The 138,143-nt window shown below is 44.8% G+C and overlaps 1 protein-coding gene across 1 annotated transcript; it reads right to left on the minus strand.

The window, feature by feature from the left end:
- Window positions 1–32,611: 32,611 nt before the first annotated feature.
- On the minus strand, window positions 32,612–85,954 carry LOC122929550 (gonadotropin-releasing hormone II receptor-like). Its single transcript, XM_044283164.1, has 3 exons — window positions 85,445–85,954; window positions 53,933–54,134; window positions 32,612–33,015 (listed from the first exon to the last, which is right to left on the minus strand). Exons 1-3 carry the CDS (start codon window positions 85,952–85,954, stop codon window positions 32,612–32,614), a joined length of 1,116 nt encoding a protein of 371 aa, XP_044139099.1.
- Window positions 85,955–138,143: the final 52,189 nt, after the last annotated feature.

The following is a 138,143-nucleotide window of genomic DNA, read 5'->3' on the forward strand; positions in this document are numbered from 1 at the left end:
GCTGCAAATTCAATGCGTTGAACTCGCCCGTTTGAAACTTGCTTTATTAAGTCAACAGCAAAAGTACAGGTATCTTTATAGTAAAGAAAGGTCCTCTTGAGCGCTGATCCCTTTAACATGGTCATTTTAGAATCCAAATGTCCAGACCTTTTTATATGCAAAAAGTAATCGTTTCCTTTAAAACAAGGATCACCACAGGATGAAGTGAGCAGATTGATATATAGTTTTATGGGAAAAGATTCAGTATAATTTGTACCATATTTTTCAGTCCAAAGGATGTCCCCCCCCCCCTTTCATAATGAAAGCGCTCATTAGTACACACATAGTAGGACCAAGTAGGAGCGGTGACTATAGCGCTTCTGGTGGTATTTTACTGCTAGAAGAGTGTGCTGGAGGATCTAATCTGAGGTCTGATGAGGAATGGAGATCTAATTTGGGGGTCTGACCTGAGTTCTGATGAGGAATGGGGGTTTGATCAAAGGTCTGAGTATTGGAGATCTAATTTGGGGGTCTGCTTTGGAGGTCTGATGACTCTTGGGGGTCTGATCTGAGGTCTGATGATTAATCAGGTTTGATTTACGGGTCTGATCTGAGGTCTGTTGAGGATTTGGGTTCTAATTTGCTGGTCTGATCTGAGGTCTGATAAGGATTGGGGCTTTAATTTGGGGATCTGATGAAGACTGGGGTTCTGATCTGAGGTCTGTTGTGGATTGGCAGTCTGATTTGGGGGTCTGTTAAAGATTGGGGTCTGATCTGATGAAAAATATTTTTTCTTATTTTCCTACTTTAAATCCTAGGTGCGTCTTATGGTCTGGTGTGTCTTATGAAGCGAAATAATACTGTATTTTATTCATTGGAATCTCTGCTCTTTCCCATGCTTTGGAGTCATGTCTATCCTATCAATGATTGACAGCCTTTCACGCGTTTCTCCATACGTAGACAAAGCTGTCAGTCACTGATGGGGCTGCCCAAATGACTCTTGAGGCTTGAAAGAGTAGGAAGGTCAGTGAATAAAATGCAGGTTTTACTGAAAATTTTCTTATAAAGCTATATATTAATCTGCTCAGCTACTCCTTCTCTACAACGTGCTGCCTGCAGACTATACTGCATTCCATGGTGACAGGTTTCCTTCAAGAACGTAGCTGAGTAAACTAAGTAAGATGCAAAAAGGGAAATCGTTTTACACACAAAATAACATTACTTCTCATCTTTCACAAAGATCCCCTACCAGAAAAAATAAACTAAAATGCATAACTTAATTTTTTTTACTCAACATTAAAAGTTAGGATTAGAATGCAGAATGCTCATCTCTTTCACTAAATGTAATGGAGTTTGTTTTTAGCCTCAAGACCTTGCAGTCAATGAATAAAAAAATAATACCAGCAAACCAAAAAGAAAAACAAAAGGTCAGTGAATCCATCTGCAGAGTAAAAGGAAGGAATATGCAAAATGCAGCGTACCAGCAACCTCAAATGTAAATGAACTTACAAATGAAAGCTCAAAGCACGAGGGAGCTCAGCACATACAAAACAAAGCTTGTTTCCACAATTACTAACTTTATTACGAGATTCTGCATATCCCCAGTATCAAATCCAAATAAAAATAAAATTTACCTCAGAAAGTATACATTAGGAAAACAGACAATTTGCCAAGTTTGGCATGCATATGACACAGAGACTGTATGGAGGGACAGGGACTCTCTGCAGTTTGTACCGTGGAGCTGTAGGCACTTTGTGCTGTCCCATGGTCACTAGAAGAAATGCTTCTATGGTAAAATAGCTCTTGGTAAAACATATCAACATTTTTCCTTCTATAAATATGACCGTATCAAAGGATGGACCTCAGGGGTTTTGGATTACAGGTCCGCACAGAGTCATTAAAGTTATACTTACCTCCCCGATCTTGTTCCAGTGCTTCAAGGTCACCACAATCTCTTCTTCAAAGTCCTTCTTGACACACAGGAAATGATTGCTTAGCTAATAAATTCATTTTTTAGTACTATACTTAATCTGCTTACTAAAAGCTTTTCAATATGCAAGGATATTGATAAAAGGGTTATCCTGGATGTGAGAAGTTATCCCCTATCCACAGGATTAGTGGTGATCCTACTGCTGATCACTAGACCCCCTACCTCTCGGGACCCCCTTCGAAGTGAAAACTGTTGCTCCATTCATCTTTATGGGAGTTCCAAAAACAGCAGAGAACCATACTTGGTTTTATCTGAAACTCCCATACAGATGAGCAGTGGTGTGCATGCCGGAACTGCCCCTCTTTTCATTTCGGGGACCCCTAGTGGTATGGGGTCCCCATTCTCATGATTGGTGGGGTCCCAGCGGTAGGACCCCTACTGATCTAATAGTTATCCCCTATCCTGTGAATATGGGATAACTTCTCATAACCAGTATACCCCTTCAAATTTTATTTATATAGGATTGGAGTGTTTGTAACTGCACATGGACTATTAGGAATTACCTTTCACTACAAAAAAACAAAACAAGGGGATGTTTCTTGAAGACTGGATCCAGTTCCCCTCTGTAAGAGCAATTTCTGTTCTAGCAGACATGAACCATTCACGCCTTATGATCTATTTACTCATTGGTCTTTCGTTTTGTTTTAGGTTTATGATCTGGAGCAGTGTTCCTCAACTTCAATCCTCAGGGCCCACCTGCTGTTCATGTTTTCAGGATTTCCTTAGTATTGAGCAGTTGATATAATAAGTGTCAATGCATCAGGACTTACCACAGCTACAGTATTCATTCTGTGGGATAATCTCAAATCGTGACCAGTAGGTGGGCCACGAGGACTGGAGTTGAGAAACACTGTTCTGGAGTATTTCTTGGTGTATATTTCCAGAAGACTGCAACATATTCTAGTTTCGTGGCACATACTTCAAACAAATTTAATCTAAATAGCCGTCATGTTATACAACATTTTCTCTGCAGCAACAGCGTTAAAACAACTCTCATGTGCCATAGGGGGAAATGGCAGTTTTCGCTACTTCCCAAATCTAACTCTAGACCTCAGCAGGATCTTTCCTGTGATTAGAGAGCAAATGCTTGGGACGCCACCTACATCTACCCACTAATATTTTGTTTTATTTTTTTCTTTAGTGAGAAGCACAGTAATACAAATCCGTACCATACTTTGCCAACTGTTGAGATTAGTCAAGAAAAAATGCATGCTTTTCTTGGTGTGCAAAAGTTTTGGTCTTATATGCCATCGTTTTATATCCAGTAGTAGAACACAACCTACAACATTTGAATCACAAATAGTACATATGGTCCCATTTTTCACACCTCAAAAGGAATACAATATCACAGAACAGACCCCAGACCATACCCCTACTATAGTGACCTTACAAAGTCCCTAAACTAATGCAACCCCAAACCAGATGTACAGATGCTCACCTCTTCCCATTTCTGCAGTCTTCTTCGCTTCCAATGCCATTGTGAAGACAGGATGAGGACAGGTGAATATATTTTTAAAAAGGGTTCTGCAACCAAAAGATGTGTCCATTCCAGGAGATCTCCCATTTTCAGGAGATTTGCCAAGTATGTTTTATGCAGAGCTCCAGATGACATTCTGACTGAAACAAATAAATTATTTCCATGATGCAACATCATTTTCTGCAAAGGCTTAACCTTTGAGATGGTTTAGTAAAGGGGGAACAGGAAAATGTGAAATTGTAATTTATAGCTGTCAGTGCCCATGCATCATTTCTCAACAGTCCTGTGAATATTAAGTGTGGAAGCTCTGGAGGGTCAAGGCCTGACTCAGCAGTGTTCTGCCAGCTCAGAGGAGAATGCTGAGCTTGGCCTTTGAAGGTAACGCAGACTTCAGCCAGATGATCTTCAGATTGCAGATCTTGGCATCATTTCTGTCATACACTGTAGTACTCTCAGGAGGAAATAGATTTTTATTCAATAACAATTTAGAAGTTCATACCAGACACTAAATATATAGGGGATCATTTACGACCTGATATATGCCAGATTTCTGGCATATATCTGTTGCAGATTGTGGCACAAAGGTTATTTGGCTCGCAATCTGCAACTTTTCCCTGCTCACGCCAGGTCTAAAAAGAGGGGGTGTGGTGTGGGCAGGGAAGGGGACGGGCATGTCTCATTTATCATTTTCTACGCATGTTTTAGCTGTAGAAAATGGTCTAAATTTAAGGCAGCAAGGAAGATGGCTTTACATTTAGACCGGGGGTGGATGTGCTTAAGTTATGTAGAGGCCGGTGCCATGGGGTATTAAGACTGGTGTCTAAAATGCCGGTCTTAATAAATGACCCCTATAGGTCGTTTAAAGGTGAACCCCACAGTCTAGTTCAAGGAATCTTTTACTGCTGAAAACAGGTTTTCAGACCTAAGCTCTGTATCATATTCTTTGTGCTTATTTTTTGTTATAGTTTTCAGTGGTTTGCTCTTAAAAACACTAATGCATCACAATTAGGGATGAGCGAACTCGAACTGTATAGTTCGGGTTCGTACCGAATTTTGGGGTGTCCGTGACACGGACCCGAACTCGGACATTTTCATAAAAGTCCGGGCTCGGTGTTCGTCGCTTTCTTGGCGCTTTTGTGACGCTTTCTTGGCGCTTTTTGAAAGGCTGCAAAGCAGCCAATCAACAAGCATCATACTACTTGCCCCAAGAGGCCGTCACAGCCATGCCTACTATTGGCATGGCTGTGATTGGCCAGAGCACCATGTGACCCAGCCTCTATTTAAGCCGGAGTCACATAGCGCCGCCCGTCACTCTGCTCTGATTAGCGTAGGGAGAGGTTGCGGCTGCGACAGTAGGGCGAGATTAGGCAGATTAACTCCTCCAAAGGACTTGATTATTGATCGATCTGCAGCTGTGGGTCATTGAGCTGCTGATACTCAATTGCTCACTGTTTTTAGGCTGCCCAGACCGTTTGTCAGTCCCTTTTTTCAGGGGTGATCGGCGGCCATTTTGTGTCTTGTGGTGCGCCAGCACAAGCTGCGACCAAGTGCATTTAACCCTCAATGGTGTGGTTGTTTTTTGGCTAAAGCCTACATCAGGGTGAAGCTGTCACACCAAGTGCATTTAACCAGCAATAGTCTGTTTATTTTTTGGCCATATACTACATCAGGCGCAAGCTGCGCCTGTCACCAAGTGCATTTAACCCTCAATGGTGTGGTTGTTTTTTGGCTAAAGCCTACATCAGGGTGAAGCTGTCACACCAAGTGCATTTAACCAGCAATAGTCTGTTTATTTTTTGGCCATATACTACATCAGGGGCAAGCTGCGCCCGTCAACAAGTGCATTTAACCCTCAGTAGTGTGGTTGATCAAGCTGTCACACCAAGTGCATTTAACCAGCAATAGTCTGTTCATTTTTTGGCCATATACTACATCAGGGGCAAGCTGCGCCCGTCACCAAGTGCATTTAACCCTCAGTAGTGTGGTTGGTCAAGCTGTCACACCAAGTGCATTTAACCAGCAATAGTCTGTTCATTTTTTGGCCATATACTACATCAGGGCAGGGGTGTATCTATCACAAGGCAAACAAGGCATTTGCCTAGGGCGGCACTTGCCAATGGGGCAGCAAAATGCCTTGTTTGCTTAGTGATTGTTACACAATATGCTAAATATATTTTTTGCCCCTTGTCCGATCCGATCCTTCACTATGCGAGCGGCATTGCCGGCGCCACATAGTGAAGGAGTTGAAAGACTTACTTCCTCCTCCTCCTGACTTCCTCCCGACCTCCCCTGACTTTTGCAACCGCACGTTAGGGGGGTGCCCGAGTTTAGTTTCGCCTAGGGCAGCACAAAACCAAGATACACCACTGCATCAGGGGCAAGCTGCGCCTGTCACCAAGTGCATTTAACCCTCAGTAGTGTGGTTGGTCAAGCTGTCACACCAAGTGCATTTAACCAGCAATAGTGTGGTTATTTTTTGGCCATATCCCAGTCTAATTCTGTCAGTAAATCCATACCGGTCACCCAGCGCCTAAATACTAGGCCTCAAATTTATATCCCGCTAAATCTGTCGTTACCGCTGTACTGTTGTGGCTGGGCAAGTTATTTAGTGTCCGTCAAAGCACATTTTTTGTTCTGGGTTGAAATACAATTCCCAATTTAGCAATTTCCTAATTTAGTGGTTTCTGCTATATCAGAGCTATTTGAAATCTATCCCTAAAAGGGTATATAATATTCAAGGTGCACATAGGGTCATTCAGAATAACTTCACACACACGCTACTGTGCATTTCCAAGTCTAATTCTGTCAGTAAATCCATACCGGTCACCCAGCGCCTAAATACTAGGCCTCAAATTTATATTCAGCTGAATTTGAATACAATACATTGGGCCAAATAATATTTTTGTTGTTGTGGTGAACGATAACAATGAGGAAAACATCTAGTAAGGGACGCGGACGTGGACATGGTCGTGGTGGTGTTAGTGGACCCTCTGGTGCTGGGAGAGGACGTGGCCGTTCTGCCACATCCACACGTCCTAGTGTACCAACTACCTCAGGTCCCAGTAGCCGCCAGAATTTACAGCGATATATGGTGGGGCCCAATGCCGTTCTAAGGATGGTAAGGCCTGAGCAGGTACAGGCATTAGTCAATTGGGTGGCCGACAGTGGATCCAGCACGTTCACATTATCTCCCACCCAGTCTTCTGCAGAAAGCGCACAGATGGCGCCTGAAAACCAACCCCATCAGCCTGTCACATCACCCCCATGCATATCAGGGAAACTGTCTCAGCCTCAAGTTATGCAGCAGTCTCTTATGCTGTTTGAAGACTCCGCTGGCAGGGTTTCCCAAGGGCATCCACCTAGCCCTTCCCCAGCGGTGAAAGACATAGAATGCACTGACGCACAACCACTTATGTTTCCTGATGATGACGAAACACAGGTGCCAACTGCTGCGTCTTTCTGCAGTGTGCAGACTGAACAGGAGGTCAGGGATCAAGACTGGGTGGAAGACGATGCAGGGGACGATGAGGTCCTAGACCCCACATGGAATGAAGGTCGTGCCACTGACTTTCACAGTTCGGAGGAAGAGGCAGTGGTGAGACCGAGCCAACAGCGTAGCAAAAGAGGGAGCAGTGGGCAAAAGCAGAACACCCGCCGCCAAGAGACTCCGCCTGCTACTGACCGCCGCCATCTTGGACCGAGCACCCCAAAGGCAGCTTCAAGGAGTTCCCTGGCATGGCACTTCTTCAAACAATGTGCTGACGACAAGACCCGAGTGGTTTGCACGCTGTGCCATCAGAGCCTGAAGCGAGGCATTAACGTTCTGAACCTGAGCACAACCTGCATGACCAGGCACCTGCATGCAAAGCATGAACTGCAGTGGAGTAAACACCTTAAAAACAAGGAAGTCACTCAGGCTCCCCCTGCTACCTCTTCTGCTGCTGCCGCCTCGGCCTCTTCTGCTGCTGCCGCCTCGGCCTCTTCTGCTGCTGCCGCCTCGGCCTCTTCTGCTGCTGCCGCCTCGGCCTCTTCTGCTGCTGCCGCCTCGGCCTCTTCCTCCGCCTCTGGAGGAACGTTGGCACCTGCCGCCCAGCAAACAGGGGATGTACCACCAACACCACCACCACCTCCGTCACCAAGCATCTCAACCATGTCACACGGCAGCGTTCAGCTCTCCATCTCACAAACATTTGAGAGAAAGCGTAAATTCCCACCTAGCCACCCTCGATCCCTGGCCCTGAATGCCAGCATTTCTAAACTACTGGCCTATGAAATGCTGTCATTTAGGCTGGTGGACACAGACAGCTTCAAACAGCTCATGTCGCTTGCTGTCCCACAGTATGTTGTTCCCAGCCGCCACTACTTCTCCAAGAGAGCCGTGCCTTCCCTGCACAACCAAGTATCCGATAAAATCAAGTGTGCACTGCGCAACGCCATCTGTGGCAAGGTCCACCTAACCACAGATACGTGGACCAGTAAGCACGGCCAGGGACGCTATATCGCCCTAACTGCACACTGGGTAAATGTAGTGGCAGCTGGGCCCCAGGCGGAGAGCTGTTTGGCGCACGTCCTTCCGCCGCCAAGGATCACAGGGCAACATTTTTTGCCTCCTGTTGCCACCTCCTCCTACTCGACTTCCTCCTCCTTTTCTTCCACCTGCTCATCTAGTCAGCCACACACCTTCACCACCAACTTCAGCACAGCCCGGGGTAAACGTCAGCAGGCTATTCTGAAACTCATATGTTTGGGGGACAGGCCCCACACCGCACAGGAGTTGTGGCGGGGTATAGAACAACAGACCGACGAGTGGTTGCTGCCGGTGAGCCTCAAGCCCGGCCTGGTGGTGTGTGATAATGGGCGAAATCTCGTTGCAGCTCTGGGACTAGCCAGTTTGACGCACATCCCTTGCTTGGCGCATGTGCTGAATTTGGTGGTGCAGAAGTTCATTCACAACTACCCCGACATGTCAGAGCTGCTGCATAAAGTGCGGGCCGTCTGTTCGCGCTTTCGGCGTTCACATCCTGCTGCTGCTCGCCTGTCTGCGCTACAGCGTAACTTCGGCCTTCCCGCTCACCGCCTCATATGCGACGTGCCCACCAGGTGGAACTCCACCTTGCACATGCTGGACAGACTGTGCGAGCAGCAGCAGGCCATAGTGGAGTTTCAGCTGCAGCACGCACGGGTCAGTCGCACTACAGAACAGCACCACTTCACCACCAATGACTGGGCCTCCATGCGAGACCTGTGTGCCCTGTTGCGCTGTTTCGAGTACTCCACCAACATGGCCAGTGGCGATGACGCCGTTATCAGCGTTACAATACCACTTCTATGTCTCCTTGAGAAAACACTTAGGGCGATGATGGAAGAGGAGGTGGCCCAGGAGGAGGAGGAGGAAGAGGGGTCATTTTTAGCACTTTCAGGCCAGTCTTTTCGAAGTGACTCAGAGGGAGGTTTTTGGCAACAGCAGAGGCCAGGTACAAATGTGGCCAGCCAGGGCCCACTACTGGAGGACGAGGAGGACAAGGATGAGGAGGAGGTGGAGGAGGATGAGGATGAAGCATGGTCACAGCGGGGTGGCACCCAACGCAGCTCGGGTCCATCACTGGTGCGTGGCTGGGGGGAAAGGCAGGACGATGATGATACGCCTCCCACAGAGGACAGCTTGTCCTTACCCCTGGGCAGCCTGGCACACATGAGCGACTACATGCTGCAGTGCCTGCGCAACGACAGCAGAGTTGCCCACATTTTAACGTGTGCGGACTACTGGGTTGCCACCCTGCTGGATCCACGCTACAAAGACAATGTGCCCACCTTACTTCCTGCACTGGAGCGTGATAGGAAGATGCGCGAGTACAAGCGCACGTTGGTAGACGCGCTACTGAGAGAATTCCCAAATGTCACAGGGGAACAAGTGGAAGCCCAAGGCCAAGGCAGAGGAGGAGCAAGAGGTTGCCAAGGCAGCTGTGTCACGGCCAGCTCCTCTGAGGGCAGGGTTAGCATGGCAGAGATGTGGAAAAGTTTTGTCAACACGCCACAGCTAACTGCACCACCACCTGATACGCAACGTGTTAGCAGGAGGCAACATTTCACTAACATGTTGGAACAGTACGTGTGCACACCCCTCCACGTACTGACTGATGGTTCGGCCCCATTCAACTACTGGGTCTCTAAATTGTCCACGTGGCCAGAGCTAGCCTTTTATGCCTTGGAGGTGCTGGCCTGCCCGGCGGCCAGCGTTTTGTCTGAACGTGTATTCAGCACGGCAGGGGGTGTCATTACAGACAAACGCAGCCGCCTGTCTACAGCCAATGTGGACAAGCTGACGTTCATAAAAATGAACCAGGCATGGATCCCACAGGACCTGTCCGTCCCTTGTCCAGATTAGACATTAACTACCTCCCCTTAACCATATAGTATTGTACTCCAGGGCACTTCCTCATTCAATCCTATTTTTATTTTCATTTTACCATTATATTGCGAGGCTACCCAAATTTGAATGAACCTCTCCTCTGTCTGGGTGCCGGGGCCTAAATATATGCCAATGGACTGTTCTAATGTTGGGTGACGTGAAGCCTGATTCTCTGCTATGACATGCAGACTAATTCTCTGCTGACATGAAGCCAGATTCTCTGTTACGGGACCTCTCTCCTCTGCCTGGGTGCTGGGCCTAAATATATGCCAATGGACTGTTGCACTGGTGGCTGACGTGAAGCCTGATTGTCTGTTACGGGACCTCTCTCCTCTGCCTGGGTGCTGGGCCTAAATATCTGACAATGGACTGTTGCATTGGTGGCTGACGTGAAGCCTGATTCTCTGCTATGATATGAAGACTGATTCTCTGCTGACATGAAGCCAGATTGTCTGTTACGGGACCTCTCTCCTCTGCCTGGGTGCTGGGCCTAAATATCTGACAATGGACTGTTGCAGTGGTGGCTGACGTGAAGCCTGATTCTCTGCTATGACATGCAGACTGATTCTCTGCTGACATGAAGACAGATTCTCTGTTACGGGACCTCTCTCCTCTGCCTGGGTGCCGGGGCCTAAATATCTGAGAATAGACTGTTCCAGTGGTGGGTGACGTGAAGCTAGATTCTCTGCTATGGGACCTCTCTCCAATTGATTTTGGTTAATTTTTATTTATTTAATTTTTATTTTAATTCATTTCCCTATCCACATTTGTTTGCAGGGGATTTACCTACATGTTGCTGCCTTTTGCAGCCCTCTAGCCCTTTCCTGGGCTGTTTTACAGCCTTTTTAGTACCGAAAAGTTCGGGTCCCCATTGACTTCAATGGGGTTCGGGTTCGGGACGAAGTTCGGATCGGGTTCGGATCCCGAACCCGAACATTTCCGGGAAGTTCGGCCGAACTTCTCGAACCCGAACATCCAGGTGTTCGCTCAACTCTAATCACAATAAATTATAAAAAATAATTCTTAAAATTATCCTGTCCTGACTATGTCTCTACTGATGGTTCCTGACATCACCTACCTAAACGTGGCATTAAATAATCACCTAAGAATCCACACTTCAGTACCCCACTAGTTCAGTTCCTCTACTAGTTCTAATGCATTATAGTAACATTTCATGACTTTGCCAGCGTTTAAAAGATCTGGGCCACATACTGTTAAATAATCAAGGCCATCTGGGCTCAGTCTCTTATTGTCCAATCTTGTAATCAATTATGGTGGCCCACAGGTTGTGTAAATTGTAGACCTTTCTAGAGGAACGAGAACAGAAAATTCTATGGTATTCATTAATTAGGCACATACAGTACAGTATATATGATGCGTTTCTTGGAAGCGATACAGATGACTAACTAGGACCTGTGGAATATAATGGGTCCTATGTTTAGAGATTAATAACAATATTTTTTTTAATCAATACATTTTTATTGCGGTTTTTCAAAGTTACAAAATGCAAAAACAAACACATAACAGAAGATTAACACAAAAAATTTTGATCAGTATTAACTTTCTCAGGTGAAAATAAATTAGGTGTGATATTGACAAGAGATTATGTTGAAGAAATGACATTAGTCCAGGTGCCCCGCATCTTTTTAGAATTGTGGGTGAGAATAGTTTTCCAATTTTTTTAACTGGCTAGTTTATGGTAGATAAATGGACATTATTGACTAATAATGGAGCTGTTCAAGTGCAGCCATGTGGGCCCCAATCAGTGACCCTTTGGGGGCAGTTGGCAGCTAACTGGCACATATTTGCTCTTTTGGATTAATTGGTTTGGTACTGTGCTGATAGAGGCTCATCCACTTGTCTGCAAGAGCATATAGAATAAGAAGTGTCAGCTATTAGCAGCCATCTATACTTATTTGATGGCTGGCGGGTCAGCAAAATAGTTGCCTGCAACACTAGATACAGATGTCTAGAGAGTTCCACTTAAAGGGATATTCCTATCGCAGAAGATGGGGGCATATCACTAGGATATGCCCCCATATTCTGATAGGTGCGGGTCCCATCTTTGTGACCCACACCTTCACTGAGAACGGAATGGGGAAGGTGGTAGCTGGAGAATCCAGTTTTTTTCCGGAGTCCGTCCACCGCCAAGCGCACTCCCCATTGGATTGAATGGGAGCGCACCGCTCTTGCGTGGCCACCACTCCTATTCATTCCTATGGGGCCGACAGAAATAGCCAAGCCAGAGCTCGGTATCCTTATGCTGCTGCCACTACACCACTCTGTGGTCTCCTCATGCTGCTGCCACCTCAACACTATGTCTCTGGGCCACCCTGTGGTCTCCTTATGCTGCTGCCACATCACCACTCTGTGGTCTCTTCATGCTGCTGCCACATCCCCACTATGTTAATGGGCCACTCTGTGGTCTCCTCATGCTGCTGACACCTTACCACTCTGTGGTCTCCTCATGTTACTGTCACATCACTACTATGTCCCTGGGTCACTCTGTGGTCTCCTCATACTGCTGCCACTTCACCACTCTGTGGTCTCCTTATGCTGCTGCCACCTTACCACTATGTCACTGGGCCACTCTGTGGTCTCCTCATACTGCTGCCACATCACCACTCTGTGGTCTCCTCCTGCTGCTGCCATTTCTCCACTCTGTTGTCTCCTCATGCTGCTGCTACATCACTAGTGTCACTGGCCCACTCTGTGGTCTCCTCATGCTGCTGCCACTACACCACTCTGTGGTCTCCTCATGCTGCTGCCACCTCAACACTATGTCTCTGGGCCACCCTGTGGTCGCCTCATGCTGCTGCCACATCACCACTCTGTGGTCTCCTCATGCTGCTGCCACCTCAACACTATGGCACTGGGCCACTCTGTGGTTTCCTCATGCTGCTGCTGCATCACCACTCTGTGGTCTCCTCCTGATGCTGCCACTTCACTCTGTGGTCTCCTCATGCTGCTGCTCCATCACTACTATGTCACTGGGCCACTCTGTGGTCTCCTCATGCTGCTGCTACATCACCACTCTGTGGTCTCTTCATGTGGCTACCACATCCTCACTATGTCACTGGGCCACTCTGTGGTCTCCTTATGCTGATTCCACATCCCTACTCTGTGGTCTCCTTATGCTGCTGCCACATCACCACTCTGTGGTCTCCTCATGTGGCTACCACATCCCCACTATGTCGCTGGGCCACTCTGTGGTCTCCTTATGCTGATTCCATATTACCACTCTGTGATCTCCTCATGTTGCTCCCACATCACCACTATGTCACTTGGCCACTCTGTGGTATCATCATGCTGCTGCCACATCACCACTCTGTGGTCTCATCATGCAGCTGCCACCTCACCACTATGTCACTGGGCCATTCTGTAGTCTCCTCATGCTGCTGCCACTTCACCACTCTGTGGTCTCCTCATGCTGCTACCACCTCAACACTATGTCTCTGGGCCACTTTGTGGTCTCCTTATGCTGCTGCTACATCTCCACTCTGTGGTCTCCTCATGCTGATAGCACATCACCACTCTGTGGTCTCCCCATGCTGCTGCCACTTGAACACTCTGTGGTCTCCTCATGTGGCTGCCACATCACCACTGTCACTGGGCCACTCTGTGGTCTCCTCATGCTGATTCCACATCACCACTCTGTGTTCTCCTCCTGCAGCTGCCACATCACCACTATGTCACTGGGCCATCCTGTGGTCTCCTCATGCTGCTGCCACACCACCACTCTGTGGTCCCCTCATGCTGCTACCACATCAGTACTCTGTGGTCTTCTCATGCTGCCTCTACCTCAACACTATATCTCTGATCCACTCCGTGGTCTCCTCATGCTGCTGCCACTTCACCACTCTGTGATCTTTTCATGCTGCTGCCACCTCAACACTATGTCTCTGGACCACTCTGTGGTCTCATCATGCTGCTGCCACACCACCACTCTGTGTTCTCCTAATGCTGCTGCCACATCACTACTCTGTGGTCTCCTCATGCTTTCGCTGCATTAATACTATATCTCTGAACCACTCTGTCCTCTTCTCATGCTGCTGCCACATCACCACTATGTCACTGGGCCACTCTGTGGTCTCCTCATGCTGCTGCCAACTCACCACTATGTTACTGGACTATGTCATTGGGACTTCTCATGCTGTTCCCACCCTCCCCACTTCATGACTGGGCCACTATTTTGCCTTTTTGGCCAGGTTGACATCATCATTTATTTGACCATTCTTCTTATCTGTCAAAAGTAAGGAAAAATGAGATGCCCAATGGATCCTGTCTATGTAGCAGCTCTAAGGCCTGTATGGTCCCATCAGAATTGGCTTATGATTTAGTAGCCAAAAGCAGGAGTAGGTGCAAATATTATATTAACGTGTCCTCTCTGTTTTGGATCCACTCCTGTTTTTTGGGCTTTAGCAATACTGATGAATTACTGACAAAATGCTGACCGAGTGAAGGTGGATGCTCAACAGACAGGATACATTTTTTGAGGGTTATTGTTCTTACGGATCAGAGGATGGGCAAAATAATAAGTGACGTCAACACACCCTCTCTACTATGTTGGGGGGGGGCACTACTTGTATAAGCATTTACTAGAACAGGTTCTGTAGACATCTATGTGGAATCAGCTGACGATGGTGTAAAAGGTGTGCGCTTTTTATTGAGGCTAACATTGACCTGTAAGGCTGAGTTCACACTTGAGTTATTTAGTCAGTTTTGGCCCCGTGACTGCCCAAATAAGTGAAGTGTTCAGTGATTCTAAGAGCGACGCCTGTCATGTGCATGTCATACTGACTCACAGTATTGTTTCACTACCACAGCAGACTCCCTATGTGTGTTACTGCAAGGCGCAGTGTTCTACAACACTATACAGGCTCTCTGCAGCCAGGAAATAGCAGTTTTTTTAACGCGAATAAATTCGGATCGAATCAAATCTTTTTGGAAAATTCGGCGTACTGACCGAATCGAATTTTTGATAAATTCACTCATCTCTAGTCTGTAATATCAGTCGATCAACACACGGTAGATAAGGAACGTAGACCAAATTTGGATAGATTCATTGGTCGCAGACCAAAAGTTGCCCATACTATAGGTAATTGGTTGCAAGCCTTTTCCGTACTGAAATATATTATCGCCCTTCGCCACCCTGAACGGTTGGCCGAACTTTTCGTAAATATGGATTCCATCTATAGCGCATATAAATCTCATGGAGGCTCCGCATGGTGGCACTATGACGAAGAGTTCCATTGGCGTTGAATCTGGAGATAGGCGGGGGGGTTAAGGCGACGGACCTATGGCTCCGCCTTATGATGGCACAGAAAGCGCATACCTTTCCTTCCACGGCAACTGGCTCCTCCTCTAACGTGCAGGGGGCAGTGGCCATGCACAGACCTGGAGCATGCTGGCTTCACAACGAGGGACATTGCAAATTTTTTGCCTTGTGTAAATACAAGCATGAGTGTTCGGTCTACGGCAGATGTCACGCTGCGGTCCTTTGCTCTCGAAACCCCCCCGTGTCCAAGCCCCAAGTCCCCACTAGTGGGAAAGACTCGGGTGAGCGTTGCCGTGATGACCAAGTGGTAAGATCTGTACCCCAATAAGGAAGTGGCGGGCCAAATGCGTTGTGGGTTTTCTTTGGTTTTTTCATCCCATTGTATTTTTTGGTTTCCCTACTTTCGCTAGCAATTTGAAGTCTGCTAGGGACAATCCTGATTTGTTGTGGGGAAAAATGTATAAAGAAGTTTCCTTAAGCAGCATTGTAGGCTCATGTTCATTTCCCCTTTTTTATAACATTCGCGTCTCACCTTTGGGCCTCATTCCCAAAAGGGAACCTGGCAAGTTCCAACTGATCCACCACTTGTCTTTCCCTAGGGGGACATCAGTTAACAACGGCATTTCTAAGGATGATATTTCAGTTTCTTATGTGCATTTTGATAGGGTGGTGGTCCTAGTCAGAACGGCGGGACAAGGATCCTTGCTGGCTAAGTCAGACATCGAGGTGGCTTTCCACCTGCTGTCAATGCACCCAGATGGTTATCATCTTCTAACACTTGCCTGGGGTGTTCCATCTCCTGGCATTTTTTAGAATTGTTCAGTATTTTCCTAGAATGGGTTATCCGTTATGAAATGGGTTCTCACTTTATCATCCATTAGCTGGAAGATTTTCTTTTTGTCTCCCCAGGGGATTCCGCTCAATGTCAATTTCTGCTGGACACCTTTAGTTTTTTCATGGCCCATTTTGGCGTTCCCCTGTCATAGGATAAGACGTTTGGCCCTATCACGACCATCACATTTTTAGGTATCAGGTTTTCCGTCTCTCCAGGATAAGTTTGATAAATTATTAAGTTTGATCGAGGAGTTTTGGTCAGTCAAATCAGTCACATTATGCCAAATGCAGGGTTTGCTGGGCCTTTTAGTGTTTGCCTGTTAAATAATGCCTATGGGTTGTGTTTTTTTCATGCTGCCTTTCTCTGGTCACCTGCGGCGTTAAAAACCTGAGCACCACATACGTCTCACCACACGCCTTAAGCTGGATTTACTGGTATTGAGGAAATGTATGCATTGTTACAATGGCCATACATGTTACCAAAGTCCTCTGTAGATCTGTCCCTCTTTAGCGACACCGCAGGATCTACCGTTTTTTGGGCCATATTCTGTTCCATGGCCCCATGGCCCCATGGCCGGATACTTGGCGCTCAGCTGGGTTCTGCTCCAGTATTACACTCCTGGAGCTTTTCCCCATCATCGTTGCTATTAATTTATAGGGTCATAAACTTCGGAACAAACTGGTGTGTTTCTGGACAGACAACATTACAATCAATAAAAAAAGAATGGAGGGGATGAGATTTTATTTCCAAATGTCTAGATACGAATCAAGAATGATATGCGAATTCGCATCACTGGCCCCTTCGGGACTTAATTCTGAAATGGAGATTTTTGGTTTCTTAGAATAGGGTTGGTGGTAGGTTTACATGACATGTCCTGCATGCTCCCACCAGCCCCATAGACATCAAGAATCACCATGGGGGCATTTCATTCCATTTTTTCATTTTTTATTTTATTTTATCTTTTCAATATTTTTTTTATATATATTTTTGAGGTATAAACTATATACAATTTGTTAGTAACAATGCAGCACAAACTGCAGGGTTTGACCAAACTTTATATACAGTATATCATTCAAGCAATAAAAAAAGCATACTATATGAGAGATATTCAGTTATATACTGGGTAGTTTATAATATGGATTGCCAGTTTTTAGAATAAGATATAGAATATGTAAAATAAACAATATACTGTAGTTTGTTAATGGCGTTCATTTTGAAAACAAGTATGATTACACAATCGCAATGTTTGAACGGAAAACAAGAAGGGAGATAAAGTATAGTCCGGTCCAGTTTTTGTCGATCAATACTTATATGCCATAGTCCGATTTAGAGTTTACAAGTCACATGATTCCCTTCCCAGAGGAAACAAAACAGGCTGGTTTTTGAGAGCTCCATTTATATAAGCAGGAATATAACGCAAGTTTGCGTGCCGCTTGTTTGATTTAAGTGTGTGTCCGACTTTTTTTATTCTCTTCAATATATTTATTAATGATCTTGTAGAAGGCTTGCACAGTAAAATATAAATTTTTGCAGATGACACTAAACTGTGTAAAGTAATTAACACTGAAGAGGACACTATACAGCTACAGATGGATCTGGATAGATTAGAGGCTTGGGCAGAGAAGTGGCAGATGAGGTTTACCACTGACAAATGTAAGGTTATGCACATGGGAAGGAATAATGCAAATCACCCGTACATACTAAATGGTAAAACACTGGGTAACACTGACATGGACAAGGTCCTAGGAATTTTAATAAACAGCAAACTAAGCAGTAAAAACCAGTGTCAGGCAGCTGCTGCCAAGGCCAATAAGATAATGGGTTGCATCAAAAGGGACATAGATGCCCGTGATGAGAACATAGTCCTACCACTTTACAAATCACTAGTCAGACCACACATGGAGTACTGTGTACAGTTCTTGACTCCTGTGAACAAGGCAGACATAGAGCTGGAGAGGGTTCAGAAGAGGGCAACTAAAGTAATAACTGGAATAGGGCAACTACAGTACCCTGAAAGATCATCAACATTAAAAAAAGAAGACTGAGGGGAGACCTAATTACTATGTATAAATATATCAGGGGTCAGTACAGATATCTCTCCCATCATCTATTTATCCCCAGGACGGTGACTGTGACGAGGGGACATCCTCTGCGTCTGGAGGAAAGAAGGTTTCTACACAAACATAGAAGAGGATCTTTACGGTAAGAGCAGTGAGACTATGGAACTCTCTGCCTGAGGAGGTGGTGATGGTGAGTACAATAAAGGAATTCAAGAGGGGCCTGGATGTATTTCTGGAGTGTAATAATATTACAGGCTATAGCTTCTAGAGAGAGGTCGCTGATACAGGGAGTTATTCTGATTGCCTGATTGGAGTCGGGAAGGAATTTTTTATTCCCCTAAAATGAGGAAAATTGGCTTCTACCTCACATTTTTTTTTTGCCTTCCTCTGGATCAACTTGCAGGATAACAGGCCGAACTGCATGGACAAATGTCTTCTTTCAGCCTTATATACTATGTTACTATGTTACTATTCCTATATAGGTTATGATTTTTATGCCAATCATTCTCATTATGTTCTCACCCACTGAGGAAAGAACCCGTGTGGTTTCAAAACTCGCCTGGTAATTAAAGCCACAGCGGTACATGCAGAGTGCGAATCTTCATATTGAAACTTCGTAACTAAGGATAAAAGTCAGCGTTTCAAAGTGACAAGCCCGCATGCGCCAGAGAACAGTGCCGAAACTAGCGCACATACAGGAAGGGTAACAAGCAAGAGAATTTGAAATACAGCCACGTACGTACCAATTATTAATGAATGCAGAGACAGGTTGGGTAAGCAGTCAACAACATACTCTGATCTTTTCACACAGTAACTGCACCATTTGCTGAATGTGTCGGGTGGTAGTGACAAAACTACCTGACAATCATTGCACATTCTATATGAAGCAACAAGCAGCTAACATCATATACTGCATATACTGCTGAATTATTGTACATAACAATAGTGCCGCTGATCCAAACAGTGACAACATAACTACCAGATTATCACTACATACTATGTTCGGTACTATCTCAAAGAGTGGCAACTTTAAATTAATTAAGAACAATAGAACAAGAAAGTATCAATAAGACACTGCATTAACTCCTTTTATACTGCTGTCCAGGTCACATGGCGTGGTGTTCAGGGTCTACATTGGTCTTAATTCCTGCCTGAACGATGGAGCCATTCGTTCTCCGGTCGTTTTAGTCATACATGCCGGGGGTAATGACCTCTGCCTGCTCAATTTACCGAGCTCACTAGACTCATTAGATCAGATCTGGAACGGCTCCCTTCCTTTTTTTCAAGAAGTCGTAATTGTCTGATCTGAAATAATTCCTAGGGTTACTTGGCAGGGAGCCAGGGATGAGCATGCTATAGGAAGGGCTAGGAGGATGGTCAACGCGTGTATCTCTTGTTTTGTATGGTCCAGGGCTGGCTTGGTATTGCAACACCGCCATCTGGAGGGCGTCAACCTGCACCTGATGAGGCCCAATGGTGTACACCCCAACAACATCAGTCTAGAGATCTTTCTTTCTGGCTTGCAAGATGACATGGAGCAGGCATTTGTCACGAGGGTGTCAAGAGCCACGTCTGACTCCGTTATACCCGGGGTCAGGAAGTCGCAGCGGGTGGCTGCGCGCTCTATGTCTAAAGATCACGGTGTTTCTTAGTGTTTGTTTTCTGTGTTTGCCTTGCTATCCTTTTTGTCTCACTCAGGGATCCGTAGCTTCTCCTCCTCAGCTGTTTCTTGTCTGCCACTCCCAAACTCCTTATATTCTCCTCTCACACTTCTCTTGTCGCCAGTTATAGAGCTTCCTGCCTGGACATCTATACTGACCCACTGGAGCTGTGAATCCTGGTTGTTGTTCCAGAGTGCTTCCCTCCGGATCCCTGTTGGGCTTTTGTTGTCTCCTGTTGTTGCCCACCTGGGATTATATGTTTAGTTTGTATTGTCTGTCCTCCCCTTGGTGTTTTCCTCTAGAGCTAGTGGTGCGGACTAGTGTTCCCACCGCCCTGTTCACTATCTAGGGCTCATCCTAGGGAAAGCCAGGGTTTTAGGCACGTGATCGGCGTACGGGTGAGGAACCCGTCTAGGGACGACAGGGCAGCCAGGTGCCAGACGCAAGGTGAGTCAGGGGTCACCACCTTCCCTCTCACTAGGGCAGGGCCTCCCTCTTTTCCTCCCTCCGTGTCACGTATGTGACAGTTACGCCGATCGTGATAGCATTATTCTTGTTGGGTGGGGGTTGAAGCTCCGTGTAGGAGTACACAGGCTCCTCAGTGGAGGTTGGTTGAGTCAATTTAAGAAGGAGAAGAAGGCGGACTTGCCCACCGATAAATTCTGTGGGGCATACTACTTCTTATACTCCGAGGCATTTGTTTTGGTATTATAACAGTTGGATGGTTGAAGAAGAAGTCAATAAAGCTGTGACCGACCCTCACCCAACAAAGATGGTTGTTATGTGTTTTTTTATTTATTATTGGCTGCAAGACGTTCAAGGGGTTGGGTTAAGGGTATAATTCTCAGCAGTCCAGCTTATTATGAAACAAACCATCTTCAGCAGACTTGAGAATTTTTGCTGAAAATACCAAATGACAAATACTAAAGGCACTGCATGTGACTAAGGCTTTGTGAACACTAATTATCTACAGGTATATGAATACCCCTCTCCCGCCAGCTGCAACAGAAATATGTATTTAAAATTTGTAAGAAAAAAACTTATTTTTAATATGAAGAGCTCTATTACCAGACAGACTGGCAGTTAGACAGCGGTGCCAGGCCCCCTATTGAGCTGTGGGAGGGCTGCAGATGCCTAGCTGCATATTGCCTTGTATACTATACTTATGTGAACAGCTTGTAGACTTCCCAGCAATGAGAAATAGAACAAGATGATTGATGCACAGCTATAGCAGGAGCTGGAAAAAGTTAGTTTGACAACTAGCCTACAAAAGATAGTTTCCTTCAATCTTCACTCTCTAATATAGCAGTTCATCTATACCAGAAAACTCCAATGAGAGGGGACAGGGAGGCCAGAACTTGGAAACTCTTACCTCTCAGAGTTTTCCCCTACATAGCTCTTCCGATTTAGTAAATTGCAGCCTTACTCGGACGAGGCCTCTGGCTTCTTATCTCCACTGCCCCTATGCTCTCCCTCTACCTGTCTCTGTGTTTTACATGCTGGGCAGAAGATCATGCAGTGTCAGTGAGTATCAGAATAGGAAAGCAGTATCATAGTAGCAGATCTGTTTTGTGTGTGAAGACAGTAGAGAGCAATGGATGTAGCTATAAACAGAGGCAATAAGGCAACTTTAGGTTGGTAATCTCGTCCACAGCAATCCCTAGCAACATTAAAAAAAAATGTATAAAATTTGATTATTGGACAGCTCAACCTGATGCTACAGTGGTTGGAGGTGCACTGCTATGACTCACCCAGTCAGTAAAGTATTAGAAAATAAATGTAAATTAGCAGACACACTCTATAATTGGAGTCATATAGATATTGAGATACTTAATATTTTCAGATTATTGGATATATCATTAATAAATTAATAAAATAACAAAATAAAAAGATATACAATATGATCCTTTTTATCTAACATTATATTTTACTAATATATACTAAGTGATTGTGTATGTAACTATAATATTCGGATCAGTTATAACTCAAAAATCTGCCATCATTTAAAAATTTGCTGCGAATTTGTCAATTGAGTTATTTTTATTATCGTCTATGAAAGAACTATATGTGTTAAAACGATTTACTGTTTTGGATTCCCTGTAAAACCACTGGACACTTTAGTCATCTTTTATTCCATCTTATAGATTGCACAAAATCTCCAACCTGTTTTTTTATTATCATATTGTATATATTTTTATTTTGTTATTTTATTAATTTATTAATTATATAACCAATCACCTGAACATATTAAATATATTAATATCTATATTACTCCAATTATAGAGTGTGCCTGCTAATTTACATTTATTTCATAAAAAAAATGTGCTGCACCAAGTTTAACAAGATAATGAAAATGAACAATAAGTCTGAGTTATGGTTGCATCATCTGGTGAACATTCACACACATATACAGTCAGGTCCATAAATATTGGGACATCGACACAATTCAGACATTTTTGGCTCTATACACCACCACAATGGATTTGAAATGAAACAAACAAGATGTGATTTAACTGCAGACTGTCAGCTTAAATTTGAGGCTATTTACATCCAAATCAGGTGAACGGTGTAGGAATTACAACAGTTTGCATATGTGCCTCCCACTTGTTAAGGAACTAAAAGTAATGGGACAGAATAATAATCATAAATCAAACTTTCACTTTTTAATATTTGGTTGCAAATCCTATGTAGTCAATTACAGCCTGAAGTCTGGAACGCATAGACATCACCAGACGCTGGGTTTCATCCCTGGTGATGCTCTGCCAGGCCTCTACTGCAACTGTCTTCAGTTCCTGCTAGTTCTTAGGGCATTTTCCCTTCAGTTTTGTTTTGAGCAAATGAAATGCACGCTTAATCAGATTCAGGTCAGGTGATTGACTTGGCCATTGCATAACATTCCACTTCTTTCCCTTAAAAAACTCTTTGGTTGCTTTTGCAGTATGCTTTGGGCCATTGTCCATCTGCACTGTGAAGCGCCGTCCAATGAGTTCTGAAGCATTTGGCTGAATATGAGCAGATAATATTGCCGGAAACCCTTCAGAATTCATCCTGCTGCTTTTGTCAGCAGTCACATCATCAATAAATACAAGAGAACCAGTTCCATTGGCAGCCATACATGCCCACACCATGACACTACCACCACCATGCTTCACTGATGAGGTGGTAAGCTTAGGAGCATGAGCAGTTCCTTTCCTTCTCCATACTCTTCTCTTCCCATCACTCGGGTACAAGTTGATCTTGGTCTCATCTGTCCATAGGATGTTTTCCAGAACTGTGAAGGCTTTTTTAGATGTCGTTTGGCAAACTCTAATCTGGCCTTCCTGTTTTTGAGGCTCACCAATAGTTTACATCCTGTGGTGAACCCTCTGTATTCACTCTGGTGAAGTCTTCTCTTGATTATGACTTTGACACACATACACCTACCTCCTGTTGTGAAGGGTGTGTTTTCTTCACTAGGGAAATAATTCTTCAGTCATCCACCACAGTTGTTTTCTGTGGTCTTCCGGGTCTTTTGGTGTTGCTGAGCTCACCGTTGCATTCCTTCTTTTTAAGAATGTTAAGAACAGTTGTTTTGGCCGCGCCTAATGTTTTTTCTATCTCTCTGATGGGTTTGTTTTGTTTTTTCAGCCTAATGATGGCTTGTGTCACTGATAGTGACAGCTCTTTGGATCTCATCTTGAGAGTTGACAGCAACAGATTCTAAATGCAAATAGCACACTTGAAATGAACTCTGGACCTTTTATCTGCTCATTGTAATTGGCATAATGAGGGAATAACACACACCTGGCCATGGAACAGCTGAGAAGCCAATTGTCCTATTACTTTTGGTTCCTTAACAAGTGGGAGGCACATATGCAAACTGTTGTAATTCCTACACCGTTCACCTGATTTGGATGTAAATACCCTCAAATTAAAGCTGACAGTCTGCAGTTAACCTCCTGCCGCCACGCTAACGCCGAAAGGCGTCATTGCGGCGGCTCTCCCAGGTCACACTAACGCCGATTGGCGTCATCTCGCGTGGGACGAGATTTCCTGTGAACGCGCGCACACAGGCACGCGCGTTCATAGGAACGGAAGGTAAGCAAGTGGATCTCAAGCCTGCCAGCGGCGATCATTCGCTGGCAGGCTGGAGATGCGATTTTTTTAACCCCTAACAGGTATATTAGACGCTGTTTTGATAACAGCGTCTAATATACCTGCTACCTGGTCCTCTGGTGGTCCCTTTTGTTTGGATCGACCACCAGAGGACACAGGTAGCTCAGTAAAGTAGCACCAACCACCACTACACTACACTACACCCCCCCTGTCACTTATTAACCCCTTTTGAACCCCTGATCACCCCATATAGACTCCCTGATCACCCCCTTGTCATTGATCACCCCCCTGTCATTGATCACCCCCCTGTAAGGCTCCATTCAGATGTCCGTATGTGTTTTACGGATCCACGCATCCATGGATCGGATCCGCAAAACACATACGGACGTCTGAATGGAGCCTTACAGGGGGGGTGATCAATGACAGGGGGGGTGATCACCCCATATACACTCCCTGATCACCCCCTGTCATTGATCACCCCCCTGTAAGGCTCCATTCAGACGCCCGTATGTGTTTTACGGATCCACGCATTTATGGATCGGATACGCAAAACACATAGGGACGTCTGAATGGAGCCTTACAGGGGTGTGATCAGGGAGTCTATATGGGATGATCACCCCCCTGTAAGGCTCCATTCAGACGCCCTTTTTTTTTCCGGATCCACGCATCTATGGATCGGATCCGCAAAACACATACGGACGTCTGAATGGAGCCTTACAGGGGGGTGATCAGTGACAGGGGGGTGATCACCCCATATACACTCCCTGATCACGCCCTGTCATTGATCACCCCCCTGTCATTGATCACCCCCCTGTAAGGCTCCATTCAGACGCCCGGATGTGTTTTACGGATCCACGCATCTATGGATCGGATCCGCAAAACACATACGGACGTCTGAATGGAGCCTTACAGGGGGGTGATCAGTGACAGGGGGGTGATCACCCCATATACACTCCCTGATCACCCCCTGTCATTGATCACCCCCCTGTCATTGATCACCCCCCTGTAAGGCTCCATTCAGATGCCCGTATGTGTTTTACGGATCCACGCATCCATGGATCGGATCCGCAAAACGCATACGGACGTCTGAATGGAGCCTTACAGGGGGGTGATCAGGGAGTCTATATGGGATGATCACCCCCCTGTAAGGCTCCATTCAGACGTCCGTATGTGTTTTACGGATCCACGCATCTATGGATTGGATCCGCAAAACACATACGGACGTCTGAATGGAGCCTTACGGGGGGTGATCAGTGACAGGGGGGTGATCACCCCATATACACTCCCTGATCACCCCCTGTCATTGATCACCCCCCTGTAAGGCTCCATTCAGACGTCCGTATTAGTGTTGAGCGCGAATATTCGAAAAGCGAATTTTTTTCGCGAATATTTCGAATATAGTGCTATATATTCGTAAAAACGAATATTCGTTTTTTTTTTTGTTTTTTTTTTCACAAAATTACAGTACACATATAATTGATTGTTTCCCAAAGGTCCAACAGCTCAGATCTTACTCACATTGCCTAGAAAGTGATTGAGGCGCGAATCTTCGTAAGGCGATTTTATTAGCGCACATGCGAATATCGGCACGTCCCAGAACAGAGGCAAAGGGCTTTGCATTCATACATTAGTGAATTGAGTTGCGAATCTTCGTAAGGCGATTTTATTAGCGCACATGCGAATATCTACACTTGTCCCAGAACAGAGGCACAGGGCTTTGCATTACATTAGTGATTGAATTGAGCTGCGAATCTTCGTGAGGCGATTTTATTAACGCAAATGCGAAAATCTACACTTGTCCCCAGAACAGAGAGGCAAAGGCCTGTGCATTCATATAGTATAGCACCATATTCGCGAATACGTAGAACTTCGTAAAATTCGATTTACGAATATTTGTATTTTTTATTTTACTTTCCACCTTACAGATGACATTGATCTGTACTCTGTCAACTACTGTCATCACCCCCCACTGTTTCTCGATTGATTCCCAAAAGTCCAAAAGCTCAGATCTTACTCACATTGCCTAGAAAGTGATTGAGGCGCGAATCTTTGTAAGGCGATTTTATTAGCGCACTGGCGAATATCGGCACTTTTCCCAGAACAAAGGCAAAGGGCTTTGCATTCATACAGTATGAATGCAAAGCCCTTTGCCTCTGTTCTGGGACAAGTGCCGATATTCGCCTGTGCGCTAATAAAATCGCCTTACGAAGATTCGCAACTCAATCACTTTCTAGGCAATGTGAGTAAGATCTGAGCTTTTGGACTTTTGGGAATCAATCGAGATACAGTGGGGGGTGATGACAGTAGTTGACAGAGTACAGATCAATGTCATCTGTAAGGTGGAAACTAAAATAAAAAATATGAATATTCGTAAATCGAATTTTACGAAGTTCTACGTATTCGCGAATATGGTGCTATACTATATGAATGCACAGGCCTTTGCCTCTCTGTTCTGGGGACAAGTGTAGATATTCGCCTGTGCGCTAATAAAATCGCCTTACAAAGATTCGCGCCTCAATCACTTTCTAGGCAATGTGAGTAAGATCTGAGCTTTTGGACTTTTGTGAATCAATCGAGATACAGTGGGGGGTGATGACTATAGTTGACAGAGTACAAATCAATGTAATCTGTAAGGTGGAAACTAAAATAAAAAATACGAATATTCGTAAATCGAATTTTACGAAGTTCTACGTATTCGCGAATATGGTGCTATACTATATGAATGCACAGGCCTTTGCCTCTCTGTTCTGGGGACAAGTGTAGATATTCGCATGTGCGCTAATAAAATCGCCTTACGAAGATTTGCAACTCAATTCAATCACTAATGTATGATTCATACATTAGTGATTGAATTGAGTTGCGAATCTTCGTAAGGCGATTTTATTAGCACATGCGAATATCTACACTTGTCCCAAGAACAGAGAGGCAAAGGCCTGTGCATTCATATAGTATAGCACCATATTCGCGAATACGTAGAACTTCGTAAAATTCGATTTACGAATATTCATATTTTTTATTTTAGTTTCCACCTTACAGATTACATTGATCTGTACTCTGTCAACTACTGTCATCACCCCCCACTGTATCTCGATTGATTCACAAAAGTCCAAAAGCTCAGATCTTACTCACATTGCCTAGAAAGTGATTGAGGCGCGAATCTTTGTTAGGCGATTTTATTAGCGCACAGGCGAATATCAGCACTTGTCCCAGAACAGAGGCAAAGGGCTTTGCATTCTTACATTAGTGATTGAATTGAGTTGCGAATCTTCGTAAGGCGATTTCATTAGCGCACATGCGAATTTTGCATCTCATAATATGTATTATGCGATGCGAAAATTCGAATTATCGCATATGCGAAATAATAACGAATTCGAATATTCGCGAATATTTTACGAATATTCTTTCGAATATTCGCGAAATTTCGCGAATTCGAATATGGGACATGCCGCTCAACACTAGTCCGTATGTGTTTTAAGGATCCGATCCATGTATCCGTAAAAAACATATAGACGTCTGAATGGAGCCTTTCAGGGGGGTGATCAATGACAGAGGGGTGATCAGTGACAGGGGGGTGATCACCCCATATACACTCCCTGATCACCCCCCTGTCATTGATCACCCCCCTGTAAGGCTCCATTCAGACATTTTTTTGGCCCAAATTAGCGTAAATATTATTTTTTTTTTTTTGTTTTTTTTTTTTCTTACAAAGTCTCATATTCCATTAACTTATGTCAAAAAATTAAAATCTCACATGAACTCACCATACCCCTCACGGAGTCCAAATGCGTAACATTTTTTAGACATTTATATTCCAGACTTCTTCTCACGCTTTAGGGCCCCTAAAATGCCAGGGCAGTATAAATACCCCACATGTGACCCCATTTCGGAAAGAAGACACCCCAAGGTATTCCGTGAGGGGCATATTGAGTCCATGAAAGATTGACATTTTTGTCCCAAGTTAGCGGAAAGGGAGACTTTGTGAGAAAAAACAAAAAAAATCAATTTCCGCTAACTTGAGCCAAAAAAATAAATAAATTCTATGAACTCGCCATGCCCCTCATTGAATACCTTGGGGTGTCTTCTTTCCAAAATGGGGTCACATGTGGGGTATTTATACTGCCCTGGCATTTTAGGGGCCCGAAAGCGTGAGAAGAAGTCTGGGATCCAAATGTCAAAAAATGCCCTCCTAAAAGGAATTTGGGCCGCTTTGCGCATCTAGGCTGCAAAAAAGTGTCACACATGTGGTATCGCCGTACTCAGGAGAAGTTGGGCAATGTGTTTTGGGGTGTCATTTTACATCCCATGCTGGGTGAGATAAATATTTTGGTCAAATGCCAACTTTGTATAAAAAAATGGGAAAAGTTGTCTTTTGCAGAGATATTTCTCTCACCCAGCATGGGTATATGTAAAATGACACCCCAAAACACATTGCTCAACTTCTCCTGAGTACGGCGATACCAGATGTGTGACACTTTTTTGCAGCCTAGGTGGGCAAAGGGGCCCACATTCCAAAGAGCACCTTTAGGATTTCACTGGTCATTTTTTACAGATTTTGATTTCAAACTACTTCTCACGCATCTGGGCCCCTAAAATGCCAGGGCAGTATAACTACCCCACAAGTGACCCCATTTTGGAAAGAAGACCCCCCAAGGTATTTTGTGATGGGCATAGTGAGTTCATGGAAGTTTTTATTTTCTGTCACAAGTTAGTGGAATATGAGACTTTGTAAGGAAAAAAAAAAATCATCATTTTCCGCTAACTTGTGACTAAAAATAAAAAGTTCTATGAACTCACTATGCCCATCAGTGAATACCTTAGGGTGTCTACTTTCCAAAATGGGGTCATTTGTGGGGTGTTTGTACTGTCTGGGCATTGTAGAACCTCAGGAAACATGACAGGTGCTCAGAAAGTCAGAGCTGCTTCAAAAAGCGGAAATTCACATTTTTATACCATAGTTTGTAAACGCTATAACTTTAATCCAAACCATTTTTTTTTAAACCAAACATTTTTTTTTAATTAAAGACATGTAGAACAATAAATTTAGCGAAAAATTTATATATGGATGTCGTTTTTTTTGCAAAATTTTACAACTGAAAGTGAAAAATGTAATTTTTTTGCAAAAATATCGTTAAATTTCGATTAATAACAAAAAAAGTAAAAATGTCAGCAGCAATGAAATACCACCAAATGAAAGCTCTATTAGTGAGAAGGAAAGGAGGTAAAATTCATTTGGGTGGTAAGTTGCATGACCGAGCAATAAACCGCTAAAGTTGTGGAGTGCCGATTTGTAAAAAAGGGCCTGGTCACTAGGGGGGTATAAACCTGTGGTCCTTAAGTGGTTAAAGCACATCTTGTTTATTTCATTTCAACTCCATTGTGTTGGTGTATAGAGCCAAAAATGTTAGAATTGTGCCCATGTCCCAATATTTATGGACCTCAGTGTAGGTAATTTTCTGTAACTTTCATAAACCTCTAAGATCATTGAATGGCTTAATTATCCACTGAGAATATAAAACACTGCTTATTGGAAAATGTGTGATACAGAAGTGTCTCAACCCTTCTTCAGAGCAAATAAAAGTTTAATTAACATTCTCTTATAATACAATAGGGACGGTTATATAGCGGCTAGAGATGAGCGAATTTCGATTCGGCTGATTCGCTGAATTTCAAAAGAAAATTTGCATTTTTTTGCATTTTTTTGTAAGTAGTCGGTGCAATGACAAGGAGCTGCGATAGCGCCGCCCCCGTCATTGTACCCCTCAGATGCTGTGCTCATACATGATCGCGGCATCTGAGTGTAAAATTAACAATAACATTTTTTTTTTCATAAAACTTACTGCTCCATCTTGCTTGAAGATCTCTTTGCGGTGCGAGATTACGTCATCATGTTAGCTGGCGTGATGTAATCTTACGCCGCACAGGATTTTGGCCGAGATCTTCAAGCAAGATGGAGGCTGGCGGCTCATTGCGAGCAAATGGAGGAGGTAAATTTTGAATCTTTTTGTTTTTTATACTATTTCAGGTTAAATTGATTCGCTGACACGAAGCATGAGGAAATTCATCTTCTAGGCGATCCAAATTTATCCTGAAATTCGGATCGAATTCCACTTGGGATTCCATTCCCTCATCTCTAATAACGGTATTGTACTAAAAGATAGATGGAATTTTAATCTGGTTTGAAGAGTAGGTACATACAAATATAGATTAGAATGTTGGCTGAACATAATTTCTAGGGCTGCTAGGTTAAGTATGGGATAATGTACTTAATACTATAAATTCTAAGACCATTAGCAGTCACCAAGGAGAAACATGACCTTATGGAGAGACATGACAAGGCCACAGGTTGAGTGCATTAAATGGAACCTGTCAGCAGAAAATTAGCCTCCAAACCTGGAGTATCTTAACAGTTAGCTCATGTTGGCCCCCTATCATGTTTTTCTTGCCTGAGGACATGGTTGCCACTCCCCAATCTTGTCCCTTCTACTTTAATTTATGTTCCAAAGCACAGGCAAAGGGAGGTTAGGGGATGACTAACAAAGAAGGGGCAGGATCTGGATGTGACAATCTTTTATGTTGACAGGTTTCCTACAGGTAACAGAACTCTGAAGTGACATCAGATATTCTTAATAATTTATGTTGAGGGGTACTATATTCCTTATAATAAACATTTGTCATTAAAAAAGTAGACTGCTGCTTCTGAGGGGTATATAATAAACATATGAACTCAGTAATGTATAATATACATTGCAGCTGCTGAAGAACCTCAAAGTGAGAGGGCGCACTGAATGTCAATCCGTGGTTGACCCAGTAAAAGGGACTTACTGCACAAGTAATCTGTGATGGACGACTTTATCTGCAGATAAGCAGTGTCTATATGACACCACTTTTCTCTGTATAATTTCCAGGTTATTGATAGACACATCAATGGAAGGTTTTCACTGAGGTTTGTTATAAAAAGGATCACGTGTGGTTGTGAAGACATATGAGGCCAAAGACTTAATTCTAGAAGAGCAAGAAAATTATTTCTGGTCCATACTTTGGTCTTGCCTAGGTTTGCATTCACCTGTACATAAAGAGTGTACAGAGGTTTGGTACAGCAGAACAATTGTTAAAACACAAATAGTAATGTTTTCCATTAAAATTTCATCTCCCTTTTCCCCATTTTGTATGTGAGGTCATATTCTCGCCACTGCTGGTTGAATACAGTACGTAAAGGTTGGAACTAAATGGTGAAAATAGCAGCAAGGGCCAAAGGCAAACCTTTTCCCCACCTAATATAAAAGTGAAAACATCACAAATAGTTTAGGTGCCAAACTTTAAATAAAAACCTTTTATTCCGGTGTATTGTTATATCACAATAGATAGAAGAGAAAGAGGCAACTTCCACTTATTATATGCAATATACAGTAATAACGAGAACCAAACACATATAGAATAAGAAACATAAGACTGAATAGATTGTGATGCCTTCTTCTACCCACTGAATAGGATAATATGACAAAGGCCATTAAATATCCCTGATTGTGCTCTTGTCTGTGCTCACACAGTACATATTATCTGTATAAAATTGACAACAGGCTTTACTTATGCGAAAAGAAGTGTATAATAAAGTGATACGTCATGCACACTGTGTAAGCTATCTCACCTTCATATCTGTGAAATTTATAGATACAATAGAAACCAATTGATGTGTCAAATTCTTAGTAATGCTAGAACACTGCATTCTACTAATATTTAACAGTCTGGACCTAAAAAACTGAATGTCCTGAAGATCTGCTGAACCGAACTTACAGAGCCATAGGGATCTATTTTGCTGTATGTTTGTCATAGCTTAAAGGGGTTAACCAAGAGTAAGACAGACCTCCTAGAGTGGCCAATCCGTGTTGGAGATCATACTTACTTGGTCCCGCCACCATCCCCGACAACTGGTTGCATGACGCAAGGGGAGCAGGTCCCCTCTGCAGCCTGTGATTGGCTGCAGCAGTCATGTCTGTGTCAGAGTGGTAGGAAGAGGAAGAGGCAGGCTGGTAGAGTTAGACACTGAGCTAGCGGCAGGGACCAGGTAAGTATGATGTCAACCATGGGTCGGCCACTCTGGGAGGTCTTTCGAACTTTAGGAATTGCATGATCATATGTCTATTTTCAGTCTTACAATCTACAGTATGTTACTATGTTTTTGTGTGTACTTATTATTTGACTCTTGCACTTGTATACTTTGACTGGTTATTATGTTCTGCTGGAATAAATAAATGTGGAAAGGCTGGAATAGATGTTGGCTGTTGCACTATAGAATTCAGTACAGCTCAATCAAACAACATGCTTAAGAGATATCACAGTGTGAATTTCCATTTCATGTAATGAAAGAAAAAACTAAAAGATTCTTACATGCACCAATATTATAAATAAGAGTTGAAGATAAAGCTTGAAAGGTCACAGGTATATATAGCACTGCATCTAGAAAAGTGTTCTGTACTAGAGAATTGTCTCCGGTAATTATGCTAATAGGACTTTTGGAGAGCTATTTTCAAACTCTCGATACCAGGGTCACTAGTAAGACATGTGGAAAAACAACACAAAGGCAGCTCTCCATGGATAGTTTCATCTATTCCTCCTGTATTTTAAAGAATCTTCTGTTAAAGAGAGAAACAAAAAATATGCCAATGCCAAAATGCATGCCCAAAGTACATAGCAGAAATAGGGTTTTTAAGTTTGGTAGAACAATACATGTAAAGCCGTCCATCGACTTCCCACTGGTTGTCTGCTGGATTGAATATTTGAGTTAATATTCTGTTTTGTGTTTTGTGTATCTTAAAAGTCACAGTCAACTTCAAAATATTGACTGCAGGGTTGTTCCAGTAGATGTTGGCCCATCCATGGAAGTGAAGTCTTTGATGGTCATCTCAGAGTCTGCTAGTTGCTTGCTGTTCTTTGCTCTTCTTGATAGAAGACCACCTACTCTTCTGAGCCAGTTGCGTACATCTTCTTTGAAGGATGGGGTGTACAATCCATATACAAGAGGATCAGTACAGGTGTGAAGTAGGCCAAAGAGAAATAAGCTATGATGAACATACTCAGGGGTCAGTTGAATCATTTCTGGCTGGAACCAGTACCATATTCCTAACAGGTAATAAGGGGTCCAGCAGACCATGAATGATACCACAATAACTAATGTCATCTTCAATGTTTTCAGACGTGCTTTGGAGATGAGGTCATTTTTACTTCTTGAAAGCTCTGGGAATAAAAACATATAAATTATGAAGTGTTTGCAGGTCACTGAATACATCTTCCTGAGGCACTTCCTAGCAGATACATACATTTCGCCAATACCCAAAGATGATGAAAATTTACACCAAGTGCTTCAACAAGCATGAAGACCACACTGCATTAATATTATACATTCAGATAAAAGGACATATAGAAGAAAATATGGAAATGTGTTTAATTTGTATTAGAAAGTAACTGACCTAAAACACATGACAATGGCTTAACACACTCACTACTAATGCTGGTGGACTAGAAAAATCACTGATATTTACAAATGTATATGTTCATTTTTTATACAGCCAGGTCCATAAATATTGGGACATTGACACAATTCTAACATTTTTGGCTCTATACTCCACCACAATGGATTTGAAATGAAACGAACACGATGTGCAGACTGTCCGCTTTATTTTGAGGGTATTTACATCCCAATTAGGAAACAGGAATTACAACAGTTTGCATATGTGCCTCCCACTTGTTAAGGGCCCAAAAGTAATGGGACGATTGGCTTCTCAGCTGTTCCGTGGCCAGGTGTGTGTTATTCCCTCATTATCCCATATACAATGAGCAGATAAAAGTCCAGAGTTAATTTCAAGTGTGCTATTTGCATTTGGAATCTGTTGCTGTCAACTCTCAAGATGAGATCCAAAGAGCTGTCACTATCAGTGAAGCAAGCCATCATAAGGCTGAAAAAACACAACAAACCCATCAGAGAGATAGCAAAAACATTAGGCGTTGCCAAAACAACTGTTTGAAACATTCTTATAAAGAAGGAATGCACCGGTGAGCTCAGCAACACCAAAAGACCCAGAAGACCATGGAAAACAACTGTGGTGGATGACCGCAAATAATTCTTTCCCTGGTGAAGAAAACACCCTTCACAACAGTTGGCCAGATCAAGAACACTCTCCAGGAGGTAGGTGTATGTGTGTCAAAGTCAACAATCAAGAGAAGACTTCACCAGAGTGAATACAGAGGGTTCACCACAAGATGTAAACTATTGGTAAGCCTCAAAAACAGGAAGGCCAGAGTAGAGGTTGCCAAACCACATCTAAAAAAGCCTTTACAGTTCTGGAACAACATCCTATGGACAGATGAGACCAAAATCAACTTGTACCAGAGTGATGAGAAGAGAAGAGTATGGAGAAGGAAAGGAACTGCTCATGATCCTAAGCATACCACCTAATCAGTGAAGCATGGTGGTGGTAGTGTCATGGCGTGGGCATGTATGGTTGCCAATGGAACTGGTTCTCTTGTATTTATTGATAATGTGACTGCTGACAAAAGAAGCAGGATGAATTCTGAAGTGTTTTGGGCAATATTATCTGCTCATATTCAGAAAAATGCTTCAGAACTCATTGGACGGCTTCGCTTCACAGTGCAGATGGACAAAGACCCAAAGCATACTGCAAAACCAACCAAAGAGTTTTTTAAGGGAAAGAAGTGGAATGTTATGCAATGACCAAGTCAATCACCTGACCTGAATCCGATTGAGCATGCATTTCCCTTGCTGAAGACAAAACTGAAGGGAAAATGCCCTAAGAACAAGCAGCAACTGAAGACAGTTGCAGTAGAGGCCTGGCAGAGCATCACCAGGGATGAAACCCAGCGTCTGGTGATGTCTATGCGTTCCAGACTTCAGGCTGTAATTGACTGCAAAGGATTTGCAACCAAGTATTAAAAAGTGAAAGTTTGATTTATGATTATTATTCTGTCCCATTTCTTTTGGTTCCTTAACAAGTGGGAGGCACATATGCAAACTGTTGTAATTCCTACACCGTTCACCTGATTTGGATGTAAATACCCTCAAATTAAAGCTGACAGTCTGCAGTTAAAGCACATCTTGTTTGTTTCATTTCAAATCCATCGTGGTGGTGTATAGAGCCAAAAATGTTAGAATTGTGTCGATGTCCCAAAATTTATGGACCTGACTGTATATCTTTATTAAGGAATTACTGTCTATAATTCAGGAAATTGACCCCATTATAAGAGAGATTGAGGCAATAATATAGATAAGTTTAAGATATTACTAGAGGCATTAGTAACATGGGAAAAGATTTAGTTTCCCTGGATAAATGGTCTACTCCAAACAACGGAAACTGCAGTTCAATGTGTCCAAATGTAAAATAATGCACTTGAGTAGAAGGAACCTTCTATCTAATTATTATTTTGGCAGTTCTGTGTTAGCCAGGACTTCAGAAGAGAAGGAGCTAGGAGTCCTGATATGTGACAGCTTCAAAATGAGCAAGTGGTTGGGAAAGCAAGTCGGATGCCTGGCTGTATAGTTAGAGGTATAACTAGTAGGAAGAAAGAGATTGTGATCCCACTGTATAGAGCGTTAGTGAGACCTCATCTGGAATACTGTGTCCAGTTCTGGTAACATCATCTACAAGAAGATATAGCCAACATGTAATGGTTGCAAAAGTGAGCTACAAAAATAGTGGAGGGTCTGAAGCATAAAAGATCAGGAGAGACTTATAGAACTTAATATGTATAGCCTTGAGGAAAGAAGAGAAAGGGGAGACATGACCGAAACCCTAAAATATGTTAAAGGCATAAAGGTTCAGGAGGGAAATGTTTTAACCCCTTAAGGACCAGGCTCATTTTCACCTTAAGGACCAGGCCATTTTTTGCAAATCTGACCAGTGTCACTTTAAGTGCTCATAACTTTAAAATGCTTTGACTTACCCAGGCCGTTCTGAGATTGTTTTTTCGTCACATATTGTACTTCATGACACTGCTAAAATTGGGTCAAAAAAGTTAATTTTTTTGCATAAAAAAATAAATTTTTTACCCAAAATTTTGAAAAATTACCAAATTTCAAAGTTTCAGTTTCTCTACTTCTGTAATACATAGTAATACCCCCAAAAATTGTGATGACTTTACATTCCCCATATGTCTACTTCATGTTTGTAGCATTTTGGGAATGATATTTTATTTTTTGGGGATGTTACAAGGCTTAGAAGTTTAGAAGCAAATTTTGAAATTTTTGAGAAATCTTCAAAATCCCACTTTTTATGGACCAGTTCAGGTTTGTGAGGCTTAGATAATAGAAACCTCCCAAAAATGACCCCATTCTAGAAACTACACCCCTCAAGGTATTCAAAACTGTTTTTTCAAACTTTATTAACCCTTTAAGTCTTCCACAAGAGTTAATGGCAGATGGAGAAACAATTTTGAAATTTCTATTTTTTGGAAAATTTTCCAATATAATCAATTTTTTCCAGGAGTAAAACAAGGGTTAACTGCCAAACAACACTCAAAATGGGTTGCCCTGATTCTGTAGTTTGCAGAAACACCCCATATGTGGTTGTAAACTACTGTTTGGCCGAACGGGAGCACATAGAAGGAGGGGAACACCATATGGGTTTTGGAAGGCAGATTTTGCAGGACTGGTTTTGTTTATACCATGTCCCATTTGAAGCCCCCTGTTGCACCCCTAGAATAGAAATTTAAAAAAAGTGACTCCATCTAAGAAAGTACACCCCTCAAGGTATTCAAAACTGGGTTTACAAACTTTGTTAACCCTTTAGGTGTTCCACAAGAGTTAATGGCAGATGGAGAAACAATTTTGAAATTTCTATTTTTTGGAAAATTTTCCAATATAATCAATTTTTTTCAGGAGTAAAACAAGGGTTAACTGCCAAACAACACTCAAAATGGGTTGCCCTGATTCTGTAGTTTGCAAAAACACCCCATATGTGGTTGTAAACTACTGTTTGGCCGAACGGTAGCACATAGAAGGAGGGGAACACCATATGGGTTTTGGAAGGCAGATTTTGCAGGACTGGTTTTGTTTATACCATGTCCCATTTGAAGCCCCCTGTTGCACCCCTAGAATAGAAATTTAAAAAAAGTGACTCCATCTAAGAAAGTACACCCCTCAAGGTATTCAAAACTGGGTTTACAAACTTTGTTAACCCTTTAGGTGTTCCACAAGAGTTAATGGCAGATGGAGAAACAATTTTGAAATTTCTATTTTTTGGAAAATTTTCCAATATAATCAATTTTTTCCAGGAGTAAAACAAGGGTTAACTGCCAAACAACACTCAAAATGGGTTGCCCTGATTCTGTCGTTTGCAGAAACACACCGTATGTGGTGGTAAACTACTATTTGGCTAAACGGCAGGACATAGAAGAAGGGGAACGTCATATGGTTTTTGGAAGGCAGATTTTGCTGGACTGGTTTATTTACACCATGTACCCTTTCAAGCCCCCTGATGCACCCCTAGAGTAGAAACTCCATAAAAGTGACCCCATCTAGGAAACTACGGGATAAGGTGGTTGTTGTTTTGGGACTATTTTGGGGGTAAATTTGATTTTTGGTTGCTCTATATTACTCTTTTTTGAGGCAATGTAACAAAAAAATTAAATTCTAAAATTGTTTCTACATTCGCTATTTAGTTTTGTGGAACACCTAAAGGGTTAACATAGTTTGTAAAGTAACTTTTGAATACCTTGAGGGGTGTAGTTTCTTAGATGGGGTCACTTTTTTGGAGTTTCTAGTCCAGGCTACATCAGGGGGGGCTTCTAATGGGACATGGTGTAAAAAAAAAAACTGTCCATCAAAATCTGCCTTCCAGAAACCGTATGGAGTTCCCTTCGTTCTATGCCCTGCCGTGCGGCTATATAGCCATTTACGACCACATATGGGGTGTTTCTGCAAACTACAGAATTGGGGCAATAAATGTTTAGTTTTGTTTGGCTGTTAACCCTTGCTTTATTACCGGCAAAATGGATTTAAATTGAAATTTTGCCCAAAAATAGGTATTTTGGCACCGTTTTTATTTTATATTTTTAAGACCGTTCATCCGAGGCGTTTGGTAAAAAGTTATTTTTATAGCGACGACTTTTACGCACGCGACGATGCCCAATATGTATGGCTCTCAGACTTTAGAGACACTAAGCAGGCATCCTAAAACTGCGGCCCTCCAGATGTTGTAAAACTACAATTCCCACCATGCCCTGATGATGGCTGTAGGTTGTCTGGGCATGCTGGGAGTTATAATTTTACAACATCTGGAGGGCCGCAGTTTGAGGATGCCTGCACTAAAACTAATATTTTTTGGGGAAAGAAAAATTGTTTTCGTGTCTCCAAAGTCTGAGAGCCATAGTGTTTTATGTTCTCTAGTGGACTGTTGGGGATTATAAAAATTTAGTACTCCATGGAAGTGTGATACTCCCTGAAGCAATCGATAATGCAGAGGCCCGGATGATCGGGGCACGTGTCACATTGAGTAGTGGTGTCCTTCCGTATCCCCCTCTTGTGACACACTCTGCACTTTTTTTGGGTTCGTCCCTTCTTTCCAGTATGGGGGACCACACCTGGAAAGTGTTGGCCAGGGACGATCCGGGCGCCTCCAGTTCCCGAGGTACTCCGGCCTGCTCTTTCCCGGTCCAAAAAGATCAGGTCCTTGAGGACTGCCTCATAGAATTGGAGGAATGTCCCTGTGCTGCCAGCGCTTCGGGATAGTACAAAAGAGTTGTACATGGCAACCTGCACCAAGTAGACCGCAACTTTTTTGTACCATGCCCGGGTTTTGCGCATGGCGTTATATGGCGTGAGGACTTGATCAGAGAGATCAACTCCTCCCATATACCGATTGTAGTCGACGATACAATCTGGCTTGAGGACCGTTGCCGCGGTACCTCGCACAGGGACTGGGGTGGTGCTGTTACCGTGGATTGTGGACAGCATAAGGACATCCCTCTTGTCCTTATACCTGACCAGCAACAGGTTTCCACTGGTAAGTGCACGGGTCTCACCCCTGGGGATAGGTACCTGGAGGGGGTAGGCAGGGAGGCCGCGTTGATTTTTCCGCACGGTCCCACAAGCGAACGTGGATCTGGCGGCAAGGGACCTGAACAAGGGAATGCTGGTATAAAAGTTATCCACGTACAAGTAGTAACCACTATCCAGCAGTGGGTACATAAGGTCCCACACGAGTTTCCCGCTAACACCCAGAGTGGGGGGACATTCTGGGGCTTGAATACGGGAATCTCGCCCCTCGTACACACAAAATTTGTAAGTGTACCCTGAGGTACTCTCACAAGTTTTGTATAGCTTCACGCCATACCTCGCCCGCTTTGTGGGAATATATTGGCGGAAACTGAGTCTCCCCTTGAACGCAACGAGAGACTCATCAACCGCGACCTCCCTTCCAGGTACGTAGGCCTGCTGAAATGTGGCCCCAAAGTGATCGATAACCGGCCGTATCTTATACAAGTCAGAGACAGGGGAAGAAAAAAAAAAGAGGGTTAGTCACTGGGCCTTCAGGAGTGATGGTCCAGGGGTAACTTCGCAGGGCGCCAGAGGTAGGGCAGACTGGGTGTAGTAAGATTGTGTCTTGTCTATTTGGAAATGAAAATAATAAAATTATATATCTTAGGAATATATATGTTGGTCAAATGATAATGGTAGAACAGAGAGGGGCCGGCTGCCAATGGTCTCAAACCACCCTGATCCCTCAAGGTGGGTGATTGGAAAGAAAACAGTGGGGTTGCGCGAAGGCGTAAAAAAAGATTGGATTATTATACCTTGATTGTATATTTTATCGCTATTGTTATCTTATTCTTAACTACTAATAACCTACTGTATACCAATCAACTACAATATCCGGTGAGTGTACACACATCACCTAAAAAAGATAAAAAAGATAAGCCTCTACCTTTGTGCTTTTACACCATCATAACCCTCGACATTAGGGATACTGGCGCCCCTCTGTGGTCCTTTTTTTACGCCTTCGCGCAACCCCACTGTTTTCGTATCTTATACAGCCGGTCATAGGCAGGATCACCTCGGGGTGGACATGCTGCATTATCGGAATAATGCAGACATTTCCGGATGGCCTCAAACCGGTGACGTGTCATGACCATACTGTACAGTGGGGTCTGGTACAGGACGTCCCCACTCCAGTATTGCCTGACACTGGGTTTTTGGACTAGACCCATATGCAGCACGAAGCCCCACAATGTCCTCATTTCGGCTGCACTGACCGGCGTCCAGCCACCGGGTCTAGCCAAAACTGAGCCTGGGTTTTGAGCGACGAACTGTTGGGCGTACAGATTCGTCTGCTCCACCATCAAATTCACCAGTGGGTTACTGAAAAAAAAACTAAAATAGTCTATTTCAGTAAACCCCACTGTGGGAATCTGGATTCCAGGATTGCCATCGAAATCCGGAATCTCAGGCTCAAAGTCCACTGGGGGACACCAGCTAAGTTCATCGGCAGGGGGCTCCAGTGAACTTATTTGGTGGGCCGGGAAACCAGTACGAACCCCAGGGCGGCTCGTACTAGGGTGGGCCACAGGATCCCTAGCATGTGCGGCCCCTGGCTCCGCCTGGCGGCGTCTCCGCCGCCTTGGTGGCTCATCGTCATCCAATGATGATGAGGAGGATGCGGATGATAAAAGGAATGTGGGGTCATCCTCATCCTCACTGGGGCTCTCAGAGTCGGAGGCAATCTGGGCATATGCCTCCTCGGCCGAGAACACCCGGCGGGCCATGGGTGTGTGTGCGTGTAGGTGTGCGTGTGTGGAAAACTTTATTATATGTGCGTGTGTGTGGGGGCAACGGGTGTTCGCATACTAAAAAAGGCAAGAAAAAAAGGGCAAGTGTTAGGAAAAAAAAAAAGTTAAAACTTGCTGATCAGCGGTACAACGCTGATCAGCGGTGGGGCGGGCGATGCGCTAACAGTGGACGGACGCTAAAAAGTGCCGGCCAGTCAGCGCACGCAGAAAAAAAAAAGTGGTGGTGAGGGGGGGGGGGGGGGCTGGTGGGGGCTGGTGGGGGGGGGGGGCAAGTGGCAGGGGGGGTCGGGGTTAGGGTTAGATGGATAGATGGAAGTTTGGAAGTTTGGAATAAAAGTACTTTTTTTTTTTCCTAACTTACTTTTCCCTTCTTTCCCTGCCTAACGGTGCCTCTCCCTCACTGACCCTAACCTACCTGGGTGGCGATGGGTGCAGGAGGGTGATGGATGCCGATTAGGGGGACACAGGAGCTGGTGCTGGACGATGCTGCACGGTCAGGGTGCTGGACAGGAAGAGGAGGGGAGAGAGGAGCGCAGGAAGTTTGAATCTCGCGCCTCTCTCCCCTGCACCAATCAGCACCCTGGACAGCAGTGTTCAGCACCAGGGCCAGCACCGCCTCCTCAAATCCTCGGACTGCGATTGGTGGTGTAAAATTACGCCACCGATCGCAGTCTTTTTCCGGTTCATCGGGTCACAGGACACCCGAATGGACCGGAAACGCATAAAACCGCAGGTCTGAATTGACCTGCGGTTTTCTGCGATCGCCGATACGGGGGGGGGGGGGGTCCAATGACCCCCCCCCCTGCGTTGTTACGGGATGCCGGCTGAATGATTTCAGCCGAAATCCCGTTCCGATTAACCCCCGCGGCGCCGGAATTACATTTTTAAGTCAGGACGTACCGGTACGTCCTCAGTCCTTAAGGACTCGGGAAATAGGGCGTACCGGTACGTCCTATGTCCTTAAGGGGTTAATAAAAACAACTCAACACAAGAGCAATCTAAATTTAGGGAGGGGAGGGGGATCAAAAACAATGTCACAAAATATTATTATAAAAACCAACCAAAAGGCGTGGGTCAATAGAGTACAAAAAACACGTATAGTACCAAGGTAATCCAAAAGTAACACAATTTTATTAGAAAATCACAGAAAGACATGATTGACACAAGTCACACAAAGACATTTAATACAGGTCACAATACATGAACAAATTAAAAACCAAGAGGACTGATGGTGGACTGCTGGTATATATTAGTAAAGTGCACGTGCAATAATCTTGATTGGTCATCAATATAAGGTGTGTAACACCTAACCACTATGGCTACAAATTACATAATCCAACCCATATACAAATATAGTACAACAAATACCCCAAAAAATTTAAAGGGTGGAAGTAACACCACAAAGGCAAACCCTTTGTGGTGTTACTTCCACCCTTAAAAATGTTTTGGGTATTTGTTGTACTATTTTTGTATATGGGTTGGATTATGTAATTTGTAGCCATAGTGGTTAGGTGTTACACACCTTATACTGATGACCAATCAAGATTATTGCACGTGCACTTTACTAATATATACCAGCAGTCCACCATCAGTCCTCTTGGTTTTTAATTTGTTCATGTATTGTGACCTGTATTAAATGTCTTTGTGTGACTTGTGTCAATCATGTCTTTCTGTGATTTTCTAATAAAATTGTGTTACTTTTGGATTACCTTGGTACTATAAGTGTTTTTTGTACTCTATTGACCCACTCCTTTTGGTCGGTTTTCATACTTTAATCAGGGGTGGGCCCTGAATTTATTTTGGGCTATATATAGGTTCCACAAAATATTATTACCCTGAGAATAGTAGAGGCTTGGAAGAAACCTTCATCAAAACTGGATGGGAAATCTACAGTAAGTGAATTTATATATTGTAGGAGAGTCCCCGGAATAATAATGGACGGACGATACGTGCCACCAGAGGTCCTGGCCTTGGTGGAGTAAGAACCGGATCATTGCGGTTACAGCGGCGAATGCTGCTGGCGCAGCGTGTCCGGGCCGGTTCTTATTGGGAACAGGTAAAGAGCTGGGGGGGTGACTGTTCCCCACGGCCAGCCCAGGTTTTTGGTGGAGCTGGGCCTTTAAAGAACCCAGCCTGCTGATGATGGGGGTGGGGTGTGTCTTGCTGTGCTGGAGATTTCCACAGACAGAGTCAGTGCTGGTGAAGGAGAGTCTGGGCGCAGCACACATTGAAGGATAGCCCTGGGACCTGTGGTGCTACGAGCCGAAGGGGCTCTGGCCTGAGGGAGACAAAGACAGGTAGCTTACAAGCCTGCAGAACTGCTAGTGGTCTGTCCAAAACAAGGTGACTCAAACCTGCTGTTTATTTTCTATGGAAGGACTTTTGTTTTATGCACTATGTGGATACGCACCTGTCTGGTCTGCACATTGCCTGTTATGCCTTTGGTGTAAATAAAGTCACAGTGTATCACAAAGACTGTCTGTGATTGCCTCAATACTGCCGCCGCTACCGTAGCCTACCACGAGCACATCCCCACAATTGGTGGCTTGGAGCGGGCATTCGTGCAGTGAGGCAGGCCTGAGGCAAAAGTTGTGTTGGACTGCATGTCATATATCAGGCCTGCAAGTTTTATGGTTCCTGAAAAGATGGAGGAGGCCATTAAGCACCTGATTCAGAGTAATGTACAGCAGCAACAGGCATTGCAGGCTCAGAGGGAAAGTAATGAGCTACAGCAAAAAAGACATGAGGAGGCTATGTGTGCACATCAGCAAACAAACAATCTCCTAATGCAGCAGCTGGTAGCCATGCAAGAGTCGGTGCGAACATCCCTGCAAGGAGTTTCAACCGCGACAACCCCGACTGTGTCTACCGCCAGGGACAAAGTCCGATCCGCCCTGAGGAAAATGGGTCCGGGAGATGATATAGAGGCATTCCTGATGGTGTTCGAAAGAACCGCGGAGCAAGAGAGGCTGCCATTGGAGCAGTGGGCCGAGGTGGTGGCGCCTTTTCTGGTGGGGGACGCACAAAAGGCCTATTTTGACCTCAGCCGCGATGAGGCCAAGGACTATGAGAGGCTAAAAGGTGAGGTGTTGGCCAGGTTGGGGGTAAACACCTATGTGCGAGCACACAGGGTGTATCAGGGGGTGTTTGCCGAGTCCCGACCCGCCCGGTCACAAGCCTATGACTTACTTCACCTAGTAAAAAAATGGCTTCAGCCTGAAATATTGAGCCCTTCTCAGATGGTTGAAAGGGTCGTGGTCGACAGGTTCGTGCGTACCCTCCCGAGAGCCATACAGCGCTGGGTGGGACAAGGCGATCCAGGCAACCTGGAACAACTGGTTAGCCTGGTGGAGAGGTATATGGCCACTCAGGATTTGGTGCGGGACTCAGCAGTACTACCGAAGTCACGTCAGCCCCCGTTGCCGACCCGGGATCCGGAAAAGGGGATCCCACCTCATAAGCAGGGGAGTGGATCTCCAGTCCGTGGGAGGAATACCCTGGGGAGGAGGGAGGCTGCGAGGATCAGATGTTGGCATTGTCAGGACTGGGGACATGTGGCAGCCAACTGCCCTAGGGCATCCGAACCCATGGACTGCGGGTTCGCTCGACGGTCCTCTTTTTATGCCCAACCGGTGTATATAGCTGACCCCCTACTGGCTGCAGACACCCCTCCGGTGTGTGATGTCGTTGTTAATGGACACTCCGTGCAGGCCCTGCTGGACTCTGGGAGCCTGGTAACTCTGGTCCATGAGTCGCTGGTAACGGAAAAACTCCCAGAAAGGCGAACCCTTACCATTGTCTGTATACATGGGGATCGCCGGGAGTATCCCACCACTAAGGTTACCCTGGCAGTGTGTGGAAAGGAGGTACCACATGTCGTCGGGGTGGGGAGACGGCTCCCGTATGCTGCAATATTGGGGAGGGACTTTCCCCTGTTCTGGACTTTATGGAGGAACGGGTTGCCTACCTGTGGGGAAGGAAAATGTCCGGGTCCCGAGCCCGAGGACCCCGAGGCAGGGGCCCCAGCTGTAGGGGTCACCGTAGGGGAGGTAGAGTGTAACCCTGACCGGTTTCCCCTAGAAGTATTGGCGGGTGAGACAGTAGAAAGTTCGTCCATCCTGGATCTGGAGGTACCCCGAGAAACCTTCGGGACCGCACAGCTCCAGGATTCAACATTATTGCGGGCTAGAGAAGGTGTGTTGGTGATTAACGGTGTTGCCCAGCGTCCCGGCGCCGATACCGTATTTCCTCACCTGGCCTATAACCAGGACCTGTTATATAGGGTAGACAAGGTGAGGCAGGAGGTGGTGGAACAACTGGTGGTGCCCCAGCCTTACCGGCGAATGATCTTGGATTTAGCGCATGCGCATGTGTTGGGTGGTCATCTGGGGGTTAAGAAAACGCTGGAGCGAATTCTACAACGGTTCTATTGGCCTGGGATATATGAGGAAGTCCGGAGGTTCTGTCAGTCCTGTCCAGTGTGTCAGATGACTAGCCCCCAACCTCAGTATCGCAGTCCACTGGTACCTATGCCCATTATAGAGGTGCCCTTCGAAAGGATCGCCATGGATCTGGTAGGCCCCATTATTAAGTCAGCCCGAGGTCACCAACACATACTGGTAGTGTTAGACTATGCCACTCGTTATCCGGAGGCGGTCCCATTGCGCCATACGTCGGCCAAGGTAATAGCTAAAGAGCTCATGAGTATGTTCGCCCGGGTGGGGATACCAAAGGAGATTCTGACGGACCAGGGGACACCCTTTATGTCTAAAGTAACAAAGGAATTGTGTAAGCTATTAAATATTAAACACCTGCACACGTCTGTCTACCATCCCCAAACCGATGGGTTAGTAGAACGGTTTAATAAGACCCTGAAGTCCATGCTAAAAAGAGTCGTGGCTAAGGACGGGAGAGATTGGGACTTACTGTTGCTATATGTTTTGTTTGCGGTACGGGAAGTGCCCCAGGCATCCACGGGGTTCTCGCCCTTTGAGTTGTTATATGGGCGACATCCCCGTGGACTACTGGATATCGCTAAGGAGGCATGGGAGCAACAGCCTACGCCTCATAAAAGTGTGATAGAGCACATAGAAAAAATGCAGGACCGAATAGGGGTTGTGTTGCCGATCGTTCGTGAGCACATGGAAGCGGCACAACTGGCCCAGAGTCGGGTATATAACCGTTCCGCCCGGGTAAGGACATTTCACCCGGGTGACCGAGTTCTTGTACTCGTGCCCACGGTCGAGAGTAAATTCCTGGCCCGGTGGCAAGGACCCTATGAAGTTAAGGAGAAAGTGGGCCCAGTTGATTACAGGATATACCAGCCAGGGCGGCGGAAGCCCGAACAGATATATCATGTGAATCTGCTGAAACCTTGGAGAGACAGAGAGAATTTGTTTGGAGACAGCCCGCCCTCTGTCTGGATGGCAGGGAGTGACCCGGGGTCACCAGGTGTTCCGGAGAACGCCGCTGGGGTGACGATAGGGGACGGACTGTCGACCAAACAGGCACAAGAGGTGAGAGAATTCGTTAGTCGGAATAGGGACGTATTCTCTGACCTTCCTGGACGTACCACCTTGATCGAGCATGACATTGTCACCGAGCCCCGGGTGAAAGTCCGCCTAAGACCATACCGAGTACCGGAGGCTCGGCGACAGGCCATTTCGCAGGAGGTAAGATCGATGCTACGTCTAGGGGTCATAGAAGAGTCAAAGAGCGAGTGGGCTAGCCCGATTGTCCTTATTCCCAAACCGGATGGTTCATTACGGTTCTGTAATGATTTTAGGAAATTAAATGAGGTATCAAAATTTGACGCCTATCCCATGCCTCGGGTGGACGAGTTGATAGAGCGGCTGGGTAAAGCCCGGTATTTTTCGATCCTAGATCTCACGAAGGGCTACTGGCAGGTACCTCTGACGGAGGCGGCAAAGGAGAAAACGGCCTTTTGTCACCCCGGAGGGGCTTTTTCAGTATAGGGTGTTGCCTTTTGGGTTGCATGGCGCTCCGGCTACGTTCCAGCGTCTGATGGATGTCGTCCTCAAGCCCCATCACCAGTATACCTCCGTGTATCTGGATGATATAGTCGTGTTTAGCCCGGACTGGGAGGGTCATTTGTCAAAACTTCAGGCAGTGATAGATTCTCTAAGGAAGGCGGGGTTGACTGCCAACCCAAAAAATGCTCGGTGGGACTAGAGGAAGCTCGCTATTTGGGGTATGTGATTGGACGCGGAGTCATTAGGCCCCAAGTGAATAAAGTTGAAGCAATCCGGAATTGGCCCAGGCCTCATACGTCCAAGCAAGTACGGTCATTTTTGGGCCTAATTGGGTACTACATGAGGTTCATTCCCCATTTTGCCACCTTGGCAGCCCCGTTAACCGGACTTTTGAGGGGGAGAAAGTCGGTGATGGTTCGCTGGGGGGAGCAGGAGGAGGAGGCGTTCTCCCGTTTGAAGTCGGCCCTATGTGAGTCCCCGGTTCTGGTGACGCCCGACTTCAAGCGGGAGTTTGTAGTTCAAACAGATGCCTCGGGAGTAGGACTAGGGGCTGTGCTTTCCCAGGAGCTCAACGGGGAAGAGCACCCCGTGGTTTTTCTAAGCCGTAAGCTTACCCCAGCAGAAACCCGGTATAGCATTGTGGAGAGAGAGTGCCTCGCCATCAAGTGGGCACTCGAGTCTCTCAGATATTACCTTCTGGGGAGAAGGTTCCGTCTGGTGACCGACCACTCCCCTCTCCAGTGGATGAGTCGGGCTAAGGAGGGGAGCGCTCGGGTTACCAGGTGGTTCTTGTCCCTCCAGAACTTTAAGTTCACTGTTGAGCACAGGGCCGGCCGCTTACAGGGGAACGCAGATGCCCTGTCCCGGGTACACTGCTGTGCATGTGTTCACCCCCTCAGGCTTGAAAAGCATGTTCAAGCCCTCAGGGGAGAACAAAGGGGGGGGATATGTAGGAGAGTCCCCGGAATAATAATGGACGGACGATACGTGCCACCAGAGGTCCTGGCCTTGGTGGAGTAAGAACCGGATCATTGCGGTTACAGCGGCGAATGCTGCTGGCGCAGCGTGTCCGGGCCGGTTCTTATTGGGAACAGGTAAAGAGCTGGGGGGGTGACTGTTCCCCACGGCCAGCCCAGGTTTTTGGTGGAGCTGGGCCTTTAAAGAACCCAGCCTGCTGATGATGGGGGTGGGGTGTGTCTTGCTGTGCTGGAGATTTCCACAGACAGAGTCAGTGCTGGTGAAGGAGAGTCTGGGCGCAGCACACATTGAAGGATAGCCCTGGGACCTGTGGTGCTACGAGCCGAAGGGGCTCTGGCCTGAGGGAGACAAAGGCAGATAGCCTAGAAGCCTGCAGAACTGCTGTGGTCTGTCCAAAACAAGGTGACTCAAACCTGCTGTTTATTTTCTATGGAAGGACTTTTGTTTTATGCACTATGTGGATACGCACCTGTCTGGTCTGCACATTGCCTGTTATGCCTTTGGTGTAAATAAAGTCACAGTGTATCACAAAGACTGTCTGTGATTGCCTCAATACTGCCGCCGCTACTGTAGCCTACCACGAGCACATCCCCACAATATGCATGGGATATACACTTCTGTCCTAAGATAAGTAATAATAAACAAAGGCAGACTAGATGGGGGTATGTTTCTGCTGTTAGTCTTCTATGTTTCTAATAATACAGCATTGAAACAAGGGCAAGTCTTATGTTGTATCTTCCCGTGTTGGCATCTACAGTTGATTTTATGCAGAATTATATTTGCTGCCCAGTATGGTGCCCAAATAACAGTGCCATATGTTAATGAATTAACACTTTGTGGCAGTTCAGCTGCCAGAGGGCCATATGAAGGCCATTGAAATGTTGTATCTCCCCCAGAGGAAGCTGGGTGAGAATAAGAAAGACTTGGGAAATAGTGTTTCCCCTCTGTGTGTACCAGCCAAGCTAGAAATGAAGGTAATAACAGCCAGCTGAGGTAGCTCAGGTAAATGTGGGCTGAGCTACTCAATCAGGGCTCCCAGTCTGGGGAAGGATCATGCTGCGCCAAGACCTGTGGGAGCCAGGACCCTCTGATCCCTTGTTGGGTAAGCACTGAGTGGTGTTTTCGGGAGCTGAGTGGTAGACCCAGATACCAATAGAGAGAAAAAATACGGTGTAGTTAGTGACCAGACGGCCTAGGATTTGTGTTTATGTTTTTGACTGCTGTAAAAGTTACAATAAAGCTACTTGTGGCCAGTTTGCACCTAAGTCTGCAGTGTTGGAGTGTCTTCTTGAACAGCGCCAACCGTCTAAACTGATATACACTTCTATTCTAATTAATGATATACAATCCTGCCACCATCATACATTGCAAAAATTGCATACTCTACACTGTGACACAATATAAATTATGCCATCCAGTAGAATAATAGCAACGCTGAACGCACATTGACTAAATAACAGCTTCCAGTTCCTGCATAAAGTAATTGGAGAAAAGAATTATAAAAGCAGCTATACAGGTAATATTAAGAGTTATGGTGTCACAACACATGGTTCATAGGCCAACCATGCTGTCCCCTTTAGCAGGGATGGCTGATGAACCCTGTGAGACAACACAGGTTCCTTACCCCTTAGGCTAGCCCTGAGTGAAGCTGTTGAGAATACACATGCTTATGGAGCAGTAGACAATAGAAAGATAGTGTAGAGGATTTAATTTTTCTACAACTTCTTTTATTCATGGAGCCCTTCTCATAAATGGATTCTTATATGGTAGATGCTGTAGATATAATTTCATAATATAAAGGAGTAGACTCACCTACAGTTCAACCCAGTTAAATCTGTGCTTTAGATTCATGTCATGGCACTGTAAAACATGGAATGAACCCAATACACAATTCAGCATTAGGACTCCTTTTTCTTTTTATGCCTTTACTATAACTCACATTTTTACTTATGACTAGTCCCATGACCCTAACTATTCAAGACTTAAAAGGTGGTCTTACTCAATGATTGACTGCCCCCTGGACATTTAAGTCCTGATTGATTAGAGATTTAAATAAATAAAATAAAAGCTATTCTGAATATTTTTCTGCAAAATGTTTTGCCGCTAGTGGACAGTATACTACTACAGATGGATCTGACTAGATTGGAGGCTTGGGCAGAGAAGTGGCAGATTAGTTTAAACACTGACAAATGTAAGGTTATGCACATGGGAAGGAATAATGCAAGTCACCCTTACATACTAAATGGTAAAACACTGGGTAACACTGACATAGAAAAGGACCTAGGAGTTTTAGTGGACAACAAACTAAGCTGTAGAAACCAGTGTTAGGCAGCTGCTGCCAAGGCCAATAAGATAATGGGTTGCATCAAAAGGGGCATAGATGCCCATGATGAGAACATAGTCTTTCTACTTTACAAATCACTAGTCAGACCACACATGGAGTACTGTGTACAGTTCTGGGCTCCTGTGAACAAGGCAGACATAGCAGAGCTGGAGAAGGTTCAGAGGAGAGCAACTAAAGTAATAACTGGAATAGGCGGTCTACAGTATCGTGATAGATTATCAAAATTAGGGTTATTCACTTTAGAAAAAAAGACAACTCAGGGGAGATATAATAACTATGTATAAATACACTCACCTAAAGAATTATTAGGAACACCATACTAATACGGTGTTGGATCCCCTTTTGCCTTCAGAACTGTCTTAATTCTACGTGGCATTGATTCAACAAGGTGCTGATAACATTCTTTAGAAATGTTGGCCCATATTGATAGGATAGCATCTTGCAGTTGATGGAGATTTGAGGGATGCACATCCAGGGCACGAAGCTCCCGTTCCACCGCATCCCAAAGATGCTCTATTGGGTTGAGATCTGGTGACTGTGGGGGCCATTTTAGTACAGTGAACTCATTGTCATGTTCAAGAAACCAATTTGAAATGATTCGAGCTTTGTGACATGGTGCATTATCCTGCTGGAAGTAGCCATCAGAGGATGGGTACATGGTGGTCATGAAGGGATGGACATGGTCAGAAACAATGCTCAGGTAGCCCGTGGCATTTAAACGATGACCAATTGGCACTAAGGGGCCTAAAGTGTGCCCAGAAAACATCCCCCACACCATTACACCAACAGCACCAGCCTGCACAGTGGTAACAAGGCATGATGGATACATGTTCTCATTCTGTTTACGCCAAATTCGGACTCTACCATTTGAATGTCTCAACAGAAATCGAGACTCATCAGACCAGGCACCATTTTTCCAGTCTTCAACAGTCCAATTTTGGTGAGCTCGTGCAAATTGTAGCCTCTTTTTCCTATTTGTAGTGTAGATGAGTGGTACCCGGTGGGGTCTTCTGCTGTTGTAGTCCACCTTTCTTTCCCATTCTGACATTCAGTTTGGAGTTCAGGAGATTGTCTTGACCAGGACCACAACCCTATATGCATTGAAGCAACTGCCATGTGATTGGTTGACTAGATAATCGCATTAATGAGAAATAGAACAGGTGTTCCTAATAATTCTTTAGGTGAGTGTTTATCAGGGGTCAGTACAGAGATCTCTCCCATCATCTATTTATCCCCAGGACTGTGACTGTGACGAGGGGACATCCTCTGCGTCTGGAGGAAAGAAGGTTTGTACACAAACATAGAAGAGGATTCTTTACGGTAAGAGCAGTGAGACTATGGAACTCTCTGCCTGAGGAAGTGGTGATGGTGAGTTCACTAAAAGAGGGGCCTGGATGTATTTCTGGAGCGTAATAATATTACAGGCTATAGCTACTAGAGATGAGTTGTTGATCCAGGGAGTTATTCTGATTGCCTGATTGGAGTTAGGAAAGGATTTTTTTCCCCTAAAGTGAGGAAAATTGGCTTCTACCTCCCAGTTTTTTTTTGTTGTTGTTTTTTTTTTTTGTTGCCTTCCTCTGAATCAACTTGCAGGATAACAGGCTGAACTGGATGGACAGATGTCTTTTTTCAGCCTTATAGACTATGTTACTATGCAAAACGGATTCCCATTAAAAGGACTGTTACGATAATGATGACGTATCCTCAGGGCAGGCCATTAATATCAGATCAGTGGGGGTCAGACTCTGCACCCACACTAATCAGCTGTTTGAAAAGGTAGTGGCGCTCATGTGATCGCTGCTGACCTATGCATCGTCTAGCTTGTAGAGGCATCATTGACTGCCCATTCCACTACAAGCAGGACGATGCACAAGGAAGAAATTTTGAAGTGGAAGCAGTGCTCGCAGTGAGTGCCGCTACAGCTTCAAACAGCTGGTCGCAGGGGTTGCCAGGAGCCAGACCGCCGCCGATCTAATATTGATAATCTATCCTGAGTATAGGGCATCAATATTGTACCATTGCACAACCCCTTTATGTCTGGTCTAATAGTGGTGGTCTGTTCCTTAGGACAGTAAAGTTTCTAATAATAATCACCCAAAGGGTGAAAATTCAGCTAAAGTAAACCTATAGCTCAAATATTTACTGAGCAAAACAGTATAAGTTCTGGACGAATCCGGTAGCCATGTAATAATACTGTCTGACTTTCCTCCTGTCATACCGTATAGCACTGCCCAGTGGAATCACTCTCATCATTTATTGACAACTAAAAGCTGTGGCCCTGAATTGAGAAAGAAGTGTCAAAGAAATGGCTTGTTTAGGATTACTTAGGCATGTCTTTCCCTTAACCCTCGGTGCCCTGGACAGAAAAATGTTATCGTCCTCTGCACATAAGCCTTGACTTGGTTTATTCTAGGCATCGGAAACTTATTTATATGCATCCAGAGTTCTAGAGAAAAGCCTCTTCATAACAAGCCATTATCTACCTTGTCATTTACTATAATATAAATGAGGTTCGCAAGCACCCCCTCTGAGCATGACATTAAAGAGCTGTCAAAAAGGCAATTAGTAGCTTTAAATTGTATCAAGCCAGTGTGGGGAAACAGGTAATACACAAGCATTGGACGCCAACATGGCCACCCTGGCATGTGTGGGATAATAGGAGAGGATTTTCGTGTTCACTTTCCGGAATATTGACATCTGATTTTTTTGTGCTCCAATAAAACTTTTATAAAACACTGTGGGGCAGATTTACGAGGCCTTAAGACTTAAATGGGTTGGTTCATCTCATACATTGGAGGCATATCGCTAGAGGTGTCTCAGAGGTGGGGCCTGCACCTATCTCTAAAACGGACCCTGCAAAGAGAAGGGCAGCAGACTGCGCATATGCGGCTGCCCTTCATTCATTCGCCTATTTTCAGAAGTCCAATAGAAATGAATGGGAAGGGCACTGCGCAAGCGAGGCCACACTTCCGTTCACTTCTATGGGGCTGACGGAAATAACCAAGCCAGTGCTCAGCTATTTTTGGCAATCCCATAGAAATGAATGGAGGGCAGTAACGCATGCGCCGAACCACTTTCCTTCTCTTTGCAGGCTCCGTTTTGGAGATAGGCGCACATACCAGACATTGGGGGCATATTCTAGCGACATGCCCCCAGTGTATGAGTTGGGACAACCCCTTTAAACTTAGACTAGACAGTCTAAAGATACGCCAAGTTTATCACAGTGGCTATTAGTAGGCTTACTTTGTGCCAGAATTGTGTGCCAAAATCCAGGTCCAATATTGGCACCCAGTGGGCAAATTAAACTATGCCCCAAGTCACGTCCCTTTCCTGGTAAACCAAGCGTGGTTGCCAAGCCGGGCACAAAAAAGTGTCTAAGATTAAAGCCAATTTGAGCCAGAACTCTGCCTTTTCAGTAGTAAATCTGCACCATTGTGTGTATAACTTAAATGGTTTCTTTGGGAATATTGAGTTTTTCCCAAGTGCCCACAGCTTGCCTATCTAAAGATATGATTCATACTTACCTACTCCACACCGCTTCAGCCCCCAGCGATGCCTCCTGTGTCTCCGTGTTCTGGTCCCGGTAGTGTTTACATCTGGTGCTGGATAACACAGGACCCACCAGAGCTTATCTAGTACCTCCTGACCTCTGCACAGGTCATAGAACATGCCAAGAAAAATGTCCCATTGAAGTCAATGAGGTCCCCCCCACTGTCCATTGTGTCTATGGCCCAGGTGGTCTCTCAAAGAACAGGAAGTATATGACATATTTTAAGCCTACTGGTCAGTGTAAAAATTGCATTATTTTAGGATTAAAAAAAAATATAGGAAAACAAATGATTTAAACAATAGGTCATTTCTGATGAATCATTATACTCATTTTTGTTGATTATAATAATGTTTATATAAGTAGAAAGGTTAGCCTGGCCAATAAATTATGTATGGGGCCCAGTAAGTTCAACTAAAAGGCATTTCAATAAAGAAAGGATAGTGAAAGGGAGGTATCTGTCCTTAAGTAACGGTAATAAAGATGTCTCACCTTTCTTGTGCTTCATCTGCTTGCCAATTTCCCAAAGGATGCGAGTGTAACAAACAATCATGACGCCCAATGGTGTAATAAATAGGGTGCAAAACGTGAACATGTTATACAGTGTTTCCTGCCAGCGTTGGGCAAAGCTTCCATGTGTGGCACACTGTGTAAAATTGGCTCCAGGAACAGTCCTCAGACGGAAGAGGAAAAGCTAAGGAGATAACAATAGATTATGGTGAAAACAAAATCTGCAATTTTCATTAAAGGGAACCTGTCACCGGGATTTTGTGTATAGAGCTGAGGACATGGATTGCTAGATGGCCTCTAGCACATCCGCAGTCCCCAGTCCCCATAGCTCTGTGTGCTTTTATTGTGTAAATAAACCGATTTGATACATATGCAAATTAACCTGAGATGAGTCCTGTCCCTGACCCATCTCACATACAGGACTCATCTCAGGGTAATTTGCATATGGATCAAATCGTTTTTTTGACACAATAAAAGCACAGAGAGCTATGGGGAATGGGTATTGCGGATTTGCTAGCGGCGTTCAAGCAACCCATGTCCTCAGTTCTATTCACAAAATCACGGTGACAGGTTCCCTTTAAAATGTCACTGTGTCACTGTACTTTGACACAATTTTGTGGTGTAACTAGCAAATTTTTACATCAATTCATTTAAAAAGTATGCTTGCATCCACCTGAAAGAAAGGTGTAAAGTCGTGGTCACTAGGGGTTTCACTTTCATCTAATTTGCAGTCCACTGCCTGTTGTCATGAGATCGGTCCCTGGCAACAGAGACTCTGGCAGAGAGGAGGTGGGGGTGTGTCAGAGCCAGCTGAGATCCTGGTAAAAAAGCTGCTTCTACACTGCTTCTGAATTCTTAGGAGCCTCCTGCCTTTCTGTAAGTATGATTTCCCCCTCCATATCTGTTCTGTCAGCTCCGGAGCTGAAAACAAACATAGTGTGAAGTAAGGGAAAGGATATCACAGCAGTACAGTGCTGGCATATTTCACAGAAGTGAGACACCCACTGCTTGTGAGAGAAATGCATCTAACTGTGCAACTGAAACAGGGAATAATATGGCTGAAAAATACTTATTCCTTCATAACTATGATTGTACAAAGAAGCACAGTCATTACGCAAACTTTTTTTTTGAAAACTCGGGTATGCTTTTCAAACATTTTGACAAAATGATAGAGAGCTTACTAAAGTTCAAGAGGGGCCAACATACCTTTCTTGAGTGTATCATGGTGACAAGGTTTGTCCTTGCAGTGATTGCTAAATTGGTATAGGGAGTCTTAGGCCGAATGCACACGGCCGTTTTTCACGGCCGTGAGCAGTCCGTGGAACCACGGGCTGGATTCCTGCTGAGAGCAGGAGCGCACGGCGTCATTGGTTGCTATGACGCCGTGCGCTCCCTGCTGCTGCCGCCGCAATACAGTAATACACTGGTATGATCTATACCAGTGTATTACTGTACTGTGGCGGCAGCAGGGAGCGCACGGTGTCATAGCAACCAATGACGCCATGCGCTCCTGCTCTCAGCAGGAATCCAGCCCATGGTTCCACGGACTGCTCACGGCCGCGAAAAACGGCCGTGTGCATTCGGCCTTAAAGGTGAGGCACTGCTCCCTGGGAAAAAGGATAAGCAACGTAAAGTATCTCTCCTCCAGGAAAAAATAATTAATCTAATTAATCACTTATTGGCGGACTATCCGATGCTGGAGACAGAGTTTTCTTTCTTCCTGGACGAGACCTACTATACTTTATACTTAATATTGAATATAACAATATTCCAAGTTATAGTTACTTATTTCTGGAGGAAGGCTGTTGATCCAGAGACTTATTCTGATTTATTCTTCCGCATTTGGAGTAGATATGGAATTTTTTCCTTAATGGGAATGTGTCACTTATAATTTTTACTACAAATTAAAATCACATAGTGACACATATCTTTTTCGAATCTGTTTTTTCAGATCAAAGTTTTTTATTTAATTATATTTCCTGAACAGGATTATGGGGGCAGGCATCTTGCCTGAGCTGTTTTAAAAGCATTTAGAGATATGCTTTACAGCAGCCACCATGGGTCATGGACATAATGGACAAGTTTAGTGACCCATGCAGAGGGAGGAATAGATAGACTATAACCATCTCCTATTGTGTATGATGGATCCTGTGTGATCTATATGGTACATAGGTTTGATTGTTTCATGTAATCCCATCTGTGCAGAAAATGAGATGACTGCTTAGAAGCAGGGCCGGTGCCACCCATAAGCAGAGTAGGCCACTGCGTAGAGCGCACTCTTGCTGGAGACGCCGGCGCTCTGGAGTCTGGCAACCAGTGGCGTTGCGAGGTGGGTGCGGCTGCACAAGGTGACACCAGTCTGATGGGTTGTCACCCGCCGGACCCAAGTTCTCAACACCACCAGCACCCGCCCCCTTGTACTTGTGTCGCTGATCTGATCCTGTACTTGCCAGCTGCTCGGGCATGAGTTCAGTCACTTCGGCGCTCAATCCCGCGAGACCCCTTGACCTCCTGAGGTGGGTCTCGCGGGATCACGCGCCGCAGGACGGGATTGCACGCAGAAGACACTGAACTTAACTGAATTCATGCTCGCGCAGCCGGCAAGTACAGACTGTACAGGATCAGCGACACAAGTAAGGGTGGGGGGGGCAGTCTGGGAGCAAAATTAGCTTGTGTGGGGGCAAAATTACTTAGTGGGGGCAAATTACATAATGGAGGGCAGTGTGGGGGCAAAATTTCTTAGTGTGGTGGCAAATTACTTAGTTAGGGGCCAATTACATAATGGAGGGCAGTGGGGGGGGGGCAAACAACATAATGTGGGGCAGTGTGGGGGGCAAATTAATGTGAGGCAGTGTGGGGGGCAAATTACTTAATGCGGGGCAATGTGGGGGCAAATTACTTAATGTGGGGCAGTGTGGGGGCAAATTACATAATGTGGGGCAGTGTGGGGGGCATATTACTTAATGTGGGGCAGTGTGGGGGGCATATTACTTAATGTGGGGCAGTGTAAGGGGCACTATTACTAATGAGGGCATTCTAGAAGGGAGTTACTATTGGTGGGACTATCAGGAGCACTATTACTATGGGGGCACTATTATTTCTTCAGGATAGTATTTGTGGTATTGGGGCCGGGGCACAGCGAGCAGCAGGATAACACTGTGGGGACTCCAATTTGGGGGATGATGATAGAAAAGTGAGGACACTAAGATGTCTGTGTGTCACACTCTGCAGAGACGAGGCAGCTGAGAGAAGTGTCCAGACCGAATGGAGAAGATAACAGAGAAGATCTACATTGAGACGTCACCTGGAGGCCCTGGATGTGAGAGGTACGTGCTGCTGTATATGTGCAATGCTGCTATTTTATGTTTTGCATATGAGAAAATGTTTAAATTAAAATGTTTTAATTAAATGTTCTATTTAACTATTTTTATTATTTGGTCGAAAGGCTGATTGGGGGGAGGGGGGATTGTAACAGGACTGCTGTAGACTATCTAAAATTAGCTGGTCAAGTAAAATGATGCATGCAACAATTATTAAATAGGAGGCCGACAAAAAAGGGTTGGGTCAAAGGGCGTGGTCAATGGGCGGAGTCAAGGTGGGGCGGCAAAATTAGCTTTTGCCTCGGGTGGCTAAAATCCTTGCACCAGCCCTGCTTAGAAGTGATCTATACAAAACAAGTAGGCTCAATGGCCAGTGAGCAAACTATAGGATTTTAGGATTGCTTTTAAAATATATATATGGAAAATTGAAAAAAAAAAATCACAAAAAATAAAATAAAATGTTTAACATTCGAACTTGATTTTTAGATGCTATTTTGTGATTAAACATTCCCTTTAAGTTGCAAAAATTTAGCTTCTACCTCCTTTTTAGCCTTACTCTTTTCTAGATCAACAGTGTAGGCTTTTTCATCCTTAGAAATTATGTTACCATTTAAAATAAAATGTATTTCAAAATAAGATTCTGCTAGAAACCTGGAAGTCAGGCTTGTATAAGATCTCAATAAACATAACACAGCTGGGTTAGAGTAAGAAAGAAAATGATATTTTGTAAGGAAGTTTCTAATTTGGACAATCTCATTTGATAAAAAAAAAAATATATCCTCTGATGATTAAGTGATCACTGGGTGTCTCATTGTTGAGAGCTTCAGCAATCTTCTGTAATCTGCTGGTTAATTTTTCTTTTAACGATTTGCAGGTCATGGAGCATTTCTTATCTGCTGGAATACCCCTCTAACCCTTAGGATACCAGAGGTTTTCGCGTTTTAATTTTTCTTTCCTGTCTTCCTGGAGCCATAACTTTTTATTTTACCATTCACATATGCATATGAGGCTTGTTTGTTGCAAGACAAGTTGCACTTTCTAATGCCACCATTTAATATGGCATACTGTGGTGGAATTTGAAAAAAAAAACGCAATTCCTTCACAGTTTTATGGGTTTTGTTCCTTTGTTCTCTTTGCAGCAAAACTGACCTGTGCCCTTCATTCTCTGGGTCAGTATGATTACAACGATACCACATATTATATGTCTAAATAGTGAAAAAATAAATTAAAACTTTAAATTTTTTTATTACCACATTCTGACCCCCATAAGTTTTGCATAATTATGTCTACTGAACTGTGTGGGGGGCTCATTTTTTAGCGGAATGGTCTGTAGTTTTTATTGTTTTTTTTATACCATTTTGGAGTGTGCATGTTTTTTTATCACATTTTATTTAATTTTTTGGGGTAAGAGAAGCAATGGAAAATGGTGAATAGGCCAGTTTGAAACTTTTTTCTTTACGCCAATTGCCATATTGGGGAAATATTTTTATATTTTAATGGTGCGAGTTGGCGTCATGTTTAAAGACCCCACTAGGGGTTAAATGTTGAATTTCCTTGTAGTGCCACTGCTGTCGAAATGAAGCATTACATGGCTCCAATTGAAATCATGGGATGTCAACATAATGCATATACAGGCCAAGCGCTTCAGAGTGAGTGATGCTCTTTACACTCTGGCTGCTAGATGAGGGTTTTGTGAGTGAAAAATTATTTTATTAACTAAGAATTCTATTATATATATTCCATATACTGTATAATATGTTATATGGAAATGTTTCTTTTGCTATTAAATCAGACAGCCTCTTTTTAATGATGGTTAATTTATACAATTTGCAGTTAATTTGCACAATTTGCCGTTCATTTTATGGAAATAATAATGCATTTTGCCTTTAATTATAATTATATGTTGCTATTTTTGTTCTGTTTCTTTACAGTAATTAAATTACATTTTCTCAACAGATATTGTTTTGCCTTAAGGCTTAAAACCATTAGGTACTTTAAATAATTCATATATATTAAGAAGTACAGTAACGCAAGCCACTGGTTTTCATCTGTGATTTAGGTTATATTTAACACCAGAATCTTTCTTTGACTAGAGTGACAGCGCAAAATGCATGAAGGTGTAAGAGTACATTTAAGGGGTTCTTTGGGAATTAAGAAAATGAAAATACTTAAATATTACTTCATTTTAAATTTATTCCCAAATACCTTACATTAGTTATATTGGCTCATTTTGTCTGGGGAGCAATCATTAGGAGAAATAAAATGGCCGCCATCCTATTAGTACACACAAAACCTGTCCTAATTACACAGCAGGACAAGTTACTTCACAACACTGAGTGAAAGAGCTGCCTCATCCTCCTCTCTACTTGTCAGGGATTATGAGGCTGAATACGGCTGATAAGATCTTTAGCTGAATCTCTGTTGGAATTGAGTTCATGAGCAGATGTGGTTTATGAGCAGCAGCTCTTGTATGTAGTCTCTATTACCACAGTCTGTCCCCTCTGTCCTCTCTGTACTTCATGTCTTCTGATGAGCTGCATTCCCACAAAGATTCAGCTAAATATTATATTAAACTGTATTCAGCATCATTATCCCTGACAAGCAGAGCAGAGAGGAGGATGAGGCAGCTCCTTAGCTCAGTGTTGTGAAGTAACTTGTCCTCTTTTGTGATTAGTACAGGTTTTGTGTGTACTGATAGGACAGCAGCCATTTTATTTCTCCTAATGATTGCTCCCCAGGGAAAACAAGCTATTATAACTAATAAAAGGTATTTGGGAATATATTTATAATAAAGTAATATTTTTCATTTTTTTAATTCCCGGAGAACCCCTTTAATAAAACAACAAAAGCAAGTGATTTAAACACTAAAAGAAAGATAACTTGTTGTCATGACCAGGGCTGTGGAGTCGGTAGATAAATGCTCCGACTCCGACTCCGACTCCTCCGTTTTTTGTACTTCCGACTCCGACTCCGACTCCCCGACTCCGACTCCTCTGTATTTAATATGCGAATGTATTTTATACATTCCTTGAAGGAAAGAAAGAAGTTCTTCTAAGCTCTTCTAGCACAGAGAGGTAGTTGGGCAGAAGCTGCTGCCTTCTCCTTTGTGTGCTGATCTTCTGCTGAAGATAGGGCAGTGGGAGGATCCAGGAAGGGACATTTATTTTAAAACATGATTTCCCTAGAAAAATCCCATAGTCATGTTTAAAGTTTAAAGGGACACTGACAGGGCCAATAAGCATATTGAGGTATATATATGGCAGTACAGGTCTTATAATGGGTATTACAATCATATAAGTATCCCCCCTGTCCACATTATACATACAGTAAACTTTAAGTTTTATAACCTGCTGCAACGGTCTTCAATCTGCCCAAGGGGCGGCGTTTCACCTCTCTTGCGCCCAGCCGGCCTCCCCAACTGCCGCTTTGAAGCGCCGCCCAGCTCATGAATATTCAGTTTGCTGGGCGGCTTCTGCGGTCCCTGCTCTGAAGCGCTTCGCTTAACAGTGCCCGGCGCATGCGCCGGATCTTGTGAAGTCCGGTACAGTAAGCGCCACCCAGCTCATCAATATTCACTTCGCTGGGCGGCGCTTACTGTCCCCGACTTCACAAGAGCCGGCGCATGCGCAGGGCACTGTTCAGCGCAGCGCTTCAGAGCGGGGACCACAGAAGCCGCCCAGCAAACTGAATATTCATGAGCTGGGCGGCGCTTCAAAGAGGCAGTTGGGGGAGGCTGGCTGGGCGCAAGAGAGGTGAAACGCCGCCCCTTGGGCAGATTGAAGACCGTTGGAGCAGGTTATAAAACTTAAAGTTTACTGTATGTATAATGTGGACAGGGGGGATACTTATATGATTGTAATACCCATTATAAGACCTGTAGTGCCATATATATACCTCAATATGCTTATTGGCCCTGTCAGTGTCCCTTTAAGATAACATTCTGAGTTTACACGTTTTATAGCCTTAGCTGATAGGAGCAGTTTTTCCAATGGTTTACAGCTTCAGTCTTGAACTATTGACCCTCCATTCCCTTCACTTATACAAGTGTCTCTAGTCCTGCAAAACACATATTTACTTAATCCCTTATCAGTGAGAGGCGAGGATAACCATGGGCATTGTGTTCCCTGTAACATCAGAACACAATGGAAAGTATATGTATTGCCACTCCTAATTGTGCATTGCGTGCCATATAGTGAAGCATATGAAAAGCATGCTTCTTCACATCACTGAACGCGTTTGTTTTGCGGTTACGTGAGGCATTGCATGCATTGGCCTTTATTCTTACAGTAGAGAAGTCATTAATTATAACAGTTTATGAATTCGGACATTTAAACTTGCTTTTTTTTTTTTTATTCCAATTTAAATTTAGTAGGAGTCGGAGTCGGAGTCGGTTCATTTTTAGCCGACTCCGACTCCGACTCCAGGTACCCAAAATTGACTCCGACTCCGACTCCTCGACTCCGACTCCGACTCCGACTCCACAGCCCTGGTCATGACATGTTATGGAAAACTCAACCAACCAGAATCACAGGTTTGAATATCTAGTTTAAAATTTTTGAAATGTTTTATCTATTTGAAAGTTTTATCTTTTCACTTTTACAGCCAAATGTTATAATTCTGGCTGTGCAGTCTGTTGTAGTAACTTCTTATATTCCCCATGTAATAACAATTCTGGAACATCTATTGTTATGGCTCCATGTTGTGCCATTCCTTTGTTATTTCTACTAGAAGTTATAAATTAATTGTCAGCTACAGTAAAGGTACAGATGGGTGTTACCAGTGGGGAGGAGGGGGTCCCTGCACAGTCTGACATAGGCTATGCTTCATTCTTGCAGCAATGATGTCATCGTCCTGGCTGCAGCAGTGACTTTCTGTAAACACATCATCATGCAGCCAATCAATGGCCTCAATAGTGTACGGGGTGTGGCCACCAAAGCCAGCATGTAAATATAGTTGGTGCACAACTCAGGTGTCTGAAGTGCATTTTAACTGTTTTAGTTATGAAAGTAAGGGTTTATACTAATTGTTTTTGCTAAATGTGTATTAGATCCATTTGGTTTTTACAATAAATAATTCCAATCTATGCCCTGAATACCCTACCTTTTCTCACAATTTTTGGCTAGTATTGTTTTTGTCTGTGGGCATCAGAGAGGTTGATGTGCTGGCATATATAGATATTTTTTATACCTTTATTAGTCTTAGTGCATCATTGATTTGTTTTGTTTTATTAAATAACTTTTTAACATTTTTTGGGGTTGAGGGAGATTAATAAAACAGCATTTTCAACAATGTATTTGGTATTTATTTTGACATTGTTCATTGTGTGGTATAAATAACATGATAACTTTGTTCTCTGGGTCAATGTGATTACAGCGATACCAAATGTGTATAGTTTTATAGTTTTCATTTTTCTTCCCTGTCTTCCTGGAGCCATAACTTTTTATTTGCTATTTACATATGCATATAAGGGCTTGTTTGTTGCAGGGCAACTTCCCTGCCTAATGCCACCATTTAATAGGGCATAATATGGTGGAATTGTAAAAAAAACGCAATTCCTGCAAAGTTTTATTGGATTTGTCTCTACGGCATTCCCTTTGCAGCAAAACTGACCTGTGCCCTTCATTCTCTGGATTAACTTTTTAATTTCATTTTATTCTGTTTTGGGAAGGTTAGATGAATAGAAAACACAATTCTGTATTTTTTTACTGTGTTTTCTGTAACCCATAAATAATTTATTAAGTTTATAATACAGCCTGTTATTGATGCAGCGTACCTAATGTTGCCGCTAGGCTTGAGTGGATCGTCCTACGCATCATAGATCCGAAGTCGATTCATTTAAATACTTTGATTTTAATGTTGTTTACTTACAGCATTAAAATGTATTGGCTCCGTGGAGCCTAACATTGTGTTGCCCGAAGTGGCACAATACTTCAGTGAGTTACTACTGTATTCCTATCTGCATATTTAAAAGAAATTTAAAGTAGGTATCTGAAGTTGGCTTTGGTACTGGTTGGTACCTCGGTACCAAAAGCCCACCATTCCTATTTAACACCTTAAGGACCCAGCTCATTTTCACATTTTTCACCTTAAGGACCAGGCCATTTTTTTGCAAAGTGGTGATAACTTTAAAACGCTTTAACTTATCCAGGCCATTCTGAGATTGTTTTTTCGGCGCATATTGTACTTCATGACACTGGTTAAATGAAGTAAAAAAAAAAATAAAAAATTATTTAGAAAAAAATACCAAATTTACCAAAAAATGTTAAAAAATTGCGAATTTCCAAGTTTCAATGTCTCTACTTCTATAATACATAGTAATACCTCCAAACATATTTATTACTTTACATTCCCCATATGTCTACTTCATGTTTGCATCATTTTGGGAATGATATTTTATATTTTGGGGATGTTACAAGGCTTAGAAGTTTGGAATCAAATCTTGAAATTGTTCTGAACTTTTCAAAAACCCAATTTTTAGGGACCAGTTCAGGTCTGAAGTCACTTTGTGAGGCTTATATAATAGAAACCACCCAAAAATGACACTATTCTAGAAACTACACCCCTCAAGGTATTCAAAACTGATTTTACAAACGTTGTTAACCCTTTCGGTGTTCCACAAGAGTTATTGGCAAATAGAGATGACATTTCAGAATTTAAATTTTTGGGCAAATTTTCCATTTTACTATTTTTTTTCCAGTTACAAAGCAAGGGTTAAGAGCCAAACAAAACTCATTATTTATGGCCCTGATTCTGTAGTTTACAGAAACACCCCATATGTGGTTGTAAACCACTGTACGGGCACACGGTAGGTCACAGAAGGAAAGGAATGCCATACAGTTTTGGAAAGGCAAATTTTGCTAGACATTTTCTTTTGGACACCATGTCCCATTTGAAGCCCCCTTGATGCACCCCTAGAGTAGAAACTCCATAAAAGTGACTCCATCTAAGAAACTACACCCATCAAGGTATTCAAAACTGATTTTAGAAACGTTGTTCACCCTTTAGGTGTTCCACAAGAGTTATTGGCAAATAGAGATGACATTTCAGAATTTCAATTTTTGGGCAAATTTTCCATTTTACTATTTTTTTTCCAGTTACAAAGCAAGGGTTAACAGCCAAACAAAACTCATTATTTATGGCCCTGATTCTGTAGTTTACAGAAACACCCCATATGTGGTCGTAAACCACTGTACGGGCACACGGCAGGGCGCAGAAGGAAAGGAATGCCATACGGTTTTTGGAAGGCAGATTGTGCTAGACAGTTTTGTTGGACACCATGTCCCATTTGAAGCCCCCCTGATTCACCCCTAGAGTAAAAAGTCCAAAAAAGTTACCCCATTTTAGAAACTACGGGATAGGGTGGAAGTTTTGTTGGTACTAGTTTAGGGTACATATGATTTTTGGTTGCTCTATATTACACTTTTTGTGAGGCAAGGTAACAAGAAATAGCTGTTTTGGCACCGTTTTTTTTTACGTTATTTACAAAATTCATTTGACAGGTTAGATCATGTGGTATTTTTATAGAGCAGGTTGTCACGGACGCGGCGATACCTAATATGTATACAATTTTTTTATTTATGTAAGTTTTACACAATGATTTCATTTTTGAAACAAAAAAAATATGTTTTAGTGTCTCCATAGTCTGAGAGCCATAGCTTTTTCAGTTTTTGGGTGAATATCTAAAGTAGGGTCTAATTTTTTGTGGGATGAGATGACGGTTTTATTGGCACTATTCTGGGGTGCGTGTGACTTTTTGATCGCTTGCTATTACACTTTTTGTGACATAAGATGACAAAAAATGGCTTTTTTTACACCGTTTTTGTTTTTATTTTTTTACCGTGTTCATCTGAGGGGTTAGGTCATGTGATATTTTTATAGAGCCGGTTGATACGGACGCGGCGATACCCAACATGTATACTTTTTTTTATTTATGTAAGTTTGTTTAAAACAGTATTTTCCTTTCTGGCCTAAACAAAGGTCCTTTCCGGCATGAACAAATGGTATTCAGGTTGATCAGTAGGGGGTTAGTATATTATATTTGTGTGATAATAGTATGAATCTATTAAGAGGACCTTTCTTCTCTCCTGACATGTCTGTATTAGTTAATAATTGTATTCCACGTGTAATGCTGGAACATTTTTCCTTAGAACTCTGCCAATCCTCTATTATGCCTCCTAAAAATGTATAAGTAGACATGTATAAACAACTAGACGTTACCATCCCCTCTGTGGTGGTGGTAATGCAATGGGTTTGACTGAAACACTCAAACTCAATAACTAGGAGGGAGTGTCCATATAATATTGCCCATATAGTGTCGCTCTTCTGCTTTAGAAGCAGGTTAGAATACAGCAGATGGTTCAACCAAAGATAAGTGATTTGTGTACAGTATTGGCAGCACCAGTTCCATACGGTGAACCACATCTTTGAGCTATTGTTGATTCTAGACGATTTACAGTAACACCAATTACTGTTGGGCATGCCAGATTTAGAAAGGCAGAAATTTGATTAATTTGTTGTTGGAAGGTTAACGTCATAATAAATGAGACATTAAAAGTCTTGATCTCTCTCACCCATTCTGCTGATAATGCTAGTGTTTTGTGTATGGAAATTGCATGGCTGTATGCTTACACTTATACACCTGTTGGGAAAGAGTGCAGCTGAATGAGCCACCAAACCCACTAAATTTGAAGATGTGTACATAGATTTGGCTATACAGTGTACTAATTTTCATGGATAGTAGTTCCTATCATAAAATAGAAATCTGGTAATGACAAGGCAAATATGAACCCAGCCTATAACTAGCATAATTAGATCAGCAGCACATAGCAAAAGTGAAGAAAAACATGTCGTACTATATAATCATATTGTCAGAAAAATGACCTAGTTAGAATACAGACATATTGCCTACAATTTTCTTTACAGTAAGCAGTGCTGAGGTAATGTAAGCAGCATTGCCACTTCTTATTTAAAGAGCAGAATGGATAGTATTGGATAATAATGGTATCAAATCTTCTACTTAGGCCTCATGCACACGACCGTTGTGTGCATCCGTGGCCGTTGTGCCGTTTTCATTTTTTTTTCGCGGACCCAATGGGTCCGTGGAAAAATCGGAAAGTGCACCGTTTTGCAGCCGAGACCGTGATCCGTGTATCCTGTCCGTCAAAAAAATATGACCTGTCCTATTTTTTTGCCGGACAACGGTTCACGGACCCATTCAAGTCAATGGGTCCGTGAAAGAACACGGATGCACACAAGATTGGCATCTGTGTCCGTGATCCGTGGCCGTAGGTTTCTTTCATACAGATGGATCCGAAGATCCATCTGCATAAAAGCTTTTTCAGAGCTGAGTTTTCACTTCGTGAAAACTCATATCCGACAGTATATTCTAACACAGAGGTGTTCCCATAGTGATGGGGACGCTTCTAGTTAGAATATACTAAAAGAACTGTGTACATGACTGCCCCCTGTAGTTAACACATTGGTGGCCAGTGCGGCCGCCCCCCCATAGTTAACTCTTTGTTGTCCAGTGCGGCCGGCCCCCCCTCCCTCCCCTGTAGTTAACTCGTTGGTGGCCAGTGGGCCCCCCTCCCTCCCCTGTAGTTAACTCTTTGTTGTCAAGTGCGGCCGCCCCCCCCCTCCCATGTAGTTAACTCTTTGTTGTCCAGTGCAGCCGACCCCCCCTCCCTCCCCTGTAGTTAACTTGTTTGTGGCCAGTGGGCCCCCCTCCCTCCCCTGTAGTTAACTCTTTGTTGTCCAGTGCGGCCGGCCTCCCCTCCCTCCCCTGTAGTTAACTCGTTGGTGGCCAGTGGGCCCTCCCCCCTCCTAATTAAAATCTCCCCCCCTATCATTGGTGGCAGCGGAGAGTACCGATCGGAGTCCCAGTTTAATCGCTGGGGCTCCGATCGGTAACCATGGCAACCAGGATGCTACTGCAGTCCTGGTTGCCATGGTTACTTAGCAATTTGTAGAAGCATTATACTTACCTGCGAGCTGCGATTTCTGTGTCCGGCTGGGAGCTCCTCCTACTGGTAAGTGACAGATCATTAAGCAATGCGCTGCACTGACCTGTCACTTACCAGTAGGAGGAGCTTCCGGCCGGACACAGACATCGCTGCTCGCAGGTAAGTATAATGCTTCTACAAATTGCTAAGTAACCATGGCAACCAGGACTGCAGTAGCGTCCTGGTTGCCATGGTTACCGATCGGAGCCCCAGCGATTAAACTGGGACTCCGATCGGTACTCTCCGCTACCACCAATGATGGGGGGAGATTTTAATTAGGAGGGGGAGGGAGGGGGGAGGGCCCACTGGCCACCAACGAGTTAACTACAGGAGAGGTAGGGGGGGCCATCAGCACTGGACAACAAAGAGTTAACTACAGGGGAGGGAGGGGGGGAGCCGGCCGCACTGGACAACAAAGAGTTAACTACAGGGGAGGGAGGGGGGCCCACTGGCCACCAGCGAGTTAACTACAGGGGAGGGAGGGGGGGCCGGCCGCACTGGACAACAAAGAGTTAACTACAGGGGAGGGAGGGGGGCCCACTGGCCACCAATGAGTTAAAAAACAGGGGGGGGGGGGTCTGCCATGGGAATGCCTCTGTGTTAGAATATACTGTCGGATTTGAGTTTCACGATCTAACTCATATCCGACAGTATATTCTAACATAGAGGCGTTCCCATGGTGATGGGGACGCTTCAAGTTAAAATATACCATCGGATTGGAGAAAACTCTGATCCGATGGTATAAAATGGACTCCTGACTTTACATTGAAAGTCAATAAGGGACGGATCCGTTTGCAATTGCACCATATTGTGTCAACGTCAAACGGATCCGTCCCCATTGACTTGAATTGTAATTCAGGACGGATCCGTTTGGCTCCGCACGGCCTGGCGGACACCAAAACGACTTTTTTTTCATGTCCGTGGATCCTCCAAAAATCAAGGAAGACCAACGGACGAAAAAACGGTCACGGATCACGGACCTACGGACCCCGTTTTCCATGTGCATGAGGCCTTACTGTGAAAAAACCACGTATAGTGCTAGACAGGAGAAAGTCATCACCATTTTTTTTGCCTCCACTAAGGATAGAATTTTCTTGCTACTCAGTAGCCTCCCTAGCCTCTGAGGATCACACAGCATCTTCTATGACTGCTATGGCTGTAAATATGCCCATGTTCTGTATATATGTATATTATTTGATTGTCTCTTTTTCCCTGTAAAATACACAGTCGAGTCACATTATTATGACCACTTCCTACTTTTGATGTCGACAGCAAATAGCTCATGAGGGAAGTCATATGTGGTGAGCTGGCTTGGTGGGTACATAAGGAGTGTGATACGCTATCTGCACACATATTCCTTGTTGATATCATGGGTAAAAGGGATGATTTATCAAAGTTGCATAAGGAATGATTATTAGATTTTCGGGCCGAAGGTGGCAGTTTTTCAGAAACTGCATAGTTTGCGAACTGTTTATGTACTGCTGTGAAGAAAGTGTATTTTGAGTGGACAAATGGCACCATTGCAAAAAAGCAATGTGGAAACTGCAGAGCACCATGTGTCATTGATGTGAAAGGTGAATGTCAGCTATGAGGGTGCATGAGTATGGACCAAAACGCTACCGTGGAGCAGCTCACCCCCAAAATGAACCAGGGGGCTACCAAATGTGCATCTAAAACAGTTCAGCAAATCCTACTGTGTATGGGGATCCAAAGTAGATGGACATTGCACCTCTGCAAACAAAGTTGCATCGGCAGAAAAGGCTTCGGTTTTCATGGTAGTATTGGAATTGGATCTCTGCAGATTGGCAAAGGGTCGCCTTCTTCGATGAGTCACTTTTTCTGCTTTATTGAACATATGGATGGTGACGTTTCAGGTGAGAAAAATTAGTGAAGAAACACCTTGCAACCATTGCTGGAAGAACACAAGCTGGTGGTGTCCATGTGGACGGCACTCTCAACTGATTTTAGTATAAATCCATCCTTACAGATCATGTACACCCAAAAATGCTAATTGTCTTCCCTGGGGTGGATGGACTCCAGCAAAAAAATTTGACATGTCACATGACTAGAAATGTCCAACATGCATTGGAAGAGCATGACCAAGTCTTCTAAGTACTACCCTAGCCCCCTAATTCCTCAGACTTGAAACCAAATGACCACCTTGATTGTCGTGTTCACTCTATGCCCATTAGTCTCCATGCAGTGTTTAAAATGATCCCACTGTTACTGCTCTGTGTGTGTTAGATTCTTATAAAAATCGATCTTATTGATATGTAAATCACCTCTGTCAGGAGCCCAGGGGGTTGTCCCACGATATGTTGGAGCCCAGCCGCGCCCATCGATCCGGAGCCAAGCACCGCCTACCACTTAATTTATTCACTCCACTGTACACTGTAGTCTGCGCCCGTGCGGATTACTGGCACCGGCCACGACGAGTCAACTGCGCATGCGCGTGATTACGGCGGTGGTAGGCGGTGCTGGGCTCCGGATCGATGGGCGCGGCTGGGCTCCAACATATCGTGGGACAACCCCCTGGGCTCCTGACAGATGTGATTTACATATCAATAAGATCGATTTTTATAAAAATCTAACACACACAGAGCATAAACAGGGGGATTATTTTAAACACTGCATGGAGACTAATGGGCACATATAAATATTGCTATATCGTTAATCCTGGTGACAGAATCCCATTAACTTTTTTCACATTTTGTTATTTTCCCATAATGACAAAATGATAACAAAAATTTGACATCTTTGCTAATTTATTGAAAAGGAAAAACTTAAATCTTGCATTGACATAAGTATTCAGACCCTTTACTCAGTACTTAGTTGAAACACCTTTGGCAGCTATTACAGCCTCTAGTCTTCTTGAGTAGGATGTTACAAGGTTTGCACACCTGGATTTGAGGATTTTCTGCCATTCTTCTCTGCAGATCCTCTCAAGCTCTGTTAGGTTAGAATAGTGGCGTCGCTAGAGGGGGGCGAGGGGGGGCAATTGCCCCCCCTATGTTGTCCCTTGCCCCCCCGGGTGCCCCCCCGCTGATTCCCCAGAGTGAATACTAATGAGCGCTTCCATTATGGAAGCGCTCATTAGTACCGACGGACCAGGAAGTGGTGAACGCTCTTTACTCACCACTTCCTGGTCCTCGGCTGTCGGCTGTGCAGGGCTGCGCACAGCGTAAGGTCGCTCTGTGACCTCACGCTGTGCGCGCCAGTTTAGAGCACAGTCGACTGAGGAGAAAATGGCAGGCGGCGTCCGTCCAGGAGCAGGAGAGGTAAGTGTTTTTATTTTTTATTTTATAGAAAATGTGGCTGCTGGGGGCATTATGGGGGCTAATTGGAGGCATATGGGGCATTTGGAGGCATATGGGGGCTAATTGGAGGCATATTTGGGGGCTAATTGGAGGCATATGGGGGCATTTGGAGGCATATGGGGGCTAATTGGTGGCATATTTGGGGGATAATTGGTGGCATATTTGGGGGATAATTGGAGGCATATTTGGGGCTAATAGGAGGCATATGGGGCTAATAGGAGGCATATGGGGCTAATAGGAGGCATATGGGGCTAATAGGAGGCATATGGGGGCTAATATGAGGCATAATGGGGCTAATAGGAGGCATATGGGGGCTAATAGGAGGCATATGGGGGCTAATTGGAGGCATATGGGGGCTAATTGGAGGCATATGGGGCTAATTGGAGGCATATGGGGGCTAATAGGAGGCATATGGGGGCTAATAGGAGGCATATGGGGGCTAATTGGAGGCATATGGGGGCTAATTGGAGGCATATGGGGCTAATTGGAGGCATATGGGGCTAATAGGAGGCATATGGGGCTAATAGGAGGCATATGGGGCTAATATGAGGCATATGGGGGCTAATAGGAGGCATATGGGGGCTAATAGGAGGCATATGGGGGCTAATAGGAGGCATATGGGGGCTAATAGGAGGCATATGGGGGCTAATTGGAGGCATATGGGGGCTAATAGGAGGCATATGGGGGTTAATTGGAGGCATATGGGGCTAATTGGAGGCATATGGGGGCTAATAGGAGGCATATGGGGCTAATAGGAGGCATATGGGGCTAATAGGAGGCATATGGGGCTAATAGGAGGTATATGGGGGCTAATAGGAGGCATATGGGGGCTAATAGGAGGCATATGGGGGCTAATAGGAGGCATATGGGGGCTAATTGGAGGCATATGGGGGCTAATTGGAGGCATATGGGGTCTAATTGGAGGCATATGGGGCTAATAGGAGGCATATGGGGCTAATAGGAGGCATATGGGGGCTAATTGGAGGCATATGGGGGCTAATTGGAGTCATATGGGGGCTAATTGGAGGCATATGGGGGCTAATAGGAGGCATATGGGGGCTAATAGGAGGCATATGGGGCTAATAAGAGGCATAATGGGGCTAATAAGAGGCATAATGGGGGCTAATGAGGCATAAGGGCTGATATGGGGGCTAATGAGGCATAAGGGCTGATATGGGGGCTAATGAGGCATAAGGGCTGATATGGGGGCTAATGAGGCATAAGGGCTGATATGGGGGCTGATATGAGAGGCATAATGAGGGCTAATGAGAGGCATAATGTGTCATCCACAGATGCCCCCATAACAGTGTGTCTTCCACAGATCCACCATAACAGTGCGCCTGTGCACTGACGAGAGACAGAAAGAAGGGGAAAGAATCCGTGGAAGCAAGCAGAGGACGGCACTGCAGACGACTGAATAGCTTCTTTTGTAAGTAAATTGCTTTATTATAACTGTATCCCTGCATATCGCAATTCTCTCGTATTTTGTAATCTTATTGATATATACTTATTTTGTTTGTGCCCCCCCATTTTTGACTGTGGTATCTTTGTGCCCCCCCTATATATTGTTCCTAGAGTCGCCACTGGGTTAGAAGGGGGCTGTCGGTGGACAGCCATTTTCAGTTCTCTTCAATGATGTTTGATTGGGTTCAAGTCAGGTCTCTGGCTGGGCTACTCAAGGACATCCACAGAGATGTCTCTGTTACTCCTGTGTTGTCTTGGCTGAGTGCTTGGGGTCATTGTCTTGTTGGAATATGAACTTTCAGACCAGTCTGAGGACCAGAGCACTCTGGATCAGGATTTCATAAAAAATATCTCTTTTTACTTTGCCCATTCAGTCTCCCTGTCCGAGCTGCTGAAAAACACCCCCACAGTATGATGCTGCCACCACCATGCTTCACTGTAGGGATGGTATTGCGCAGGTGATGAGCAGTGCCTGGTTTCCTCTAGACATCACACAGAATTGAGATCAAAAAGTTAAAGAGGTTGTCCGGGTTCAGAGCTGAACCCGGAAATACCCATATTTTCACCCAGGCAGATCCCCTGATGTTAGTATCGGATCATCTCATGCTCCGATGCGCTGCCTTGTCCTGCGCTAGATCGCGCAGGGCACGGGCTCTTTTGTTTACAATAACACATTGTCGGGCGGAGGCTAAAACAGCTAGGGCAGTGCTAAAGCCGCCCATCAGTGCCGGTGACATCACCGGGCTTCCTGGCAGCCCCATGGAGAGCCTGGTTCGTCACCGAAACTCCTGAAAATCCCTTTGCCCTGCACGATTTAGCGCTGGGAAAAGGAGAACATTGAAGAATGAACTGAACTGCTTTGATGCTCAAGTCAGGGGTGCTGCCTGGGTGAAAATGGAGGTATGTTCGGGTTCAGCTTTAAACCCGGACAACCCCTTTAAATCTTGGTTTCTTCCGTCTTTTAGTTGCTTTATTGAAAACCTCAAGTGTCTTTTACTGAGGAGAGACACTTTCTGGCCACTCTGCCATAAACCCCAGATATGTGGAGTGCTGCAGTGAGGGTTGAGCTTCTGGAAATTTCCATCATTTACACACAGGATCTTTGGAGCTCAGCTTGAGTGACCATTTGGTTCTTGGTCACCTGTTTTACCAAAGCCCTACTCCCCGGTTACATAGCTTGGCAGTGCAGCCAGGTCTAGGAAGAATCCTGGTTGTTCCAAACTTTTTACATTTAAGAATTATGCAGACCATTGTGCTCTTGGGAACTTTTAATACAGTAGATTTTTTTTGTTCTCTTCTTTAGACCTTCCACATAATCCTGTCTCTGGGCTCTACAGGCCGTTATTTCCACCCCATTGCTTGGGTTTTGCTCTGATATGCATTGTCAGCTGTGAGACCTTAAATAGATGCGGGTTTGTCTTTCTAAATTAAGTCCAGTCAACTGGATTTTCCAATCAAGGCATAGAAACATCTCAAAGATGATGAAAACAGGACCGCAGTGCAAACTTTAGGCTATCATAACAATGGGTGTGAATGCTTATGTCCATGCAAAATTTTAGTGTTTCCTTTTTAATAAATGAGCAAAAATGTCTAAAATTCTGTTTTCACTTTCTCATTATGGGGTATTGAGTGCAGATTGATGGGGAAAAAACGTTATATATTGTTTTTAATTTTAGCATAAGGCCGTGTTTACTATGGAATCTATGATGGGAATAAAATAGGCTTAATTATGGGTAATTGAATAAAAAGTTTAGTAAACAGTGAAAAAAGACATATACAGGCAGACCACATACAGGGGCGTAACTACTATAGCGGAAGTCCATGCAACTGCTATGGGGCCAAGGGCAAGAGGGGGCCCAGTTGGGATCATCTCCTCTTCTATTAGGAGGGAAAACTTGGTCAGGACTCTACCCTCTAAAGGAACAACTTTTAGCAAACTAGGCAGTGGAAAACAATGACCCATGGGTCATTGAAAAGGGTTTGATCCATGCTATGGGGCCTTTACTTCTCTATGTACGCCACTGAACACATACATAGTAAAGAAACAATCACTCTAATCTGCAATCAATGGGCAAGCTCCTTGTTGGCTAGCTCCTTGTTGGCTAGCTCCCAACATGGCACTTGGCTAGTGCCTAATAGTGGATACAAAGAGAGGTAGTCATAGATGACATCTTCCTTGCATGATGTCTGTCTTGGAGCTTAAAGCTCTGTTACATACAGTCAGGTCCATAAATATTGGGAAATCAACACAATGCTAACATTTTTGGCGCTATGAAATGAAACTAACAAGATGTGCTTTAACTGCAGACTGTTAGCTTTAATTTGAGGGTATTTACATCCAAATCAGGTGAAGGTGAATCACAACAGTTTTCATATGTGCCTCCCACTGGTTAAAGGACCAAAAGTAATGGGACAATTGGCTTCTCAGCTGTTCCGTGGCCAGGTGTGTGTTATTCCCTCATTATCCCAATTACAATGAGTAGATAAAAGGTCCAGAGTTAATTTCAAGTGTGCTATATGCATTTGGAATATGTTGCTGTCAACTCTCAAGATGAGATCCAAAGAGCTGTCACTATCAGTGAAGCAAGCCATCATTAGGCTGAAAAAACAAACCCATCAGAGAGATAGCAAAAAACAGTTTGGAACATTCTTAAAAAGAAAGAACGCATCGGTGAGCTCAGCAATACCAAAAGCCCCGGAAGACCACAGAAAACAACTGTGGTGGATGACCGAAGAATTATGTCCCTGGTGAAGAAAACACCCTTCACAACAGTTTGCCAGATCAAGAACACTCTCCCGGAGGTAGGTGTATGTTTGTCAAAGTCAACGATCAAGACTTCACCAGAGTGAATATAGAGGGTTCACCACAAGATGTAAACCATTGGTGAGCCTCAAAAACAGGACGGCCAGATTAGAGTTTGCCAAATGACATCTGAAAAAAGCCTTCACAGCACTGGAACAACATCCTATGGACAGATGAGTAAGAAAAGGTTCTGATCAGGCGCAAATTCACAGGTTCCAATACGTGTCTATAGGTGAATCTTCTTTATTTTCATAAAAGGTAAAATGGTGTATAGAACAACGTGTTTCGGGGCTCAAATTGTCCCCTTCATCAGGTTAACCGTAGTCACCTAAGTGACTACTGTTAACCTGATGAAGGGGACAATTTGAGCCCCGAAACACGTTGTCTATACACCATTTTACCTTTTATGAAAATAAAGAAGATTCACCTATAGAGACGTATTGGAACCTGTGAATTTGTGCCTGATCAGAACCTAAGTGACTACTGTTAACCTGATGAAGGGGACAATTTGAGCCCCGAAACACGTTGTCTATACACCATTTTACCTTTTATGAAAATAAAGAAGATTCACCTATAGAGACGTATTGGAACCTGTGAATTAGTGCCTGATCAGAACCTTTTCTTACTACAAGCATCCTTTGGGGGATTGGGCACCCATTCCCAAAGACACTCCTTCTGCGGCTGAATCCACGGATCCAAAAGGTCTTGATATACCTACATACCTACAATAGAGTTGTGTCTATTATTGCACAACCTCAAAAGGTGAGCACTTTCATACTTCAAACAATTCAGTTTGTATTTGAATATACTACCCTATTGTGCGCCCCCCACCCCTCTTTTCTTTTGTCTCTACATTCCCTTCCTAACCGAGGGTAATTTAGATTCGCCCGTGGTTATCAAGACTGTGGACAGATGAGACCAAGATCAACTTGTACCAGAGTGATGGGAAGAGAAGAGTATGGAGAAGGAAAGGAACTGCTCATGATCCTAAGCATACCACCTCATCAGTGAAGCATGGTGGTGGTAGTGTCATGGCGTTGGCATGTATGGCTGCCAATGGAACTGGTTCTCTTGTATTTATTGATGATGTGACTGCTGACAAAAGCAGCAGGATGAATTCTGAAGTGTTTCGGGCAATATTTTATCTGCTCAAATTCAGCGAAATACTTCAGAACTCATTGGACGGCGCTTCACAGTGCAGATGGACAAAGACCCAAAGCATACTGCAAAAGCAACCAAAGAGTTCTTTAAGGGAAAGAAGTGGAATGTTATGCAATGGCAAAGTCAGTCATCTGACCTGAATCCGATGGAGCATGCATTTCACTTGCTGAAGACAAAACTGAAGGGAAAATGCCCCAAGAACAAGCAGGAACTGAAGACAGTTGCAGTAGAGGCCTGGCAGAGCATCACCAGGGATGAAACCCAGCATCTGGTGATCTCTATGCGTTCCAGACTTCAGGCTGTAATTGACTGCAAAGAATTTGCAACCAATTATTGAAAAGTGAAAGTTTGATTTATGATTATTGTCAATTGTTCCATTACTTTTGGCCCCTTAACAATCGGGAGGCACATATGCAAACTGTTGTAATTCCTACACCGGTGTACATTATGCCATATGCCCTAGGAAGAGCCCACAGAGAACGCGGCACACCGGCCTTTTCTAAAAGCTGATTGGCAGGGTCCCAGAGGATAGGTTATCAATACTAACTACTGGATAACCCCTTTAACCACTCAAGAATGCGGCCTGGTGGTGGTCAGACTCTGACACAGAACAATAGGGCTTTGTACCTATTTAATTGCTAAAATTAAGAAGTAATATCACTAGCTCACTACATTAAAAAGGTAATAATTAAAGGGAAAGAAGAACTAAATATATATATATATATATATATATATATATATAGTAGGGATTTGCTCTGGTAGGTGGGGTAAGCTGACGCAGTACAGAGGCAAGAACACGGTAGTAAAGCAAAAGTTCAGTGTTTATTCACACAAAAGGAAAAAATAAAACAAACACTTTGCAGAGTCCTGGTGTCAATTCACACAGGACAAAGTTCACAGACCAAAAATGTCACCTGCCAGGCTGATTTATCCACGGCAGTCCACAGACGTCCACAGCAGGCTTTAGGGCGCCTGATTCCCAGCCTGTGGTTCTCCAGCACGGTACCAAACATTTAGGTCCCAAAGCAGAGCCTGACAGAGCTCCACTGTCAGATGGAAGATCAATTCCACCCAGCTGAGACTGTTGACTGGGTGTTTTATAGCCCAGCCCAAAACCCAGCCTGGAAACGTGGGGAACAGCCACCCACCCTGCTCTTTGGCTGCTCCCAATAAGAACCGGACCGCATTGGCTTTACAGCCATACTAAGTAACACAACAGTGTCAGCCAGCAATAGCTGCTGCTGACACATTAAATTACCGGTTCTTATCTCACCAAGACCAGGAATCTCGGCGCTCTTCTACATACCTCCCCCCTTTTGTTCAACCCTGAGGGGGTGAACACTTGCCAGACAGTGTACCCGGGACAGGGACTATTTTGTTTACTTGGGGTTTGATGACTCAGTGCCCAATGACAAACACAAGGTATTTAGTCTCCTCTAACCCTATCGCACATTTCTTTGGGTTAGCTGTTAGTCCCGCCTTTCGAAGGGAGTCCACTATGGCCTGTACTTTGGGCAGATGACTTTCACAGTCGGTACTGTGAATGATAACATCGTCCAGGTAGGCCAAGGCGTATCGCTGATGTGGACAAAGTACAATATCCATTAAATGTTGAAAAGTGTCGGGGGCGCCATGCAGGCCAAAGGGTAATACCTTATATTGGTACAGCCCCTCTGGTGTGATGAAGGCAGTTTTCTTTGTGGCAGCCTCTGTCAAGGGTACCTGCCAGTACCCTTTGGTGAGGTCCAAAACAGAAAAATACCTGGCTTGGTCTAACCTCTCAATAAGTTCATCTACTCGAGGCATGGGATATGCATCAAATTTAGATATTTTGTTCAACTTCCCAAAATTGTAACGTCCCGTCTGGCTTGGGAATTAAGACTATAGGACTGGCCCACTCACTTTTAGATTCCTCAATGACGTCTAGCCGTAGCATGAGCTGCACTTCCTCTGAGATGGCTTTTCACTGAGCTTCGGGTACCCGGTATGGCTTTAACTGGACTTTTGCCTGAGGCTCAGTGACAATGTCATGTTGGATTGCGGAAGTGTGTCCAGGGAGGTCCGAGAACACATCCGTGTTCTGACTAACGAACTCTCTGGTCTCCTGAGTCTGTTTAGAGGAGAGGCTGTCAGCAATTTTTATTGTGGCAACCGCTTCCCTTGCATCACTCAGAGGAGCCGGAACCTCTTCCCCAAGCAAGCCCGGCCACGGGCTGTCTTCCGTACAGGTGTCCCTATCTTTCCAAGGTTTTAGTAAATTAACATGGTACACTTGCTTTGGCTTTCGCCTCCCTGGCTGATGTACCTTATAATTTACCAATTTTTCCCCGTACCTCGTAGGGACCCTGCCATCTAGCCAGGAACTTACTGTCCACGGTCGTTACCAGAACCAAAACCCGATCACCCGGGTTAAAGATCCGGACCTGAGCCTGCCGATTATAGAACCGACTCCGGGCTCGCTGAGCAGCCTCCATATGCTCCCTGAGAAGAGGCATAACAGTCTCTATCCGCTGTTGCATCTTGACAACATATTACAGGACACTTTTATGCGGAGTGGGTTGCTGTTCCCACGCCTCTATGGCTACGACCAACAGCCCATGAGGATGTCTGCCATAAAGCAATTCGAAGGGCGAGAACCCAGTAGAAGCCTGGGGCACCTCTCGCACAGTGAACATGAGATAGGGCAGAAGAAGGTCCCAATCCTTCCCATATTTAGACACCACCCTTTTTAACATGGTTTTTAAAGTTTTATTAAACCTTTCAACCAGACCGTCCATTTGCGAATGGTATACGGACGTCCGTATCTGTCTGATATGCAGTAACTTACAGAGTTCTCTCATCACCTTAGACATAATAGGGGTTCCCTGGTCAGTCAGAACCTCTTTAGGTAGCCCCACTGGGGAGAACATCTCCATTAGCTCCTTAGCTATATGTTTTGCTGATGTATGTCGCAGTGGCACCACCTCCGGGTACCGAGTGGCGTAATTAAGGACAACCAAGATGTGTTGGTGTCCCCTAGCGGACTTCGGTACTTGGCCTACTAGGTCCATAGCGATTCGCTCAAACGGTACCTCGATGATCGGGAGAGGTACCAAGGGACTGCGGAACAGGTGCTGGGGGCTAGTTGCCTGGCAGGTCGGGCAAGACTTACAGAACTCGTCCACCTCCTTAAACACACTGGGCCAGTAAAACCGTTGTAGTATCCAGTCCTGTGTTTTCTGCATTCCCAGATGACCCCCGAGAACATGCTGGTGGGCTAACTCTAACACAAGTTTGTGATAAGCCTGGGGCACCACCAACTGTTCAATGGATTCACATTGCAGATGGTTTACATGATACAACATACCCTGATGAACCACAAAACGGGGGAACACCGTCTCTGCCCCTGGTTGTTGTGGTTCACCATCTACCATTAATACATTTTCCCAGGCACGGGATAGGGTTGGATCTTGGTGTTGTGCAGTACCGAAATTATCCCCAGACACATTGAGGTCTGCCAGCTCAGGACCTGGCGGCAAGTCCTTCAGGTCTTCAACCATTACACTTAGCGGGGTTGTCTCCTCCTCTTCCACTGAAGTGGCGGTCACCCCTACCGCTGAGCCTTCGGACTCAGGTTCCCAGGGTTCTGGTCTCCCCCATGAGCCGGGCCACTCTGCTAGGGTTACACCTGTCTCATGGGTATCAGTCACTCTCAGAAGAGGCAACAGTGCTGGGAAGCCCAGGAAGTCTCTCCCTATTATAAGTTCAAAGTGTAGACAGGTTGCGACAGCCACCTCGTGGGTCCACCGGCCGGAAACTGTGGACAGAGACACCATAGCAGTAGGATAGTCTTTTAAGTCCCCATGTATACACATGACTCCGACTATACGGCCAGTATGCTCATGACTCCGTACCAGGGGAGCCCTTACCAGGGTCACCAGACTCCCTGAGTCCAACAGAGCCTCCGCTGGAGTATCTCCCACCTCCACCTGGCACAGGTGATTCAGTAACTCTGGAGCACCCACTGCACACAGTTTCCTGGCATACAATGATTGACGGAAGCCATAGTTCATGTCTATGCATTCCCCCTGATGTGGACAGTCAGCTCGAACATGGCCAGGCTCCCGACACCACTAGCAGATTATTGGAGCGGGGTCCACACGGGTTACAGCCCGGGCGGGTTTGGTGGGCACCAGTCGCCATGTCCAGGGTGGAGAGTTACGGGATTTTACTGCCCCCCTCCCAAAAGAACCCCCCTGCAAGTTCTGGGTCGCCTCATAGCGCTCCACCAAGTCGACCATCTCAAGCACATTACCTGGAGAGACCTGGCCAATCCATTGTTGGAGAGGGGGTGGCAGAGCCCTCCAGAACATATCTGCTAACAACCGGTTCAGCATAGCAGTGGGGCTCAGCACGTGAGGTTGTAGCCATTTTTGCAGGAGGTGGAGTAAGTCATAATACTGGGTCCTCGCAGGCTCAGCCGGGTTGAACCCCCACTGATGCACCCACTGGGCCCGGACCAGCAAGTCGAAATACACCCGCTGAGACTCTGATTCCAGGAAAGGAGCAACGACCTCAGCCCACTGGTCCTGGGGCAGCCTTTCCCTGGTGGCCACTTGCTCATACATCGCCAGGTAGGTTTCGATGTCATCTGTGGGTGTCATCTTAGGGATCGCTGCTGCAAATTAGCCTCCATGAGGGCCTTCACAACAGCCTCCATTTTGTTGTGTGACACCAGTTAGAATTTAGCTGGTTTGATAACTGACATATAACTGTGCCCAAAAATGCAAACCAAAAATATTTTGGCGTTCACGCCAGCCTCACTGTGCTTGCCCGCTCCAAGCCACCAATTGTAGGGATTTCCTCTGGTAGGCAGGGTAAGCACACGCAGTACAGAGGCAAGAACACGGTAGTAAAGCAAAAGTTCAGTGTAGAGTCCTGGTGTTAATTCACACCGCACAAAGTCCACAGAACGAAGATGTCACCTGGCAGGCTGATTTATCCACAGCAGTCCACAGCCGTCCACAGCAGGCTTTAGGGCGCCTGATTTCCAGCCTGTGGTTCTCCAGCGCGGTGCCAAACGTTTTGGTCCCAAAGCAGAGCCTGACAGAGCTCCACTGTCAGATGGAGGATCAATTACACCCAGCTGAGACTGTTGTCTGGGTTTTTTATAGCCCAAAACCCGGCCTGGAAACGTGGGGAGAAGCCACCCACCCTGCTCTTTGGCTGCTCCCAATAAGAACCGTCCCGGATCAGCTTTACAGCCATACTAAGTAAAACAACAGTGTCAGTCAGCACTTGCTGCTGCTGACACAAAATTACTGGTTCTTATCTCACCGAGACCAGGAATCTCAGTGACATGGTGACACGTACCTTTAATGACGGACCGTTGCGCCTTCCTACAATATATATATATATATATATATATATATAACCTTGTAACATACAGTAGGCCACAACATAACAAAATGTTTCTTTCTGAATGCATTGTACAGATGCAGCCAGCCTTAAAATCATAGCTGGTGCTTTATAACTCTAGCTTATCTCACTGGCTTAGTTTAAAGGGGTTCTCCTATATTGATGACCTATGCTCGAGCTAGGTCATAAATAACAGATCGGCGGGGATCCGACATCTGGCACCCCCGCAGTCAGCTGCTCGAGAAGACGACCCGCGCAGTGTGCACGTGCCATCTCCTCTCTTCCTGTTTACAGACATACAGTAGCAGGAAGAGAGAAGGGAAACGGCACTGTGCATGTCGTCTACTCATACATATGATCGGTGGGGGTGTGGGGTTACGGACCGCCGCCGATCTGATATTGATGACTATCCTGAGGATAGGTCATCAATATAGGAGAGCCTGGAGATCCCCTTTAATTACATGCAAAGCTTTTAAAGGTTAAAGTACAGTAGGTATTGAGTTATACTGTTAGGATGGCACGCCAACCCACTGATTTTGATGCTTGCTACATCTGTATGTGTGAATTTTATGACCGGATCTTTTCAAGGTGTGATGAAATGGGCAGATATGCTGCGGTAATTCCGAGGAAACTACATAACTTTGGCGCATCCAGCGCCAGTCTAGACCATTTTCTACACCTAAAACAGGCATAGAATATCATAAATAATTGGGACCCCCCTACCACACCCACTTTTTTACGCCTGGTGTGAACAGGTAAAAGTCACAGATTTCTAATATAGGCGTGTTTCTGGACAATAAATGACCCCCTTTAAGTTATCTCCAGTTACAAAACAATTTTTATAAAATGAAAAGTAGAGGTGAATATAAGAAACTTATGTTATATATCGTGTATATTTGCTTTCATTACTTTGCTTTTCTCTTTCCTGCTTTTAATTTTGAAGCCTATGGAGAGAGGAGGGTGAGGAGGGTGCTAGATGAGAGACACACAAATTGCAGTTTCTTACCTCTCCCACACTTAGCAATTTTGACTCTAAGGCTCTACCACTGTTCACAGTGAGGTAATAAATCATGTATTAGCTGGCAGCAGCCTCCTCATCCTTCCTCCTCTCTCCATAGACTTTTGTGTGTGAGGCTGGAGATAGAGATGGAGCTACTGGAAATAAGAGGCTGAGTCAAGTGAAAGAGGAGGAAAGCACCCCGAGAAGCCCAGGAGGAAGCATAATTCTTTAATAAGATACACACTGATGAATAAAAGGGTAACAATGTTTTGAATTTTTTACTTTCAGCCTCCATATCTCACCATCCACTACAGCTTTGGATGTCAGACTACCATCATTTTATAGACAATCATCTTGGCTAGCTCATACATAAATTAGACTTGCAACTATTTAGCATATGATTAGTTATGCAGATTCTTGTCATGTAACTGCATTGTTACTGTTTTGCTCCTAAAGTTCTACATTTAAATTTGTATTATTTTATAAATCCACCTTTGGCTTGTAGCACTGCATGAATACTTCTGGGCATGCTCTCGATAAGAATTAAGCGTGTCTTGACCGAAATCTGTTCCCAGGTCTCATCTACACATTACCAATTTTGATGCATTCTGGTCGACTGACTTGGATACGAATACAGCTTTTTCTTTAACTGTACCCACAAGTGTTAAATTGGTTTGAGGTCTGGGGACTGTGGGGGCCAATCCAGCACCTCTACTTCATTGTCACTGAACCATTTCTTCGCCAATCTCAAAGTATGCTTTGCGTCGCTGTTCTGCTGGAACACTATGCCATCCTTTTCATACCCATAGTACTTGAGTGTAGTGTACAAGTAACTCATCTTGTAGGATACTCACATATAGCTCAGCATTGAGACCACCATCGATCCTGGTCAAGTATCCAATGCCTTTAGCTGTGAAGCAACCCAATATCACTAGGCTTCCTCCACCAAACTTGATGGTTCCTTCAATTACTTGATCCATTAGCCCCCTTTTCCCTTGCACATCGGAGCCCAGTCTATTGGCTTTTATCTCATCACTCCAAATCACCCATTTCCAATCTTCTACTGTCCACTGTTCATACTTTTTTGCATCTTGACACTTCTTATGATGATATTGAAGTCGAGGCTTCTTCCCCTTTTTCGGGCCAACATTCCAGACTTCTGTAATGCGTGTCGCACAGTGCTTGCATTGACATCTCACTATTACGAAGCATACAAGCCACCTCCACAGCCGTGTCATGCCAGAACTCACAGACCTTATGATGACTCCTATATTTTGCCTGGATGTCCACTTCTTGGCTTTGGAATGGATGGATAGACTTCATTTCATATTCTATCATCTGTCATGGAACTCATATGATGCAGTTTGGCAATGTTCTTGGTCTAGATACCACTATCAATGAGTTGGATGATGCTGTTTCACTTTTCTTGGGAAATCTTCTTCATGGCTGCTCCTGGATTTTAACCTGTAACCTTTAATTTGGGAATGAACCTAATAACACACTGAGCTATTAGGGAATGTGAGAACAGGTTGTATTTTGTAGTATACAAGAAGAAAAAGATTGTTCCACCACCAGGAGCAAAACAGTAACAATGCAGTTACATGACAAGAATCTGCATAACCAATCATATGCTAAATAGTTGCACTTGCAAGTCCAGTTTAAAGGGATTCTGTCACCTCTCATAACACAAATTCAGGAGCTTCATCGTCGTCACTGGGCATGCGCCGAGCCCAGTGACGTCCGATGCTCGCTCTTCCCTCAGTCTCCAGCAAATCGCACTGGCGCAGCCCTCAGTGGGTACTGCGTCTGCGCGAGACTTCGCTCGGCAATCAGGGAGGGGGAGGAGAGAGATGAGACGCTGTGGGTGGTTAGGGATTCAGGAGGAAGGCGTTTTGGGCACTGCAGGGGGGCGTTACTGGGCACACAAAGTGGAACATAACGCCCCTCTGGGCACCTTCAGGATTCATTAGCATAATTATAAAAGTAATTTTTTAAGCAAAACTACTGGACGGATTACAGTATAGAACAGCAAAGCCGATTCAAGGTAATTTGTGGAGCATGACTGGTTTAAAATCTGAATTTGTGTTATGAGAGGTGACAGAATCCCTTTAAATATGAGATAACCAAGATGATTCTCTATAAAATGATGGTAGTCTGATGTTTGAAGCTGTAGTGGAAGGTGAGATATGGAGCAGTGTATTGCAAAGTTCCTTATATTTATCCTTACTATTCATTGATGGAAAGTTATTTTATAACTGGAGGTACACTTTAAGGATGTGGCCCACATTGGCCATCAGGACACAGCAATTACATTTTTTCATAATTTTTTCATTTTTCTATTGAAGTAGCCATTTGAGGCCTTGTTTTTTTACAGGTCGAATTTGTATTTTGCAGTGGCACCAGTTTGAATTACATGAAATATTATTATTTTTTTGGGTGGGTGGGTGGGGTTGGGGTTGGGAATGAAAGAAACTCTGCAATGTTTTGGGTTTTGTTGAATGAATCAGCACTGAATTGAACTGAATTATGGGGCAGATTTACTATTGAAAATGTGCCAAGTTTTTTGCACCTGGTGTACATGCTTTGCGTTGCATTTATCAGGTGTTTAATACACTATTCTAACCTTTTCACGTCTCACCATTCAAGGTGGCATGGCTTCAAGGGAATGGGGCATGGCTTAAATGCACCTCCATGCACCAAAAATTTTTGAAGCATTTAAGCATTTTAGGAGTAGAACTTAGCCAGCTTATAGGTAAACTAAGACTAGCCAGTGTAAAGATGAGACAGATTTATCTTCTAGCATCAGCCACTATGATAAATCTGGTGCAGCTTAAGACTGTCTAAGATTACACTGTCTTACTTTTAGGCAGTATAAGTAGATCTGCCCTTATTTATGAACCTCTCCACTATTACCTGTGGTAGATTTACGAATGTAGAAGCATGAGCTATTATATGAATCCCCTCATTTCAAACCTCTGTGTAAACATCTACCTATTCCATGTAATATCAGGAACCAGAACTAAAAAAGTACCTGTGGAGATGCCAGAAGCAGGCTGCCGACCCAGGCAGTCCAGAGCATGATACGGTTCCGTTGCCCAGCGCTTGTAAAGCTGAGTGGATACAGAATAGCCCAGTGACGGTCGAGGCTAATCACCACTAGCACTAATGCAGAAGAATACATAGCAAATAGCTTCCCAAAGTTAAGAATCTTGCAGGAGAGTTCATCTGCGTACCATTGCACCATCACATTCCACATGGCATCCAACGGCATGACTAAGAAGGTAACCAGCAGGTCAGCCACAGAAAGGCTGAGAATAAGGATCCGGAGATGAGACTTGCATCGTTTCCCACTGATGCTGCATAGTACAGCTACGTTACTACATGATGCTATGAGGAAAAAGCAACAGGTAATGCCCACGCGTACTTTGGCAGCTGTTGTAAATGTAGGCTCTCTCCACGGGCCTGGAAAACCCAGCGCTGACACATTGGCATCAGACGGGACCAGATGGCTTTGATTCATGATAGCTGGCAGCATAGCCATGATCTAAAATATAAATGTACAGAAGCATTTATTATTAGTAAGGAATAGTCAATATTACTATGAATGTTCAGATTCTTCATATAGCTTGTTTGTATAGCTTTTGATTTGTACATGAACCCTCTGAATTGTAAAGTGCTGCGGAATATGGTGGTGCTATAAAAATGGAACTAGGGAGGCTCGTCCCTGTCGCGGCCTGCTATTGGCTTCTCCCCCCGTCGCCGGTGTTTTGATCTGTACGACGGGGAGATGCAGCGGCGGCCATGCAGGGATCTGGAGCGACGCGGGTGCCGGGGACCGGGGACCGGGTAAGTATAATGTATACGAGGGGCCCGGGCATTGGGGGGGGGGGGGGGGGTTTAGGCTTCGGATAACCCCATTAAAGTTCATTATTATAACTTGCATAGTAAATTTTGCAAGTCAGCGTGGGGATTTTTGATATGCACTATGTCAGACCGCCCATACAAAAGGAAAATTCATTAACCTGGTCCTAGTGACGGGATCTATCCTCAATTAACACATCGATGGATCCAGCTGTTAAGCCTTCACAGGATTCTCTCACTGAGCATAGCAGATAAGCTGCTACATCAACCTAATTTCAGCCATGATCCTTATCATCGGGAATACAGAAATGTCTACAACTGTTTCATATGTATATGGATGGGGTTTGTAAATCAATGCAAATGCAGCAGAAATATCCATGTTCAAATGAATGGAATAGTTTCAGTTTCTGCAGCTAATGTGCCATATGTGAACACACTGTAAGGTCTCATATATACAGCATGTAGGTACTATCGAGGAACACAGAGACCAGTATTGGACTCTGTGTGCCCCATACGCCCATAAATATGCCATTCAATGGAGTTGGCCACAATTTCTCTGTTGGTTTTGTATAGTAATCTGGATTCACTGAAAGTGCCATTAAAATGAACCTTTATTAATGTTGCATCTAAAATATAATTCAAAGTATTAACAAACATAAGCCCCAAATGATACCAAAAACAAAAATGGTGATAAAACAATAGACAGCTGGGCAGGGAAGGGGAGAGAGGGATTGTATATATCTATCCCTATCTATCCCTCATCCTACACCCTGTCCTCAGAGTCACACCCTAATGGTGGATGCATTCCATGCTCCTACCTATCCTCAATTGTCCCCATGTATTTCTATTGGAGGACAATTAAAGCTCCACACATAACAGAGCCATAACACGGACATCATAGCTTATTATTCATAGTTCCTGAATTTTGCAGGGACTGTCCCTTATTTTCAAAGACAGTCCTGGCAAATGTGAGCTGTCCTGTGGGAAAAATATGTGGGACTTATGCTGCATTTGGGGAGTTCCTGGGGATGGGGCTTACATGCCCTGAATCAAAGGGGTTGTCCCACAAAAAATATTCAACATTTTTTAAACCAGCACCTGGATCTGAATACTTTTCTAATAAAAATTTAGCATAGCCAGTTAGTTATTCACTAAAACCTGTACAGCGCCACCTGCTGTTTGTTTTTTCCCCATTTCTTTGCCCTCCATTTTTCTGGAAGCACATGCTCCGTTCCATCCTTCAACTGCCACCAGCTGCAGTAGAAATACCCCCCCCCCCCTCCTCCGAGAAAGTGCCCACCTTCTAAGCTGCAGCTTGATATAAATCTAGCAGAGCAATGAATGTGGAGATCTCTGGACCCATGTGAGGTACAGGGCTGGTTCTAGCTTTGGTAGAAAGAGACTGCCCTTGGGCTAAGAGCCAACACTGAGATGTGCCTAAGAGGATTATGTAACCCCCTTCCCCTCTTCTCCTCTTCCTGATGTGTCTTTGTCTCAGTCTTTCTTTTCTCTGTTATATTCCTAATGAAAGTGATGCTCAGATAGGATTCAAGGTGGATCATATAATCCACCCTTATAATAGATTTATATAGCTACTTCATTAGGTATGTTCTTTTAACGGTAGGATACCGTCTAATTGTTTCTTCTTTTTAATTTTATTCCTTTTCAAATAACTGAATACGACAAGATATTGTTTTTTCACATTGTCTTTATTGACTCATCTGATTTGCATCGCACACGTCATCCGATGTATATTTCTTGGTCTTTTGCCGAATACTTTTCATTTTTTTGCCTGTTCACTTTGATTTGTACAATTGTGCATACAGTTGAAATAGATTTGTACTGTTGTATTTCAATAAAAATACAATTATATAAAAAAAGAAAGAGACTGCCCTGTACTATATGATATTGGATTTTCATTTTTTACATTAACCGTGAAATCACTCCTTTAACCAACCATAGTGTTGGCTGGCCTGAGTACACAATTTTATTTTATAGCATAGTTGTTTGAATTTCTAATATGCATTTTCCTTATTTTACCTCAAAGCATAAGTTAAAGGTGTTTTCCATTCTTTTTGCAAATAAAGCTAAAAGGGGTTCTCCCTTAGGACAGGCCTTCAATGTTTTTTCTGTGGGGTCCGATTTACAAGACTCCCACTGATCAGCACAGTGAAGAGTCCACAATGGTCGCTGAAACTCCTTGTCACATCTGTACAAGCGGCTGTACCTCATACTTCATGTGCTCTTATTACATAGTCTTTTGGAGGTTGGAGCCTTACCAGTCAAATATTGTTAGCCTATCCAGGGGAACTTCTGTAATCAGTGTATAATAGATACAACTGTACCCACTTCTCAGCTGAAAGCAGGGTCAGGGCTGTACAGGGTTTAAGCCTGTGAATGTAAAGAAGAATGTTTTCATCCACTATAAATGGTGAAGAAACACAAAGGGGTCATTTATTAACGACGATTGCGGCAGAATGGTCAATGAGACTTTTCCCCGTCTTATTCATCATTTTTATGCCTGGTTTAGGCGTAGAAAATAGTCTAAATGTAAGACAGCTAGGGAAGCTGGCTTACATTTAGAAGCGGCACTCCTACATAACTCCGGCGATGTCTAAAACCCTGGTCTTAATAAATGACCCCCAAAGTCCGTTAGACAGTTAGTAGTTGAACGTTCCATTATACAATGATTATAGATTTATTTACATCTATAACAAAAAATAAAAATATATATGGTATCCATGAAGGCATGTTTTCTTTGGAATCCCACTGTGAACCTTACAAACCATTTCTTGGTGATGTTCTCCAGGGATCATGGGAGTCATTTACAAAGTACACCTGGTTTTCAGCCTTTCACACACATGGAAGGTAGTGACTCATGTGGCTCTAAAGAGGCCCTTCTGTCACAATATCATCCTTAATATTTATGACATTCATGAAGATGTAACGCTGAACAGAGCAGTTTTTAAACTGATCCTGAGATAATGAAAAGTGGTTGGGAGCCATCTGTTACTGGTATAAAGTCAGCTGTCTTACCACTTCACTGAAGTCTCCTTTCCAGACGTTCGACCTGCGTCCTCATACTTGTCACCAGTATGGTATCCTGTGGAGTTCCTGCAAAAAAACACCATTGGGTACAGTTAGAAAGTGGTGGCGATTATTTTCGTATCGCTTAAATTGTGGGCTAGTTTAAACCTATATTTATCGCTCAGTGCTTGGTTCTCTCTGTAACTCATGTAACGCGTTCACTCTGAGTATCTTTGATATCATTGTTTGGCTTACGGAAATGTGATGCTAATTTTTTTTTACTTTACTAGGTCTCTATGGTGACAGACTACAAATAAACCCTGCGTAGTCTGAGTTCAGTCTTATGTAAATTTGTATAATAATTCAGCCAAGGAAATGAAATTAAAGGGGTATTCCCATCACATGCAATGGGGGCATATCACTGGGATATGTCCCAATTGTCTGACCTGCATCTACACTGAGAATGGAGGCCCAAAAGTTCTGGAGGGTGCGCTGTGCATGCGCAGCCGTCCTCCATTCATTTCTATGGGGTCGCCGAAAATAGCCAAGCGCTGGCTCTGCAATTTCCGTCAGCCCAATAGAAATGAATAGGAGCGGTGGCCGCTCAAGCGCGGTGTGCTCCTATTCAGTACTATAGAGAGAGAGCTTGGTGGTGGCCGGACCCAGTGAAACCCGGGGTCCTTCGGCCACCACCTTCCTAGCTTCGTTCTCGGTGTAGGTGCGGGTCCCGCACCTATCAGACAATGGGGGCATATGCAATGGGCAGCCTCCCCCTAGGGACCTCTATATCTAAAACGCATCCCAGATGTAAGAATGCTGAGTGGTATAGTGCGGCCTAAAATGTCTCTCTATGTGTGTCACGGTGCTCCTACCTGGATACAGCTGGACCCCAGGCTTTGGCTCCAAAGCAATAAATAGGGGGGGGGGATAATTAAAGGATTTGAAAGAATAACTTGAGTCCAGACCTTGTATGTAGTTGAACAGCAGCTTTACTTGAATAAACGTTAATCAAGCTTTGTGTTCAAGCTTTGTCTTGGTCCCAGCAGGCTTTAGCATGAAACTAGCAGGCTTCTTCAATAACTCTGCTTGCTTTCTCTCTCACTGCTGTACTGACAGGCTTAATAGGTAACTTGGCTTCCTCTGTAATCTGCACTTTCTCTCTGTAGTCTGACTCTAGGTGATGCCAGGGAACCTTCCTCCTGGCTCCTAAAGGGCTTCAAGCTTTGGTCTCCATGGCTAGCAGATCTTAAGGTGTTCTGGCTGGCGTGGGAACATCCTGCAGAGACGCGCCCCTGCACACCCTTCCCTTAGCTGGGGGTAAACTAGACTAACTAGAAACTGGTCCCCATCCTTCCTGCAGGAGGTGGGACTAGCCCACTTCTCCACAGAGGGGGGTTAGAATGGAATGGTAAGTTCCATTCTATCTAAGTATATCTCTGCTGTGTTTGCTGCCACCTGCTGGTGAACCAGGCACATTACATATGAACATAACAGTTGCAAACAGATTAGGAATGCACATTGTGGAGGACCTGGAATAAATACATAAGATGACATTCAGGTTAGACCAATAAAGACAGTAGCAGGGTGCAGAAGTGGTAACACTACTCTGGGGTGTTACACGTATCCCAGTGATAGGCCCCCATTGTCTCAGATGGGAATAACCCTTTAATATACTTTGATTCCTCTCTGCATTCATTCTCTGCTTGCTGTCGGTGAATTGTATTTTATATTGTTCACATTACTGCTCACTCAGCCGATTGGTTTGTTTCCATATGTCAATGTCGGTTAGCACAAGAAGCTTGGAGTACAAGCAGTGTAGGATACACATCTCATGAGCCTGTAGGCACAAGGTGCCTGATGTTCTCCCATTAATCTAGTCTCACTTACTTCACGTCTTATAAAAGCAGTTACATAGATTACATTTCTAAAATAAATGTGTATTGACAATAAACCATCAAGTTGGTAAATGTATGGCCTGGAGATTAGTGCACAAACACTGTATGTTCTACATCATTGCAGTGACTGTGGGACAGCTGCCCTTTCACACAGAGCTACCCCTAGGCACGTGCTTGTGCCTAATGGAAAATTCACACGTCAGTACAGCTCAGGATTTGTATTGCTACTATAGTAAGGCCTCAAGCACACGACCGTTGTTGTGTTCTGTTCTGCAAAATGGGGTTCCGTTGTTCCGTGATCCGTTTCCGTTTTTGTTTCCGTGTGTCTGCCTTTATTTTTGTAGGACCACCAGCCATAAAGGAATGTAAAAAAAAGTCTAAGACAGGTTTGCCATGCAAATGATAGGAATAAAACGGACTCGGACGACAATCTTGTGTGCCTCCGCGTTTTTTAGCGGTCCCATTGACTTGAATGGATCCAAGAACCGTTTTGCGTGGAAATAATAGGACAGGTTATATTTTTTTGACGGACTGGAAGCACGGATCACGGACGCGGATGGCAAACGGTGCACTATCCAAATTTTCAACGGCTCCATAGAAATGAATGGGTCCGCACCTAAAACGCTAAAATCGGCAGAACAGACGCGGAAGCAAACAACGGTCGTGTGCATGAGGCCTAAGTGACAGAGGTGCACGTAGACTACTACATTGTAACAAGTCCCGTAATTCTGAGGACTTGACTAAGTAAGGGTGGACTAGTACACACATAATGGGGACTGTTATTGCGGTTTTATTCTTGCTGTGAAAAATGAAGGCAACCTTTACAGAACCTCCCATGGAGAGAAAAGTTGTGTCTTGACGGGGAAATGCTGTATTCTGGTGTTTCTCAGCGTTCTTAAGGAGGTTGTCCCATCTCATGGTTTCTCATGGTTTTAACAAGGTTGGACAAAGTGCCATCCCTAGGTCACCGGCTTATGGAAACAGCCAAGCTCTATTGTTTCTGTGGCTCCCATAGTTTAGCACGGCAAGCTCAGAGAGTTAGGGAAGGAATATAGCTTCTTCAGCTAAGCTATTTGCCTAGTCTCATTCATTGCAATGGGAGCTGAGTAAATAGCGGAGTGCCCCCCGCTTAGCAGTTTCCGTAAATCCAGCCACCTAGGGATGGAGCTCATTCTCAGTGGCTTAACTAGAAATGACTGGGCCCCACAGCAAATTTTTGAATGCCCCCCCACCAGGAAACTTCTTTCTGACGCCCTTCTCCCATGCAACCTCACTCCTGAGGCTAGTCAAAATCACTAGGCTAGTCAGATCAGGCCAGCCAGCCACTCAGTCCATTTCCTACAATGTCATTTTATAATACTGTTGAGGGGACCCTGACAATAAAATCTTTTAGTCCTCCTCCTAGGTGGGCCCCTTTGTAGTGCTGGGCCCAAAGACACCACTTCCCCTGCTTACCCTATAGCTACAGCCCTACTTAGTCCTATTTCGCCTCTACTCAACCAAATTACATCAAACTACCCCAAAGGGGGCGACAATGCACTGTGCTGCCTATTAAAATCAGGACATGATCATAGTAAGAATAGCCTTGGAGACATGACCTGCACTGTACCATCCTTGGCTGAGAATCTAAATTTTTGCATATTGTGTGACAGTCCTCACATCTTTAATAATTATAGACATAAAGAACTAAAAGAGCCTGATGACAAAAAAATTATCAGCAAAGAGTGAAGATATACAATGTAAAAAGGTCTTAGTTATCAGCTTACTTATACACGAACAGGAAAAAGGAGGAGCCTGGACGAAAACTCTTATGTTCCTACTGGCTACAGAGTACTTAGTATTTGAGTATCACAAGTACAGTAGTATTTTAAAATAATAAAGTAACTTACAAATAGGAAAAATATATTGTAATTACCAGTGCTCCCTACCACAGTGTGCCATGGAAAAATGACTCACCCTTACAAAGTCATTTACAATGGTTTTCATGTGTAGAGACTTGAACATTTTGGGGGACATTTATCATCCCCCTGTATGCCATAAAACTGCAGTCAAAAAGTCACAAAGTTTGCTGTATGCCAAAACTGTGTGACTTTTTGGGGATTCAAAGCCCTGCTTGCCACTTTTTGAAAGAGTGGATAGAGAGATGCAAGGGTGGCTATAGCCGTCTAGGAACATTTAATATAATCTACACCAGGAAATTTATGTAAATTATAGTGGAAATCTACACCAGCTTCCTTGCTATTGTAGATTTCCATTTTAGCACACAGGCCTGCACAGAGGCGCTGCAATTAAAAGGTGCGCGACTTAATAATTGTGGCACCTCTGCTGCCAGCGGGGGATATATTAACACCAGCATGTAATACACTAGTCTTAATAAAATCCTTTTTTTTTTTTTTTTTTATACTTTGCAGATTTTCCCGCAATGTTTACATGTCTTATTTTCTTCTTAAATAATGCAGAAATCCACATAATATGTAGACACCCTGCGGTGGAGATTTGCTCTTCTCCAGTCTCAGGACAGAGAGCGCTTTTACACTCCTTGTACCAGCTGCTCATGTCATTTCTACTTACTCTGTACAAACTGATCATCATCTGGGACAAGTCATTGGGGGCCCTGACTGGGAACCCTCATAAAATCCTAAGCAAGCTATTTCTATGTATAGGAAAGGTTCCCTAAGCATAGGACATCAAACATCCAACATTGCCGGAGGTGCAATGCCGGTAAACCGTGGGGTGGACCTGCTAAATCAGTTGCAGTCCTTTACCTCTTTTTGGTGTTTCTTCAAGTAATAGAGGACAACCCCTGGGTTGCAAACCAAAAAAAGACCCTTCTAATTCCTTATCCAAACAGATGTATTGGACACGATCCATAAAAATCTTAAGACGTCAGCAGAGAATTAACTGCGGTACCCTGAGACATCTCTCTATCCCTAAGTTCTGTGAGCTGGAAACAAATTGCCTTACAATTCCTGTAAAAATTAGGAGATCAAGTTGTCAAAGGTCTGTTGAGGAGAATTGTTTTAATGTATCCCCTGCTAGGTAACTATACAGCTTCATAGGGGAGGTGATTAATGCATATCTCTAGATCCGGGGAATGGTGCTTGTCTCCTTTACAATCTGTTTTTAAGTTGAATAGAGATTTTTTTTTTATCAGCTATGTTCAATGATCTCCGATCTGGGTCCGTGTTTAGACTTTGATGAGGGATATAAGCAGAAACTGAATATTTATGACTGTGAGTAATTCAAATGCGGAAAAATTAATTGAACCAGTGTTTATTTGCGTTTTAGCAAGGCAAATGTCATGAAATGCAAAATTCTCCGAAATATCGTGTTTCTCTAATGCACATCTGGTTGATACAGATATACAGGAAGACCAAACTGTCACTGCAAGTAATCCAATAATGGCATAGTAACAGGACGTCGAACAACTATCATTGTGTCTTATATAGTAGGATTAGAAGGATCCTGCGTCTGACTCGGTGTGTTATGGGTTAATGCTATTATTTGCTATGTGTAAGGATAAAATGTATATACTATATATTCCCTGCAGGCACGTGACAATATACTATATGCTAAATGGTAAACTACTGAAATTCATACATTCACCTACTATGCAGTACTTAAGTATATACACATACGTAATAGAAACACTACATATATATGGCTGTTGAATTAGTGTGCACTCACCAAATTCGGCTCTGCAGCTAGATCGTACAAGAACCCCTCCATAGGTGTCCTATAAACTTGTGCCTATGCTGTGCTGGTACCCAGGTCTGAGTCTTCACATCCTCTCGATGCACACCGCTATATCCCTGCTGATGCTTCATAGAGACAGCTAAGAGATGAGCAATGCATCTTGTGGGAGGGGAGATAGAGGAGAAAACCTGGGGCAGGCAACTCGATGAAGATAAAGTGCAGCTCCTAGCACTGCAAGGTACCACGCGATGCACAGGCTCTCACTAGGAGTCCCAGCGATGCCCCATACAGGCATGTAGCAAATGTTCTATCTCATGTGATGATGGCTCAGACGGTTTAAGCATAGAAAATGTTGATGCATGAAATTAAAGAGAATTGTGTGAAAAGGGATCCGATAGTATGTCTTCTTTAGAATGTCTTTGTTCACAAAAGGCAGATGGAGAATAAAGTGATAGTTGTGAATGGAGCGCAAAGGGTTTAGAAACCCAATCAGTAAATATCTTATTAGGGAAACAGTTGATAGACAAGGGATCCCTATTCAGTACACCCTCCATTAGACGGTGGATACAAAGAGCATCTCTCATTCTGGAGAACCCAGCAAGTCATGTCTTTAGATCAGGGGTGCACAACCTGCGGCCCGGGGGCCACACGCGGCCCTTGATACCATTCTGTGCGGCCCCCAACCATCTAGTAACAAACATGTATGCCTATGTCTTGTGGCTGCTCACATGTATTTTTCATGTATTCTCCCATTAGATGGTAGTCCTGGAAGTGGAACTACACATTAATGGCATATACTGTATGTTCGATATGCCATAAATACAGTATTTTAGTTGTTTATACCCTTTTTAATTTTATTTTCGGCATTTGACGTTGGTTCAGTCTGACAATGTGGCCCCCGCCCCCCACCCAGAAAATGTTGTGCACCCCTGCTTTAGATGGACAGTATAATGCATCATTTCTATTATGATGGGGCAGCAGTCGGATATCCTGAAATCAACTACCGGTAATCATCAGCAAAACTATCTAACAAAAAGGTTGTTCGATTGTGGACAACCCCTTAAAGGTGTTGTCTGGGTTCAGAGCTGAACATGGACATATCCCTTTCTTCACCCAAGCAGCCCCTCTGAGATGAGCATCGGAGCATGAAATGCTGTATCGCGCAGGGGAGGGGCTTTTTTGTTCACATTTGTACACTGCTAGGCGGAAGATTCCACTTAGCAGTGTTGCCGGTGACATCATTGGGCCCCATAGCAAGAATATGCATTGGGCCCCCTAACTCCGCCAACTACCACCCCTGGCCCATCCCACCACCTGTCCTGGCTCCTCCCCTGCCACACCCCCGTTGTATCTCTACTGACCCAGAGAATGAATGGCTCAGGTCAGTTTTGTCACAAAGGGAACACCGCAGAACAAAACTCTAACGTTTTGCCCACTTCACACTATATTATATGCCATATTAAAGTACAACCTGTCCTGCAAAAAAATAAGCCCTCATATGGAGGTGTGAACGGAAAAATAAAAAAGTTATGGATCAAGGAAGAAAAACAAAAATGAAAAAATGAAAAAAAAACTTTGGTATCCTAATGCCCCCCAAAATGCCAGGCACCACATACAGGTAATACATGCCCGGGGGGATGCAGTCAATAGCAGGCCACGACGGAAATGAACCTCCATAGCATCAACATTGATGCTAGGGTGGCTCGTTCCCATCAATCATGGCCTGCTATTGACTGCCCCCCATGTCGCCGGAGAGTTCATGGGGGGGAGCACACTGTCCTGAGTCCTCTATCTGTGAGCCTAAAGTGTCCCACCCAACCCCACAGGAACTTTGCTTGCTGCTGTCGTCCCCCCATCAAGAATCCCCACATGAACTTTTCTTTACTCTTCTTACTGTGGGCGGCTCAGCTGTGGCACACATCAGGGGCAAACATGTGGCTGATGAGGCAGGTGGGCAGCGTGTGAGTGCTGTATACAACTGCCGTGCCCATGCCCTCAAAGTTCTGTCTACTTGGGCCTGCTGCGCTGCTCATGCTGCCAGCGATACACTGGCCAATCGGGAGCTTTGCACTGCTAAATGCTGATTGGCCAGTGTGCAGGGCAGCAGTTCCCATGAGAGAGCGCTAATTGCTATGCTGCGTGCCTGGGAGCCTGGATGGACTGGTCAGACAGGGAGGGTTGGGACATCGGCGGCGTGTTCTGCCCATGCTCACAAGGGAAGGGGGGCCCTAACTGAGCATATGGGAAGCAATCAGGGCCCGGAATGGAACAGAAGACAAGTGGACAGGGCCTTCCTTGCGCTCCGGGCCCCTCCATGCCACGGGCCACATAGAAGCTGAGTGGTCTGTCTATATTTGCAGTACGCCACGGATCACCTGCACTTATGGGTGGGCTTTAGCGGTGCCCTAGACTATAAAAGCCCTCCCATTCACCATCAGTGATGTCACCGGGAATACTGCTAGACAGAAGCCTCCACCTAGCAGAGACCTGGTACGTCACATGATCTGCAGAAAAAGCCCTTCAGCACAGGCCAAGAGAGAGCATCGGAGCATGAAATGCTCTGATTCTCATCTCAGAGGGGTTAAGTGAGGGAGAAAGGGTTTATGTCAGGGTTTAGCTCTGAACACGGACAACCCCTTTAAGGAGGTTTCCTAATATTGATTATTAACTAGGTGCCCACAGCCTGCCCCCTAAAATAAAAGATTCATACTTATGTGCTTCATGCCACTTCTGTCCTCCTCACTGCCACCGCTTTCTCAATTGTCTCTGCACTTTTTACATCCATTAGTGCATGGGCATGGTCACATGTACGGCTACAGCCAATCATTAAAGCCAGTCATTGGCTGTAGCTGTCCATGTGACCATGCCCATAGCTAGCCAGATGTAAACAGTGTGGGGACCAGAAGATGGAGAAAGCAGAGGCAGCGAAGAGGACCTGTGCGTCAGGGACCAGGTGGCTATAAATCTATTTTATGTGCAGGCTGTGGGCACTTGCTTAAAAATCAATATTAAAGGGGTTATCCCATGACTAAAGTAAAAATGAAAGCAGGAACCAGCCCTGTACCAACAGCCCGATGAAGGCCCCCGGCGGCTGTTCTCGGAACTGCCTGCTCCCGGTGACTGCATTTGATTTCAGACCGACTCCCAGCACAAGCACAGGCAAGGGCTTACCTGTGCATCGCTGGACGAGTGAGTCTACCTTACTAAAGATGGCAGCCCGCATGTGTTCGCTGGCGAACACTGCGAACTGACCATCACTGTCCAGAGATCTCCCCATTCATTGCTCTACTAGATTTATACCATGCTGACAGCCCAAGGGGTGTGTGTCACACTTCTGGAATGCACAGCAATGATCAGGGTGTAGGGAGCTAACACCAAGAGAATGAGGAGGAGTATTTTCATGGAGGCTATTCTGATGCTGAATCAGAACATCATAGAGGGACAGATAATTAAATGAATGTGCGTCCTGTAGCTAAACCATTGTGAGACATTTTTATTCTACTATCAATGTTTTTAATGTAATGTTTTGCTACTTTCTTTCTTCCTTTAAAATTGGAAACGGAATGTCATTCAAGCATTTCACCGCATGTTATACTATGTATTGCGCTATGTGCAACAAGTAAACTTGAACTAATTATAGCAGACACGTAGACAAGAGATAAGTGCGGCCCTAGCCTCACCCAGCCCCTTACCCTACCTACTTGCACGATCACCCTATTAGTGACCCACAACTGGGCGACAGTCCCTATACTGTGTAGGTGCAAGGGGGAGGGAAAAACAAAGACAAAACACAATAGTAGCGAAGGCAGACAAGCCGGGTCAGAACCAAGAGAAACAAAATAGAACCGAAACACCAGAGGCTGGAAGTAGTCAGGGGGAAGTCAATAGTCAAAGCCAGAGAGTCAGTGCCAACTAAAAACAGCAACACAAGAAGAGTCAGACGAACCGGGTCAGAATCAGGAGGGACAAATGGAACCAATATGCCAGAAGCAGAACCCAGCCAAAGGGATGCCAATAGTCAAAGCCAGATAGTCACAAATACAGAAGATTACTCACACGAGCTGCAGAAAACTAGTCAGAAAGTCGGGTCTAAATGGCCCGACCGTGGTGATTGCGTGCTGGCCCAACTGCACACTGGGCACTCCCATCTGACAGGTGTGATGACATCCTGGAGCCCCGGAGTGCAGCGCTATTGGAGAGGGGCTCCTGCATCACCGCTGGCCAGAATGCTGGTTGGGTTTCCCTGGTAATCGGACAGGGAAATCATCCAAGCTAGACTGGTCTCCTCAGCAACCAGACGCCACCGCTGAGTGTCTTTTCTGCTACAGCTAAGGGCTCTCCCTATCACAACTCAGGAGGCCGTTTAACGGATGAAACTGAGCATGTGCGGCCATCTCAGTGAGCCGGACAAAGAACTAAGAAAAAAAAAAAACAGCAGGTGGCGCTATACAGATACATTTTATTGAATAGCTGAGTGTCTATGCTAAATTCTCAATTACGCGCATTTACAAAAGTATTCAGATCCAGGTGTTGGTTTGAAAACTGTAGAATATTTTTCGGGTGACAACCTCTTTGACAGAAAAAGAGGGCATGTAATGTCTCATGTGTTCCCCATGTAATAACAATTCTATTCTTATGACTCTATGATGTGCTTTTCTTTTATGATTCCTTCTAGAAAATGAATGAACTGCCAGCAGCTTGCAATGAAAGTCCAGCTGGGTGTTACCAGTTGAAGTTGTTTCCCTGCACAGTGCTGCCAATGTCAGAGGACAATGTGCAGGGACACACCCATTTGGACCCTTATAGCAGACTGCTAGTAATTCATTCATAAATTTCCCCCAGGTATAATAAAGAAATGGCACAACATGGAGTCATAGATGCTCCAGAATTGTTACTACATGAGGAATGCAAGTAGTTACTAAAAAATACACGTCAGGGGCGGTGATAGGTCCTTTTCGACACTTCAGTTCATAGACCCCCCACCCTGCAAGGACATTTCTTGTTGGGCTGCGTAATGTATATTTTAGTATATTTGTAACAATCTTCTATGGACCCAGCATCTGAAATGGGGCCCATGGGAGGAGCCTACAGCAGGCGTGTCTTCTGATGAAGAAATGGGGCCCATCCATAGAAAGAACCTTGTAGTATAGCAGCAAACTACCCCTTTTTCAGTGGAAAAGTGAATAACTTGCATGTAATTTTAATCTATTCTTAAGATTTTTTATTATCGCCGCATGATGGTTTATTATTAATTACTACAAGTGTTTTCTTATTGTTGTAAATTGTGTACATATCTTTATAAATGTGATACTATTGGTTACTGCAAATAGATGATACTAATCAACACTGTAGGACACTGTCAGTACGCATGCGATGGGGGCAGAAGTGTTCTCGTATTAAAACTCTTTATACCAAACACATATGCTTTGTGGCTTTGCATGATAGATACACATGGCGGGGCATTGACTTTGGATTACTGTGAATTCTGACATTTGGGAAAAATAGACTTAACACTACTTAGGTATTGTAAGAAGGTACAAGGAATCATCGTGGATGATAGGTACGTGTCACTGAGGTTCCTGGCCTCGGTGGAGTAAAGTTGCTGTTTGACCCCTTGGTACTTAGCATGGCTGTAATAGCTGATCCGGGACGGCTCTTACTGGGAGTAGTCAAAGTGCTGGGTGGGTGACTACTCCCCACGTTCCAGGGCGGGTTTTGCCAGGTGGAGAGATTACCTCCGTCTAACAGTGGAGCTCAGGAGGTCTGTGTGCTGGGATCTGAGGCCTGTGCTGGGCTGGAGAGCAGAGACCCGTGTGTCAGGGAAACAGGCTGCCTAAAACCTGTATTTGAACTTTCTGAGGCAGACCTGCCACCAAGGTGACTTTTGTTTTATTAACTTGCCATTGGGTGTGACGTAACACCAAAACTGCAAAAGTGACGTTTTGTTTTTGGCATCACGTGTGAATAAACACTGAAGTTTGAATTACGAACTTGTATTTTGCCTCTGTACTGCGCCCGCTTATGCTAACTACCAGAGCGAATCCCCACAATATGTAAAAGTTTACTAGACTGCAATAAAAGATAACAGTCACCAAAGCTGTGAACAAAGGAGTGAGCTCCCATCGACCAGTTCCCAGTATGGCACCTGGCCGACATCCATATGATACAAAGAGAGGTGATGTAGCAAGACGCATCTTCCCCTTATGATGTCCTCAATGGAGCTAACCACTTTGTTGCATAGCTAGATGTTTTCTACCCTCCTGGCCCCTCCTAATGTTCTTCAGTGTGCGGTTCACATGTACAGTTACTTCAGACTTCAGGAACTTGGAGGCCAGGTCTGACTAGCCATCAGCATTACAAAGAATTAAAGGGGAAAATACCACTAAAATACCTTGCTATACAGATTTTTTTTTTTATAGTTTTCACTGGGTTTGCTAAGCGGTCCAAAATTTTGATGGGAAAAAAATAACGCCAGGTACAATCCTGTTTTTCTGTCTAATATGACAGAATCTGCAATACTGCTCCTTACGAAGCCTACAATGCAGATGCAAACTGAGCTTTAGCACATTAAACTTATTTCAATGCACGTCTATTGAAGATTTCATTGCACTACGCAAATCTGTAGCAAGGCCCCTGCACAATCCACATGTGTTAATGTGTTTTCATTGCATTGCAAAGGGTAAAATCCATTGCAAAAATCCTCCAAAAAATCATGTACTTAAACTGGCTTGTTATAATGTATGTTATTTTCAATTTTGAATACCGAATCGGATATTCAGAAGCTGCTTTTTAAATACTATGTTTTGTTTGTATGATTTCCTTCCAAGTTTTTTAGCCATTCATCATATCTCTCAGACATTGCTGCCCTGGAATAGAAGGTAGCTCTGCCATGCTTTCTGCCCTGTCTACAAATATTAGATTAATGCTTCGCTGTCATCTCAAGATCAGATGACAGGTCATTCAAAAAAAGACATGGCCAGAGGAAACTTTTATTACTAAATTGGCGTCAGAGTGATCAGTTGTAGGCATTGTATTTTTTCGAGCTTATGTTTTACAAAATATTGAATCCAAAACTCTTTTTTTTATATATAATTTATAGTTTTGACTGAAATTTCTTGTGATCAGTGATTATGTGCAGTGCATTGTACACTCATTCTCTATTCATGTTATGTATCTGCAGGCTGATAGGGTAGGTGTGTTGGTTTCAGGGTTCCAAGAGGACTCCAACCTACCATTATGCCTTGGTGGTGGTTTTGGCTATAGGGATAGGGCAGCAAACTGAATCTTTGCCCCAGTTAAAGGAGCAGTATATAAATTTCCATTCATCTCCAAAATAGGATCACTGAGGAACAACAAGATGGGTTTGGGAAAAAAAGAAAGGCCCTCAAGGTTAAAAGGGTGTGAACAGGAGATATGCTACATCATGCCGCCTAGGTATTTTGAAATCTCCATTTGAAAGTTATTTCCAAATTTTTGAAAGCGTGGTGTTAAACAGGCAGGAAGTGCTCAAGCCCATATGCAGTTGTGCATATATATATACAGGGGAGAAAATCCTGCACCCAGCAAAAAAGCATACAGTGGAGGATGCCCGCAGCGGACCACAAGAACCACAATAGACATCCTACACAAGATAGCAATTATGTGGATGTGATAACCAATATAACAATCTAATAACAACAAGGACAGGTGCACTCTGCGATCTTCCTGAGCCCTCAAACTGATGTTAAAATTGAGAGATTAGCAAGCATGTCCTACCAAGAGGACATGTTTGAGGCCGAGCATCGCGCTAAGGTTTCTCAAGTAGCTCGGGTCCTAACACTTACCTACCTGAGCCGTATGGGCAATACCAGGGGCCACTGGGCAAATTACAGGAGTGTGAGGACCGACTCACAAACAACTCACCAGTTACCTCCAGTAGGGTAACCATGCTAGCAATGGGAGGAGGGAGCAGTCTGCGAGTCCCACTCAAGACTGGCTGATATGGCCCAGGCCTCGCAGGTGCACCTAAATGTAGCCTGTAGATGGAAAGCAGGCACATTTAAATTAGAGTTTATACACCTTCATATATATTGCGGTAGTCTAGTATACGTATCCAACTCTATATTCTACTTTTAGACTTATGGAGCCACAGATAGTTGTTCCTGTCTGTATGTACAATGGACCTAATCTTGAGTACTACTATCTATTGGTTTTGATGCTGACTTCTTTTGCAGTTGACTAATGGCTTTCCATAATAAAAACCTTTCAAATTTGAGTATATATAAAGCTTAAAAATCCTTATACTGTTATCCATTTGTGTCAGTATACATGATTAGCGACATCAGACTGTACCCTAAAGCTCCTAAGCCCCCCCCCATCCCATGGTTTTTGTTCTGGTGATCTTCTATGTGATAAAGGGGCCATTGGGTCCCATCAGGCTCCAGGGACAAGACACCACTGCAGCCTTTTCACCCCGACAGGCATGACAAGACCCACTGCATTCTTAACTAGGAAAGACAGAAGGATTAATCCACTCACTCCATGCCTGGTATTTATCCTAGTATTTATAATCATATATTATTTTATTTCCCCATTTTGCTGTGAAATTACATATACAGTAAATGTAGACCACAATTTAGTGTAGAGGGACCCAGTATTCACTAGTAGTTTTAGCCACACTCATTAAGGAAAGCCTGAAGGGGTTATAGCTGTATCTGTCAGATCAACAGGTCACCTTATGTCAAGCTTACATTGATCAGAACACAATGCAATGACTCACTGCTAAGTCCTGCAACCAGTTGACATTTATAGTGTATACTTAGAGAGATTCTCAAGATACATGTCATTAGAGAGAGGAACGCTAATCAATTATCAGATCCGTCTCTTTGTGTCTGTGTAACTTGGCATCATATAGAAGAAAAAGGGAATATGTACTTTAAGCTGCTGCAATATTGAGCTTGTTCTAGGAAACCTTACACAAAAATATGTCTATAAAGTCTTAGTCTTAATGCAAACAAATGAGGGGCACTCCATGTTTGAAAATAGAGACAGCAAATGGATAATGGCTAAATATTATTTAATCCAATATATTATAAAAGGCCAATGCATCAAACAATAAAAACATCCATACAATACAATACAATAAAATAAATACCCAATGGATAGGGGCCCTGGAAATTCGCCAGACAATCGTAAATGTTCATAGATTATCAATATTCGTATTCGCGAGTAGTTGGCAGTCCCCACAATATTTCTCTATGTGAGTAATCGCAGGAGATATTAATACACTTGGAAAGATCGTTCCTATCTCCGGCCTGTATCAGGCTCCAAACAATTCGCATGCACGATCTAACTCTGTCGGATAGTATCGTACTGCGTACTGTCCGAATTAAGTCCTCCAGTTTATTCGGATGATCCGATATATCAATGATCGTGAAGGAGATCTCTTACCCTGTTTCGCCACCAGCTCGATGTACTGAATCGAAGATACAGCCGATCTTACCCAAACGCGGCGTCCCACGTGGTATGGAGTCTCGAACGTGACGTCTCACGTGACTCCTCGGCTAAAACCGTAGTGGAGTTATCGATCCTTCTTGACAATACAGCCTCTGATTCGAGACAAGGTAATAGTCCAAATGCGAAAATCACCCAGACCGTAGTCTTTTCCTATAGGTGGCTCCTGGTTTGTTGGGGAACGGCTCACTGTCCCAGCTGACCCAGACGCGTTTCAGGGTATACCTTCCTCAGTGGTAATGACAGTGAGCACTTCACAACATTTTATACCTTCCCAAGAGATCAGCCCAAAGTCTTAGTCTTGCATAAAGATGTACAGTATGGCACAATGTCTAAACTCTTATTGATTTATAGTCTTCAAGGTAATGAAATTCATAATACACATTGATGAATGGAAATACACAGGATATGCCATAATGGTCCAGGAGGTGCAGGTCTCAGAGGTGGGACTTTTATGTCAGCTTTGAAAATAGCCAAGTAAACGTGCCCAGCTTATGCGGAAAGGAACCCGAAGAAAAGATTGATACAATCTTAAAAATGCATTAATCAATACAGATTTTTAAGATCAACATATCGGCTAATGCTTGATGTCAGTGATGGCCAAAAAGATCCATACTTTCTACATTCCAATATCTCTAAGCTATTTTCATAATTCCCATAGAAGGGAATAGAGCATTGTCACCTTTTCATTCACAGTGACTGCAAGGCAGGCTAATTCTTGAGATAGATGCTGGTCCTAGATTTTAGACCTGCACTGCCCAGACATTTATGTCATATCTTGTGGATATGCCATATCTTGTGGATATAGTAGGTAGCAGAGATCGGCACTCGATTAATATGCCGCACGGGACAAGAGCAAACTCCAAGACAATATAAAGGAATCACAGCGGACCAAAGTTTCTTCAAACAATATTCTTTGTGTTTATTCCATAAATGAGTACAATAAAGGACGCGTTTCGGCCCGTCCAGCCTTCGTCAGCAAGCATAACAAAGAATGATACAATTCTTGAATTTATAGTGATAACCACACACACGTGGGATGACGTCAGACGCCCAGGTAAGGAAGCCGTAGCCACTTGTCAATCGCAAATAGTAGGCGTATACCTCAGCCTACATAGCACATAATAGAATACAAATCTATGAAAATAAACTTATATGTGGTAGAATATTTAACTTGCCAGATACTAACAAAATAATGAAAATAAATATCAGAGCTGAATACCGATACCGCAACAATCACAAGTGTCATCTTGATTGCGCCGTCTGAAAGGGAAATAAATAATCATTAGTGCATCATACATGTCAAATAACATCCGACTGAGTGATATCATAATCCCTATGCAATCCCCTGGGTTGTAAAGTACCCGGGGTGTGGATCCAATAGGCTTCCCTACGTAATAGTTGTTTCTTTATATCTCCACCTCTCCTATGTCTTGAGACCTGCTCCAATATTTAGAATCTCAATTCAGAGACTGAATGACATGCACTATGGAAATGAGCTGGTATAGGTAATAGTAAATTCTTAGTCCTAATAGTGGACTTATGTTTACATATAAGGTCCCTTACAGTCTGCATCGTCTCTCCAACATAAACCAGGCCACATGGACATATAATTAAATAAATGACATTGGAGGATTCGCATGTACAGAAGCCCTGTATCTTAAAAGATTTACCCGTATATGGATGGTGGAAAGAATCACCCCTGATAATATGGGAACATTGGGCACAATGTAAACAAGGGTAAGTTCCATTTCTCTTCCCTCCCTCCATTAAGATCTTATCTGGATACCCTCTTTCTCTGAATCTGTTCATCATTTCATTAACTCTCGTTTCCTGAGTATCCGGTTCAGAAACGATCCGTTTTACCCGTTGTATTTGGGATTTTGGAATGGACTTTTTCAAAAACAGAGGGTGGGCACTAGAGTAATGTAATACACTGTTTCTATCTGTCTCTTTTCTAAACATATCTGTATGTAAATAGCCATCACCATCCTTAATTGACATCGTGTCAAGGAAACTAACCTGCATCTGACTATATGTGATAGTGAAACTCAAACCAGGTATCACATTATTGATAAACTCATGGAACACCAGCAGGGTTTCAAGTGGCCCCACCCACACGCAAACTATATCGTCAATAAATCTTTTCCACAGTAAGGCATTTTTTTGGTAATTCAAATCTGTATATACATACTTCTCCTCAAATGACGTCATAAATGCATTTGTGTAGGGCGGGGCCACATTGCTACCCATCGCGGTCCCCCGTCTTTGCAGATAAAAATTGTCCCCAAACAGAAAGTAGTTATGAAATAACACAAGGCGGAATAACTTCAAAATAAACTCTTGTTGTACTATCGTATAATCACTTAATTGTAACAGCCGTGATGTTGCCTCCATACCACCATCATGAAAGTATGGAAGTATAGAGGCTCACCACGTCAATGGTGACCAACCAGCATTCAGAAGATACTCTCCCCAATTCTCTAATAATTTCCAGAAAATGCGATGTATCCAACAGAAACGATGCACTCTTCATTATTAATGCTGTTAGGATTTTTTCCAACACAATCGCTAATGGAGATAAGATAGAGTTAACTGACGCCACAATAGGGCGTCCTGGAGGATCCACAAGTGACTTATGGACCTTGGGAAGCATGTAGAAAACCGGGGTAACTGGTGAATGATTAATTAAAAACACAAAATTAAACACAAAATTTTTCATCAATAGTTCCCAAGGCTTTATACTGTCCACTATTGCAATAATTTCACGTTTGATGTCAAATACCGGATCCTTATATAATCTTTCATAAGTATCAGTGTCCGACAATTAGCGCATAGCTTCTTTATTATAACTACTTTTGTCCATGATGACCAACGATCCCCCTTTATCCGCAGGTTTCACCAAAAGATCATGATCATGTAATAATAAATCAATTGCCTGTCTCTCTTGTGGAGTAACATTGGACGCCATGTGCAATTCGCCTCTTTTAATAGAGTCCATGACTAGGGATGAGCGAACTCGAACTGTATAGTTCGGGTTCGTACCGAATTTTGGGGTGTCCGTGACACGGACCCGAACCCGGACATTTTCGTAAAAGTCCGGGTTCGGGTTCGGTGTTCGTCGCTTTCTTGGCGCTTTTGTGACGCTTTCTTGGCGCTTTTTGAAAGGCTGCAAAGCAGCCAATCAACAAGCGTCATACTACTTGCCCCAAGAGGCCGTCACAGCCATGCCTACTATTGGCATGGCTGTGATTGGCCAGAGCACCATGTGACCCAGCCTCTATTTAAGCTGGAGTCACATAGCGCCGCCCGTCACTCTGCTCTGATTAGCGTAGGGAGAGGTTGCGGCTGCGACAGTAGGGCGAGATTAGGCAGATTAACTCCTCCAAAGGACTTCACTTGATTAATCGATCGATCTGCAGCTGTGCATCATTGAGCTGCTGAAATGCAAATGCTCACTCACTGTTTTTAGGCTGCCCAGACCGTTTGTCAGTCACTTTTTTCTGGGGTGATCGGCGGCCATTTTGTGTCTTGTGCGGTGCTGCGACCAAGTGCATCCAAGCTGCGACCAAGTGCATTTAACCCTCAATGGTGTGGTTGTTATTTGGCTAAAGCCTACATCAGGGTGAAGCTGTCACACCAAGTGCATTTAACCAGCAATAGTCTGTTCATTTTTTGGCCATATACTAAATCAGGGGCAAGCTGCGCCTGTCACAAAGTGCATTTAACCCTCAATGGTGTGGTTGTTTTTTGGCTAAAGCCTACATCAGGGTGAAGCTGTCACACCAAGTGCATTTAACCAGCAATAGTCTGTTTATTTTTTGGCCATATACTACATCAGGGGCAAGCTGCGCCCGTCACCAAGTGCATTTAACCCTCAGTAGTGTGGTTCGTCAAGCTGTGACACCAAGTGCATTTAACCAGCAATAGTCTGTTCATTTTTTGGCCATATACTACATCAGGGGCAAGCTGCGCCCGTCACCAAGTGCATTTAACCCTCAGTAGTGTGGTTGGTCAAGCTATCACACCAAGTGCATTTAACCAGCAATAGTCTGTTCATTTTTTGGCCATATACTAAATCAGGGGCAAGCTGCGCCCGTCACCAAGTGCATTTAACCAGCAATAGTCTGTTCATTTTTTGGCCATATACTAAATCAGGGGCAAGCTGCGCCCGTCACCAAGTGCATTTAACCCTCAGTAGTGTGGTTGGTCAAGCTATCACACCAAGTGCATTTAACCAGCAATAGTCTGTTCATTTTTTGGCCATATACTAAATCAGGGGCAAGCTGCGCCCGTCACCAAGTGCATTTAACCAGCAATAGTCTGTTCATTTTTTGGCCATATACTACATCAGGGGCAAGCTGCGCCCGTCACCAAGTGCATTTAACCCTCAGTAGTGTGGTTGGTCAAGCTATCACACCAAGTGCATTTAACCAGCAATAGTCTGTTCATTTTTTGGCCATATACTAAATCAGGGGCAAGCTGCGCCCGTCACCAAGTGCATTTAACCAGCAATAGTCTGTTCATTTTTTGGCCATATACTACATCAGGGGCAAGCTGCGCCCGTCACCAAGTGCATTTAACCCTCAGTAGTGTGGTTCGTCAAGCTGTGACACCAAGTGCATTTAACCAGCAATAGTCTGTTCATTTTTTGGCCATATACTACATCAGGGGCAAGCTGCGCCCGTCACCAAGTGCATTTAACCAGCAATAGTGTGGTTATTTTTTGGCCATATCCCAGTCTAATTCTGTCACTAAATCCATATCGGTCACCCAGCGCCTAAATACTAGGCCTCAAATTTATATCCCGCTAAATCTCTCGTTACCGCTGTCCTGTTGTGGCTGGGAAAGTTATTTAGTGTCCGTCAAAGCACATTTTTTGTTCTGGGTTGAAGTACAATTCCCAATTTAGCAATTTCATAATTTAGTGGTTCCTGCTATATCAGAGCTATTTGAAATCTATCCCTAAAAGGGTATATAATATTCAAGGTGCACATAGGGTCATTCAGAATAACTTCACACACACGCTACTGTGCATTTCCAAGTCTAATTCTGTCGCTAAATCCATACCGGTCACCCAGCGCCTAAATACTAGGCCTCAAATTTATATCCCGCTAAATCTCTCGTTACCGCTGTCCTGTTGTGGCTGGGAAAGTTATTTAGTGTCCGTCAAAGCACATTTTTTGTTCTGGGTTGAAATACAATTCCCAATTTAGCAATTTCATAATTTAGTGGTTTCTGCTATATCAGAGCTATTTGAAATCTATCCCTAAAAGGGTATATAATATTCAAGGTGCACATAGGGTCATTCAGAATAACTTCACACACACGCTACTGTGCATTTCCAAGTCTAATTCTGTCGCTAAATCCATACCGGTCACCCAGCGCCTAAATACTAGGCCTCAAATTTATATCCCGCTAAATCTCTCGTTACCGCTGTCCTGTTGTGGCTGGGAAAGTTATTTAGTGTCCGTCAAAGCACATTTTTTGTTCTGGGTTGAAGTACAATTCCCAATTTAGCAATTTCATAATTTAGTGGTTCCTGCTATATCAGAGCTATTTGAAATCTATCCCTAAAAGGGTATATAATATTCAAGGTGCACATAGGGTCATTCAGAATAACTTCACACACACGCTACTGTGCATTTCCAAGTCTAATTCTGTCGCTAAATCCATACCGGTCACCCAGCGCCTAAATACTAGGCCTCAAATTTATATCCCGCTAAATCTCTCGTTACCGCTGTACTGTTGTGGCTGGGAAAGTTATTTAGTGTCCGTCAAAGCACATTTTTTGTTCTGGGTTGAAATACAATTCCCAATTTAGCAATTTCATAATTTAGTGGTTTCTGCTATATCAGAGCTATTTGAAATCTATCCCTAAAAGGGTATATAATATTCAAGGTGCACATAGGGTCATTCAGAATAACTTCACACACACGCTACTGTGCATTTCCAAGTCTAATTCTGTTAGTAAATCCATACCGGTCACCCAGCGCCTAAATACTAGGCCTCAAATTTATATCCCGCTGAATTTGAATACAATACATTGGGCCAAATAATATTTTTGTTGTTGTGGTGAACCATAACAATGAGAAAAACATCTAGTAAGGGACGCGGACGTGGACATGGTCGTGGTGGTGTTAGTGGACCCTCTGGTGCTGGGAGAGGACGTGGCCGTTCTGCCACATCCACACGTCCTAGTGTACCAACTACCTCAGGTCCCAGTAGCCGCCAGAATTTACAGCGATATATGGTGGGGCCCAATGCCGTTCTAAGGATGGTAAGGCCTGAGCAGGTACAGGCATTAGTCAATTGGGTGGCCGACAGTGGATCCAGCACGTTCACATTATCTCCCACCCAGTCTTCTGCAGAAAGCGCACAGATGGCGCCTGAAAACCAACCCCATCAGTCTGTCACATCACCCCCATGCATACCAGGGAAACTGTCTCAGCCTCAAGTTATGCAGCAGTCTCTTATGCTGTTTGAAGACTCCGCTGGCAGGGTTTCCCAAGGGCATCCACCTAGCCCTTCCCCAGCGGTGAAAGATATAGAATGCACTGACGCACAACCACTTATGTTTCCTGATGATGAGGACATGGGAATACCACCTCAGCATGTCTCTGATGATGACGAAACATAGGTGCCAACTGCTGCGTCTTTCTGCAGTGTGCAGACTGAACAGGAGGTCAGGGATCAAGACTGGGTGGAAGACGATGCAGGGGATGATGAGGTCCTAGACCCCACATGGAATGAAGGTCGTGCCACTGACTTTCACAGTTCGGAGGAAGAGGCAGTGGTGAGACCGAGCCAACAGCGTAGCAAAAGAGGGAGCAGTGGGCAAAAGCAGAACACCCGCCGCCAAGAGACTCCGCCTGCTACTGCCCGCCGCCATCTGGGACCGAGCACCCCAAAGGCAGCTTCAAGGAGTTCCCTGGCATGGCACTTCTTCAAACAATGTGCTGACGACAAGACCCGAGTGGTTTGCACGCTGTGCCATCAGAGCCTTAAGCGAGGCATTAACGTTCTGAACCTGAGCACAACCTGCATGACCAGGCACCTGCATGCAAAGCATGAACTGCAGTGGAGTAAACACCTTAAAAACAAGGAAGTCGCTCAGGCTCCCCCTGCTACCTCTTCTGCTGCTGCCGCCTCGGCCTCTTCTGCTGCTGCCGCCTCGGCCTCTTCCTCCGCCTCTGGAGGAACGTTGGCACCTGCCGCCCAGCAAACAGGGGATGTACCACCAACACCACCACCACCACCTCCGTCACCAAGCGTCTCAACCATGTCACACGGCAGCGTTCAGCTCTCCATCTCACAAACATTTGAGAGAAAGCGTAAATTCCCACCTAGCCACCCTCGATCCCTGGCCCTGAATGCCAGCATTTCTAAACTACTGGCCTATGAAATGCTGTCATTTAGGCTGGTGGACACAGACAGCTTCAAACAGCTCATGTCGCTTGCTGTCCCACAGTATGTTGTTCCCAGCCGCCACTACTTCTCCAAGAGAGCCGTGCCTTCCCTGCACAACCAAGTATCCGATAAAATCAAATGTGCACTGCGCAACGCCATCTGTGGCAAGGTCCACCTAACCACAGATACGTGGACCAGTAAGCACGGCCAGGGACGCTATATCTCCCTAACTGCACACTGGGTAAATGTAGTGGCAGCTGGGCCCCAGGCGGAGAGCTGTTTGGCGCACGTCCTTCCGCCGCCAAGGATCGCAGGGCAACATTCTTTGCCTCCTGTTGCCACCTCCTCCTTCTCGGCTTCCTCCTCCTCTTCTTCCACCTGCTCATCCAGTCAGCCACACACCTTCACCACCAACTTCAGCACAGCCCGGGGTAAACGTCAGCAAGCCATTCTGAAACTCATATGTTTGGGGGACAGGCCCCACACCGCACAGGAGTTGTGGCGGGGTATAGAACAACAGACCGACGAGTGGTTGCTGCCGGTGAGCCTCAAGCCCGGCCTGGTGGTGTGCGATAATGGGCGAAATCTCGTTGCAGCTCTGGGACTAGCCAATTTGACGCACATCCCTTGCTTGGCGCATGTGCTGAATTTGGTGGTGCAGAAGTTCATTCACAACTACCCCGACATGTCAGAGCTGCTGCATAAAGTGCGGGCCGTCTGTTCGCGCTTCCGGCGTTCACATCCTGCTGCTGCTCGCCTGTCTGCGCTACAGCGTAACTTCGGCCTTCCCGCTCACCGCCTCATATGCGACGTGCCCACCAGGTGGAACTCCACCTTGCACATGCTGGACAGACTGTGCGAGCAGCAGCAGGCCATAGTGGAGTTTCAGCTGCAGCACGCACGGGTCAGTCGCACTACAGAACAGCACCACTTCACCACCAATGACTGGGCCTCCATGCGAGACCTGTGTGCCCTGTTGCGCTGTTTCGAGTACTCCACCAACATGGCCAGTGGCGATGACGCCGTTATCAGCGTTACAATACCACTTCTATGTCTCCTTGAGAAAACACTTAGGGCGATGATGGAAGAGGAGGTGGCCCAGGAGGAGGAGGAGGAGGAGGAAGAGGGGTCATTTTTAGCACTTTCAGGCCAGTCTCTTCGAAGTGACTCAGAGGGAGGTTTTTGGCAACAGCAGAGGCCAGGTACAAATGTGGCCAGCCAGGGCCCACTACTGGAGGACGAGGAGGACGAGGATGAGGAGGAGGTGGAGGAGGATGAGGATGAAGCATGGTCACAGCGGGGTGGCACCCAACGCAGCTCGGGTCCATCACTGGTGCGTGGCTGGGGGGAAAGGCAGGACGATGACGATACGCCTCCCACAGAGGACAGCTTGTCCTTACCCCTGGGCAGCCTGGCACACATGAGCGACTACATGCTGCAGTGCCTGCGCAACGACAGCAGAGTTGCCCACATTTTAACCTGTGCGGACTACTGGGTTGCCCCCCTGCTGGATCCACGCTACAAAGACAATGTGCCCACCTTACTTCCTGCACTGGAGCGTGATAGGAAGATGCGCGAGTACAAGCGCACGTTGGTAGACGCGCTACTGAGAGCATTCCCAAATGTCACAGGGGAACAAGTGGAAGCCCAAGGCCAAGGCAGAGGAGGAGCAAGAGGTCGCCAAGGCAGCTGTGTCACGGCCAGCTCCTCTGAGGGCAGGGTTAGCATGGCAGAGATGTGGAAAACTTTTGTCAACACGCCACAGCTAACTGCACCACCACCTGATACGCAACGTGTTAGCAGGAGGCAACATTTCACTAACATGGTGGAACAGTACGTGTGCACACCCCTCCACGTACTGACTGATGGTTCGGCCCCATTCAACTTCTGGGTCTCTAAATTGTCCACGTGGCCAGAGCTAGCCTTTTATGCCTTGGAGGTGCTGGCCTGCCCGGCGGCCAGCATTTTGTCTGAACGTGTATTCAGCACGGCAGGGGGCGTCTTTACAGACAAACGCAGCCGCCTGTCTACAGCCAATGTGGACAAGCTGACGTTCATAAAAATGAACCAGGCATGGATCCCACAGGATCTGTCCGTCCCTTGTCCAGATTAGACATTAACTACCTCCCCTTAACCATATATTATTGGACTCCAGGGCACTTCCTCATTCAATCCTATTTTTATTTTCATTTTACCATTATATTGCGAGGCTACCCAAAGTTGAATGAACCTCTCCTGTGTCTGGGTGCCGGGGCCTAAATATATGCCAATGGACTGTTCCAATGTTGGGTGACGTGAAGCCTGATTCTCTGCTATGACATGCAGAATGATTCTCTGCTGACATGAAGCCAGATTGTCTGTTACGGGACCTCTCTCCTCTGCCTGTGTGTGTGCTGGGCCTAAATATATGCCAATGGACTGTTGCAGTGGTGGCTGACGTGAAGCCTCATTCTCTGCTATGACATGCAGACTGATTCTCTGCTGACATGAAGACAGATTCTCTGTTACGGGACCTCCCTCCTCTGCCTGGGTGCTGGGCCTAAATATATGCCAATGGACTGTTGCAGTGGTGGCTGACGTGAAGCCTCATTCTCTGCTATGACATGCAGACTGATTCTCTGCTGACATGAAGCCAGATTCTCTGTTACGGGACCTCTCTCCTCTGCCTGTGTGTGTGCTGGGCCTAAATATATGCCAATGGACTGTTGCAGTGGTGGCTGACGTGAAGCCTCATTCTCTGCTATGACATGCAGACTGATTCTCTGCTGACATGAAGCCAGATTCTCTGTTACGGGACCTCCCTCCTCTGCCTGGGTGCTGGGCCTAAATATATGCCAATGGACTGTTGCAGTGGTGGCTGACGTGAAGCCTCATTCTCTGCTATGACATGCAGACTAATTCTCTGCTGACATGAAGACAGATTCTCTGTTACGGGACCTCTCTCCTCTGCCTGTGTGTGTGCTGGGCCTAAATATATGCCAATGGACTGTTGCAGTGGTGGCTGACGTGAAGCCTCATTCTCTGCTATGACATGCAGACTGATTCTCTGCTGACATGAAGCCAGATTCTCTGTTACGGGACCTCCCTCCTCTGCCTGGGTGCTGGGCCTAAATATATGCCAATGGACTGTTGCAGTGGTGGCTGACGTGAAGCCTCATTCTCTGCTATGACATGCAGACTAATTCTCTGCTGACATGAAGACAGATTCTCTGTTACAGGACCTCTCTCCTCTGCCTGTGTGTGTGCTGGGCCTAAATATATGCCAATGGACTGTTGCAGTGGTGGCTGACGTGAAGCCTCATTCTCTGCTATGACATGCAGACTAATTCTCTGCTGACATGAAGACAGATTCTCTGTTATGGGACCTCTCTCCTCTGCCTGTGTGTGTGCTGGGCCTAAATATATGCCAATGGACTGTTGCAGTGGTGGCTGACGTGAAGCCTCATTCTCTGCTATGACATGCAGACTGATTCTCTGCTGACATGAAGCCAGATTCTCTGTTACGGGACCTCTCTCCTCTGCCTGTGTGTGTGCTGGGCCTAAATATATGCCAATGGACTGTTGCAGTGGTGGCTGACGTGAAGCCTGATTCTCTGCTATGACATGCAGACTGATTCTCTGCTGACATGAAGACAGATTCTCTGTTACGGGACCTCTCTCCTCTGCCTGTGTGTGTGCTGGGCCTAAATATATGCCAATGGACTGTTGCAGTGGTGGCTGACGTGAAGCCTCATTCTCTGCTATGACATGCAGACTGATTCTCTGCTGACATGAAGCCAGATTCTCTGTTACGGGACCTCCCTCCTCTGCCTGGGTGCTGGGCCTAAATTTATGACAATGGACTGTTGCAGTGGTGGCTGACGTGAAGCCTGATTCTCTGCTATGACATGCAGACTGATTCTCTGCTGACATGAAGCCAGATTGTCTGTTACGGGACCTCTCTCCTCTGCCTGGGTGCTGGGCCTAAATTTATGACAATGGACTGTTGCAGTGGTGGGTGACGTGAAGCCTGATTCTCTGCTATGACATGCAGACTGATTCTCTGCTGACATGAAGCCAGATTGTCTGTTACGGGACCTCTCTCCTCTGCCTGGGTGCTGGGCCTAAATATATGCCAATGGACTGTTGCAGTGGTGGCTGACGTGAAGCCTCATTCTCTGCTATGACATGCAGACTAATTCTCTGCTGACATGAAGCCAGATTGTCTGTTACGGGACCTCTCTCCTCTGCCTGGGTGCTGGGCCTAAATTTATGAAAATGGACTCTTACAGTGGTGGGTGACGTGAAGCCAGATTCTCTGCTATGGGACCTCTCTCCAATTGATTTTGGTTAATTTTTATTTATTTAATTTTTATTTTAATTCATTTCCCTATCCACATTTGTTTGCAGGGGATTTACCTACATGTTGCTGCCTTTTGCAGCCCTCTAGCTCTTTCCTGGGCTGTTTTACAGCCTTTTTAGTGCCGAAAAGTTCGGGTCCCCATTGACTTCAATGGGGTTCGGGTTCGGGACGAAGTTCAGATCGGGTTCGGATCCCGAACCCGAACATTTCCGGGATGTTCGGCCGAACTTCTCGAACCCGAACATCCAGGTGTTCGCTCAACTCTATCCATGACACTATAGACTTCCCTTGATACCAGCTGGATATAGCTTTCAACAGGGTGTGCATTTTTTGGTCCGACAGCCTAAACTGATCAAAAACAACTTGACTTGTTGAAGCAGCGTTGTTCACAGAAAGTATATCTGGCTCTGCAAAATAACTTTTCAATCTTATTCTTCTGAAAAACTGCTGCAAGTCTATATCCATTTGAAAGCTGTCAAACTTAGACATAGGGCTAAAAGACAGGCCTTTTGATAACGATCTTGATTGGAACGGGGTCATAATTTTAGATGACAAATTAATAATTAGTGATCCCCCGAATCGCTGCCTGAGCTTGTTGCATACTAATTCCTTTGTGGTGATCTTCTGTAACCTCCTTCAAAGCGCACCGAGGATTCCTGCCATTATTTAACAAATAATCTTCGTTGTCACGCAGAAATTTCAACCGTTTCTTTTCCTCCACCTCTTTCTTGTATCCAGCGATATAGTTATCCACAGATCCTCTTTGCAATCGATCCACAGTCAGCAGGATCAAATGAAGTGAACACTTGTTGATGATTTTTTCGAAGTCCCCACAATAATTTATATCATCCGAAAAAAAAAGGTTGGGCGTAGATGAACCTTCACACCCCGCGGGATCCGATTTAATTTATAATATTCGGCTAATGTTGCTGCATGTAATTCGTATGAAGTCAATCTTCGAAGCTCGTGCTCCCAATGACTCTTCTTATATTCGCTTGTTTCGCCGTATATGTAAACATAAGTCCACTATTAGGACTAAGAATTTACTATTACCTATACCAGCTCATTTCCATAGTGCATGTCATTCAGTCTCTCAATTGAGATTCCAAATATTGGAGCAGGTCTCAAGACCTGGAGAGGTGGAGATATAAGAAACAGCTATTACGTAGGGAAGCCTATTGGATCCACACCCTGGGTACTTTGCAACCCAGGGGATTGAATAGGGATTATGATATCACTCAGTTGGATGTTATTTGATACAGGGAGTGCAGAATTATTAGGCAAATGAGTATTTTGACCACATCATCCTCTTTATGCATGTTGTCTTACTCCAAGCTGTATAGGCTCGAAAGCCTACTACCAATTAAGCATATTAGGTGATGTGCATCTCTGTAATGAGAAGGGGTGTGGTCTAATGACATCAACACCCTATATCAGGTGTGCATAATTATTAGGCAACTTCCTTTCCTTTGGCAAAATGGGTCAAAAGAAGGACTTGACAGGCTCAGAAAAGTCAAAAATAGTGAGATATCTTGCAGAGGGATGCAGCACTCTTAACCACTTCAGCCCCGCTAGGTGAAACCCCCTTCATGACCAGAGCACTTTTTACACTTCGGCACTACACTACTTTCACCGTTTATCGCTCGGTCATGCAACTTACCATACAAATGAATTTTACCTCCTTTTCTTCTCACTAATAGAGCTTTTATTTGGTGGTATTTCATTGCTGCTGGCATTTTTACTTTTTTTGTTATTAATCAAAATGTAACGATTTTTTTGCAAAAAAATTACATTTTTCACTTTCAGCTGTAAAATTTTGCAAAAAAAACGACATCCATATATAAATTTTTCGCCAAATTTATTGTTCTACATGTCTTTGATAAAAAAAAAATGTTTGGGCAAAAAAAAAAAATGGTTTGGGTAAAAGTTATAGCATTTACAAACTATGGTACAAAAATGTGAATTTCCGCTTTTTGAAGCAGCTCTGACTTTCTGAGCACCTGTCATGATTCCTGAGGTTCTACAATGCCCAAACAGTAGAAAACCCCCACAAATGACCCCATTTCGGAAAGTAGACACCCTAAGGTATTCGCTGATGGGCATAGTGAGTTCATAGAACTTTTTATTTTTTGTCACAAGTTAGCGGAAAATGATGATGATTTTTTTTTTTTATTTTTTTCTTACAAAGTCTCATATTCCACTAACTTGCGACAAAAAATTCTAGGAACTCACCATGCCCCTCACAGAATACCTTGGGGTGTCTTCTTTCCAAAATGGGGTCACTTGTGGGGTAGTTATACTGCCCTGGCAATTTAGGGGCCCAAATGTGTGAGAAGGACTTTGCAATCAAAATCTGTAAAAAATTACCGGTGAAATCCAAAAGGTGCACTTTGGAATATGTGCCCCTTTGCCCACCTTGGCAGCAAAAAAGTGTGACACATCTGGTATCGCCGTACTCAGGAGAAGTTGGGGAATGTGTTTTGGGGTGTCATTTTACAAATACCCATGCTGGGTGAGAAAAATATCTTGGTCAAATGCCAACTTTGTATAAAAAAATGGGAAAAGTTGTCTTTTGCCAAGATATTTCTCTCACCCAGCATGGGTATATGTAAAATGACACCCCAAAACACATTCCCCAACTTCTCCTGAGTACGGCGATACCAGATGTGTGACACATTTTTGCTGCCAAGGTGGGCAAAGGGGCACATATTCCAAAGCGCACCTTTCGGATTTCGCAGGCCATTTTTTACACATTTTGATTGCAAGGTACTTCTCACACATTTGGGCCCCTAAATTGCCAGGGCAGTATAACTACGCCACAAGTGACCCCATTTTGGAAAGAAGACACCCCAAGGTATTCCGTGAGGGGCACTGCGAGTTCCTAGAATTTTTTATTTTTTGTCACAAGTTAGCGGAAAATGATGATTTTTTTTTTCTCTTTTTTCCTTACAAAGTCTCATATTCCACTAACTTGCGACAAAAAATAAAAAATTCTAGGAACTCGCCATGCCCCTCACGGAATGCCTTGGGGTGTCTTCTTTCCAAAATGGGGTCACTTGTGGCGTAGTTATACTGCCCTGGCAATTTAGGGGCCCATATGTGTGAGAAGTACTTTGCAATCAAAATCTGTAAAAAATGACCGGTGAAATCCGAAAGGTGCACTTTGGAATATGTGCCCCTTTGCCCACCTTGGCATCAAAAAAGTGTCACACATCTGGTATCGCCGTACTCAGGAGAAGTTGGGGAATGTGTTTTGGGGTGTCATTTTACATATACCCATGCTGGGTGAGAGAAATATCTTGGCAAAAGACAACTTTTCCCATTTTTTTATACAAAGTTGGCATTTGACCAAGATATTTTTCTCACCCAGCATGGGTATTTGTAAAATGACACCCCAAAACACATTCCCCAACTTCTCCTGAGTACGGCGATACCAGATGTGTCACACTTTTTTGCTGCCAAGGTGGGCAAAGGGGCACATATTCCAAAGTGCACCTTTTGGATTTCACCGGTAATTTTTTACAGATTTTGATTGCAAAGTTCTTCTTGGTCAAATGCCAACTTTGTATAAAAAAATGGGAAAAGTTGTCTTTTGCCAAGATATTTTTCTCACCCAGCATGGGTATATGTAAAATGACACCCCGAAACACATTCCCCAACTTCTCCTGAGTACGGCGATACCAGATGTGTGACACTTTTTTGCAGCCTAGATGCGCAAAGGGGCCCAAATTCCTTTTAGGAGGGCATTTTTAGACATTTGGATCCCAGACTTCTTCTTACACATTAGGGCCCCTAAAAAGCCAGGGCAGTATAAATACCCCACATGTGACCCCACTTTGGAAAGAAGACACCCCAAGGTATCCAATGAGGGGCCTGGCAAGTTCATAGAATTTTTTATTTTTTTTACATAAGTTAGCGGAAATTGATTTTTTTTTTTTTCTCACAAAGTCTCACTTTCCGCTAACTTAGGACAAAAATTTAAATCTTTCATGGACTCAATATGCCCCTCAGCAAATACCTTGGGGTGTCTTCTTTCCAAAATGGGGTCAGTTGTGGGGTGTTTGTACTGCCCTGGCATTTGAGGGTCTCCGCAATCATTACATGTATGGCCAGCATTAGGAGTTTCTGCTATTCTCCTTATATTGAGCATACAGGTAATGAGATTTTTTTTTCCGTTCAGCCTCTGGGCTGAAAGAAAAAAATGAACGGCACAGATTTCTTCATTCGCATCGATCAATGTGGATGAAAAAATCTCTGCCAAAAAAAAAAAATGGAGGGGAAAGGCGTCTGCCAGGACATAGGAGCTCCGCCCTACATCCATACCCACTTAGCTCGTATGCCCTGGCAAACCAGATTTCTCCATTCACATCAATCGATGTGGATGAATAAATCATTGCCGGGATTTTTTTTTTTTTTTTTTATATATATATACAAAGTGCTTGCCAAAGCATAGGAACGCCGCCTCCTCCTCAGCTCGTATGCCTCGGCAAACGTATCTGTCACTGCAGAGGAGAAAATCCCGTCTTGCAGCGCCGCATACACCGACTTGCGTGTAATCTGACAGCAGCGCAATGCTTCTGTCAGAATGCACATCGGTGCTGCAGCTAGTCAATCGGTTGGTCCACCTGGAAGGTAAAAAAAGACAAAAAAAAAAAAGAAAAAACCAGGCCGCAACGCAATAATTTTATTAACTTTGCAACAGAACATATAAACTTTAACTTTTTTAACTGAACATTAACGTGTTTGCTTACTGGTGTGTTTTTTTTTTGTTTTTTTTTTACCTTTATAGAACAAACCTCTCCTTCCCCATGGGTCAATGTGCAAAGCGCAAATCGCCCAAAGATGTGGCGAAGTGCGTTATGCACTTTGTCCCATGTGAAAGGAGACGTTTGCAGCAGCAGTGAGTGAATGGGCCCTAATAGCCCTGTGTGCCTGTCCTGGTGAGATGTGATCCCTATGCTAATAGTGTACCTGTGAGTGGTACTTCCGGAAACACTCTCCAAAGCATAGGGCAGGGTGGTCCGGACAGTCAGGACAGAAATAGCGGGTGTCACGCCTTATTCCACTCCTGCTACAGACACAACATCTTTTTCGGGGTGACTGTTGGGTTGAGGTACCAGGAACGACATTGGGGAAATGTCGCTCGTGTAGACGGCTAACTACACTGGTGGTTGGGGCCACGGAACCTCCTGGATACAGGAGGTTCTCGATGATCTCTTCCTGAAATTTGAGGAAGGATCCAGTTCTCCCAGCCTTACTGTAGAGAACAAAACTATTGTACAGAGCCAATTGAATTAAATATACAGACACCTTCTTATACCAGCGTCTGGTGCGTCGGGAAACTAAATACGGAGACAACATCTGGTCATTGAAGTCGACCCCTCCCATGTGGAGGTTATAGTCGTGGACTGAGAGGGGCTTTTCAATGACACGGGTTGCTCGCTCAATTTGTATTGTCGTGTCTGCGTGAATGGAGGAGAGCATGTAAACGTCACGCTTGTCTCTCCATTTCACCGCGAGCAGTTCTTCGTTACACAGTGCGGCCCTCTGCCCCCTTGCAAGACGGGTGGTAACGAGCCGTTGGGGGAAGCCCGCGCGACTAGTTCGCGCGGTACCACAGGCGCCAATCCGTTCTAGAAACAAATGCCTAAAGAGGGCCACACTTGTGTAAAAATTGTCCACATAAAGATGGTACCCCTTGCCGAATAAGGGTGACACCAAGTCCCAAACTGTCTTCCCACTGCTCCCCAGGTAGTCAGGGCAACCGACCGGCTCCAGGGTCTGATCTTTTCCCTCATAGACCCGAAATTTGTGGGTATAGCCTGTGGCCCTTTCACAGAGCTTATACAATTTGACCCCATACCGGGCGCGCTTGCTTGGGATGTATTGTTTGAAGCCAAGGCGCCCGGTAAAATGTATCAGGGACTCGTCTATGCAGATGTTTTGCTCTGGGGTATAAATATCTGCAAATTTCTGGTTGAAATGGTCTATGAGGGGCCGAATTTTGTGGAGCCGGTCAAAAGCAGGGTGGCCCCTGGGACGGGAGGCGGTGTTGTCACTAAAGTGCAGGAACCGCAGGATGGCCTCAAAACGTGCCCTGGACATGGCAGCAGAGAACATGGGCATGTGATGAATCGGGTTCGTGGACCAATATGACCGCAATTCATGCTTTTTTGTCAGGCCCATGTTGAGGAGGAGGCCCAGAAAAGTTTTAAGTTCGGAAACTTGGACTGGTTTCCACCGGAAAGGCTGGGCATAAAAGCTTCCCGGGTTAGCGGTGATAAATTGTGTGGCATACCTGTTTGTTTCGGCCACAACTATGTCTAAAAGCTCCGCAGTCAAGAACAGCTCAAAAAATCCCAGGGCCGAACCGATCTGAGCCGTCTCAACCCGAACTCCAGACTGGGCAGCTGAAAGGGAAAACTACAGGTGCGGCTGAAGTTGGGGACTGCCAATCAGGGTTTGCCAGCACCTCTGGGATTCTAGGGGCTCTACGGGCACGTCTTTGCGGTGGCTGCGACGGGGTCACTACTGCACGTGCCACCGTACCAGCTTCAACTGCCCTTCTGGTGCTCGCTACTTCACCAGGTTGTACGGCAGTGCTGGTACTAGGTCCAGGGAGGGCTGGGCTGCTGGTGTATGCATCACCACGTAATCCGACAGCACCAGCCCCACTCTGCTGCTCTTGAAGCGGATCCTGCGCAACCTGCGGTCTAGCGACACGGGGCCGGGTACGCCTGGTGGTATCAGGGACCTCAGCCTCCTCGTCCGAACTTTGGGTCAGAGAGCCACTGCTTTCTACAGGTTCGTATTCTGACCCGCTGGATTCATCAGATGAGGGTTCCCACTCCTCATCCGACTGGGTCAGAAGCCTGTAGGCCTCTTCAGAAGAATACCCCCTGTTAGACATGTGGGCAACTAAATTTAGGGGTATTCCCTGAGACTACCCAAGAAAAAAAAAGCAAGCCTGTCTTACAAAGGGGAGGCTAGCGAAGTACCGGAGGCCGCTGCGGTTGATAAAAAATATCAAAACTGATTTTTTTATCGCCGCAGTGCGTGTAAAGTGAATGTGCAGTGATCAAAAAATAATTTTTTTTTGTCACTGCGGTGGGGCGGGTGTGGGCGACCGATCAGGCCTGATCGGGCAAACACTGCGTTTTGGGTGGAGGGCGAACTAAAGTGACACTAGTACTATTATAGATCTGACCGTGATCAGTTTTGATCACTTCCAGATACTATAAAAGTACAAATGCTGATTAGCGATACGCTAATCAGCGAATAACGGACTGCGGTGCGGTGGGCTGGGCGCTAACTGATCGCTAACTACCTAACCAAGGGACCTAAACTATACCTAAAACCTAACGGTCAATAACAGTGAAAAAAAAAAGTGACAGTTTGCACTGATCACTTTTTTCTTTTCACTTGTGATTGACAGGGGTGATCAAAGGGGTGATCAAAGGGTTAATTGGGGTTCAGGGGGGTGATCAGGGGCTATAGTGTAGTGTTTGGTGTACGCACTGTGAAGCCTGCTCCTCTGCTGGATCCAACCGACGAAAAGAACCAGCAGAGGAGCAGGCAGCCATATAACAGATCATATTTACAAATATGATCTGCTATCTGGCACTTTGATTGGATTTTTTAAAAATCAGCAACCTGCCAGCCACGATCATTGGCTGGCAGGTTGCTGACGAAATACTGCTGTGCGAAATGCCGGCGCGAACTGCGCATGCGCGCGCGCATATTCGCGTCATCTCGCGTCTCGCGAGATGACGCGTATATGCGTGACTGTACGCAGCGCTGCCACCTCCGGACCGCACATCTGCGTTAGGCGGTCCGGAGGTGGTTAAAATTGCAAAGCTTCTGAAGCGTGATCATCAAACAATCAAGCGTGCCCAAAAGCACAAGGTGTGCAATACTCAGAGACATGGCCAAGGTAAGAAAGGCTGAAAGACGACCACCACTGAACAAGACACACAAGCTGAAACGTCAAGACTGGGCCAAGAAATATCTCAAGACTGATTTTTCTAAGGTTTTATGGACTGATGAAATGAGAGTGAGTCTTGATGGGACAGATGGATGGGCCCGTGGCTGGATTGGTAAAGGGCAGAGAGCTCCAGTCCGACTCAGACGCCAGCAAGGTGGAGGTGGAGTACTGGTTTGGGCTGGTATCATCAAAGATGAGCTTGTGGGGCCTTTTCGGGTTGAGGATGGAGTCAAGCTCAACTCCCAGTCCTACTGCCAGTTTCTGGAAGGCACCTTCTTCAAGCAGTGGTACAGGAAGAAGTCTGCATCCTTCAAGAAAAACATGATTTTCATGCAGGACAATGCTCCATCACACGCGTCCAAGTACTCCACAGCGTGGCTGGCAAGAAAGGGTATAAAAGAAGAAAATCTAATGACATGGCCTCCTTGTTCACCTGATCTGAACCCCATTGAGAACCTGTGGTCCATCATCAAATGTGAGATTTACAAGGAGGGAAAACAGTACACCTCTCTGAACAGTGTCTGGGAGGCTATGGTTGCTGCTGCACGCAATGTTGATGGTGAACAGATCAAAACACTGACAGAATCCATGGATGGCAGGCTTTTGAGTGTCCTTGCAAAGAAAGGTGGCTATATTGGTCACTGATTTGTTTTAGTTTTGTTTTTGAATGTCAGAAATGTGTATTTGTGAATGTTGAGATGTTATATTGGTTTCACTGGTAAAAATAAATAATTGAAATGGGTATATATTTGTTTTTTGTTAAGTTGCCTAATAATTATGCACAGTAATAGTCACCTGCACACACAGATATCCCCCTAAAATAGCTAAAACTAAAAACAAACTAAAAACTACTTCCAAAAATATTCAGCTTTGATATTAACGAGTTTTTTGGGTTCATTGAGAACATGGTTGTTGTTCAATAATAAAATTAATCCTCAAAAATACAACTTGCCTAATAATTCTGCACTCCCTGTATGTATGATGCACTAATGATTATTTATTTCCCTTTCAGATGGCACAATCAAGATGACACTTGTGATTTTTGCGGTATCGGTATTCAGCTCTGATATTTATTTTTTTATTATTTTGTTAGTATTTGACAAGTTAAATACTCTACCACATATAAGTTTCTATTGATTGTCAAGTGGCTACGGCTTCCTTACCTGGGCATCTGATGTCATCCCACGTGTGTGGTTTTCACTATAAATGTAAGAATTGTATCATTCTTTGTTATGCTTGCTGACGAAGACTGTCCTTTATTGTACTCATTTATGGAATAAACACAAAGAATATTGATTGAAGAAACTTTGGTCCGCTGGGATTCCTTTATATTGTCTTGGAGTTTGCATAATTGACCCTTTTAGGCCAGCGAAGAACTAAATAGACGTTTGTATGAACGTTCATTGAAGACCATTGCCCTGTGTAAATATGTGTAAATATGCCCAGCAATCAGCTGACAAATAAGCAAACCCTTGTTTGTTGACCAATCTTTTGTGCGGGCATAAAAATAATTTCTGTTAGCAGCATATCTCCCTATATAAACAGGGGACATGCTGCCAACAAATACAAACGTCATAGGGATGAACCCTCGTATTGATGATAGTGTGTCCCCATACAGTAGGATGATTGCTGCATGTTTATCGAGAGCGAGTATACTTATTTTATTGTCGATCAGTGCTTGTTATGGGCAGAAAGTCTTCCCATTTAAAGGGGATCTTGCACCATGCCCACCTAGGTTTATTGAATCCATTGTCATCACTGAAGCGCATGTCACCTCAGTCAATGATATGAACACTGTAGTGATCTGCCCCAATGGTAGCCTTCAGATAAGAACACAGCTGCAGCTTTTTAGCGGTGAAAACGAAGAAATGGTTGTCTTTTATTCTTGACTAAACAAAAAGGCAGTAAACGGCAGTGACCAGCTTGCTCCAGCCGGCGTTAAAGAAACAATAAAGTCCCGTATCTATAGCACAACACAGGTATGGTTTTGCACAGTACCGTAAGCCCATGGGGTGTATGTGGACCTCGCTTTGTCCTCAGTCTTACAGGCTTCGCAATTAATCTTAGCCTCTGATCCCACACAGCACTTCACAGAGCTCCCCAGTCAGAGAGGTAATCACCCCCACCTGACACTGCTAGCTGTTTTTTGCAGGCCAGTCAAACCCTGGCCTGGAACTAGGGGAGTAGTCACCAACCCAGCACTATAACTACTCCCAGTAAGAGCCGTCCCGGTTCAGCTATTCACAGCTATACTAAATAACCAAAGTGTCAACCACCTATTGCTGCTGACACCTGAAATACTGGCCTTTACTTCACCGAGGCCAGGAACCTCGGTGACACATATCTACCATCAACAATGGTCCTTTGTGCCTTCCTAAATACCCCCCCCCCTCTGCCCAAAGCCAGGGATCTGGGCAACTTTAGCAAGCATGCAGTGTACTCTAGACAGGGCATCTGCATTCCCTCGCAACTTGCCTGGCCTAGAAAACCTAAAATCCTGTAGAGCCAAAAACCAGTGGGTGACACGGGCATTGTTACCCTTTTTCTCCCTTAGCCATTCTAGAGGGGCATGAGCCGATACCAGCTTAAATTACCATCCCAGGAGGCAGTATTGGAGGCAATAAAGTGCCCACTTAATGGCCAAGCATTTTCTCTCAGTTATAGAATAATTCTCCTCTGCCAGGGACAGCTTTCTGCTGAGATAAAACACGGGATGTTCCTCCCCATTTATGACCTGAGAAATCATTGCCCCTAGGCCTACCTCTGATGCATCTGTCTGCATGATAAACTCTTGGGAGAAGTCAGGAGCTACCAAGACTCTTTCTACAGAGGGACGACTTAAGCTTTTGGAAGGTCTCTTCAGCCTCAGGGGACCACTTGATCATGACAGACTTTCCTCCCTTTGTAAGGTCGGTCAGGGGTACTGCTATTTCCACGAACTTGGGGACAAATCTCCTGTAATATGCCACCATACCGAGAAATGCCTTAACCTGTTTCTTGCTAAGTGGGTGGGGCCATTCTTGGATAGATTCCACCTTATTTACTTCGGGTTTTTCCCTCCCCTTCCTACTATATATCCCAAGTACCTGCCCTCTTCCATCCCCATGGCACACTTGGATTTATACTGAAGCGCATCCAGGACGGCTTGAATTTTACTTAGGTGACTCTCCCAATCCCGACTGAAGATCACTATGTCATCCAAGTAAACTGCTGCATATTCCCTGTGTGGGCGTAAGATCTGGTCCATAGCCCTCTGGAAAGTGGCAGGGGCCCCTTGCAAACCAAATGGCATCCTGATGTACTGGAAAGACCCTTCTGGTGCAGAAAACGCTGTCTTTTCTCTAGCTTCTGTCGATAAAGGAATTTTCCAATACCCATTGGTAAGATCTAGAGTAGTTATTTAGCAAGCTGGCCCTAGTCTCTCAATAAGCTCATCCACCCGGGGCATGGGATATGCATCTACCTTGGATACTTTGTTTAGTTGGCGGTAGTCATTGTAGAATCACCACTCTCCACTGGGCTTTGAGACTAGCACTATGGGACCGGACCACCCACTTTTCGATTCCTCAATCACCCTCAGCTTTAACATTCTCTGGACCTCCTTGGAAACTACCTCCTTACAGGCTTCAGGATATCTATATGGTTTTAAATTTACTATTGCATGAGGCTCCATGATAATCTCATGTTCCACAACATTGGTTAACCCTGGTGTTTCTGTAAACAAGTCCCTATTCATCTACAACAGGAGCTTGCATTGTTATTTTTGGGAGGGGGACAGGGCTTCTGCAATCTTCAGATTGCAGAAGCCCTCTCGAGCCCCCTTCAATTGCCTCCTGAGCTGTGATGGGGAGAGAGCTGCAGCAGAATGGACATGCCTCCTGAGCTGCAGCAGAAAAGACACTCCTTTTGAGTTGCCAACTTGATGTAAGTCTAGCAACTAGAGCAATGAATGGGCAGATCTTGGGATCCATGTGACAGGACAGGTTCTAACCTAGCTAGAAAGAGATTGTCATGTACTATATGATGTCTGATTTTCAATTTTTCCATTAGTCATGGGATAACCCCTTTAAGAGAAAGGACCCTACAACATGAGGTTTCTTTACTGTACTGAGTAGAGACATATCAGTCACTGCAGGTAAATGCATTTGTGTTGTACAAAAAAGATTACATGGATGAAAACAGAAAACCAATACAAGACAGGAGAAAATGCTTCACAGACTGTCATATTAATGTATATGTGTATCATAACTTCCTTCTTTAGGCTTTACTATGTCCACAAGAATGGCATTATGTGCAAAATTGTAGTGTATAAATGACAATTCCACAGTAAAGGGGAACCCTTACCTTTGATGATTTTCTCTTGCTTTTCCTATCCATTCTTACAGTCAAGAGATTTCCTTACTAACCTTACCTGTAATGGTACCTTTCCATGGCTGAGAAACATCTTACTGAGAAACAAGTAAGAAATCATGGACCTTATGGACACTAAAGCTGGGGTGGTGTTAAATGGACCATTAGGCCAATTTAGACTATTTTTTGCTGACCTTTGGCATCTCTTGATCAAAGGCATGTGGCAAATAGAATTTCTTGTGTTGGATTTCTTCTGTCATTGTCGGTGCAGTCACCAGGAAAAAAAATTATACCATAAAACAGATCTGCATCTCAACAGATCCCACAGATCATGGTAGAGATTAACTGGTAGTTTGCCAATTAAACTTATAGGGTTGTTATCCAAAATAACAACCTTCACAGAACAACTATGAGCAACAAGTCACTAAGAAGACAGACTTCTGAAACTTCTAATGTATGTGTCACGGATAGAGTTGAGCGAAACCTGGATGTTCGGGTTCGAGAAGTTCGGCCGAACTTCCCGGAAATGTTCGGGTTCGGGATCCGAACCCGATCCGAACTTCGTCCCGAACCCGAACCCCGTTGAAGTCAATGGGGACCCGAACTTTTCGGTACTAAAAAGGCTGTAAAACAGCCCAGGAAAGGGCTAGAGGGCTGCAAAAGGCAGCAACATGTAGGTAAATCCCCTGCAAACAAATGTGGATAGGGAAATTAATAAAAATAAAAATTAAATAAATAAAAATTAACCAAAATCAATTGGAGAGAGGTCCCATAGCAGAGAATCTGGCTTCACGTCACCCACCACTGGAACAGTCCATTCTCAGATATTTAGGCCCCGGCACCCAGGCAGAGGAGAGAGGTCCCGTAACAGAGAATCTGTCTTCATGTCAGCAGAGAATCAGTCTGCATGTCATAGCAGAGAATCAGGCTTCACGTCAGCAACCACTGCAACAGTCCATTGTCATAAATTTAGGCCCAGCACCCAGGCAGAGGAGAGAGGTCCCGTAACAGACAATCTGGCTTCATGTCAGCAGAGAATCAGTCTTCATGTCATAGCAGAGAATCAGGCTTCACGTCACCCACCACTGTAACAGTCCATTTTCATAAATTTAGGCCAAGCACCCAGGCAGAGGAGAGAGGTCCCGTAACAGACAATCTGGCTTCATGTCAGCAGAGAATCAGTCTTCATATCATAGCAGAGAATCAGGCTTCACGTCACCCACCACTGTAAGTGTCCATTTTCATAAATTTAGGCCCAGCACCCAGGCAGAGGAGAGAGGTCCCGTAACAGAGAATCTGGCTTCATGTCAGCAGAGAATCAGTCTGCATGTCATAGCAGAGAATCAGGCTTCACGTCAGCCACCACTGTAAGAGTCCATTTTCATAAATTTAGTCCCAGCACCCAAGCAGAGGAGAGAGGTCCCGTAACAGACAATCTGGCTTCATGTCAGCAGAGAATCAGTCTGCATGTCATAGCAGAGAATCAGGCTTCACGTCAGCCACCACTGCAACAGTCCATTGTCATAAATTTAGGCCAAGCACCCAGGCAGAGGAGAGAGGTCCCGTAACAGACAATCTGGCTTCATGTCAGCAGAGAATCAGTCTTCATGTCATAGCAGAGAATCAGGCTTCACGTCAGCCACCACTGCAACAGTCCATTGTCATAAATTTAGGCCAAGCACCCAGGCAGAGGAGAGAGGTCCCGTAACAGACAATCTGGCTTCATGTCAGCAGAGAATCAGTCTTCATATCATAGCAGAGAAGCAGGCTTCACGTCAGCCACCAATGCAACAGTCCATTGTCAGATATTTAGGCCCAGCACCCAGGCAGAGGAGAGAGGTCCCGTAACAGACAATCAGGCTTCACGTCAGCCACCAGTGCAACAGTCCATTGGCATATATTTAGGCCCAGCACCCAGGCAGAGGAGAGAGGTCCCGTAACAGACAATCTGGCTTCATGTCAGCAGAGAATCAGTCTGCATGTCATAGCAGAGAATCAGGCTTCACGTCACCCACCACTGTAAGAGTCCATTGTCATAAATTTAGGCCCAGCACCCAGGCAGAAGAGAGAGGTCCCGTAACAGACAATCTGGCTTCATGTCAGCAGAGAATCAGTCTTCATGTCATAGCAGAGAATCAGGCTTCACGTCAGCCACCACTGCAACAGTTCATTGTCATAAATTTAGGCCCAGCACCCAGGCAGAGGAGAGAGGTCCCATAACAGACAATCTGGCTTCATGTCAGCAGAGAATCAGTCTGCATGTCATAGCAGAGAATCAGGCTTCACGTCAGCCACCGCTGCAACAGTCCATTGTCATAAATTTAGGCCCAGCACCCAGGCAGAGGAGAGAGGTCCCGTAACAGACAATCTGGCTTCATGTCAGCAGAGAATCAGTCTTCATATCATAGCAGAGAATCAGGCTTCACGTCACCCACCACTGCAACAGTCCATTGTCATAAATTTAGGCCCAGCACCCAGGCAGAGGAGAGAGGTCCCGTAACAGAGAATCTGGCTTCATGTCAGCAGAGAATTAGTCTGCGTGTCATAGCAGAGAATCAGGCTTCATGTCACCCAACATTGGAACAGTCCATTGGCATATATTTAGGCCCCGGCACCCAGACAGAGGAGAGGTTCATTCAAATTTGGGTAGCCTTGCAATATAATGGTAAAATGAAAATAAAAATAGGATTGAATGAGGAAGTGCCCTGGAGTACAATAATATATGGTTAAGGGGAGGTAGTTAATGTCTAATCTGGACAAGGGACGGACAGGTCCTGTGGGATCCATGCCTGGTTCATTTTTATGAACGTCAGCTTGTCCACATTGGCTGTAGACAGGCGGCTGCGTTTGTCTGTAATGACACCCCCTGCCGTGCTGAATACACGTTCAGACAAAACGCTGGCCGCCGGGCAGGCCAGCACCTCCAAGGCATAAAAGGCTAGCTCTGGCCACGTGGACAATTTAGAGACCCAGTAGTTGAATGGGGCCGAACCATCAGTCAGTACGTGGAGGGGTGTGCACACGTACTGTTCCACCATGTTAGTGAAATGTTGCCTCCTGCTAACACGTTGAGTATCAGGTGGTGGTGCAGTTAGCTGTGGCGTGTTGACAAAACTTTTCCACATCTCTGCCATGCTAACCCTGCCCTCAGAGGAGCTGGCCGTGACACAGCTGCCTTGGCGACCTCTTGCTCCTCCTCTGCCTTGGCCTTGGGCTTCCACTTGTTCCCCTGTGAGATTTGGGAATTCTCTCAGTAGCGCGTCTACCAACGTGCGCTTGTACTCGCGCATCTTCCTATCACGCTCCAGTGCAGGAAGTAAGGTGGGCACATTGTCTTTGTAGCGTGGATCCAGCAGGGTGTGGGCAACTCTGCTGTCGTTGCGCATGCACTGCAGCATGTAGTCGCTCATGTGTGCCAGGCTGCCCAGGGGTAAGGACAAGCTGTCCTCTGTGGGAGACGTATCGTCATCGTCCTGCCTTTCCCCCCAGCCACGCACCAGTGATGGACCCGAGCTGCGTTGGGTGCCACCCCGCTGTGACCATGCTTCATCCTCATCCTCCTCCACCTCCTCCTCATCCTCGTCCTCCTCGTCCTCCAGTAGTGGGCCCTGGCTGGCCACATTTGTACCTGGCCTCTGCTGTTGCCAAAAACCTCCCTCTGAGTCACTTCGAAGAGACTGGCCTGAAAGTGCTAAAAATGACCCCTCTTCCTCCTCCTCCTCCTCCTCCTGGGCCACCTCCTCTCCCATCATCGCCCTAAGTGTTTTCTCAAGGAGACATAGAAGTGGTATTGTAACGCTGATAACGGCGTCATCGCCACTGGCCATGTTGGTGGAGTACTCAAAACAGCGCAACAGGGCACACAGGTCTCGCATGGAGGCCCAGTCATTGGTGGTGAAGTGGTGCTGTTCCGCAGTGCGACTGACCCGTGCGTGCTGCAGCTGAAACTCCACTATGGCCTGCTGCTGCTCGCACAGTCTGTCCAGCATGTGCAAGGTGGAGTTCCACCTGGTGGGCACGTTGCATATGAGGCGGTGAGCGGGAAGACCGAAGTTACGCTGTAGCGCAGACAGGCGAGCAGCAGCAGGATGTGAACGCCGGAAGCGCGAACAGACGGCCCGCACTTTATGCAGCAGCTCTGACATGTCGGGGTAGTTGTGAATGAACTTCTGCACCACCAAATTCAGCACATGCGCCAAGCAAGGGATGTGCGTCAAACTGGCTAGTCCCAGAGCTGCAACGAGATTTCGCCCATTATCACACACCACCAGGCCGGGCTTGAGGCTCACCGGCAGCAACCACTCGTCGGTCTGTTGTTCTATACCCTGCCACAACTCCTGTGCGGTGTGGGGCCTGTCCCCCAAACATATGAGTTTCAGAATGGCCTGCTGACGTTTACCCTGGGCTGTGCTGAAGTTGGTGGTGAAGGTGTGTGGCTGACTAGATGAGCAGGTGGAAGAAGAGGAGGAGGAAGTCGAGTAGGAGGAGGTGGCAACAGGAGGCAAAGAATGTTGCCCTGCGATCCTTGGCGGCGGAAGGACGTGCGCCAAACAGCTCTCCGCCTGGGGCCCAGCTGCCAGTACATTTACCCAGTGTGCAGTTAGGGAGATATAGCGTCCCTGGCCGTGCTTACTGGTCCACGTATCTGTGGTTAGGTGGACCTTGCCACAGATGGCGTTGCGCAGTGCACACTTGATTTTATCGGATTCTTGGTTGTGCAGGGAAGGCACGGCTCTCTTGGAGAAGTAGTGGTGGCTGGGAACAACATACTGTGGGACAGCAAGCGACATGAGCTGTTTGAAGCTGTCTGTGTCCACCAGCCTAAATGACAGCATTTCATAGGCCAGTAGTTTAGAAATGCTGGCATTCAGGGCCAGGGATCGAGGGTGGCTAGGTGGGAATTTACGCTTTCTCTCAAATGTTTGTGAGATGGAGAGCTGAACGCTGCCGTGTGACATGGTTGAGACGCTTGGTGACGGAGGTGGTGGTGGTGTTGGTGGTACATCCCCTGTTTGCTGGGCGGCAGGTGCCAACGTTCCTCCAGAGGCGGAGGAAGAGGCCGAGGCGGCAGCAGCAGAAGAGGCCGAGGCGGCAGCAGCAGAAGAGGCCGAGACGGCAGCAGCAGAAGAGGTAGCAGGGGGAGCCTGAGCGACTTCCTTGTTTTTAAGGTGTTTACTCCACTGCAGTTCATGCTTTGCATGCAGGTGCCTGATCATGCAGGTTGTGCTAAGGTTCAGAACGTTAATGCCTCGCTTCAGGCTCTGATGGCACAGCGTGCAAACCACTCGGGTCTTGTCGTCAGCACATTGTTTGAAGAAGTGCCATGCCAGGGAACTCCTTGAAGCTGCCTTTGGGGTGCTCGGTCCCAGATGGCGGCGGTCAGTAGCAGGCGGAGTCTCTTGGCAGCGGGTGTTCTGCTTTTGCCCACTGCTCCCTCTTTTGCTACGCTGTTGGCTCGGTCTCACCACTGCCTCTTTCTCCGAACTGTGAAAGTCAGTGGCACGACCTTCATTCCATGTGGGGTCTAGGACCTCATCGTCCCCTGCATCGTCTTCCACCCAGTCTTGATCCCTGGCCTCCTGTTCAGTCTGCACACTGCAGAAAGACGCAGCAGTTGGCACCTGTGTTTCGTCATCATCAGAGACATGCTGAGGTGGTATTCCCATGTCCTCATCATCAGGAAACATAAGTGGTTGTGCGTCAGTGCATTCTATGTCTTTCACCGCTGGGGAAGGGCTAGGTGGATGCCCTTGGGAAACCCTGCCAGCGGAGTCTTCAAACAGCATAAGAGACTGCTGTATAACTTGAGGCTCAGACAGTTTCCCTGGTATGCATGGGGGTGATGTGACAGACTGATGGGGTTGGTTTTCAGGCGCCATCTGTGCGCTTTCTGCAGAAGACTGGGTGGGAGATAATGTGAACGTGCTGGATCCACTGTCGGCCACCCAATTGACTAATGCCTGTACCTGCTCAGGCCTTACCATCCTTAGAACGGCATTGGGCCCCACCACCCCTGTAAATTCTGGCGGCTACTGGGACCTGAGGTAGTTGGTACACTAGGACGTGTGGATGTGGCAGAACGGCCACGTCCTCTCCCAGCACCAGAGGGTCCACTAACAACACCACGACCATGTCCACGTCCGCGTTCCTTACTAGATGTTTTCCTCATTGTTATCGTTCACCACAACAACAAAAATATTATTTGGCCCAATGTATTGTATTCAAATTCAGCTGAATATAAATTTGAGGCCTAGTATTTAGGCGCTGGGTGACCGGTATGGATTTACTGACAGAATTAGACTTGGAAATGCACAGTAGCGTGTGTGTGAAGTTATTCTGAATGACCCTATGTGCACCTTGAATATTATATACCCTTTTAGGGATAGATTTCAAATAGCTCTGATACAGCAGAAACCACTAAATTATGAAATTGCTAAATTGGGAATTGTATTTCAACCCAGAACAAAAAATGTGCTTTGACGGACACTAAATAACTTGCCCAGCCAGAACAGTACAGCGGTAACGACAGATTTAGTGGGATATAAATTTGAGGCCTAGTATTTAGGCGCTGGGTGACCGGTATGGATTTACTGACAGAATTAGACTTGGAAATGCACAGTAGCGTGTGTGTGAAGTTATTCTGAATGACCCTATGTGCACCTTGAATATTATATACCCTTTTAGGGATAGATTTCAAATAGCTCTGATATAGCAGAAACCACTAAATTAGGAAATTGCTAAATTGGGAATTGTATTTCAACCCAGAAAAAAAATGTGCTTTGACGGACACTAAATAACTTGCCCAGCCAGAACAGTACAGCGGTAACGACAGATTTAGCGGGATATAAATTTGAGGCCTAGTATTTAGGCGCTGGGTGACCGGTATGGATTTACTGACAGAATTAGACTGGGATATGGCCAAAAAATAACCACACTATTGCTGGTTAAATGCACTTGGTGTCACAGCTTGACCAACCACACTACTGAGGGTTAAATGCACTTGGTGACAGGCGCAGCTTGCCCCTGATGTAGTATATGGCCAAAAAATGAACAGACTATTGCTGGTTAAATGCACTTGGTGTGACAGCTTGACCAACCACACTACTGAGGGTTAAATGCACTTGGTGACGGGCGCAGCTTGCCCCTGATGTAGTATATGGCCAAAAAATGAACAGACTATTGCTGGTTAAATGCACTTGGTGTGACAGCTTGACCAACCACACTACTGAGGGTTAAATGCACTTGGTGACGGGCGCAGCTTGCCCCTGATGTAGTATATGGCCAAAAAATAAACAGACTATTGCTGGTTAAATGCACTTGGTGTGACAGCTTCACCCTGATGTAGGCTTTAGCCAAAAAACAACCACACCATTGAGGGTTAAATGCACTTGGTGACAGGCGCAGCTTGCCCCTGATGTAGTATATGGCCAAAAAATAAACAGACTATTGCTGGTTAAATGCACTTGGTGTGACAGCTTCACCCTGATGTAGGCTTTAGCCAAAAAACAACCACACCATTGAGGGTTAAATGCACTTGGTCGCAGCTTGTGCTGGCGCACCACAAGACACAAAATGGCCGCCGATCACCCCAGAAAAAAGTGACTGACAAACGGTCTGGGCAGCCTAAAAACAGTGAGCAATTGAGTATCAGCAGCTCAATGATCCACAGCTGCAGATCGATCAATTAATCAAGTCCTTTGGAGGAGTTAATCTGCCTAATCTCGCCCTACTGTCGCAGCCGCAACCTCTCCCTATGCTGATCAGAGCAGAGTGACGGGCGGCGCTATGTGACTCCAGCTTAAATAGAGGCTGGGTCACATGGTGCTCTGGCCAATCACAGCCATGCCAATAGTAGGCATGGCTGTGACGGCCTCTTGGGGCAAGTAGTATGACGCTTGTTGATTGGCTGCTTTGCAGCCTTTCAAAAAGCGCCAAGAAAGCGACGAACACCGAACCCGAACCCGGACTTTTACGAAAATGTCCGGGTTCGGGTCCGTGTCACGGACACCCCAAAATTCGGTACGAACCCGAACTATACAGTTCGAGTTCGCTCATCCCTAGTCACGGACATTCCCACGACAGGTGGCTGGAGATCAGGGAGACTGGCAACATGTGGTTTGATCTGACATGCTTTCCGTTTGGATCAAATGACATCTGTGTTGTTTCTGGTGATTGCCACACCTTCTTTCCAAGGTGTGGCTATTAGGGCCATTTAACCTTCTCTATTTATAGTCGCTTCTGCCACAATGCTGTGCGGTGTATAGCTTCTGTTTGGACCTTTGGATAGATTGTGGTTAGATCTCGGCTGAGGTCCTGGTGCTTCTGTAGTGTCCCACTAGGTAAAGGTGGGCACTACACAAGGTTCATGCATTATAATGTATTTTCTGTAGGTTTTTATATGTATTGTTCCCCTGTGACATGTGCAGCAGGCCTATTGGGGTGTAGTGTAGCATCCTAGACACTAGAGGGAGATAGAGAGCCCCTAGTATAAATGTTCAGGCCCAGACAGGAAGGAGTTATTCTGTAGTCAGGAGTCTGTGGAGACAGAAGTGAGAGGGCACCAGCCAGAGACAAGCTGAGGGCCTCCTCCTGACATGCAGCTAGACAGTCCAGGCTTCTAGTTGCCACCAGGAGGCTAGTGAAGGATTGCAGCCTGCCTGAAGTATCCCTGAGCCTATGTCAGCTCAGAAGATTCACCCCAGTAGAAGAGATGTGCCTCCTGGGAGAAACCTGCAGTTCCCACATGCCAAGCAGAGCCAGAGTTCCAGCTAAACTCAAGTAAGCTGAAGGGCAGAAGAGTCATAAATATAGAGCAAGGATAAATACGGGAGGAAGATTATTTGCCAAGGATAAAAGCCAGCATTTGGGCGTCCGGGCCTTGGGATAGAAACCAGACAGGAGTTCTAAGGAACAGTGTACACTATTTCTGAGGAGAAGGAACAGCCTGTTCTGAGTGTGCTGTTGTTACCCTCTGTTTATCTTGCAAGGAACAGTATACCTGCCATTATTGTGAAAGCCTGCTTGTGAAGTGAACCTGCTATATGGAACTGTGCTTACAACAAACTGTACAAAGTTGAACTGTTGCTAGTAAAGAAAAGTTTGGTTCACCATACCATTGTGTTCCTCATTTACTACAACTATAAATCGGTGTGCCACCGTTACAGGCACTGGCGTCACATTTCTTAAAGGGACCTTGCCCCAGGCACATTAAACACCTGCAACATCCAGGGCAGGTCCCAAAATACAGAGTGTGCCTCAGAGGACTCCTGTGCCAGCCTCTCCTTCACTGACACACGCCTGCCCAGGGTTTTCCTACAGAACTGTGAGTAACCCTCGCTTGCCCATAAACCGTGACCTCACAATACCCTGCAGGTCTGGCGTGCTGCATAAATTGGTGTCACGAACAGGATACGATCATTCCCGCGCCATTGTGGACTATAAACTGTGTGCCATTATTTGCCCTTAAAGTGACAAGCCCTAATTGTTTATTTGAAATTGGTGGGCCAAAGAATTGTAATAATTAGCGGTGTGAAAACTGTATATTGCATGGACTATTTGCTGCTTATTTAGCCACCGCTTGCTGTAAGTGAATAGACAGCATTTTCTGCTCAAAGATGTCCGCCTAAAGACTGACTGGATTTGTTTGCTGTGCCATCTCTGTGTTGCAATTGGC

The sequence above is a fragment of the Bufo gargarizans genome, chromosome 2, assembly GCF_014858855.1.
Source record: "Bufo gargarizans isolate SCDJY-AF-19 chromosome 2, ASM1485885v1, whole genome shotgun sequence".
Classification (NCBI taxonomy): Eukaryota; Metazoa; Chordata; class Amphibia; order Anura; family Bufonidae; genus Bufo; species Bufo gargarizans.

Excerpts from the sequence above, each read along its gene's own strand:
- LOC122929550 (XM_044283164.1), bottom strand. The coding sequence starts at position 85,954 with ATGGCTATGCTGCCAGCTATCATGAATCAAAGCCATCTGGTCCCGTCT. Across the intron at positions 54,135-85,444 it reads TGCTTCTGGCATCTCCACAG|CTTTTCCTCTTCCGTCTGAG; the intron begins GTACTTTTTTAG and ends TTATCTCCTTAG. Across the intron at positions 33,016-53,932 it reads GCAGATGAAGCACAAGAAAG|AGCTTTCAAGAAGTAAAAAT; the intron begins GTGAGACATCTT and ends TTTTATTCCCAG.